The sequence below is a fragment of the Poromitra crassiceps genome, assembly GCF_964638095.1.
Source record: "Poromitra crassiceps genome assembly, chromosome: 2".
In the NCBI taxonomy this organism is placed as follows: domain Eukaryota; kingdom Metazoa; phylum Chordata; class Actinopteri; order Beryciformes; family Melamphaidae; genus Poromitra; species Poromitra crassiceps.
This window is the reverse complement of record NC_139624.1, coordinates 62609861-62754039: the sequence shown is the minus strand read 5'-3', so window position 1 is coordinate 62754039 and position 144179 is coordinate 62609861. Positions and strand designations below refer to the sequence as shown.

General features: G+C 43.8%; 1 protein-coding gene and 1 pseudogene across 2 annotated transcripts; both read right to left on the bottom strand.

Annotated features, from left to right (window-relative positions):
* Nucleotides 1-36682: 36682 nt before the first annotated feature.
* LOC310797215 (myosin-6-like) lies at nucleotides 36683-37623 on the bottom strand (annotated as a pseudogene). The gene is made up of 4 exons: nucleotides 37422-37623; nucleotides 37080-37223; nucleotides 36836-36992; nucleotides 36683-36714 (listed from the first exon to the last, which is right to left on the bottom strand). The product of its transcript is annotated as a myosin-6-like (transcript).
* A 33512-nt stretch (nucleotides 37624-71135) lies between these two features.
* On the bottom strand, nucleotides 71136-131406 carry LOC310800088 (myosin-7-like; the record flags this gene model as incomplete). The annotated part of the gene is made up of 37 exons (XM_083662667.1): nucleotides 71136-71144; nucleotides 93169-93303; nucleotides 93394-93489; nucleotides 93625-93729; nucleotides 93887-94183; nucleotides 94333-94536; nucleotides 94617-94925; nucleotides 95039-95163; nucleotides 95269-95434; nucleotides 95539-95722; nucleotides 97702-97898; nucleotides 97987-98105; nucleotides 98423-98549; nucleotides 98637-99026; nucleotides 99112-99202; nucleotides 99282-99427; nucleotides 99524-99700; nucleotides 99794-100036; nucleotides 100140-100395; nucleotides 100485-100621; nucleotides 100715-100838; nucleotides 101053-101258; nucleotides 111113-111177; nucleotides 111279-111588; nucleotides 111702-111872; nucleotides 126585-126734; nucleotides 126864-126982; nucleotides 127069-127207; nucleotides 127288-127391; nucleotides 127868-127966; nucleotides 128087-128150; nucleotides 129834-129926; nucleotides 130039-130147; nucleotides 130249-130276; nucleotides 130368-130524; nucleotides 130609-130752; nucleotides 131206-131406. The coding sequence occupies 37 exons, from the start codon at nucleotides 131404-131406 to the stop codon at nucleotides 71136-71138; spliced, it is 5796 nt and encodes a 1931-aa protein (XP_083518793.1).
* Nucleotides 131407-144179: the final 12773 nt, after the last annotated feature.

Sequence of the window (144179 nt, the reverse complement as noted above, 5' to 3'; positions counted from 1 at the left end):
AATAAATAAAAATAAATAAATAATAGGCTACAAAAAATAAAAAATAAAAATACATAGCTTAAAAAAAAAATCAATAAGGTCTCTGCCTTTATACACTGTTCTCAAACTTTTTCATGTCAAGGTCCCCTAAACTAAAACAAATTAGACCACATGGACCCTCATTCGATCATATTTGATCAGGGTCCCCCATCTGATATTAGATGTTTTATTAGGAGATAGTGTGTGGCACCCATGGCCAACATTCTGTCATTGTCAACACAAAAACAGCCCTATATTGCAGCAGACAGACAGACAGACAGACAGACAGACGGGGATCACAGACAAAGCTGTCTGTAGCAGGGCTGAGCAAGTGGACCTGGCTGAAATATCAGTTCTGGAATGAAGGTGAGTAACGTTATTTCGGTATGTTTTATGTTTGTCATTTTTATGTTGTCCTCTCCATGTGGCCATGCTTGCAAACTTATATCAGCTATAACAGATGTGTATGTTACATTAATGTGCTTTCAACAGGTAGACAGACAGTCAATATCCTACTTTCTGACTTTCTGTCTGTCTGCTCGACTGTCTCACTGTCTGCCTGTCTACCTGACTGACTGTTGTCAGACTGACTGCCTGTCTACCTGTCTGTCTGTCTGCCTGCCTGACTGTCTCACTGTCTGCCTGTCTACCTGACTGTCAGTGTCTGAACTGACTGTGTGTTTCACTGTCTGTCTACCTGACTGACTGATGTCTGTCTGTCACTGACTGACTGACTGTCTGTCAGACTGTCTACCTGACTGACTGACTGACCGACCGTCTGTCTGTCTAATTGTCTGCCTGACTGTCTCACTGTCTGCCTGTCTATCAGACTGACTGCCTGTCTACCTGACTGTCTGTCTACCTGACTGACCGTCTGTCTGTCTCACTGTCTGCCTGACTCTCTCACTGTCTGCCTGTCTACCTGACTGACTGTCTCACTGTCTGCCTGACTGTCTGCCTGTCCCACTGTCTGTCAGTGTCTGAACTGACTGTGTGTTTCACTGTCTGCCTGTCTACCTGACTGACTGATGTCTGTCTGCCACTGACTGACTGACTGACTGACTGTCACACTGGATGTTATGTAATTTAGTGTATAGCTTTGTTGCTTTGAATTTGACATTAGGCCAGGCATGACAATCAAGGCCTCTTTTAGGGCTGTGACGTCTGACCCCTTTTGTTTTTGCCCATCCTTAGTCGCCAGCTTTCTGCACCCCCCAGCCACCGTCATGGTCTTCGTCACCAGTGTCCGGGCCGGCCTCCTGAAAGGTTCCGCCTGTGTCGTTGGTGTCCGGGCCATCGTCCAGGGTTGCTCCACCCTTCGGCCCTGCCTCCCAGCCACCCTCTACACCTGTTGTACGCCCTCTACACCAACGACACAGGCGGAACCTTTCAGGAGGCCGGCTCGGACACTGGTGACGAAGACCATGACGGTGGCTGGGCGGTGCAGAAAGCTGGCGACTAAGGATGGGCAAAAACAAAAGGGGTCAGACGTCACAGCCCTAAAAGAGGCCTTGATTGTCATGCCTGGCCTAATGTCAAATTCAAAGCAACAAAGCTATACACTAAATTACATAACATCCAGTGTGACAGTCAGTCAGTCAGTCAGTGGCAGACAGACATCAGTCAGTCAGGTAGACAGGCAGACAGTGAAACACACAGACAGTTCAGACACTGACAGACAGTGGGACAGGCAGACAGTCAGGCAGACAGTGAGACAGTCAGTCAGGTAGACAGGCAGACAGTGAGAGAGTCAGGCAGACAGTGAGACAGACAGACGGTCAGTCAGGTAGACAGACAGTCAGGTAGACAGGCAGTCAGTCTGATAGACAGGCAGACAGTGAGACAGTCAGGCAGACAATTAGACAGACAGACGGTCGGTCAGTCAGTCAGTCAGGTAGACAGTCTGACAGACAGTCAGTCAGTCAGTGACAGACAGACATCAGTCAGTCAGGTAGACAGACAGTGAAACACACAGTCAGTTCAGACACTGACAGTCAGGTAGACAGGCAGACAGTGAGACAGTCAGGCAGACAGACAGACAGGTAGACAGGCAGTCAGTCTGACAACAGTCAGTCAGGTAGACAGGCAGACAGTGAGACAGTCAGAAAGTAGGATATTGACTGTCTGTCTACCTGTTGAAAGCACATTAATGTAACATACACATCTGTTATAGCTGATATAAGTTTGCAAGCATGGCCACATGGAGAGGACAACATAAAAATGACAAACATAAAACATACCGAAATAACGTTACTCACCTTCATTCCAGAACTGATATTTCAGCCAGGTCCACTTGCTCAGCCCTGCTACAGACAGCTTTGTCTGTGATCCCCGTCTGTCTGTCTGTCTGTCTGTCTGTCTGCTGCAATATAGGGCTGTTTTTGTGTTGACAATGACAGAATGTTGGCCATGGGTGCCACACACTATCTCCTAATAAAACATCTAATATCAGATGGGGGACCCTGATCAAATATGATCGAATGAGGGTCCATGTGGTCTAATTTGTTTTAGTTTAGGGGACCTTGACATGAAAAAGTTTGAGAACAGTGTATAAAGGCAGAGACTTTATTGATTGTTTTTTTTAGCTATGTATTTTTATTTTTTATTTTTTGTAGCCTATTATTTATTTATTTTTATTTATTAATTTATTTTGTATTTATGTATGTATTTATTTATTTTTTTATTTTTATATTATTTATTTTTATTTATGGATTAAATATAGCATTGATGCACTACCACCATTTATACTTGAAACTGTCAAATTTTGAATATTCATTGAAGGTAAAAAATTTTAATTTTTAATGAACAATGTAATTATTTTGACCAAATATTTTATACAGAAATGTAAATACTGTATAGCAAAACTCTACTCTGTCTACAACCTTTAAAAATGATTTAGAAACATTTTCCAATCCATAAAATATACAGTATGAAAAACAAAATGTGTTGGGTGAGTTGAAAACGAGCCTAACTACGCTCAGTGTGGAAGATAGAAAGCATAATTGTTCTTGTAATTCTTTAAATCAAGAGAAAAATAACGAGTATTTTATTTTGAAGGGTGATGTGTATACCAGACCGTGTCAAGAGGCGTAGCCAGACCGTGTCAAGAGGCGTAGCCAGACCGTGTCAAGAGGCGTAGCCAGCTGGCTCTGCGGCGCTGCAATAGAGGGAATGCACCGACGCCACGCCCCCTCCCGAACACGCCCCCTCAGCCGGACTGAGCAGCACTGAGTGTCAAATTTCCAAAACAAACGTGGCTTCTGCCAGGGGTAGTAGCGAAACCACGGCTAATATAAACGATTATCTGCTTAAAATAAAGGCAGTTGGACTCGAATGTGACCCTTACAGCTTGCCAAAGAACCAGTGGTCCATGGACGTAGACATGTGGCCAGGAATAGGGTTTCCTGACATTTATATGTACTTAATATCGACGCCGGGGAAATACACAAACCAAAGCATGAAAGCAAACAAGAGCCTGGACGTAGCGTGGTCGTACTTCAAGGCTGGATTTGTTGGCGACATTAAAGTAACGAGGACAGCAATGGATATTCTGGTTGTATGTGGAGAGGTACATATTTATTTTATTACAACTTTTATTAAGAAAAATATAGCATACGCTGTCCCTAGCTTTGTTCAGAGTGAACACTATCACTCATGTAACGTTATATCTGTGCAGTTAGAACACAGCCAGAGAATGAATGAGCCCTCATTGAAACCCTGGATAGCTGCAGAGAAGACCGGGACCGTTTCATTAGCTTTCGGCAGCCTGTAAAAAGATACCTCCGACGCCTTGTTGAATCTATTTTTACAGTCAATGGCACAACAGCACTTTACCATTTTCGTTGTTTTCTCGCGGAAGCTGAACGCTAAACACCGTGACCCGGCGGCGCCACCTGGCTTGTTTAGACGTTTTGACACTCACTGCAGCTGAGTGGGCGTACCCGCACTGACTGTCGCGTCCGTGACGTCACGTGCATTCCCTCTAATAGAGGGAATGCACCGACGCCACGCCCCCTCCCGAACACGCCCCCTCAGCCGGACTGAGCAGCACTGAGTGTCAAATTTCCAAAACAAACGTGGCTTCTGCCAGGGGTAGTAGCGAAACCACGGCTAATATAAACGATTATCTGCTTAAAATAAAGGCAGTTGGACTCGAATGTGACCCTTACAGCTTGCCAAAGAACGAGTGGTCCATGGACGTAGACATGTGGCCAGGAATAGGGTTTCCTGACATTTATATGTACTTAATATCGACACCGGGGAAATACACAAACCAAAGCATGAAAGCATACAAGAGCCTGGACGTAGCGTGGTCGTACTTCAAGGCTGGATTTGTTGGCGACATTAAAGTAACGAGGACAGCAATGGATATTCTGGTTGTATGTGGAGAGGTACATATTTATTTTATTACAACTTTTATTAAGAAAAATATAGCATACGCTGTCCCTAGCTTTGTTCAGAGTGAACACTATCACTCATGTAACGTTACATCTGTGCAGGTAGAACACAGCCAGAGAATGAATGAGCCCTCATTGAAACCCTGGATAGCTGCAGAGAAGACCGGGACCGTTTCATTAGCTTTCGGCAGCCTGTAAAAAGATACCTCCGACGCCTTGTTGAATCTATTTTTACAGTCAATGGCACAACAGCACTTTACCATTTTCGTTGTTTTCTCGCGGAAACTGAACGCTAAACACCGTGACCCGGCGGCGCCACCTGGCTTGTTTACGGCCCGGCCACATCTACGCGTCGTTTGACGCGGGCTGACGCTGCTGCCCATCCACTTTGTATTGGAACATGCTGCTCGACGCCTCGCAAAGCATGCTGGGAGACCAGACGACGCGTGCAGCATGTTCCAATACAAAGTGGATGGGCAGCAGCGTCAGCCCCGCGTCAAACGACGCGTAGATGTGGCTGGGGCGTGATTTCTAACCCCACATAGGATAAGCAATAACCACGCCCTGTGGCACCGGGATTGGCCAGGAGCAACACTGGAGGGCACGCAGCCCAGCGATTTCATGAATAGCTCTTGAGAACGCACAGCGATTTCGAGTGCGGACATTGAGAGTGGACATTGAAATGAATTATGGTAACCTACCTTCCTTAGCATAGTAATAATAATAATAATAAGTATAATAATTGTAATCTACACATTGTAGGCTACACAATCTACAAAAACATGCAATAATATAAACGGTGTTGTGTTCACGTTCATAGGCAGCTCATAGAATATAATGTATCATATCGTTAATTTCAAGCTCAATTCTTACCCAGAGAAAAGGTACAGCACTGAAAATGTAACAAGCAATAGTTTTTTTAAACATCTTTATTTTAAAAGATGAAAAACTCCAGGTGCTTTAGTCCCAAGCTTCAATGCTCCTGGCCAATCCCAGCGCCACAGGGCGTGGTTATTGCTTATCCTATGTGGGGTTAGAAATCACGCGTGGCTGGGCCGTTAGACGTTTTGACACTGCAGCTGAGTGGGCGTACCCGCACTGACTGTCGCGTCCGTGACGTCACGTGCATTCCCTCTATTAGATGTATCTCGTTTGGTGGTGGTTTGTGCGTGCGTGTGCGCGCGCGTGCAGGATGTTACGTAGCGAGGCAGGTGATGCTGTACCAGAGATTTTCATCCGCCATTTATTATCCCATACACATTTCGTAAAATGCTTATAAAAATAGTTTTACTTGTTCAAACCAAACGGTCCAGATATGAAACAGGAGATCGCATAACATTTCACTTCGACCAAAACGTTAAAAAAAATGCGGGTTTAAAGAAAATATCATTTTTTGATGTTGTCGTTTTTTTGTTTTGGTCCGAGTGAAATGTTCTATCTATGGTCTCTCCCGATTACAGCGTTAGCTGAACCGTTTGGTTTGACAAAGTAAAACTATTTTATAAGCATTTTACGAAATGTCTATGAAAATAAATGGCGGATGAAAATCTCTGGTACAGTGGCTCTCCCTGGGTGAGCAGAGTCTGGCAGGCTTCAGGTAGGTCAGGGGACCTTCAGTAGTGGATCCTGCATGGACGGTGCCCTCTCAACAAACACCTTGTAGACTCAAGTGTGGGGGGTGGGCACTGACTGGGCTGTCCTTTTTGTCATGTTCCTGAGACTGTTAAGCATGTGTTTGTACAATGTCACCATGTTGGACATGTTTTGAGGGTTTTGGAAGTTCTGTGCAGTCGGTTGGAGGATGTTTTGTCTGTGGGACTGTTTATCCTGGGACCAGCCTTATGCTCAGGCTCTTCTAAATTTCGTGTTAACACTATAGTTGTAGAGCCCTCCCATCGAGCATAGCATTTTCGTTAGACAATCTGTCTTGGGCATTAAACTCACCTTATTTCTGCACTTTGAAGTCACAGGTAGGGTCGGGTGGGGCAAACTATTTATATCGGAAGCCTAGTTGCGGAAAAAAGTGAGCTGTTGTTTTTTTAAGACAAAGTTTGACGAGAATCACCGAGTTGCCTGGAAACAGAGTCCAGACGCATGCGCACTGGCATCATTTTGTCTTGTACATACATTCTACAATGCATTTAGACAGACCACCACCGCTCACTTTTTTTCGGCAACTAGGCTTCCGATATAATTAGTTTGCCCCACCCGACCCTACCTTTGACTTCAAAGTGCAGAAATAAGGTGAGTTTAATGCCCAACACAGATTGTCTAATGAAAATGCTATGCTCGATGGGAGGGCTCTTCCAACTGTAGTGTTAACACGAAATTTAGAAGAGCCTGAGGGTAAGGACCAGCCTATGCTTTCAGAAAGAGGGCTAAATCTGTGTTGCTTAACTTTCTGTTTGGACAGATGTGGCTCACAAATAGAAATAAGGTGCACCTGGCTAAGTGCGCCCATGGACCTGCTCTCTGGTCTCTGCACGCCTTACAGCAGTGTTTCTCAATTGGTGGGTCGGGACCCAAAAGTGGGTCGTGGGGCCGTTTTGAGTGGGTCGCGGATGTGTGCACGTGACACACATCCGGCCGGCCGATTAATTGGGGCCGATTATTTGCATTTTTAATTAATCGGCATCGGCCTCTGCCTTGCTCACAAGGCCGATTTTTTATTATAATTATTATTATTTATTATTATTATTATTGTTATTGTTATTGTTATTATTTAGCGGGGGTTCCTATCTGGAAGAAACTAACATTGTAGTGTTAAACTCCACGGAGAAATGCCGGTTTACAAGTGTTTACAGTGTGGCTGCTCACCCCTCCCCTTTCACCCCTCCCCCTTCCTTGGCTTTGCTGCGGTGTCTGTTCAAAGAAGGAGTGTGTGGAGTCCTCACTTACTGTGATACATGCTTGCTGGATCTTAAACTAAGAAAACTACGGTAAGATTCACACTCCTAGCTTTCAAAGCTCAACATATACTCTCACTCAATCTTATAAGTTTACTGTCTGTAACGTTAACATTGATTGCGCCCGCAATTTGCGGAGGGACGCATGTCATTTGAAACTGAAACAACCAGACGCAAGCCAGTTCAATTTGTCTCAAGCGACGAGTCATTCCAACGTTTAAGCAGGTTGCATTAATGTGGGTTAGAGATTCAACAAGGGGGAGTCCAACAGCTAGCGTTAACGCTACTTGTCAATAGTGTTTTGCTGAAGGAACAGCTTCCTAGTAGTAGGCTAAATAGCTAAATGGTAAATGGCCTGCATTTATATAGCGCTTTTATCCAAAGCGCTTTACAATCAGTAGGTAGTCTACATTCACCCATTCATACACTGATGGCGGCAGGCTGCCACGCAGGGTGCCTCCACACCATCGGGAGCAAGGAGGGTTAAGTGTCTTGCCCAAGGACACAACGACGGCAGCTGGGAGGGAGCGGGGATTGAACCGCCAACCCTTGCGTCATTGGCCGACCCGCTCTACCTCCTGAGCTAAAGCCGCCCTCCGTGCGTGTGTGCACGCTCGCGTGTGTGTTTACTGTTTAATGAGATAGCGTAGCATTCCTCCTACAGTCTACCAGAGCCTGTCAAAAGTTCATACAAACGTAACATACGAAAACATGTCTTGGGACAGTTGTTGTTTAATGCGTGAAAAAGTTTTGAGCTCATGCAACCTGCTATAAATAATGTTGGATTGACTCGTCGCAGACGGACGATTGGACTGGCTTGCGTCTACGTTATGTTGTCATTATCAACCCGAGCGTTTCACAGTAGGCTTCATGCATCCCCCCTGGCTGCAATCATAGCGTTACAGACAGTAAATGTATAAGAGTTAGTGAGAGTATATAGGCTATTGAGCTTTGAAAGCTAGGAATGTGAGTCTTCTCATGCACTCATGAGCCTACTGTAATGATAAGTTTCCTCAGTCACCTCACCATCATCTTTTGCAAACACACTTCTCCCATCAAATGACAGCAAATCTAAACAGTTACATTATTATTATTATTATTGTTAATGTATAGAACAGTGCATGAATGAGTTCTCTGACATACTGCTCTCTCACTATAGCCTACCAGCCACTACTGAAATATATACCGCATAACCCAATGTATTTTTCTATTTAACACATTCACTGCCAGACGTTTTTTTTTTTACTGTAGTTAGCTTCTGCCAGAGGGTTTTTTTGAGGATTCTGGCTCATCTTTCAAGACCCGAGGATTCTTTTCTGCTAAGATTTTGTGAACACACAATATCTCAAAAGAACTAATAGAATGTGTGCATTCTCTGTCTAAAAGAGTTAGTTTGTAGAGTTAGTACCGGTAGTTATGTAAGCATTAGCAGTTGAATACAGCATGGTTTCAGCGTCAGAAAAATTATTCAGAGATAAACGGCTTTTTGTGAAATTCGATAGAACAGTCACTTTAACCATTCATTTTTGGCATCAGTAAGAGTCAGACATCTAAACAATAGTTTTGAACAGTAATTTCCTCCATAACAGCAGGAAACCCCCCTCTGCTTCCAACTCCTCCCTCCGTGTGTGTTCTCCTCCTGCCTCCCTGGCTCTCCAGCGGGCGTGTCACAACGAAGTTGCTGCTGCCTGGCTGCTGCCTGTTTGCGCGGCCGCTGTTTGAGGAAGTCTGGGTGGACTCGCTCGTTTCGTGGAGTTTTGGTTGAGAGCTTTGATGCGATTCTGGTCATATTTATGCTGCGTGTTTCAAAGTGTGCATCCAATCTATTCTTGGAACCCCCCACCGTTGCCACCGCTGTGCATCAGCGCGAAAGTGAAAGCGTTTTCGCCATCAATTTTACAGTATGAGAACGGCTTCCTCACGCTTTTCCCTCCAGTTTTGGGTCGCCTCTTTCTACTGTGGAGAGACATGTCGACACTCAGTGGGTCGGTAAAATAGATTATACACATTCAATACCTCCAATTCTGGTGTAGGAGACGTAAAAGGGTTAGATCAACGTCCCACCGTCAAAAAAAAAAATCGATTCTGAAAACGTGTTAACACGTCGTTGGCAGTCAACAGCTGGATTCTGAAAACGTGTTAACACGTCATTGGCAGTGAACGTGTTAATAAAAATAATAATCAGAAACATGTTACTGTACTGGCTAAGATAACATCTTATATTAGATGTAGGCCTACAGTATAATGTTATATTCGATTTTCAATGTGCATGAATGGATAATGGAAATCTAGGCTACTAGATTTCTTTAAATAAAAATACCAACAGAAGAATATTGCAGGAGATTTTGGCACATTTTTTGGGGGCGCTACCCACACGTTTAGCTGTGTGTTTCTCATTCCACGAATGCACAATCCTTACAAGTTGTACCCTGTTGTAAAGGTGACTAATCAGGCTTTCCAACGATATAAAATACAATACCAATTGGTATTATTAAAGGGGAGAAATAATCGAGCGAATTAACGTTTCCGAACTTTTTATTTTTAATCATAAAAAGTAGGGATGTCACAATATATCGTCCCACGATATATCGCGATATCAAAACGTGACAATATGTATCGTTTAGATGAAATCTCATATTGCGAGAAAAATAAGCTGAACATGGTGGCACTGATCTGCATCTGATTGCATGCTCGCTCTCCTTTTCATTGCTTTATTTGAACAGACGAGGGATGTTACAGACAAGGAGGATGAAAATGGTGAAGTTACTCAAATTAGCGTGGATGCCCCCTCAACTTACAAATCGATCGCAAAAGAATATTGTTAAAATATCGTATCGTTATCGTGAACCCAATATCGTGTATCGTGAACTGAGTGTATCGTGACACCCCTAATATACAGTACCGTAAATTCCGGACTATAAGCCGCACCTTTTTTCCCGTTTTTTGGCCCCTGCGGCTTATATAACGGTGCGGCTTATCTATGGATTTAAAAAAAAAAAAAAAAAAAAAAAAACTCTCTTTTTTAGCACTCTTTCTAACTATAAAGCCACTTCTGTTTTAATTTCCTCTCTTGCCCTCTTTTCACCACACTGTATGACACTGTATGACACTGTATGACACTGTATGACACTGTGTGCACTGTAAATAACAACACAGGTGGTGTTGTGTTATGTTGTTTTGTTGAAATGTTAATAAATGGGAGCATTACATATGGTAATTAAACATTAAAACACAAAAAAAAAAAAAAAAAAAAAAAAATACCATTAAAACACCCGCGGCTTAATAGTCCGGTGCGGCTTATATAAGAAAAAAATAGTCAACTTTGAAGGTGCGGCTTATACACCGGTGCGCCTTATAGTCCGGAATTTACGGTATAACATTTATTATGACATATCACTTTACATGGCTTTGATGAGTTAATTTTACATATTGAAGTGTCTTTCATAAGATATTTATCTTGGTGTGTAGTGTACTATCTTTTTGGTGTTAAGTTGACCCAATACTGCTGTCAATAACAGTTACAACCAGTGAGGGGTTTCAATGATAAAACTACACTCAAGTGACCTACCTACTATAGCTTAATTTCAGAGTGAAATACTGTGAGAAACTTATTGCAGCCATCATTAGAAGAGATGCTAGGTTCCTGAGGAGTGAGGACCAGCTCACTTTAAAAAAAATCGATTTGGGACCCGTTTCTAGCCTACCTTGATGAGGTTAGGGGCGACGGGTGACTCGCCTGGCTGGTTTCTCATGGACCTCTTGCGTGGGATCCCATGTAGGGCTGTCCCAGCGAGTCGACGTAATCGATGCCGTCGACTACGTAATTACGTCGACGCACGCTACGTGCCTCGACTCGTCACAATCGTCACAAAACATAAATAGTGTGGCTAATGTTAGCGGCTAACTGTTACTTGTGGTTACTTTACATGGCAGTAAAATGCCACTGAATGACCAAATTGATTTACGGTAACTTTTAACCATTTCGATTTCCACTTTCCATACGGACCCCCAGCATTGGTTAGCAGGGCTCAACGTTAACTTTTAAAAGTGGTTGCCGGAGGGGCAACCTGGCAAGAGCTTTTGGTTGCCCGAATAAAAATATGGTTGCCCAATTTTAGTCGCCTTCTATTTTGAGTAATTAAGATACTATGCAGTCATAAGCCGGCTTAATAATGACAATGTGACAGAAAAGTAAGTATAATAGTCTATAGTATATAGATCTCGCGAGCATCTCGCGAGCCGCGCAATGAGGAACTAGGAACTAGGGCAACAACCATAGGCGATGTTTGTCTAAGCATGATATATTAGCATTAACATGGAACGTGTTTCTGATAGTGGTAGTCACTTACCATTGACTTAGCGTAGTTTCTAAACCATCACCGTCATGTTGAAAGTAATTTCTGCACCGCAGCGAACATATTAACATTACACCATTTAACGGTGTTATTTGGCCGTTTAACGTTAACGTACATATTTCCGTTTGCTTTCACGGCTAACATGTAGAAAATTGATTAAACTAACGTTACAGACCATTGTTAGTCTGTTGCTGCTCACGTTAATTTACTGCGTGCATCATTTAACAGTGCTATTCGGCTGTTTACATTCTTCTGTTTGCGTTCACGGCCATGTAAAATGAGATTACTGAGATTACCCCCACACTGATGCAAACATACATTTGGCTGAGTTAGCTGCATATTACTCCAGTGATTAAATAAATCCATGTCCTGTAAAAATACTGATCCTCCTCAGTTTAGGAAAGGGTTCATACATACAGTGATGAATCATTCACGATGATGATCAATTTAATCTATGTGTCAGGTGGTCCAGTATTTTCATGATGAGAGCAGGCAACTGACAAATAGGCAGGCACTATCTATTATAATAATAAGATTAATATGAATAATAATAATAATTAATATGATCATATCATAATAACAGACATGGAAATTAGACTTAGACTAATTTTAAATATGTCCCTACAGTATTATATTATTATTTCTCTCTCTTTAATAATAATAATAATCGTTAGATTAATCGACTAATCGAAAAAATAGTAATTAGATTAATAGATCGAAAATAATCGTTTGGGACAGCCCTAATCCCATGCACAATCTCTTTCATAAACACATAAGCGCCTTGGGTGGCTGGTAGCACCACGTTGTAGTGTTGAATGTTGATCATGTTTTTTTTTCTTTCCTTTTCCTGTGTCTGAGCCTGTTCGTGTGTCCTGTTCGTGTATTGTTCAGAGAATTTAAAATAAAATATTGGGGGCCGGGAGGGGGGGGGGGAGATGCTGACCCATCAGACAATACCTTTTCTTGTCATGACCCAAAACCTTCAACTATTCTTTAATTACTATCAAGCTCCTTACTATCAATGACTTGCAGCTATTTTGAGCTTAACCATGGCTTGTTGGTTCTCATTCTCAGCTGTCCAGTCTCAGCACAGTGGGGCAGGGTATTGTCTTTCAGACACAAGGAACAAAGGCTGGCACTCAAAACTGCGGTTCACTTGTTGAAACATGTAATCCAACCCAACTTTCCTTTTTAAGGCTCTGGATCACTCTATTGTTAGGAGGGGCTGCATGTGTATAGAGAACTGCCCAGTACATTACATTTCATATTTATATTAGTAGTGGCTTTATCATAAAGCACACTGTAAACTGCCACCAAATTTATTTGAAAAATGCTATTAGACCCAATATACTGTAATTGACCTGTCATGTTGTTATGATGATTAAAGTTTATAGTAATCTTTTTTATTTTCTTTCTTAAAAAAAAAAACTAGGTGAATCCATGAATCGCATACACCATATCTTAATCAAGAATAATCTTCTCAATTCTGTCAGGTGGTTGTTCTTCTTTCTATGAGACTTTGGATCCTCAAGTCAAAACTGATGTTGGATTAACCATTTTAATTACTGTAGCCTCTAATTTTTGTCAGTCATAGTAACTCAGCCAACAGTGGGTATTAACAGGAAATGAGCCCTATAAAGAAGGTACAGAACAGTGTAAATGTAGACCCTGCCAGATGAGCTATCTTGTCACTGTAGCCTACTGTATAAAAATGTATTCCAAGACAGATTAGGCTAACTTGTCCATGCCAAAAATAAGCAAATTAATCTATCTGTAATAAATGAATTAAATCTGTCAATGAAGAATAATTTTTCAAATGTCAACAGCCAGATTGTCTGGGAAACCTGCCAACAATGACCAGCAGGGTGGGAATCTTTACGTTTTAGGGGCAAGGCCATTTGGCCTTCAGCGTCGCATATTTTTTTAGGGCACAAGGCCACATGCCAGGGCACAAAGGCCATTGCTCTATTGACATCGTGAAGAGCTATTTTTCTGAAATCTGTGTTAAAATGAGCGCATCCTTATAGGGCAGGCTACATTAACCTGAGACCACTGACGCTTAAAGCAACTGGTAGCAGAGCACTGCCAAGGTGGCCTTCCAGCATTATTCTACCACTAGATGGAGGTATTTTTCACATATTTGATGTGGTCACACCATGAGCAAGTTGCTGATTTACAGTATTTTATGGCACTGGAGGCAAACTAATACCAATGGGTGTTTTTCATTTAAATATTTTCCACCATCAGCACCCTGCACCAGTATTCACTCAGTTTGCATATATTGTCAGATTCAGGGTAACCTATATTTTCTTTTGAATTTTTTTGTACACATTGGAACAACAAAATCACCAGAGTTTTGCATAATTTACTCTTTTCAAATAAATGGCATCTTATTGTTATCTCGGACATGTGTAAAATACAGGGAACAGCACACACAGTGATGCATTCGGAATCAATTTATTAGCCTATGTATTCTGCTGTATGTTGCATGGAGAATAAAGGACAACTAAAAGTCTACCATCAAGAGATCTTCATGAAGGTCCAACTGAGAGCTTCACTCTTCATCATGTGCTTTCTGTACAAAGAGAAAATGTAATAATTAGCATTTTGGTTAAATTAGTGCTATTTTTTGTTCTTTAGAATTGAAAATCATGATAACAATCTACCTTACATTATGCAATTGAGGTATCAGTGGATTGCAATTGTTCCCATTTGTCAGAAATAGCCTAATTACTAATTAGGCGTTATTAATTTGACAAAATAATCATTCATACAAGTAGCCTATTGATTAATGGTCAAACATTCACTAATGCTCTAACGCATTTCAAAATGTTGCCACCTTGAACTGCATTATTAAAATTTTCCACATTCTATATCACTACTGACCTTAGCGCCAGGGTCACGGCTTGACTCTCATTTTTGGGGCCGGTGTGCAGAATGCACAGCAGGGCCCTTACATTCCACTCTGTCGCCCAGACCATTTTAGCACGGATGCAGGCACCGATGCAGGCGTTGTAATGTCTTTCCGCTTTCCAGTCCGGTAGGTGGCGGTAATGCACCTCTGGCTAATATTGTGGCTAGCTCGTTCAGAGAGTTCCACAAGAGCCGGTCGTCGGACATTTCACCGTCTGGTGCCTCTCTCGGTCCGACTAGGAATTTATTGATTCGATTTTTGAGGAGTTCACATGTATCGTCTTTTTTGTCCTAATGTAAAGCGAATGTCAATAATCGTTTGCTCCTCGGACTAGGGCTGTCCCGGCGAGTCGACGTAATCGATGACGTCGACGCACGCTACGTGCCTCGACGCGCCCCAATCGTCACAAAATAAAAATAGTGTAGCTCATGTTAGCGGCTAACTGTTACTTGTCGTTACTTTACATGGCAGTATAATGCCACTGAATGACCAAATTGATTTAACTTTTAACCATTTCGATTTCCACTTTCCATACGGACCGCCAGCATTGGTTAGTTGTTAACGTCGTGACAATTTATAACGTTTATAACGTACTCCGACTGGTTTGCGGTGTTGCGCAATAGCTCCAACCCCTGGCTGTATTCAGACTGATAGTATAAACCGGAAGCTGGAGCACGTTATAAATGTTAATGGAATAACGACAACGACAACTGTTAACACGTTTAACATCTTTAGTGAAACTTCAGGTTAGCTCGTAGCATACAACCACTGCGGCGTCCATCTTGACAACAACTAACTAGCCGCTCTCCTGCACATGCGCAGTACACAGTCTCTTAAAGGAACATACACCATTCACCCAGTGAGTAAGATGTAGCACTTAACAAACTCCCCTTTCTCTTTAAAGTAAATAATAGTCCAAAAAAACTTTTGTTATTTTAACCATTTAACAATTATAACCAGGTTAGAATCTTGAACTTTAATGACTAGAGTTTGTATAAAGAAAAGTCTCTGTCGTCTAGTCCATTAGGCCTTTAAGCTGCCATACACCCTCGCAGAACTTGTACAGCAGAACAAGTGCAGATGTCCCCTTCTTTGTCAAGCAGTCAGCAAGCTGCTCCTTGGTAGCTGACCACTAGCCTGGGTAAACCCATCCCCCACGTGACCTGCTCTCAGACCTGTTCTCAGTCACTATGGTCTGGATTCCCACCATTGTTAAACGATTTCCTGCGGTTGTTGCCCCCCCCCCGATAGACCGCTCCATTACGCAACCATCATCCAACCAGTTTAGTGCACAGAGCACATGCGCAGTGCAGCAGATGGCGTCATCACTCTGCGACCTTTGTTGTTAGCGCATTAGCTAACACTTTTCATTTCAGTACTGCTAACACGCAAATGGTTACAACCAGCTACAACCAACCAAGCCCCCCTCCGCCCGAAATGTAAACAGACTCAGAGCTGGCCTACGGATCGATGTGTGATTTCCAGGTAAGAATATGTTATTCACAGGTATATGCCACACTATATATTATCTCAGAAACTAGCGTAATTGTGTTTGGTAAGAAAGACATTCGATAAATGACTGACTTTTCCTCATCGGCTGTGTGGGGGTTAGCCGCTGCAGCTGTTATACGTCATTGACAAAGACGCACTCTCTGATTGGCCGATCACGGCAGGACTGATGTTGGCAGTCACGCCGTCACTCATTGGCTGCGGGGTGGCTGCGGGTCTGCGCGAGTCTTTCAATCGCCGCAGAAATCGATTTGAATGGCCCGTTCGCTAGACGATAGTGACTGGGAACTGAGAGAGCAGGTCACGTGGTGGCTGGGTTTACCTAGGCTAGCTGACCACAAGATCTGCTGGATGGTCCCAGAGTGGATGAGCTCTTTGACACTGCTGATTTCCAGGCGGAGTCTCTTCTCCGTGACAGATTTGGTGGACTTGACAGCATCAAGGAGAGAGTGATTGTCTGTTACACACACAACGGGCAGATGGCTGTGTGTGCAATCACCTGTGGTGAGCTCCGTGTAGAGTGTGGCCAAAAACACTGCACTGTCAATGCCATCTGCAAGTGCCAAAGTCTCTCCTGCTAAAGTGCTTCGGACAACTCTCCTGATCCTCTTCGACTGCCAGCATATGGGTGAGAATCTTCCCTTTTCTCCCATGAGCATGATCAGATGTCCACCCTGAGTGCCTCCATCTGGAAGGTTTCCCATAGAGGAATCACTGAACACCACCAGTTTCAGGGAGCTGTCTTTACCCAGGTGCTGAAACCTCAAGGTCACCTCTTCTGATTTCATTTTTCTGACCAGTTTGTTTGCACAGTGCAGGGTCTGAACAGTAGCATGCTTTGTGCTGGATGCCAGGATGCAAATGTCACACATTATGTCGGGTCTGCTCTGCCTTGCCACCCACAATATTTGACCAATCTTTGACTTCAGCATGTCAATTTCAATGTCTGTTAAAGGGGCCTCTCGCTGTGTGGCTCTGGCGGGATCCACAGGGATGGGTTGCAGATTCTTTATGTAAGTGCTTTGTTGCACCTGTATCTCATCCTCCAAGGAGTGTACCTCCATTCCAATGTAGCTGAAGCTGTTGTGTTCTTCACGCCCAACTTTAAAGGTGGCTTTCAGGTGGGGGATGACTGTTGTGGAGAATGTTTCTGTACCACCCCAGATAAAGTCATCAACGTGACAGGCAAGGACTCCCATCACTTGACACGAGTCATCCAGCCAGTAGAACACTGCTGGATCAACTTTTGACACAGTAGCTCCCAGCTGTTGCATGGTGTCTTTCACTCTATTATACCAGTATAGAGAAGCGTCTGCTAGGCCATACACACACTTCTTCAACTTCCATAGAGTTCCTTTGCTATGCACCTCTTGGGGAGGCCTGATGTAGACATTTCGGGTTAATTATTTTCCTTGTAAAAAGTCTGCTTTAATGTCCATGGAGTTCAGCTGCCATTTCTTTTGACATATAACAGCCATGAGCATTTTCAGAGACTCTGAGGCACATGTAGGCGAGTCTTTTGGGAGCTCCTGAGTGTTTAGTTCTTCAAAGCCTCTTGCCACTAATCTAGCTTTAGGGACAACTCCATCAGGTGTCTCCTTGAGTGTACACACCCACCTTGTAGAGATGCATTTCTGGCCTTCATCTCTCACCTCTTCAAACACATCATTCTTTTTCCAGTTACTGAGTTCAGTGTGTTTGGCAGGCATGAAAGCATCATCATCCACAATGAGTATGTCATCTTCATGAGGGTCAGCCCATAACTCTACCTGCTCAGATGGGACTATTTGAAGATTGTTTATTTGTCCTAGGTTAATTGACCCTGTTGTGCCAGCCATATCCTCAGGCTCAGTGTACTGTACATTGTACCAGTCTTTGTGTGTTCCACTGGCCTTTCCTGCTCGGCTGAGGATTTTTCCAGTATGCGTTTGGCCACTTTCACTATCCGTGTATTTAATTATTTGTCCAGTTTTCAGACGGAGGCCTTCACGAGTCGTGCTAGAGTGTGTCTGTGATATGTCAGATTGTTCATGTATACCCCCTCCAGGCTGTAACGCCGTGTGGGGGGGCTCATCGTTGTTCTGAGCATCGAGGGATCCACCATTCATAGGTGTGTCTTCCTCACTTTCATTTTCAGTGTCATATTGTCTGTTCAGCATCATATTCTCATTGAGTCCAGCTTCTGTTAATTTGTGATTTTCGGTCCCCTCCGGTTGATCGTCACTTTCTCCCAGCATCGTTTGTGGGCCAACTTCCTTTCGAAGCCTGGATTGATGTACTCGAACGTAGGTTCCCCCGTGCCTCACAAATATCACTGCACCATCTTGGCCAATGACCACACCTGGACCTTTCCATTCTGTACAATCCACTCGCTTATAGTAGACTTTGTCCCCTGTTTCATATCGATCATTAATGGGCCTCAGTTGTTTACGAAGGGCTCTTCTGATCCTCTCAGAGCATTCAGCTTCTGTAAATGCTCTCCTTGTAGCATGTAATGTTGCGATGTGTTGGGCTATCCAAGTACTCATGCTGGTACCCTCTAAAGCTGGTGGCTTATCAGTGAGAACTGAAGGCAGATTTGGGTTTTGCCCGAACACTAGCTGGTAGGGACTATAGCCATGCACATTGTGCATAGAGTTCTTTGCCATCAGTGCCCAGTCCAGAGCTGTCTTATAGTCACATCCTGTGTCTCTCTTTACTTTTAGCAGGATTTCAGTGAGGGTCTGATTATGCCTTTCTAAAAGGCCATTACTCCATGGGCTATATGCTGCAGTTGTTTTCACTTCAATGTTAAAATTTTCAGCCATGTCCCTCATTTCTTCGTTGTTGAATTCACCTCCATTGTCACTGAACAACCTGCGTGGAGGACCATGAACACTTATCCAGCAGTGAATAAAGTGCTTCACTATCTCTTTGGGTTTCTTGGTGGTGACTATACTCCCCGCACTAAAGCGTGTGAAGTGGTCAATGCAGATACCACACTCCCGGCTCTAGCTCATGTAAGTCCACTGCGACAGTTTCATTGTAGGTTGAGGCCATAGGCAAACCCACCACTGGCTTCTGCTTAGGTTTGCTGTACATAAAGCATGTCTCACAGTTTTTTACAATGTCCTTGAGAATGACGGTGCATTCATCATCATTATTGCCAGAGCACACTAGTAGCTTTTGCAGCCTGTCAACTGAGGCATGTCCAAACTGCTTGTGCAGTTTCAACAGAACTTTCTGTTTTTCTTTTGTAGTCAAGTTTTCTGTCACAGTGAGAATCTCATTTTCATTTTGGATGTTACTTTCATCTTGGTCATTCTTTGTTATGTTTTCTTTAACACTGAGAATCTGATCATCATTGTGGATCAGCCTTTCATCTGGGTAGCTCTTATTTCTCAAGTCGACACAATAATGTCCTGAAGATGTCAGTTCAAGTGTCACTGGTTGCTTGAACATTATGGCCTTGTCATGTTCAATGTCTAAAATCGCACCTGCCCTTTTCAGTGAAGTTTTGCTTAAGAGCAGTGGGATATCCGCTGGGACAACCTCTGTCTCAATTTCACATTTTGTCTGTGCTATCATGGCTGGAATTTTCACTTTTCTTGTAGAGTGAACAACTCTCCCATCTCCAAACCTGAATGGTCTTGCACTTTTTATGCTGTTCATTTTCTGTAACTCATTCTGTGTTAGTTCACTTTTATAATGATCAAGCCATTTTTCTCCACATACCGTTCTAGTGCAAGCTGTGTCAATCACAGCTGATCCCATAGCCTCCACCATGAAGACTTCTGTGTCAGTCAAAGATTCTTTTGAAAACAAAGTAATGTTGCACTCTTCAACATTAGCTCCCTCATCTTCTGTTAGCTTTGCATGTTCTTTTTTATGTGGACAATCCTTTGCCCAGTGATATGTGCTTTGGCAGACTGCACACCTTGATCTTCTCCCGTATCTGTCAAGCGGATTCGTGCCTTGAGTAGCCGTTTGATTTTGGAAGCTTGACCTACTTTCTCTCTTGCCAGCAAAGCGTGTGTAGTAGGCTTCGTCACCATCTCCACTCACTTGCAGCTCACGAGCGCCCCTCTGTGGCGAGGTGATGGTATCACCAAAGATTCTTTTCAACGCTGACTTCATGTTTACAAACGAGAGGCTTGGACAAGCGGTAAGCGCCAATTGTTTGTCCTTAACGTTCAGTCCCGCAGTATCGAGTAGCTTGAAAGCTAACACAGCATCTGGAAGCTCCATTTTAAACTTGTGGATTCTGTTGTACCTACGTTCAAATTCAATGATATAATCCACCATCGAAACGCCATCTCCTCTTGTGATCCGGTCAAACTCTGTGTACGCCTCGTATTGGCGATCCTTCTCCTCTTTCAAAAACACAGAGTCCAATTCCTCCTGAAGTGTAGTCATTCCCACATCGGCGTTCAAATCCGCTGCGGGGATCTCCAATGCACTGTCTCTTGCTCTTCCCGTGAGCGATAAAGCAACCGCCAAGGCTTGCTTCTTCTTATCCAGGTCAGTAACAAGCCGCCAAATTTCGACCTCATTTTTCCAACTTTCGTAGGACTTCTTCTCGTCAAACGCTGGTGGAACTTTATAATTACCAGCGGCCATCCTCTGCTACCAATGTTAATGGAATAACGACAACGACAACTGTTAACACGTTTAACGTCTTTAGTGAAACTTCAGGTTAGCTCGTAGCATACAACCACTGCGGCGTCCATCTTGACAACAACTAACTAGCCGCTCTCCTGCACATGCGCAGTACACAGTCTCTTAAAGGAACATACACCATTCACCCATTGAGTAAGATGTAGCACTTAACAATAAACATTATAAATATAGTCACGTTATAAACTAACCAATGCTGGCGGTCCGTATGGAAAGTGGAAATCGAGATGGTTAAAAGTTAAATCAATTTGGTCATTCGGTGGCGTTTTACTGCCATGTAAAGTAACGACAAGTAACAGTTAGCCGCTAACATATTAGCCACATTACCCATCAGCGGACGTCAGCACACTCTTCCAAACATGACGCGTGCCTCATTCCAGTCGATTCCACGATTTCAGACGGACAAGCCCGTCTTTATTGTCACACGATTACACATCAACAGATGCACGGACGGCCACAAACACACACATGCTTCCAGTGCGCATTCCCATCCTTTCACATGGACCCGTGTTGGGTGTGGATGCTACTAACAGTCTTGTGTCTGGATGATGTGTGACCATCTTACATGGAGCATTTTGTCTTTCTCCAAAATTAAGAGCACTGTTACTGAAAATTGCACACCATTGTACTGTAAGATGATGATTTTATGTTGGACTGTTGCTAAACTCAGTTGACATTGCACAAGGTTTTTGGTATTCCTCCTGAAAGTGACTTGAATTTAATTTATTCTACTATTTTATTTTGAATTGCACTATATTCATTTTATTTGAGGACAAGCTCTTGCTTTAATTTTATTTGATAGATTTAATGTTGGACTTTTAAAGAGAATGAGATGGTTAAATAATATAGACATCAGCAGGTGGTGGTGGAGGTGAGTCAGAAAATATTAGTGTTTTACCTATATGGCTACATCTGGGCAAGAGCAGTGCCACTCACTCAGCAAATTGATGGTTAAGACTGAAACACAGTCTAATCTTAATGTAAATGGTCCTCTAATCTGGTTTCAAGGGGCCAAAATTTTAGACTGAACGCAGAGTTCTGCACTTTACTGAGCACACCGGCCCTATGCCAGGTTTCGACCTGGCCTTGTGTTGACTTGAGACTCAGCAATGTCAGCCCTCTCCTCTGCTTCCTTCAGCTCATGCTGTAACTTGTGCAAATTGGTCAGATTCCCATTGGACTGTTCCTCCTTGATATAAAAATAAATGTTCCATAAATCATAGTTATTTTTTATAGTTGACATTAAATAAATGTATGAGTGCACTATGTAAAATGATTGGTAAAGCATGGCGGTAACATTACCTAGAGTTAATTCCAAAAGGATTGACTCGTGAAAATGGCAAATGTAATGTATTTAGTCTTACAGCTTCCTCTGCAGCCCACTTGAAGGATTTAATTTTGAGTTGTAGTTTGTCGACCAGGTCCTGCAGGCGGCTCAAATTATTTTTGTCCTTCTCTGTCTGTACCATTAATCAAGGAGACATATTCAATTGTTAAATCATATTTTTCTATCTTAATATGTTGGTGAACATTTGACACAAAACCATTGCCTGTACCTGGTAGGTGAGCTCTTTGATGCGTCTCTCGTATTTGCGGATACCTTTCAATGAGTCACTACTTCTCTTCTGCTCCATATCCACCTCAGTTTCCAACTCTCTCACATTTTAAAGGAACAGTTCAGTTGTTGATGCAACTTTTATCAAAGGCAGGGAATATTGTATTCTATATTCAACTATAGCATTCTAAAAGGCCTGTGTGCACATCTTATATTGGATGCTGTTATCATATTTGTTTAGAAATGAGAAATATTCACCCTGGCCTCAAGCTTCTGGACTTGCTTCTTGCCACCTTTCATGGCGATTTGCTCAGCTTCATCCAGACGATGCTGCAGGTCTTTGATAGTTTGTTCCATGTTCTTCTTCATGCGCTCCAGGTGAGCGCTGGTGTCCTGCTCCTTCTTCAGTTCCTCTGCCATCATGGCAGCATCAGTAATGGCTTTCTTGGCCTTCCCTCTTTCTCAGGTCCCTCGAACCTGGGACAGCCAAGGAGGGTCGGGTCTACTCCCTCTTTCTCAGGTCCCTCGAACCTGGGACAGCCAAGGAGGGTCGGGTCTACTCCCTCTTTCTCAGGTCCCTCGAACCTGGGACAGCCAAGGAGGGTCGGGTCTACTCCCTCTTTCTCAGGTCCCTCGAACCTGGGACAGCCAAGGAGGGTCGGGTCTACTCCCTCTTTCTCAGGTCCCTCGAACCTGGGACAGCCAAGGAGGGTCGGGTCTACTCCCTCTTTCTCAGGTCCCTCGAACCTGGGACAGCCAAGGAGGGTCGGGTCTACTCCCTCTTTCTCAGGTCCCTAGAACCTGGGACAGCCAAGGAGGGTCGGGTCTACTCCCTCTTTCTCAGGTCCCTCGAACCTGGGACAGCCAAGGAGGGTCGGGTCTACTCCCTCTTTCTCAGGTCCCTCGAACCTGGGACAGCCAAGGAGGGTCCGGTCTACTCCCTCTTTCTCAGGTCCCTCGAACCTGGGACAGCCAAGGAGGGTCCGGTCTACTCCCTCTTTCTCAGCTCCCTCGAACCTGGGACAGCCAAGGAGGGTCCGGTCTACAGGTCCCTCGAACCTGGGACAGCCAAGGAGGGTCGGGTCTACTCCCTCTTTCTCAGGTCCCTCGAACCTGGGACAGCCAAGGAGGGTCGGGTCTAGGGCTGCACGATATGAGGAAAAGCTGCGATGTGCGATAACACTGTTCAATATTGCGATGACGATATGACCTGCGATAAATGAAAAAATGCTATAAACAAAAATATAAAAGGGTACATATTAGCTACAGTAGCGTGTTATTTTACCACGCTAGCCGGGCGCTTCTCGCTCATACAGTATGAGCCCGGCTAGCGGGGTAACGTGTCATTCTGCTTTAATAGACAGCTAACATAGACCCCAAACATTGAATAGCCTATGTCTATTAAATAAAGTAGTATTCAGCTTGACTCACTTCTGTCTCCACAGCCTCCCTGCAGGTCTTGTACATTTTGGGGAACCCGTCTTTGCCCACTGCAAATAGGCATCATGTCCTTCGTCAAACAACGAGTTATGGAGTCTGTTATTTATTTGTGGCGTTTGGATGTTGTCTCGTAAGGAGTCACGCTCGCTAAACTCCAAGAAATTGACTGTTGCTGCAATCGCTTCTTGCTGCTACTCGACGTTGTTGGCTTTGCGGCTTGGCTTTCTTGTAATTGTTTGTGCAGTTCTTTGTGGTTATATTGCAGGTGGTGATGAAGGTTTGTTGTGTTTCCCCACAACTGCGCTGCATGTTTTACACAGTACCTGTGTTTGCAGCGTGTCATCTCGTTTAAATCCGAAATTATTCCAAATCAGAGAAGTGCTGTGCCTTTTCGCCACAGTGCCGCTGATAAGCTAATGTGAGCTAAGTGTAGCTAGAGACGAGTGAGAGCAGATAGATAGACCCAACTCCATGCTACCGCATGCTTGGTACGCCAAATGGTACTCTTCCGGGTCTCCTGGTCATCAGCTTGTGATTGGCTGTTTGTCAATGACGTGGCGAAAACACAGATACAGGGAGTCACTCGAAGTTGAACTGTCTTGCTTAATAGTGTCTTTGGTGAGAGCAGCTTTTGGCTGCATGTGAAAGACATTGAAAGAGCATTTGCTCCCGTCACGTAACTCAGTTTTTTTTATTGCGATAACACGTGACTTTTGCTATGTTTTCATCGCGCATTTTCATATCGCGATGACGATGAAAATACGATACATCGTGCAGCCCTAGTCGGGTCTACTCCCTCTTTCTCAGGTCCGTCGAACCTGAGACAGCCAAGGAGGGTCAGCTCTACTCCCTCTTTCTCAGGTCCCTCGAACCTGGGACAGCCAGGTAGAGGTCCCTCGAACCTCGAATATGTTTACCTGCACCACGCTCTTTAAAGCTAAAATGCCTTTTGTAAACCAAACGGGTAATACCAACAGCATAATGAGAAAAGAGAAATTAGCAATGCATATACTGTAGAAGATTTGAACATTTCCATGTAGCAATGAGATGACAGATTAAGAGGAATGTTGGAATAAATTATCTCCTGAAGCCTGTAAGAGTTGACCAACTCCTCTTCCATTGAACGCCAGGCCACCTAAGAGGTGTTTAATGCAGGCCTTTGCTGCGTGCCTTAGAACTCCCCTTAGCTGTTGTCAAATCACTGTCAACCATGGCCTCGGCTTATTCATATACAGTCATGTAAAAAAGAGAGAATATTTCAACATTTTCACCTCAGCTTCCTCTAGAGCAGTTTGGATCTCAGCCTTCTCCTGCTCCAGCTGTTTACGGACTTTCTCCAGCTCATGGATGCTCTTTCCTCCCTCACCAAGTTGCTCAGTCAGGTCGGAAATTTCCTCTGTTTTTAAAAGTAAATTCAATTATTTTACTGTGCCCCAGCCTTCCCACAATATTGAATGTATTCAAATATATTAAAGACTCATGATATCTTCCTACCTTGGAGGTTCTTGTTCTCTCTCTTCGTGGTCTCCAGATGATCCAGAGACTCTTCATAAGAGTTCTTGAGTTTGAAGAGCTCAGTGCCAAGAGACCTGGCTTCTTTCTGAGAACCTTCCAGCTCAGTCTGGGACTCCTCATACTTCTGCTTCCACTCAGCCAGGACCTGGTTCAATAATATATCACGTTAGATACGTCATGAAATTAAGAATTCTGCCTTTGATACATTCAGAAATAATATTTTACTGGCAGGGGCGGACTGGGATCATAATTCAGGCCGGGCATTAGATACCAAGCAGGCCAGGCCGATATGGGCCGACGTGCGTGCCGGCGTCCGAAGGGCGGCGGCGAAAAATTTGGGCTGTTTGAAGCTCAATTTGGGCCGTTTGAAGCCAGATTTGGGCCGTTTGAAGCTCAATTTGGGTCGTTTAAAGCCAGATTTGGGCCGTTTGAAGCCCAATTTGGGCCGTTTGAAGCCCAATTTGGGCCAAGTCCAATTTTACAATGAGATGCACCCACTTTAACCCTGAATAAAGTAATAAAACCACTAGTAAACCAGTAGGCGGCGCCTGGCCTGCTGTTCAGTGTAGGGATGGGCATTTCTAGCAAAAACACTATTCGAAATTCGCTGGCCAAATTTGAATTTAATTCGAAATTCGAAAATAAAAATAAAAATGTAAAAAAAATTAAAAATGTTTTTTTTTTTTTTTTTGTGAGTGAAATGTTGCATTGTCTCCCCTGATTCTAAGTCTACGGCTTTATTAATTAATATAAAAAGCTTCTGCTGTGGATTTTTAGCTCAAACAAGCATTGCACCACTGAAGTAAAGAACATGTTACATGACATTGACATTTTCGAAAATAAAAAACAGTTTTGACAATCATGAGTGGTTCATTAAATATTTAGTAGGCTCAGGTCTGAGTGCCAAAGGGGTGCCAAAGTCACCCCCTCTCCCTCTTCATGGGATTTCATCCGCCATTCATTTTTCCATAAACCTTGCTTAAAATGCTTATAAAAATTGTTTTACTTGCTCAAACCAAGCGATTTGACTATACTTAGAATCAGGGGAGACAATGCAACATTTCACTCAAAAGAAAATAAAAAAAGATTTTTTTTTTTTTTTCGAATTTCGAATTTCAATAATAAAAGTCGACCTTGATAATAACAACGATTATTCGAAAATTCGAAATTCGATGCCCATCCCTAGTTCAGTGAGTGGCCTGGCCTGGCCTGCAATTTTTTTTTTTTTTTTTTTTTTTGCAGGCCAGGCCAGGCCACCGGGCATTTGCCTGACGTGCCCGATTATGCAGTCCGCCCGTGTTTACTGGTCTGGACTGTGTTTATATCTTTCACATTTCATTACCATATCAAAGTTTCTTTGCTTCTTGTCCAGAGCTGCAGCGGCAGCATTAGATCGCTCCACATCCACCATGAGAGCTTCAATTTCATTCTGGAGTCTGTGTTTAGTTTTCTCCAGGGAGGAGCATTTAGCATTAACAGCTTCCACAGCTTCCTCGGCATCCTGCAAGCGTTGAGCCAGCTTTTTCCTAGTGGTAAAAATGAAAATATCTATGAAACTATTTATCACACAGGTCATAAGGGGTTTATCAAGGCCAAATTTGATGAGCTATATCTTAAGATGTCTCAAATGAGATATGTTTTCAATAGTGATGTAACTGTGCATGGACCAGATACAATTGGCCACATTATATAAATAATGTAAGGGTTGGTCTGTCACCAGGACAGTTTTACTAAATTGTTTTAAAATCAGAAGATAATGTTTTGTTCCTATTTATTTTGTTTTTATGTTTTACATAATAGAATTACACTGATAACTGATAATACGATTACATCTGAGGTTGTGTCATTAGGATGACTAATGAATCACAATATTTTGCTGATAGTGTTTTCAAATTATTTTTTGTTTTAAAGTGAGGTAGGAAATCTTAATTTGGTTGACATTTTTGATAAAATACAATTCTTTGTTATCCTGTAATTTATGGAGTGCTTACTTTGCCTCCTCAAGCTCCTCAGTCCTCTGGATGGCATCAGTTTCATACTTAGTTCTCCACTGAGCCACCTCAGAGTTTGCCTTGGACATGCTGCGTTGCAGCTCAGCCTTGGCCTCCTGCTCCTCCTCATACTGCTCCCTCAGCAGGTCACAGTCATGACGAGCAGACTGCACTGCATGGGCAAGTGCATTCTTAGCCTATAATAAGGAAATAAGAGGTCAAGTCAGTCATTTTGTTTATGGACAATATGGCACATTATTTTTAAAACTGGTTTTCTGGTTGAAATACCTTGACTTCTTCCTCCAGTTGTCTCTTCAGGTCCTCAACCTGCTGAGTATATGACTGCTTCCCTCTGGTCAGTTGGGATACAAGAGAGTCCTTCTCCTCCAGCTGTCTGGCAAACTCACCTGTAGATAAGATAAGTACTCCCTTCATGATTACTGTTGGCCATTTTTCTATCAAACGATATTGATATAAATTATATTTGTTGAAATGTTCAGTGTGTAATAAATTAAAATTTGCAGGCTTGCTCTTGCCGTGCTCAACAGTATAAGTTACATTAGATACTGTATAAATTATTATTTTATATCTGGGATTATATTGTTGAATGTTATGGGGTTGTTATTTGTATTTGAAGACAGGTTGTTTGTCAGGGACAATAAAAAATTCTACTTGAATTTCAAAGGAAGTGTAAACTTTTACAATACCATTTTCTGTCAGAAGCTTTGCTTTTTGCATTGTGAAATCGTTGATGGTACACTGGCCTTCGTCCGCCTTTGTCCTGTATTCACTCATTTGATCCTCGAGACTGCGGCACATTTTCTCTAGGTTTCCCTGAATGAAATAATTTAATATAAATATATTATAATGTCATAGAGTTGATGTAAATCGTTAGGGTTGTACTACAACCCAGGTCTTACGAGTGAGAAGGAGAGCTCTCACTCTAGTGCCTTATCCGCTGCGTACGCAGCCCACTGGAAGACTGTTATTTTTGCTCCAAAAATTACTTTTAACATTAAAACCGACCACCCACCAGTAGGTGGCGTGGTACCCCCTGGGGCTGAGGTGGCCACCCGCGTGACTACGTCACGTCCACTCACTCCAGGGACAGCCACTCATTGTTTCTTCCAGCCCGCTGAGAATCGACGCAACCAACGATGCATCGATGCAGCAAGGCTGGGTAGTGAGAGCTCTCCTTCTCACTCGTAAAACCCGGGTTGTAGTACAACCCTAACGTTTTACTTCGTTTCGAACTCAAGCTCTCACTCTAGTGCCAAATTCAACCGCCCTTGCTGCCGGGAGCACTCCACAGAGCGACCCGAGAGGCATCGGTGAACCACGGCCGCATGGCAAACGTTCATGCCCGACCATATGACATTTTAGAGCGGCAACGATACTACTTTCTTGCCACTGACCGTACTGCATGCGCGAAACGCGAACCGGACATGTCGAGGCTGTAGTACCCAACAAACGTGTGATGAGAGGACCATGAGGCCGCAGCGCACATGTCCTCCACCGAAACACCACGCAACAACGCGGAGGATGTCGCAACGCCTCGCGTAGAATGCGCCTTGACACCCTCCGGGGGTATCTTACCCATGGCAGAGTATGCCAAAGCAATCGCCTCCACTATTCAGTGTGATAAGCGATCCTTGGAAAGGATCAGCCAGCCTGGGCCTTCTGCCCAAAGCAGACCAACAACTGGTTTGTAGTGCGTAACGAACGCGTCCTGGCCACATAGGCCGAGAGCGCCCTTACGGGGCACAGCATGTGCAAGCGCCTCTCCTCGCCTGAACTGAACGGCGGGGGACAGAATGCTGACAAGTCTATGGCCATAGACCTAAAACTGCCATTAATATTCTTAGGTTGGTAAGCCGGGTTAGGTCGCAACGTAACCCTGCGCCCATCATCCCCAAATACCATACAGGCCTGCTGCACTGAGAGGGCAATCAGGTCACCAACTCTCTTTTCTGACGACAAGGCCAGCAGCAGTGCAGTCTTCAAAGACAGAATTTCAAATCGGCGGAGTCCAAGGGCTCAAACGGATGACCCGTTAGCCCGTCCAGCACCGTAACCAGGTCCCATTTGGGAAAGACGCACCGCGACGGCGGGCGCAGCCTACGCGCTCCTTCATGAAGCGCGAGACCAAAGGGCACGCCCCCATGGGGCTCCCTTCAATTCCCATGTGGCAAGCAGAAATCGCGGCTACGTACACCTTAAGCGACTGTGGGGACTGACCCGCGTCAAGCAGGCTCTGAAGGAAACAGAGAACTGGTCGCACACTGCAGTTCACTGGATCCACGCCCTTATTCGTGCACCAACGCGAAAAGACCCGCCACTTGTACGTGTACTGAGAGCGGGTCGCCACATTACCGGGCAAGCCTTGGGCTAGCAAATGGTCCCGTTCAGGAGCCAGACTGCTAGCTTCCACCTGCTTGGGGAGGGGTGGAACACCTCCCCCTCCGCCTGGGATAGGAGATCTGCCCGTACCGGCAGTGCCCAGGGCGGACCTTGCGCCAAGGAGACCAGGTCCGCAAACCATGTCTGCCTGGGCCAAAATGGGGCCACTAGAACGAGCCGGAGGCGCTGTTCCCTCACCCTGTCCAACACCTGACTGATCAGGGGGATCGGGGGAAACGCATAGAGCCCCTCCCGCGGCCACGCGTGCGCTAGCGCGCCGTGACCTAATGGGGGACCGTCCTCCTGGATCGAGAACCACAGTGGGCAGTGTGTCGCGCGCCACGATGCGAAGAGATCGACGCGGGCGCAACCAAACCTGGCCCAAACCTGTTCCATCACCTGAGGGTGGAGGCACCACTCCGTATAACGGGGATTGCCGGGGCAACGTTCTCTTTCGAGTCCGGCCGCACGCGGACTTGTCCGGCAGTGCGGTCCCCAGGAGAGCTCCCGACCAACAATGGGCCCACGGCGCCATTGATGGTGGGCTTGTCCTGAAGCAGAGCCAGGCGCATCCCCAGGAAGGTCGCCGCCTGCGCTGGGACAAGGCAACTCTTCTGCCAGTTCACCAAAAACCCTAAGGTTTGCCGGTGATCGGTCACCACCTTGGTATGTTCCGTGGCACGGACCCTCGAGTCGGCCACTATGAGGGCGTCGTCGAGATATAGGAAGACGCGGATCCCCCTCGCGCGGAGGGGAGCCAAGGCTGTCTCCACGCACACCGTGAAGGTTCGCGGGCTCAAAGACATGCCGAATGGCAAGACACAGAACTCGTAAGCCTTCCCCAGGAAGGAGAACCTCGGGTATTTCCTGTGTCTCCTGACCACGTGGACATGGAAGAACGCATCTTTCTTTCTGTCTCAATGTGTTGAACAGGCGGGGAAAAGAGAGCATTCGGAACGGGAACTTCCTCAACGTCTTGTTGAGACGCCGAAGGTCCAATTTTGGACGCATGGAGCCGTCCTTCTTGGGCACGACAAAGTACCTGTGGTAGAAACCCAAGCGCACCTCTGCCTTGGGAACCGAGCGAATCGCCCCTTTGGCGAGGAGCGAATAACCTCCTTGTCGAGTATGTCCATGGACTCCCCCTCCACGGCCGGATCGGGGGTCCGTCGAACGTGGGTGGGGGCCTGGCAAACTGTAGAGCGTATCCCTTCTGGAGGGTGCGCCGTAATGGGGACGGGGAACATAGATGCTCCCAGGCATCGAGCCTGTTGGACAAAGATGGTCTCTTGTGGCCAAAGGAGCGGAACCCGTCATGAGTATATTTTTGGGCACCGGGACCTGATCCGGTACCCTGATGGGGGGGCAGGACGTGAGAGGCTACACCCCCCTGCCGCATGGTCAGTTCCGTAGAAGCTGTGCATGCTGGGGCAGAATTTCTTACGGAAGCTCCGCCTACTGACGCGCCCCGTGGGTGCGTTGTATCGAAGTAACCCCCCCGCCGTGCGACTTTCGCAGGCTGGGGGGACTGCGGAGGTAACGTTCTCTTTCGAGTCCGGCCGCACGCGGACTTGTCCGGCAGTGCGGTGCCTAGGAGAGCTCCCGACCAGCAATTGATGGTGGGCTTGTCCTAGGAGCCTCTAGCCGAGGCCAGGCCGTAGCCATGGACCAAGGCGAGCCTTGATGACGGGTATGAGACCCTGGGAGAGCTCCCGACCGAACTTGGGCCTTGGGCACCGAGGACAGTGGGCTTGTCCCTAAAGCTACAAGCCGCAGGCTGGCACTGAGCCCAGCCTTGGTGAGCCAACCGGTGAGCTTGACCTGAGCGCTGCCAACCGATGCCAGGCCGTGGCCATGGACCAAGGTGCGCTGGGCCCCCTGTCAGGCTCCTTCCGCTTGCAGGGGACGCCCCAACAAAGGGAATGCGACCCACGGAGAGCTCCCAACCACCCCGGGCCCTGGGCACCAAGGGCGGTGGGCTTGTTCTTAGAGCTACAAGCCAAAGGCTGGCACTGAGCCCAGACCTTGGCGAGCTGAAACCCCTGCTGGAAGCGTAGCGCCAGCAAGGGGCCGGTACGTCCATTGTAGACCAAGGAGCCATGTTATGGCTGATGCAGGGGCTGGGGTGGCTCAGCCCAGGCAGTGCCCCTTTTATTTCTAACGTTACTCTAGCCGGAGTAAACGTGCGCGCTCTACACGGAGGTAGCTCGCGCCCAATGTACTTAGCACACAGATACTAACTGCATGGGTGCACGCTAGCTATCTGCAACAATACTATCGTTCTGTGCTAAACAGTACTAATGCTATCTGCACGTATACGCAAGCTAGCTTTCACACTTTTTTTGAGAGCGGACCTTGGTCGGCGCCGGACCATAGGCGCCGGAAATGGGGGGACAAGGGCACAATTTGTCCCCCCAAAATGAGAGAGACTGGGGGGAAAAAGACAGGAGAATTAACAGTGCAGTGGTGCCGGCAGCCAGCGCTCCTCAGAGGAGAGCGACTCGGTCTTCAACTTCCCAATCATGGCTATAACTCATTGTTGTAATAGCTATACTGTATACATATTAGTGTTGTCAAGATACCAACATTTTGACTTTGATACCAAGTGTAGTATCACGATACTCGATACTGATACGATACTCGATACCTAATGGATAATGGGGGTACGGTGGCGCAGTCGGTAGCGCTGTCACCTCACAGTTAGAAGGTCCTGAGTTCGATTCTCGCCTGGGACACTGTGGGCGCTGTGGTTGTGTTCCCCCCATATCCTCAGTGCCTACTGCCCAGGTGGGTTATCTCGTCGTAAGGGCTTTTCTCTCTGTGTGGAGTTTGCATGTGCTCCCCCAGGGGGTTCATCCGTATATAACCCCCCCACTAAAAACATGCAGAAGATCAGATCGTCATCGTCATCCGACCAGTGACGACAACATCCGAAGTTGGTCCCTGGGCGCTGTACGAGAAAGCGACCACTGCTCCTGGCCTGCCCCTCGGAGGAAAGGACATGCCTGGATGGGTTAAATGCAGAGGACACTTTTCACCGGCCACCGTCAGCATGAGTGTGTTGTGGCCGCATGCATGTATTGTGGTGTTCGTGTGACAATAAAAGACGGGCTTGTCCGTTACGAGAGTTTTTTTTTAAAGAAACAGAATGTCCAAAAGATTGATCACATTCACAAATTCAAGGTTTATTAACACCCTTAACAGTCACTGTGGGATTGAAGGACACCTCCTTTTGAAATGTTTCAAAAGGCGCCAGCCGCCACTGATACAAACGGAGACTGTCGTGTCCCGATGTGTAAAACCTCGTTTGGACAATCAGTTTTCTCTGTTAAAGGAGCAAAACTATGGAACGGTCTACCTACTGAGCTGAAAACACAACATGATTTTTATGTTTTTAACAGGGGTATCAAGTCATGGTTAAAAGAGAAACAACTGTGTTCTCACACTTAATACCCTTGTAGACCTCTGGTGGTACTCTGTGTATTATGTCTGTATTGTGTGTACATCGTGTGTACATTGTGTGTACTGTATTGTGTGTACATCCTTGAATACCTGCTCTGATAATTTTGTGTGTACATCCTTGAATACCTGCTGTGAAAATGTGACAACTATGAATGCATTAATTGACAGATACACTAAAATATTGTAGACTACAGGAGGGGGGGGGGGTGCACACCCCCCAATCACCATCAACGGCACAGTGGTGGAAAGGGTGGACAGCTTCAAATACCTGGGAGTCAACATCCACCAGGACCTGACATGGGCCGGCCACACCGCCACTGTTGTCAAAAAGGCCCAACAGCGACTACACGGACTCAGGCGCCTGAAGAAATTTGGGCTAAGGCCAGAAATCCTCAGGGACTTCTACATAGGCACCATTGAAAGCCTGCTGACTGGGCTGCTTCACCACCTGGTACGGGAACTGTACCACCATGGACCGCAGGGCGCTAAGAAGAGTGAGGCGCGCGGCCCAGCATGTAACAGGATGTGAGCTGCCAGAACTGCAGGAACTGTATAACCAGCGGTGCCTCAGGAGGTCTCTGAAGATCATCAAAGACACAAACCACCCCCACAACAGCCTGTTCTCCCTGTTACCCTCAGGGAGGAGATACAGGGTCCCAAAAGCATGCACAAATCGCTTGAGGGACAGTTTCTTCCCGCAGGCCACGAGACTCCTTAACATACACAAATAGTGTAGTAGCTGTACTGTACTGTACTGTACTTGCTACCATTATGTATGTCTAATGTTTAATTGTATGCTTAATTAGGTATATGCTATTTGCACCTGTGCAAACAGAATGTCACTTATGTTTAAAGGGGGACTAACCCCCCAGATATGTATCAGAACAGTGATTTGAAAATACCTATGGAAAAAACCAAGAAATGACAAATGCTCTTGTCTATACTAAACTCTTTGGCTGTGTTCAAGTCAAGATTTTTTTTCGGAAATGGACGCCATTACAGTTTGCCTACCGCCTCAAAAATAATTTATTTGAGAGGGGCAATATCTTTATAAATATCAACAACTAGCCAACGCTGGTGGCCTGTTTGGAAACAGCTTTGCTCAAAATGGTTGAAAGTTATATCAATTTGGTAATTCAGTGGCGAACTAGAAATTTAATTATTTTTCTGCATGTATCTCTATGGCAGCGTGTCTAACTACGTTACGAGAGCAAAGTGACGTGGGCTCGTTACCGCAGCACACCGCACAATAGGACAAACCTCTCGCTCTGGGGTAACACAATGCGAGATTTCTCCACGTAATTCCCTCGTCTAACTAGAGATAAACCGCGCAATGAAATCCGTTTTTAATTTGCGTTTTGGGGCTTTTCGTGATTCTTGTTAAAAGTGACAGCACCTCTGATTTTTCCTCTCAGGGCGCAGGCAGTGCAGGGCAGAGCTCTTCTCCTCCTCACAGACTGTTCCCATGCAAATCCCCCCGAGGAGCACACACACACACACACAGAGCCAGTCGCTCTGCTCTGCTGACTTAATTTCCTGAAAAGTTGGCGTTGCTTGTACACAGTGACGATATTATATTAGCCGATATGTTTAGAGAAGCTTTGTCACGTTGTCACGTCGTACAGTAGTATAGCGTTATATTTTACATATGCGCTAAACTGCCATGAGATTTGTTTGCGGAAATGTCAGACTGTGCTCTCTCTGCTCTGGCCGAGTCCGAGAGAGCCCAGCTGCTGCTGCGCGCGCCCCCCGGAGCTTGGGGCTAGTGCATGAGGTTTACAGTACGACTCTCTCCCGCCTACCTGGGCTGGAGACAGTGCTTCCAACTCGGACTGATAATATAAACATCATCATTCGAGCTTATCCAGGTAAGATATTAATAAAGTAGTGACACATTCAGCGGGAAACTAACTATAATTAAGACATGTGCCAACTTTGACGACGTTTGGTTCAGTATTTTAAGAGCAAACTTCAATAGGAATAGGCTTGGAGTTCTGAGGAGCCGAAAGGGTACAGGGGGAGTAGTGGAGTAACTATCTTGAAATCCCATAGTCTTTGGGAACACTGTGACATCAGTGTGTTCCTAATCTCCCATTCATTTGAGAAAAAAAAAAAGCCGTGTTCCACCCTTAGAGGGCGCTTATGCCAGATATGCTGCTGAAAAATGATACAAATGGTCAAATGGCAACAGTTTGGTGTCAAATGTGGACATTTTGACCAGAATTCTTCACACATCACCCCCAAAGTCATATATATTGGTTAAAAGCTGAAAAAAAGTGTTTTGGGGGTTAGTTACACTTTAAGTATGTTTAAAGTATGTACATGCCATTTGCACCTATGTGCAGTGAATATGTCACTGTCTTTGACTTGTCTTATCACTTTACTGCCTTATTGCTTGATGTTTCTCTTGTTTTCCTGCACCCATATACCCTGTTATTTTGCACTATGTTGTAAACGGAGTCTACAGCACAAGAATTTCACACGTGATACTTGTACTACGGAGTGACAATAAAAATCTTGAATCTCTTGAATCTTGAATATGGAGGAGCAGCCCTAAAAGAAGCTCTCTTCCATGTTTTGGTCAAGATATCTGGCAATTAATGGAAAGGCGTGACTTTGCCCCTTCTAAAGGGGCCTATTTCTGAAGAAAATGGTGAAAACGACATACCCAAACTAAAATGCTTACTGTGGCTGAACCGCTAGGGTTACAGACAACTGCCTGACCATTTCTGAAAGGTAAGACTTTGAAGTTTCTGTTCCAAGTGTCAGAATGACTCTATGTGTTACTCACCCTGAGTAACACCAGCTCAAACACAGTGGTTGATTCTCGCCTAGAATAAAAAACACTTTTACAGTGTAAACAGTTACCTGTGGTTGTTGTATTTATGGCTAGAAACCCAATGGAGACATAGCCACAGGCCTTACCACATCCCAACTCAAAGAAGATGAAAAAATACCAAAACATGAGTATTTGGCAGTGGTTTTTGTAGGGAGATACCTAGGCGGATTTCCAAAAAGCCATTATAAAAAGTCATTTGAAAAAGCCAAATAATCTGAAATGTTGTCTTTGTCTTTGTACAAAGACAGCTATAACTTCTGCTGTGTTGATCTGATCTGAAAAAGGAAGACATGGTTCGATGCGCAAGATTCAGCCGGTTAATTTGGTATGTAGCATGAACAGCATTGTTCAGAATTAACTACCTAATTAATCACATAAATGACAAATAAACAGCAAAAAATCAGAAACGTAACGCCGGCGTTACGGTGCCATGCAAGAGGTTAAAAAGTCTCCAGCGTCTAGTGACTTCCTTGTCAATACATTTGTATGTATAGCTTTACTCTTGTGGTTTTATATTTGATTATGTTTCTTTTTGGGTATGTCCTTTGGGGTGTATTTTAATGTAAAAGCCGCCTGTGGACAGGTGTTGAAAATTAGCGTTCCACTATAAACACTTAACACTGTGTATCTGGTTGTTGTGCATACATTTATGTTACATCGCCAATGCTCTGTGATGTCAATATTAAATAAACTTAACCTAACCTAATATGATTTCCAGAAATTACTTACGTAATAAGGACAGACTGGTTTTCTCTGTCTGTGAGGAGATTGAGGACAACAATGTGATTAATTTTCTTTAAATGTTTAGACAGTGTGCCAGAGAGAGTACAAAAAAATATATAAAATGTAGAATATACAAAGGGCTGATCGTACTGTACCTGTCAACATGTACTGGTAGGCATTGTCAGAGATGGAGAAGATGTGAGGAGGAGCTTCACTCCTCTTCTTGCCTCTGTAGGCATTGACCACTGACTGACTGTACACTGGCAGCCACTTGTAGGGGTTGACAGTCACACAGAACAGCCCTGAGTAGGTCTGTAGAGGAAGATATCACAAGTATTTTTCATTTAGATGACTGGTTGAGACAGTGGAAAGATCTGCAGATTGGTCGTTATTACTCACGTAGATCATCCATGCTGCATAACGCTCTTTGAGGTTAAACAGCACAGCAGGCTCATGGAGGAAGGTGAACATCGCCATGTCCTCAATTTTATCGAACTTCGGTGGGTTCTGGGGATGGATGTCAGCCTCCTTATGGGTTACAGTCTGAAATGAATAACCACAGGGAATATTTTCAAGTCAAAAAATAATATAATGTAAAATAATCTCATACATTATAAGATGTAAGCCTATGTATGGTAGTTTTCTTTGTGTACAAAGTATACAGTATATACCAGAAAATGCCCTGATAGCACCACTACCTAGTTGCCCTAAATTATACCTGTATTTAGCTGACCCACTTACTTTTCCAAACTCAGTGTTAACGGTGACTTTGTCCCCATCTCTGCTGGTTACTTGGGCTTTCACATACTCAACCTCAGGGTCAGGCACAAAGCACTCTTTTTTTCATGTCAAATGGCCGGGTCTGGGCCTCCAACCGTTCCTTATCTGACTTCCGCAGGAAGACAGCAGCAGCCCCGAATTCTGCCATCAGGGCGTCCCCCATCTCTACGGTTGTAGAGGTTTACCTGAAAATATTTGAGATATTTAGCCTAAACACCAGAATGCATCTCCTATTCTGACAGCTAAGCACTTGAGTCTGCATACAATCCAATTTCTTTACAATGTCCCTGGCTATCAAAATGCAGTACATACTAGAAAGTTACTAGAAAGCTGGTACAACTTTAAACATCTTGAAACAACAAGCATATTTTCTTATTGGTTTAGTACATTATAGTGTGACTAACCCCCAAAACACTTTTTTTCAGCTTTTAACCAATATGACTTTTGGGGTGGTTTGTGAAGATTTCTGGTCAGAATTTCCACATTTGAGACCAAACTGTTACCATTGTACCATTTGTATCATTTTCAGCCGCATAGGTGCCCTCTATGGGTTCAAACCTGCTTTTTTTTTGCCCTAAAAAATGCACAAAATGTGGTACAAGCGACGTCACGATGAACCAAAGACTATGGGATTTCAAGATAGTAACTCCCCTACTCCCCCTGTACCCTTTCCCAGCTCCTCACAACTCCAAGCCTATTCATAGTATTCCCATGATGTCACAAGCATTTTCCTACCAATATGGCGCTACAATACACACAGCTCATTGGCTGTTTGTGTCACTTGACCGGTTAATCACCTGTTAATTGATTACAATCACCTGTTATTTTCCTACCAAGATGGCCATGTGGTGATGTAACAGAATACTATCAATAAAAGCCACTATAATCATAAATAGAAATAAAAGGAAGGAAATGGCATTGTGTTGCTGTAAATCATTCCCAACCTTTTTCATATTAACACATTCACTGCCAACAACGTATGAACACGTTTTCAGAATCCAGCTGTTCCCTGCCAACAACGTGTTTACACGTTTTTGGCATCGATTTTTTTTTTTTGACGGTGGGTTGTGCATCTAAGCCTTTTACATCTCTTATATAATTATTGGAGCCACCGAACGTTTACAACCCATTCCACCGACCCACTAAGTGGCAACAGTGCTCTCCTGGCTAGAGAAAGGAAAGCATTTTTTTAACTTGTCAAGCCATTCTCAGCCCAGCCATTCTCCTTTTCGCGCTGATTGCTGGCGATGCGGGATTGCAAATTTACATAATAGATTCAGCCGATCTACTATGATCGGGTGATAGATTACAGGTGGAGGAACACACTTTGAAACACGCAGCATAAATATGACCAGAATCGCAAAAGCTTCTCTCAACCAAAACTCCAAACGAGCGAGTCCATCCCGACTTCCTCAAACAGCGGCCCAGACATGCAGGCACAGGAGAGCAGCAAAGCACTGACTGGTGACAAGCTTGTCCGCCCACGGAGGGCGGAGTTGAAGCAACTCGAGAGGGAGGGAGAGAGAGAGAGAGAGAGAGAGAGAGAGGGAGGGAGAGCGAGAGGGAGGGAGAGAGAGAGAGAGAGCGAGAGGGGGAGGGAGAGAGAGAGAGAGAGAGCCAAAAATGAATGGTTAAAGTGACCGTTCCATCCAATTTCACAAAAAGCCGTTTATCTCTGAATATTCTTTTTCACGCTAAAACCATGCTGTATTCAACTGCTAATGCTTACATAACTACTAACTCTACAAACTAACTCTTTTAGACAGAGAAAGTACACATTCTATTAGTACTTTTGAGATATTGTATGTTCACAAACTCCAAGCTGAAACGAATCCTCGGCTCTTATAAAATGAGCCATAATCCTCAAAAAACGGCTTGGCAGAAGCTACCTACAGCAAAAAAAAACGTCTGGCAGTCAATGTGTTAAGGAGCCCTAATTTAGTTCACATTGGGGCAATGGACCCCCATATGATGAGATTTTATCTCTCAGATGCAAATCTTTTTTCTTTTCTTTTTTTTATGTAGACTAGATATGATTTTGTCCAGAATTCCATATATATTAGGTTGAGAGACAACAGAGAATCCTGGAATCCTCTCAAGGATCACTGGTGGTCCCCGGACCCCACATTCAGAACCACTCAACCACTTCAATTGTGCAGAGAGAGACAGAAGAGAGAGAGGTGTGTGTGTGTGTGTGTTTGTGTGTGTGTGTGTGTGTGTGTGTGTGTGTGTGTGTTAGGGCTGTCCCAGCGAGTCGACGTAATCGATGACATCGACTACGTAATTACGTCGACGCACAACTCTCGACTCGACTCGTCACAAAACATAAATAGTGTGGCTAATGTTAGCGGCTAACTGTTACTTGTGGTTACTTTACATGGCAGTAAAATGCCACTGAATGACAAAATTGATTTAACTTTTAACCATTTCGATTTCCACTTTCCATACGGACCCCCAGCATTGGTTAGTTGTTAACGTCGTGGCTATATTTATAACGTTATAACGTACTCCGGTTTGCGGTTTATAATTGAGGGCTGAATACAGCCGTGCTGAGGGGTTCCACAAACTATACTAGGGCAACAACCATAGGCGATGTTTGTCATTACATACAATAATTTGAGAAACTAACTTACAACACACTATATTTTCTGAAATAAGATTGTAGATCTTTTCCAGTATGTTTATTCAAGGAACAACATGCTATATAAAATGTTTCAGTTTAATTTGCCCCTTCATTTAAACCTATTTGAAGTTTGAGTTTTCAACCTCTAGACCACTGCACCTGTTCTCCTGTCCCTTGTCACCTATTTACCATGATTGTATCCACCACGGGGTCCTCTCGCCATTCCGAACTGTCGGCATTCCGATCATTGACTTCTATGCTTTCGGAGAGGCGGCCCTTTTTCTCTCCAAAAAAGGTTTCACCATTGCGAAAGATATTACGTCTGCCATTCCGACATAGCATCTTGAGTTATTTAGCCTACAGGGGTGGGAGAGGTTAGGTTTAGGATTAGGTTCTGGGGGAGGTTAGGTTTAGGCGTGGGGGGTGGGAGAGGTTAGGTTTAGACGTGGGGGCTGGGAGAGGTTAGCTCCAGCCGGTCCCCCGGGTTAGGGTTCTTTCGCAATGGCGAGACAGATCTCCATTCCGACAATTTTGTCGGAATGCCGGTATTTCGGAGTGCCGACATTTCGGAATGCCGGGGTGTCCCCATCTACCACAGTAACCATTGTCAGATGGGGCTGTCTACATAATGGTAATGTTGTTTATCTCTCTTTATCCTTGATGACAAAGATAGACCTGTGCATGTTTTACTTGGATTCCTTCTACTGGCTGTGATGCCCTTTAATGCATCTCAGGACTGGACACCACCCCACCCCTGTTTATTCTAAAGGATCAGGTGTGACAGCAGCTGTCTGCTGTTGAAGGTTTCAGTGTCCATACATTTAGGTCATACAGCACACTCAGCACATTCTGTTGGTAATGGCTATATGTCAATGATTCTAATATTGTCACATTATCAGAGCTGTTTGTTTTTTCCTCAGGAAGAGATCCTTGCATCTAATGTGTTAATTGAGTAGACCACCTGAAGACCTCCTCAAGAAGCACACAAGCCCTTTTGACTTTAACACCTTCACAGCTCAGGCTGTACTATGACCTTCTGGGTCTTGACAGTTACTTGTCTGCTCCAAATATACGATCCTCGGCACACCAAGTGTGGTGTTGAGGTCCTCATTCCCAGCTGTCTTTTGTTGGGGCTTCATCATCCTTCCTATTTGGTGTGCTTTTCGAGCAGTTGCTTGAACAGACAGGGAATATGAACAAAGCCATGCTTTGAGACAGTTTGGTTTTTCATAGATTACTAATTATGTTGTTTGTTATTAATTACTGAATCAAATACATGCATGTTGATCAAACTTTTTCCTCGTGTAAAATGGGCCTTCTGTAAATTGTGATGAGGTTCATGGCACAAATAGACATGCATCCACCTGACTGTTTGTCTCTCAACAGATTGACACTGATGCTGCCTGACCATTGTTCCCAAATGAGGCTGGATCCCTGGTTTCCAAGAGGCAGGTGGGTGTCTTTAGGGGGTGAGTGAGTGATTTGGTCAGACAAAAAGAAACACTAATAAGATAATAATGAAAAAATAATAAGGACTTTTGCCTAGCCCTAGCCATCCGAACAGCTGGTTTTCCTTAAGTATAATAAGATGAGAGCAGACCCTTTTAGATCAACAAGACGCTGTAGGACTTTGATTTTATTTGATTTTATTAGCACCATACAGAAAAAAAGGCAAGCAAGAACACAAGAATAAATAAAAGACAGTGCAGGGAGAGAAAGGAAGCCCAGTGGGCTTATTCAGAGCCCTCTCCCATGATAAAACATTGATTTCTACAGTTTATAGGAAAGACAATTTAACAAGAAAAGAAAAAAAAAGAAAGAAATATGTATAATCAAAACAAACACAAGGATTCAGGATAATTCAATATTACATAACCAATTCAATAATTACATTGACAATTAAGGTTGCGGTTAATAGAAAATAAAATATGAAAGGAGATACATACAGATGGTCAGGACAATATGAGATGCTCTTTAAGGAGTTTCTTAAAGGATGTCAAGGATGTAATTGTTTTGAGTGGCAGGACCATGGAGTGGTCGTATCAAAGGCCACACTCAGGTCTAGGAGGATCATCAAGGAGTAAGTTATTTGTTACTTTGACTAGGGTCATCTCAGTACTGTGTAGGGATGCACCGATTGCAATTCTGTTGGCCGATTCCGATTTCCGATTTTTGCCGATTCCGATTTTCTTTCTAAGAACAATAATTGACAGCTTACACAAACATTTTCGTAACTTTGTTTGAAAATTAAGATTCATATAACAATTCTTATCATTTGCATGAAGTAGGACCATCTCACTCAAACACATCTCAAAATAAAAGTGTTCCAGGTTACTGGACAGAGCTTTTTTGTGCAAATACAATGAATAAAAAATGTAATAAAATCCAATAGCCTATATCCCACAGCTATCATGCATTTACTTTTCCAAAAGAAAACAGGTGCAACAGAACATCAAAATGTGATCCATAGACAAGGAGTTTATAGCCTGGCTCCAGACCAGTCCTCTTGAGTAGAAGGGGAAATTAGTTTATGGGTTACAGTAACGATCTTCAGTCTGAATATTTTTACACACAGTCCGAAATTTCGTATGTGTTTTTTTTAAATCTGCCATCCGAAAGAAGATCGTCACGCACAGAAAACCTTGGCTTCTGAGTCCGATGCATTTTATTATGTTCGTCGTTCTATTTGCAATACGAAACAAATAGTCTCCTGTATCCACGTTACAACATGACTGACAGGCTCAGGCAGCAGCGGTGATGTGCAATGGAGAAGGCAGGTCGGGGAATGGTTATCATACTAGACACAATGCTCACGTTCACCTCGCCAAGCCAGCTGTGCACGGTGGCGGGTTGGGTTGCTGCAGCGCCGCTTCCCGGGGAGAGAGAGCAGAGAGAGAGGGGCCAGTGAGGTGAAGCGAGCCGCTCAGACTGGACTCCAGCCGAGCGGGACTCGGCCGCACCTCTGTCTCCACGGCTTATTTTCGACTTGCATGTGTGACAAACTGCGAGCTTTGTCTTCTTCACTGACGGTGAAAAAATTCCACAACGAGGAAGGTATGCTGGCGTGTGTGGTGTGGTGGCTGCCTGTCTCGGTGCTTTGGGGTGCGCGCACGTCATGTGAAAAAGGGGGGGAGCTTAGGGCGCTGACAGGGTTCTGCACAGCCTCGACTTGGAGCCTTGCCACCGACTAGCGGCGACAGCGAGACTGTGCATACTCGAACGTAACTCAGCGTGTTGGCTGCGGTACACGTCCAAAACACTAGGTGGCTTGTGGTACACTTATGTCCGTTACATATGACGTTATCGTGTCGTTTACCAAGAACTTGCAATCATGTCGGGGGGGACATTTTATTGTCCCTCCATTTCAAAACTCATTCCGGTGAGCCTGCAAAAGGCTTTGCTAGATGAGGGAAAAGCACTGTTAATGAGGAAATGGCATTTCCTCATTCCTCACAACAAGTATGTCCAATCACAGCTCTCGTGCTGGTCACGCCATGTCCGCGTAGACGCCACGGAGTCACCGCCGAGCTGCGCCGATACGACGGCCAACTGCGGCTACCCCTCGGCGCAGGCGATTTCGCATAAGCATAAAACCAGTGTCAGTTAGAGACTGAGAGACAGACACCGCAAAATTAGACGTTAATGCAATATCAACACGAATAAGAAGAACTTCCGCTGTGGAGGTCACGTGACTTCCGTCAGTTGTGGAGGCGTGAGGTCCGCCTACTGTCTGCAGCCAGACCCTCCTTGAGCACAGAATTGGCTATGTTGTAGACTGACCGGCGGAGGTCACTGGTCACGGCCGATCAGCTGAAAATCGTCCATTTCCAGTCACGTGCCGATCGATCGGTGCATCAAAATTTCACATATCGGTACCACTCAAGTGGGCAAATTCTAATCATGATTTTTGAACATGTATATATCCATAGATGATATTTTAGTATGATAGCCTTTCCAGAATGGCAGCTTTCTCACGGTTATCAGCTCATGAAGTTAGCCAGCCCCTACAATAATTTGGATTCTAGGTGCTGATGCATATCCTATTCTAGGCTCTTTTTAGGACCTTTACTCATGTTTGATGAGAATATATTTGATAGAATCTTAAAGGGTAGCTTCCTAGCTTTCATTTAAGCTCAGTTGTTTGTCTCTCTGACAAATACAGAGGTCACAGGAGCTCCTCAAACTGTCAGTGACATTCGTTTTTCCACAATTTTCGTCTAAACTATAGTTTGATTTCAGCACTGTGGCATCTAGGAACATCAGAGATACAAACAACAAACACTGGAATACTCATAGGACTATAAGGATTCAGAAAAGGTATAATGTACTCATACTATCCCATCGTGAGGGGTGAATTTGGCCCTTAAGGTAGAAGAATGACTTCTCGAGGGAATGGGACACAGCTCAAAATTGTACATATCGGTACCATCCGGGTGGGCAAATTCTATTTGTGATTTGATTTTTTTTTATTCATATACATCCGTAGATTATGTTTTTATATGATAGACCTTGACTGGTATCTTATTAGTGCTTATCCCCTCTTAAATTATGGACTGCTGTCATTCAAAACCGGCAAAGTGCCTTCCCTGGAATCGTCTTTCTTTCATTATATCCTCTCCCTGGGGTGTGTATGGACTACTGACTGTTAATATTATATGTCTCTGATACTATACATACCATACTATACTATACTAGATAGATACACTATACCTAATTGTCTACTAAATTGGCACATTTCTCAGTCAAAAAGAGAGTAAACTGGCATGCTTCTCAGTCAAAAATAGTTTTATTTGTGTTATGGTATATAAACAGCTACATTCAAAATGTTTACAGTAGTGCTGCACGATTTGGGGGAAAGGTGGGATTTGTGATTATGGTGGACAATATTGCGATTTGCGATTGCGATATAATAAACGGTATCTAGGGATGTGCTGTTTTTCTTAGAGGCGAGGTAACGTGCATCTGCAGACTTTATCAAGGGACCATGAAGGCGTCATGTGACTGGCTAGCTAGGAGCCGACTTTTCTTTTTTTAGAGGCGAGGTAAAATGCATCTGCAGAATTATTTATTTTGTAGTGACAAAGGCCTCACGTGACTTATGTTTTTAGAGGCGAGGTAACGTGCATCTGCACACTTATTTATTTTGTAGCGACAAACACATAACATCGCGATTGCGACTGCGATTGACATTCAATGAATCGTGCAGCACTAGTTTCCAATCTTTCAGGACAATAGGCCAATCTATCCTTCCTGAGACACCATGCCTCCCACGATGGCACCATCATCATCATCATCATCCACATCTGAGTCTGTCAGCTGTGGAGCAGGCTCTTCTTCAATGTGTTGGTTGGCACATGTTTGTAGTTTGCACAGGTTTGTGCATTTCAAACCATTATTGATACATGTGCACTGTGGTGGTTTGCATGACCTCACACACTTGCAGGACAGCAACTGCAAGATGGCATCTGGTGCTGGGGAACCGCGCATCCACTGGATATCAAGCTGCCCCTCATCGTCTGTGGTCCACCCATGGTCCTTGGGGCTTGGTATAGATGGCTGGGTTTGAAGAGACCGTCTCCAGATTGCAGCCTGATAGTTTGCACGAATGGAATGCATCAATAGGCAATCTTCACATGGTGGAAGCTGGCTGGACTCGACCTCCCCACGTCTGGTGCAGAAAAGTTGGTACCGAAGGAGGTTGACATCTGTAGTGCGCGTAGAGGGTACATACATGCGACACGTGATTTCCTGCAGCTTTTGAAAGAGCTCATCAGAGACATCCCAAGCACGGCCGAACTCCATGAATGCTTCTTGGTATGTCCTGTCTAGCTTCAACTGTTTCAGAGTGCCCACTTTCCCACGTCCTGCAAATGCGCTCACAGTGTCACAGCCGGTGAACGCGTGCATGCCAATCAAGGCACCAGCAATAGTATCACCAAGTGATTGGCATAGTTTGGTGATGTCTATAAACCTTGTTCTGTTCTGTGTTCCGCATTTCTGGTACATTCGGCATGGGATGTCCTTGCTCAAACCCAGACTCAGTACCAGAACATCTGTGTCATCTGCCGTGATGATCACTGCCTTGAATCCAGACTCTGCTGCATGGAGAGCATGCAATAGCATGCGGGTGTCAGCTTCTTCCTGAGAGGATTTGAGCTGTTACCTCCTCCCATTGCTTCTTGTTGAGTTTGAAACACACCTCTTCACAGGTAACATATAGGACCTTGTCTTTTAGTTTATCTCTGTGCTTGGGTCCTTTCCATTCCTCAACCAAGAATCTTATCAGACTGGCTTTGCTGGCAGCGCTGCAGAGCAGTTTCCTCCACTGCTGGATGCTGTGGCCGGAAACAATATTCTTGAACTGGATCCCCAAGTCTGCACCTCTGTTTGCCCTTTCTGAATCTTTGATCGACATGTCCTTGTAAACATCAAAGACAACATCTATGCGTTCACTCTTACCTCCTTCATGCAGGACCTTGGCTAGGATTGATTCTGCCAGCTGTGCAAATGTCTTGTCATTCCCTTTCATCTTTTGTACCAAGCTCATTCAATCGATGATGGTTGTTGATGGTTCTGGGATGACTTCTGCTGGAGCAACACTCTTCTCCAACTCTCTGGCAAGAGCTGCCTTGTTTGTCTTGCGGAGAGATCCATCCCCATTAGCTAGGGCCCATGGCAGTGGCCCGAGGGGATGAGCCAACACATCGCTCATGTGTAGCTTTCGACTCTGCGCCACCAGAACCATGTGGCCAAACAGATTCCTATCTGCCTTCAGAATTACTTCCTTGGCTTGCCCTTTGCTACGGAGTTTCTTTCGTATCTCTGAGAATGTTTTCAGCTTTTTCTTTGTCATCTTGTCATGGAACTGTGTAGTTGGCGTAGTTGTCTCGAGACGTTCATTTTTGAAGGCTTGATATGCTTGCTCTCCTATCTTTCGGGCATCAAGCAGGTCATTGGCCACATCAGGTGGGGCAACAGTAGCAGTTGACAAGCTGACAAACTCGCATTGGTCTGTGCTGAGTGGATTCACCCAGGAGTTTTCCAGGACATCAACAATGGACTGTACGTCCGCCTCATCTCTTCTGATCCTGGGCAGCTGCAAGTCTGGGTGATTGAGCTGAGAATCGCCTCGACCCACCATTTCCCTCAACTGCCTCAGGTAGGCGCTGCGGTACTCTGATGTTAAGTAGTACTTGGACACAGCCCCAGGCTTAAGGCTGAAGCCTTTTGTTCCTCCAGGTGTTTGTGTGTCCTTGTTGACAGTCTCCTCGATGGTCTGGTCGACAGGAATTCGCCCAAAAGGATTTCTGCTGACAATTTGGACAGAGAAGCCTCCCTGCAGGAAGTGGGCATGTACTTCAGGGTGATCAGCAGGCAGTTGTGACATTGTTGCATAGTAGTAGGACAGGTAGCGGGCGTAGTTGAGCTTGTCGTAAGCAAAACACCAAGGGATCATCTCTCGGATGCATGCAAGGTGCAACATCCAGTTGCCTTCTCTAGAAGCACGGATCAGGCCCAACATGATCTCTGTCATATCAAGGTAGGACATCCAGAAAGCTGAAAGACCATGTTGGCTTTGGAGAGAGTCCAGGTAGATTTGGAACAGCTCCATGATGAGGGTGAATGAGGCATTCTCAAGGAGCTCCGTAAATGATACCTGACAGACATCATCATGGAAGCTGGCAATGCCCACCAAGGCTTCTTCCAGGTGGTGAACCTCTGTTGGATTTTTGTCATTTAGCCACTCAAGGAAGCCTTTCCAGGCAAGCCTCATCAGTGCTTCATAGACAACTTTGTGCAGCCTGACAGCTCTGTTGTACTTTCTGCCTTCCATCACACCAACCACTGAACCTTCAGCAATAACACCAGACTCCACACAGAGGTCCCTCAACCCTGCATCTTGGAATCGTTTCCCCAGAATGGAAAGTAGATTGCAAATGGTGTGGAACACCCCCATCCTGATGACAATGTTTTTGAACTGGTCATGCTTCCACACTATCTCTACTGCCTTGGCATAGAGTGCTTGGTCAAACACGCAGACGATTGTGTTTAACTGCAGGGACTTCATGATGCCTACTGTCTGGGTTAGGATCTCATACACAGTAGACAGTTCTGTAGCAGGAGCATTGATTGTTGGCAGGTAGCTCACAGTGTCCTGGACCACTGTGACATCATTGCGGGCCTGGATGTTGAATCCAGTCCAGCTACTCACAGTCTGAGCTTCTGGGGCAGACATTCGAGCAAGCAGCCAGACAAGGTTCTTTGCCTTTGCATCCTGGACTTGTGTGGTAGTGTCTGCATCTACACTTGGTGTTTTTGGTGGCCCCACTCTCTGTCCAGAATTATAGGTGGGTAGCATCAGTGCTTTGGGACTGATACTCCTCTTCTTTGACTTGGTAAGTGAAGGCATGATCCTTTGTGGTGCAGGTCCAATGATCTTTGCCTGGACAGCTATGCCATTGACTCGGTGAGAGGTTCCTGCACCACTAACTGTCTAGCCGGTCTATGTTGTCATAAGCCAGGGTGGTGAAGACATTTTGGTAAATGTTTGCTGGTAGTGGTATGTCATCCCTTGACAGTTCCATCTTCTGCAGACACAGTGCTGTGTCAATCTCTTCAATCTGTGAATAGGACACACTGTGTCCGAGCCGATTCAAGGTGTGTACCAGTTCTGTGTTTCCCGTCAAGGACTTCACAGCAAACGGCAGAAGTAGGTGTTTTGGTGGCTTGATTCTGCCACAGGTGACTGCAAAGACCAAGTCACTGCCAAAGGAGGTGGCAAGTCGCTTGACTCTTTCAGATGGACTTGTGCACTCGCAGTTTCCGGTCAGTAGTGTTTGCAGGAACTGAGTGATGGATTCAGGAATGTTGAATTCATCGTCTTCTACATCAGGTGGCCACACTTTTTTGGTGTCTTGTTTTTTTATCTCATTTCTCATTAGCAAAGCTGCTTTTGTTACAACATCCCTAGAGTCAACAGATCTGGTTTGCTGTAGTTTCATATTCAATGAGTATGCCGTTTGGGCCAGCTCAGTCATTGATAGGCTGTCTGGGTACAGAAGAAGCTTCCCTTTGTCATCAGAAAATATATGGATGGATCCACCGAGCTTGGTTTCCATCATACGGCGCAGGTGTTTTAGGGTTGATTCCTTGATCTGGCTGATACCAAGAGACTTCATGGATGATTGTAGTCTTGATGAGAAGTATGTCATGGGTAGTACTTCTGGGTTTGGAAAGAGTTCATTCCTAATATGTGAGAGCAGTTCCTCATAGGCCTGCTTTTCTGCTACCTCATAGCGTGCTTCTGCATCTCCACTTTGTTCCTTTGACTTAGAGCTGGCAGCAGGCTCTTCACGTGTATATGCACGATAGCAGGACCTATGATAATGGCCCTCTGCAGCAACAAGCTCTCTACTAGTGATAGCAAGCATCCTTTCGTCCAGTTTGGTGACTGCTGCTTTTCGGATCCGGTCATCCGCGCGTAACTCTGAACACTGTACGAGAGGTTCCCTTGTGTTTTGGCCCTTCAGATATTTACTTGATTTCTCACAGAAGATACAATTTACATCATACACCATTGATTTGCTTGGTGCCTCTCTAGATGGTCTTCTTGAATGTATTTCTGCAGTTTCAGGGGCAGAGGCTGCCTTTTTAATGATACAGTAGAATCCAGGGGTTTCTTCAATGTGAAAAGACTACGGCACCGCCGATGATACAGTACTGGTGGAACATCTCCTTCATGCAAGTCTTTGGCTAAGTCCAAAATTGGGAGATGATGTCTGATTTCTGCCGCCCTCAGCAAAGTTTTCCATGAGTCCAGGTTTTTGGGTGACACTAGGTTTGATTCTGAATCCTCATCAGAGCAGTGGATCATACACTTTCTTTGCAGGTTGCTGCTGCCTTCAGCTGAAGTTGGATCCATCACTGCACTGTTGACGATGTAGCTCTCTGGAATGAATATTGTTTGACATGAAATTTCCAAGCTTAATTATCATAAACTAACAGTAACAGGCACATCCATTAATAGTATCTTAAAATATATATTAATAAATCACGTTTAAGGCATCACTATTATTTTCCAATTTTACAGAGCCACACATGCACAAAGCATAGCATACGTTCACTTAGCCATAGCTAATGTGAGCTGTTACACATTAAAATTGCCAAGTAAACATTTATGTTAGCTAGACCAGTGGTTCCCAAATGGTGTGCACAAATGGTGTGCCTAGGCACACCGTGTATGCCAACCACCCGCAATGCCAACGTTAGGTTTAGGCGTGGGCTATCGGCATTGCGGACTGTCGGCATTGCGGACTGTCAGCACATAGACGCGGCACCCCTGAGGCACACCAAAGGGCAAGACAAAATCTCAAGGCACACCTATATCCATGCAAAATAGCCTCTATAAATGTGTTATCACTCTTATAAATTATTTACTAATGCCAAATAAAATTTGACAAACAAGTATACATGTATTACAGTACTTTGAAATATTTATTAACTAAATAATTGAGGAATTCACTTTGTAAAATTACTACATCAAAACAGCAACACACCCACCCAAATGGTGTGCCTAGGGACACCATGCATAGGGGCTGGTGCCGCGTCGATGTGCCAACAGACCACAGTGCCGACAGTCCGCAATGCCGATAGCCCACGCCTAAACCTAACGTTGGCATTGCGGGCTGTCGGCACTGCGGGTGGTCGGCATAGCGGGTGGACACCGCCTCAGGCACACAAAAAAGTTTGAAAACCACTGAGCTAGATGATCCTTACCATGTAATATGTAACTCCTCCACATCCACTTAAAACAGTCACCATCAAAAACCCCAATGAGTCTATGTTTTTGTTTTTACATTAATATAACTACAATATAGATGCCTGTCTCGTGCCCAGGTGCACAGCTAGCTACTTAGTAGTAGCTAATTCATGAAGTAAATTAACTTATTGGTGGTAAACAGTTTCTATTCTGTGATGTGTAGACTTTTCTTTGTTTGAAGTATTTTGAACAAAATTACTTACAAGGTCAAGGCATCTGTCACAGAATAATGGTCCTAGTAGTCACCAGCCTCACTGAACACACACCTCACGTGCTACAGAGATGCTACAAATGGAATCTGGGAAACCTAGACATAAACATAACCTTAAAAAGAGTGTTGTGTTAATGATTTCAAAAGTGGAATAGGCTTCCAAATATACTGCATACACAATCACACACTTTTTTGAATATATATATATATATATTTTTTATTTTTTTTTATTTTTGATTTTTTATTTTTTTAATAAGAAAATGTCAAAAAAATATGAAAAGCTGCTCCTGTGGAAAGGCTATCATATATTAATTTACTTATATTGACCCTATAAACAATTTAGTATAGGTAAAGTTTTGCCCACCCAGATGGTACCGATATTTGGTCTGGCCCAGAGTGGCATCAGCGGAGGTCCAAAATGCGTGACTCAGTAGCCAATGAATAGCCAGGAAGGCGGCTCGCGCTACTTTTGAATGCTAAAATAAAGCTGATAATGGAACTACATGTATGTTCGATCCAAGATTCGTGATTTTGTAGTTCTCCCAAATGAACATGCTTTTTTTATGTGATGTTAATCCCCCATCAATCCAGGCATCTTATCTCTAGATTTGTGTGTCTGTTTGATGACTGTATCAGGGCCCCTACTGAAAGGATTAGGGAGGCATGGCAGGAGGAACTTGATGTTGACTTGTCTGAAATTATATGGGACAAGAGTCTATCTATAGTCCAGCTCTGCTCAATTAACAGCAGACACCAACTGATCCAATTTAAGGTCACTCATCGTCTTCATTATTCCAAGTCCAGGTTGCACAAGATCTACCCTTCTGTCTCACCACTATGTGATAGGTGTCGGGTGTCAGAGGGTACACTATAGGGGTGGGCGATATGACGATCTTGGATCGTTCACGATCAGAATGGCTCCACGATCTGCCTTTCCAGACAGATCGTCAGAATCGCGCTACATGCAGTGCACATTCTATCAGTTGCATTTCTATGTCTGAAAGACGCTTCCCAAGTTTTCCTCCCCTCCCCCTTTTTACTTTGCAAAGTGCAGCAGCATGGACGACAACACGGAGGGGCAGTTAGTTTGAGAGACACACACACACACACACACACACACACACACACACACACACACACACACACACACACTTAACCAGGGCTTGCCTTGACACGAAGGACCTCCCGTCATCCCGGGGACGTTAAAAATAACGTCAGGGACGATAAAAAATTAATTTGGGGACGGAGCCGGACGATAGCCTAAACACACGCTCTGCTCGTTATGAACAGCGTTAAAAATGACATGCCACACACACCCGCACACTAAACAGACACTGGCACTGGCAGAGAGACAAACAGGCAGATAGAGCGGAACTCATCGCACAAAAAGTGTCTGAATCTCGGCTGCTCTTTGTGATAGTTTGAGTTTAATTTGCTTCAGTCGGACTTTGTCAGTTATTTTAAATGCGAGGACGCGTTGCTCCTAATCTGCCCTCATCCTGCTGCCTCGTTTCTGCTCCACCTTCTCTTTCCTTCCCCCCTGCTTCTCTCTCACTGCTCAACGCTGTGTGTGTGTGTGTGTGTGTGTGTGTGCTGAGCTGCATGTCTCTGCTCTGTCCCCACTCGCTCTGTCTGTCAGTCTCTCTCTCTCTCCATTAGCAAATTGACAATTGACAAATGACAATCCGCAACTCAATCGCAGATAGCCAATATATTCATCCCATCGCCCAATCTTACTGTAAAAATAACATTGAAACCAAGAGATAGATAGATGTTTGCATGCTTGTGAACATTATTTTTTAGCACATGAATTATTGGAAACTCAGCGTAAATGAACGACATGAAAATATTTATAAAACAAATTGTATTTTAAATTTCCATGACTTGCAAAATAGTCTTAAAAACCAATATGAAAAAGAATTGTGATAAGATCATGGATCGTGATCCTGCCTTAAAAAAATCGTGATATGATATTTTTGCCATATCGCCCACCCCTATCCCATGGTTTTTGGTTTTGTCCTTCACTATGGATTCTGGGCCAAAATATTTGATTGGTACTCTAAGGCCTATAAAATAACCCTTCAGCTGGAGGTGGAACTCGCCATCTTTGGCTGCTCAGAATCCTCTCTGCTCCTCACTACGGCTGTACAACAGTCTCTGACGCAGGGGATGACTGAGACTCATTCTGAAGGAGTGGAAGTCCCCCTCTCCACCATGTTGTAACATTAATGTTGATATATGTATGGTTTTTTTTGTCTGTTTTTGGTTTCTATGTTCTGAAAATTACAAAATAAAATATGGGGAGGGAAAAGCTGATAATGTACAATTTGATTCTTTAAATGTCTGACCCTTTCAAAGTACATCACAAACTGTCCATTTTGCTGCAACTCGACAGCGCTGCTTAATCCAGAACCTTTCTTCCGGGAACTCTTAAAAACTGTAAAAACTGTAAAAAACTGGTCCATTGGAGTGAATGGAGATGTCGCGACTCTTCTATATACACGGCTCTGGTAGAAACCACTGTCTCTCATAATAAAACTTCTTCCTCAGAGAATTTCTATACAATTTTACAATTATCTATACAATTTTATTTTTAGTGAATTGATCCTCAGGAACCTCTCCATACGTATAACCAAGATCATGACCGGCAGCCACAGCTGGAAGGAAGGTGAAGAGGGGGACTTCCACTCCTTCAGAATAGGTCTCTTGGCACAGCCGTAGGGAGGAGCAGCAAGGATTCTGAGCAGCCGAAGATGGCGAATTCTGCCTCTGGCTGAGGGCTACTTTGTAGGCCTTAGAGTACCAGTCAAACATCTTGGCCCAGAATCCGGAAAGTGAAGGGCAAAACCAAAAAGCATGGGATAATGTACCCTCTAACACCTGACACCTATCACACAGTGGTGAGACGGAAGGGTAGATCTTGTGCAGCCTAGCCTTGGAATAATGAAGACGATGAGTGACTTTAAATTGGATCAGCTGATTCCCCCTCTTCACCTTCTTTCCAACTGTGGTTGACGGACATGATTTCTGTTATAAGGATGGAGAGGCTCAGATCCCTGAGAACCAACTCACTTAAAAAGTTTCTAGACATTTGGGATCCATTTCTAACCTACCCTGATGAGGTGGGGGGAGGTGGATGACCTGCCTGACTAGTTTCTGTTGGACACCTTGCGTGGGACCCTGTGCACAGCGTCTCTTGCAAGCACATAAGCACTTTATATGGATGTAGCACCACATCACAATAACTGTTAATATATGTTTTTTTTCTTTCTTCTTTCCTGTGTCTGAGCTTGTTCGTCTGTTCATATTCTGTTAAACAAAAATAATAATAATAAAAAAAGAATTGTCAGCTGGTGTCTGCTGTTAATTGAGCAGAGTTGGACCAAAGACAGACTCCTGTCCCATATAATTTCAGACAAGTCGGCGCGGTAGCATGTATCGAAAACAAGAAATGTGCTAGGAAACAGCTTTAGCTATGAGGCAGTCAAAATAGTGGTCGCACCGTTGTCAATCACTGTGGGTGATTTATTTTACAAGTGGCAACTAGTCATATCTGACTAGTTTTAAATGTATTTCTCCCCACAAAAGTTTGATAGCCTATCAGTCAGTCAGCTCCTATCCTCTCCGCAGTGGAGAGGCACAGTCACACAACACTGCCTGCCTCACACAATAGAATTGGCTGCATCACGTTAGCGACAAATCTGGAGACTTCAAAAAACGTGCCGTTTTAACGGAGTCCATTCCAACGAGGGGTGGCAATGTGCCAAAAATGAGTGCTTCACCTTTGTTGGGTTACATAAAGCCGCCCAGTCAAAATAGTGGTCGGACTGTCGTCAATCACTGTGGGTGATTTATTTTACAAGTGGCATTTCAAGTCATATCTGACTAGTTTTCAATGTATTTCTCCCCACAAAAGTTAGGCTTTTTCTGACATGGGAGCAAGCAAGCAGCGCAGCAGTAAGCGTCCCTCCTGATGCACTGGACCTGGCTGCAGCTGAAGCGCGTTGGCCAAACAATTCAAGCCCTTTTTGCAGCACTTGAGGAAACCGTGAGTTTGCTCGTTGATATAAGCGATTGCCCGAACGATTCATTAATTAATAAACTAGTGAACGTGAAGTGAGTTGAAGAGCCACACCCGCCCACTCAGACGGATAATGACCTGCCACTGTTTAACATGAGCTGCGATTGCGTGGAAGCGGATCTTATACCGGCGGTCGAGGTAGATAAGATACGGAGTCGCGGGAGTGCGCGTAGGCCGGCTAATTGTTGTTTAACATGCAGGCCAACCGGCTAGGAGCAGGTTATAATACGGATTCCACTGCATGTTAAGAAGTGGCTATAGTGTCTGACTTGTAGGTATCTAAGCCAGTGTGTGTTGGGCAACTCAAATTTACTTCTCAGAAGATCAAAGGATGCAAAATTACCATCTATGAACAGGTCCCTGATGGAAACCAGCCCCTTCTCACTCCAAGTATGGTCGATTTTGTCTGACCATGGTGGTAAAAAAAGAATGATTAAAACAAATTGGTGTGAGGACAGAAACATCAGACTCAAAACACTTTGGTTTAGAATTCTGACTGAGTTTTTCACAACAAAACTTAAATGTTGTAAAGTCTCATGCTGCTCTAGCTTAGAAAATAACATAAATGGCAGAGAGGAGTTCACTATAGAGCTGGCCTCCATTTTCAGCCACAGGGGAGCACCGAGAATTAGATTGCCGGGAGTCCCCTGCCGCCAGAACATCAAAGCCCCAAGATTAGCAGCCCAATAGTAGTGTCTAAACACTGGCAGGCCCAGCCCGCCTTCAGATTTGGGTTTTTGCAAATTAATTTTTTCGAAATTCTAAGGTTCTTATAATTCCAGATGTAGGACATAATTATAGAGTCCAGCTCTCTAAAGAAAGCAGATGTGAGGAAAATGGGAAGGTTTTGACACAAATAGAGGAACCTGGGAAGTGAAACCATCTTAACTGAGTTTATACAACCAATCATGGACAAAGGGAGGATTTTCCAGTTTTCTATACATTGCTTGAGTGTCGAAACCAATTCACCAAAGTTCAACTTAAATATTTGTTTAGGATCTCTGGGTATGGTCAGGCCAAGATAGGTGGTCTTTCGCCAATTTGAATGGGAGGTTTTCCAAGAAGCCGGGGGTGAAGACATCAGAGAGAGGCATAAAGTCACTCTTTGTCCAATTAATTGTATTCCTACTAAACTTTTAAAACATGTATTGCCCACTGTCAGTCCCTGCATTTGATCAATTATCAATTGCTCCTTGGCCACTGGTATTTTTCCTTCTTCTTTTAAACATGCAATTGAAAAATAATCTGATGAAGGTCTGCATACTGAATAGTTATTACCCAAATAGTTAATTACTTTTTTTATTGCAAGTGAAGTAGACACTGTGAGCGGGAGTTCTTTGTTTCACCTAAACATGCAACCCATTTTAAAGAAGCCTAATCTTAGCTCTGTCACAACCTTTACTTATAGATTGGTCTTGTAGGCTACTACACCCCTTTTCTTGTTTTCCTTTTTTATTTTATTTGGTATCGTTTATTTTCAGTGATTTTGTTTTAATTATTTTGTTGTAAATGTGCCTGAAACACACAGAATGTACTCAACAATGTTAACCCATTCTGTACGTTTGTGTCAACATGGGGCCGGATCGGTGTGACAGACCCTAAAGTCTGCTATGTGGAGAGATGAGTGAGCGTACACTGTCTGTACATGCATATATCAACATGTGTGTGTGTGTGTGTGTGTGTGTGTGTGTGTGTGTGTGTGTGTGTGCGCGTGCAGATGTCTGTGTGTGGGTGGATGCGTGTGTGGGTACACGGGTATACAGACAGTACAGTGTACTATCTATAGTAGGCTATATATTGGCGATGATCGTTTGTACTTGTATGGCACTTCTCTGTTCCCTTTTTTTTCCCTCTTCTTCTTTCTCCATTGTTTTTGTGTGCTTTGTATATGTTGCCAATACCTATGGTCTGGGTTGTTGTGCCTTGATTGCTTTGATCTACAAAAGGAAACGATAAAATAAGTATGAGACCAAAAAAAGTAAAAAAGAAGCCTAATCTTGAGAGCTTTACACAGTACTACTTACTAGATTGCTCTGGTTTCTATGACTGAGAGGGAAATTGGCTGAAATTGAATCAGCACTGCACAGTTTGAGGGGGGGGGGGAGAAATAGGACACACGTGTCTGACCTGATCTGAGTCCTAATATTCTCCACCTTTTTAACAATAAAAGTCAGAAATTCATCTGCCAATTTAGGGCTGAGTTCAGAATTACAATCAATCAATCAATCAATCAATCAATCAATCAATCAATCAATCAATCAATCAATCAATCAATCAATCTTTATTAGCAGACACAAGGTCCAATAAAAACACACAGTAAAAAAACAACAACACAACATCAAACAATTACACAATTAACATCAGCACATCAAAAAATACTACAATAAGAGCCTGTACCAATGAGCCCAAGTGATGGTCTGATACTTAATTGCACTAAAACGGGGCTGAGTCAGAAGCAAGATTATGATATTCTGAGAAACATTCAGACGACAAATACATTTATAGGTCAGGTTTCTCAGTAGGGCATGAAAGGTATTGACCCCTACACCACAAAACATTTCACTGGCACTACAACACCTTGGCCTCCCAAGCAGTATTCTCATACAGTCATTGTAGGCCACCTGCAGTTTCTGAATGCTAGCCTGCTTAAACTTGACCCACAAGGGGGCAGTATAAAGCGATGTACAATAGGCTTTGAACAGGGTTATCTTAATCTCTTCAGAGCAGAAATAAAACTTCTTTCTCAGCATATTTGCTTGTGCATACAACATACGTCGCTGTCTATACATGTCATCGTCATCACTCATATGATCATTAATGATGTGGCCCAGATATTTAGTACTGCTACACACATCCAGCACATGTCCTGACAGATAAAAGGATGGGAAGGAGAGATCCCTATCATCTCTTGTCCTGAAGATCATAATGACACTCTTTTTAGCATTGTACTTTACATCAAACTGTACACCATAGTCAGAACAAATATTTAGCAGCTGTTGGAAACCCGCACTGCTTGGCGACAGTATGGCCAGGTCGTCAGCATACATAAAGTGATTAATGACAGTGTTACCAAGCACACATCCAGTTCTACAGCTACTGAGCTGTACAGAAAGGTCATTCAGTAGAGGTGGAGGAACCATTTACAGAAAAATCAATAATCTCTCTACTGTACATCAGGGCTATTCAACTAAATTGTTCAGCGGGCCACATTGTCAGAAACCTAAGGAGCCGGGGGCCGGACCGTTCCCCGAGCCACCACATTTTCAAAACTTTTATTTCACTACATTGCAAAAGTAGCTTAATTTTCATTTAAAAGTGCTTAATTTGTGTGCAACAAAAGCTGTGTTAAAGCCCCAAAAGTAAACACATTTGAAACAAATCTAAGTATTCTACAACACATGTCAGCCATTTGAAATATAATTTGGTCAATTCTGACATCTCTTACCTAGCTACACCACAGCATTATAAACATTTATACAAGCTCGAAGAATCTTACTCTCTTCATGTTCTAGAGAGCCCTGTTAGAAGTGTAAATCAAATTCCTGTTTATGTTTGTGCTTTTATCTTTTTAAAGTGAATACATCTTTAGTAAATATGTTATAATATTATGTAAATATTATTTACATTTACACATAGCTTTAAATACTGTATTGTCTTATCACATTATTTTTTATAGATTAGTAATCTATGAATAGAATGTGACAATAAGACAATACATTAAGTATTTAAAGACCTTTTGGCTTATAATAATAATATAAGATTACGAGTCAGCCAAAAGTTTTCCAGACTCATGTCTTGAAATCTAATAGTGGATTAGGAGGTGTTTATAGCACAGTTTCCTTCCCTTTGTCCTTGAGCACAGCACAGACATAACCACATGACATTCCTAGTCACTGTCTTTGGCACACATACATAGCTTGTGGGCACAATGACAGGATATTAAACTGACTGTAGCAAATGATAGATTGCAGTGCCTCATTAAGGTCAAGATCACTCGTCTCTAACCCTTCAAATTTGATTTTACAAGTGTTTTTTGTTTATGAAGCAATGTTGTAACTGGATTGATCCACCAATCTTATCATCATCATCATCATCATCAGTATATAAATGGGAGCTAGGGCTCTGTCTGTTTCTGTCTCTCTGACTGTCCCACTGTGATGTCATAAATCCCACTGTGACATCATCAGTGATGTCATCAAGCCAACTGTGCCATCATCAGTGATGTCATCAATCCCAGTGATGTCATAAATCCCACTGTGACATCATCAGTGATGTCATAAATCCCACTGTGACATCATCAGTGATGTCATAAATCCCACTGATGAAATCCCACTGTGACATCATCAGTGATGTCATAAATCCCACTGATGACATCATCAGTGATGTCATGATGCTGGTCTCATTGGCCACACAGCAGCTGAGCTGCGGGCAAGGCAGCGCAGCGGCCGAGCTGCAAATGCGAGCTGCAGGGCGTGCGAGTAGCGAGCCTAGGAATCGAGCGCGAGATCCCTAGTCATCATCAGTATATAAATGGGAGCTAGGGCTCTGTCTGTTTCTCTGTCTGTCCCATGTCCCACTGTGATGTCATAAATTACATAATCAGTGATGTCATAAATCCCAGTGACATAATCAGTGATGTCATAAACCACTGATGACATCAGTCCCAATGATGACATCATCAGTGTTATCATAAGTGATGATGTCATCAGTGATGATGTCATCAGTCTGAGGATCACTGGAGAGACTGAGGGAGAGGGGGAGAGAGACTGAAGGAAAGGGAGAGAGAGGAGGAGAGGGAGAGAGAGGGGGAGCGACTGAGGGAGAGAGAGACCTTATTCACAGCGCGGCCATCTTGGATTACGTCATCGCACAGGGTGGCAACGCGTCTGAGCCTGCGTTACAACCCATGTAAACAATGGAGCGGTGGTCCCAAAACCTGAGTTCTGTTCCACCAATTTCTTTTGACCAAATTGATAAATGGGCAGATGACAACGTCAACATCCCCAAAAGGATTCAAAAGAAGGGCTACAGTAACTGGATTGAAGGGTACATCCACGATATTCAAGGTAAATTAGGGTGCAACTTTACTGTGTACAAAGACTTGCTATCTGTGCAGTGCTTGCTCCGCCGTCATATTAACTTCACTTATCGTGATTTTTGCATGTTAATCATGAATCAAAACACGATTAATTTGTAATCTGACAACTTTAGTAGCGCTAACATTGCTGACATCGTCAGTTAGCTGTAAGTAGATATTGGCCACTTGTAGGTGCTATGGCGTTTCCATGCTAACATTGTTTTATTAAATGGATGAATGAGCGTTATTCTATCATTAGTAGGCTACTTTTCAGATAGGTTTAACGTTGAAGGATACGTTCATATCAAATTACATAGCCTGGAAGCAAGCTTCCAGGCTATGTAATTTGAAGCAAGCTATGTAATTTGAAGCAAGCTTCCAGGCTATGTAATTTGATATGAACGTATCCTTCAACGTTAAACCTATCTGAAAAGTAGGATACTAATGATAGAATAACGCTCATTCATCCATTTAATAAAACAATGTTAGCATGGAAACGTCAAGTGGCCAATATCTACTTACAGCTAACTGACGATGTCAGCAATGTTAGCGCTACTAAAGTTGTCAGATTACAAATTAATCGTGTTAGATTGATTCATGATTAACATGCAAAAATCACGATAAGTGAAGTTAATATGACGGCGGAGCAAGTAGCCTACTGCACAGATAGCAAGTCTTTGTACACAGTAACGTTGCACCCTAATTTACCTTGAATATCGTGGATGTACCCTTCAATCCAGTTACTGTAGCCCTTCTTTTGAATCCTTTTGGGGATGTTGACGTTGTCATCTGCCCATTTATCAATTTGGTCAAAAGAAATTGGTGGAACAGAACTCAGGTTTTGGGACCACCGCTCCATTGTTTACAATGGTTGTAACGCAGGCTCAGACACGTTGCCACCCTGTGCGATGACGTAATCCAAGATGGCCGCGCTGTGAATAAGGTCTATAGGGCAGGCAAGGCCACACAGCAGCCGAGCTGCGGGTAAGCCCGTGCTGCAGGGCCAGCTCGACGACACACACACACACACACACACACACACAAAGTCCCAGTGATGATGTCATCAGTGATGTCATAAATTGTGACATCATCAGTGATGTCATAGGAGGTTGTGATGTCATCAGTGATGTCATAAAAGCAGTAGTGACATCATCAGTGATGTCATAAGAGTCCCACTGATGATGTCATCAGTGACAGTGTCATAAGAGCAGAATCAAGTCCCAGGGGCAGACACTGAAAGAAGTGGGAGTCTGGCTTCAGACCCCCCATCTTCTGCCATGGACAGCTGTATGTTACCAGCTCCAGGACAGGTGATCCAGCATCCCTGAAGTAGGAGCAGCTAGGGCGAGGTGGCTGAGCTGCATACAGTATGCGAGAGGGGGGGCCAGCTTGGCGAGGTGAAGGGCAGGTGAGCCCACATAGGAATCGAGCTCATGAGATGCCTAGTATAGAAAAGGGGTAAGTGGGCAATCTCGGTCTGTCTGTTCTCTGTTAAATTTTTGTCCCACTGATGATGTCATAGGCATTATGACATCACTGATGATGTCATAAGCATTGTGGCATCACTGATGATGTCATAGGCATTGTGACATCATCACTGATGCAATTGGGATGTCATCACTGGTGCAATTGGGATTGGGATGTCATCATTGATGCGAAGTTGTAACATCAGTGATGTCATAAGAGCATGTGAGCCTGCGGTCGAGCTGCAGGGCGGGACAGCGGCCGAGCCTAGGAATTAGCCGAGCCTAGTTATCTATCTATCTATCTATCTATCTATCTATCTATCTTCTTCCATCTAATTCCAGTTCAATCATGAGAGGCCAGTTGGTAGGATTTAACAAGCTTTATTTAGCAATCGGCATGCATGGCAAATACTTTGGCGCATGACTCCATTAGCCAGTGGCGCTGCTCTTGAGGCAAGAGGAGGGCATCTGCATAGGCTAGGAGATCCCCCCCCCCCCCCCGTGGGGGATCAGGAGTCACGACTCGTTGGTGGCGGACTGGGAAGGTGGGTGGGGCAAAACAACGCTTCGGAGGACGGCTTCAGGGGAGATGGACTGCCGTGAAGCTAGCTGCTGCTATGATCGGCCAGAGAGAGAGAGGTGACGTAGAACCCTTGCTATATATATGAGAATTAACTGACGTCATATCTGACGTCATACTAAGACTTTGACTGACCACGTCATACTAGAACTTGACTGACGTCAGGGGGTGATCGGATTAGATTATGCACGAATGGCCTTCTGCTTGAAATTTGGTCTAAGACCTCACTTCAATCATGAGAGGCCAGTTGGTAGGATTTAACAAGCTTTATTTAGCAATCGGCATGCATGGCAAATACTTTGGCGCATGACTCCATTAGCCAGTGGCGCTGCTCTTGAGGCAAGAGGAGGGAATCTGCATAGGCTAGGAGATCCCCCAAAAGAAAGATCTGATTACCGGAGGTTAATTGAGATCTGCGGGCACCGGTAGTTGATTGTACTTTTCTGGCCTTCGACCTTTTAGCGACTTACAGCTATTTGCGGCTGGCGCTCCCAACTCGGTCGGGCCTTCGATCTCGGTACATTAGTAGTTGATTGAACTTTTCTGGCCTTCGACCTTTTTAGCGACTTACAGCTACTTGCGGCTGGCGCTTCCCAACTCGATCGGGCCTTCGATCTTGATCCCCCAAAAGGAAGATCCGATTACCGGAGGTTAATTGAGATCTGCGGGCACCGGTAGTTTGACTGTACTTTTCTGGCCTTCGACCTTTAGCGACTTACAGCTATTTGCGGCTGGCGCTTCCCAACTCGGTCGGGCCTACGATCTTGGTACATTAACGTTTAACTTGGCGCTTCCCAGCTTGGCCTACTTGGCACCTCACGATTTAACTTGGCGCTTCCCGGCTTGGCCTACTTGGCCGCCTTGGCACCTCCCGCTTTAACTTGGCGCTTCCCGGCTTGGCCTACTTGGCCGCCTTGGCGCCTCGCCTTTACCTAACTTGGCGCTTCCCAGCTTGGCCTACTTGGCAGCCTTGGCACCTCACCATTTAGCTTGGCCTCCTTGGCCCCCGACTTGGCGCGCGCCGCTCAACTTGGCCTTCTGACTGACCCTGACTCTCTCTCTTGGCTCTCTCTCTTTCCTCTCTTCCCCCCCGGGGAAATGAACCGGGAGATTTACTGCGCCTTACTGGGCGCCGTGCTTTTAGGGGAGCCACCACCAACGAGACATTTTTTTTTTTTTGGCACGGAAGTCTGGGACACTGTTCGTTGCCATGCTTGCCGATGAAGGGAGGAGGGTTCTTTGGGCCGCCGGTATGGCCGCCCGCTCCGGGCGGATGTAGCTGGAGAATGCTGATGAAGGCCGGCGGCCCATTTGCTGGAGGGAGGCGGAGGGCAATCCTTGCACAGCGGCTGAGGTGGCCGCCCCGATCCCGAAGGAGTGGCTGGAGTAGTTCTTCATCAAGAGGTTGCCATTCTGGAGCGTCCGCTTGAGGTGCAGGATGAACCAGGATCTTGACGTGTGGTGACGAGGTGCGATGAGGAACAGGGGAGCCGGGGCCAGTCTGAGGCCTGAGCCTGATGTAGCGAGCCATGGGGAGTAGATTGTTTCCAGGAGTTAGGATGACTTAGGGGTTGGTGACTTAGTGACTTAGGGGTAGGTGACTTAGTGACTTAGGGGATGACTTAGGGGTTGGTGACTTAGTGACTTAGGGGATGACTTAGGGGTTGGGATCTTCCCCCGGTGACTTAGTGACTTAGGGGTTCCCGACTTGGCCTGGGTGACTTAGTGACTTGACTTGGCGCTGGACTTGGGTGGTTTGTATGGTGAACCGAATTGAACGATGAGGAGTCCAGAATCCGAATCCGGAGCAGTCATCACATGATGAGATTGATGAGCTGAAAATAAATATGACACATGGACAGGATCGCTAGGTGGAGAGGCAGACATGATTCGCCCGATGCGAAATTCTTATAATAATAGCTTCAACACTTTTCAGCCCTTTCAAGGACAAATTATTTCAAGATTACATGCCAATAATTCATGGGAATGCAAGCATTATTAGTAGCTATTTGCATGAAAAAGATACGGTGATGGCCGGTGATGATGTCATCAGATAGCGACCATCTTTTCCCCCAACAAACACCTGTTTGCTACGGACTGCTCATAGCCCTGCTGGCGCAGCTGAGGCCAGACCATGGGGAAGTCTGGGCAGATTCACGGTGATTGACGGGAGCAGCACTGATGCGGGAGTGCCATATCATCTCGGACGCTCTGGGCAGACCAAGAGATCCATGGGGCAAACTGTTCATTCTGGCGCAACTGTACCGGACTGTAAAATGTGTCGAGGCATAAAAATGCACAAGTTTAAAACAGACACCCTACCATTTATTTTAATTTATTTCATTTCATTTCATTACACACTTGACTTCTCTGAGACTTAACTATTCCTATTTCTACTGAAATCGCAGTTACACAGTTTGGCCTGTAGATGGTGCATTGCGCTCACAATAACTTGGGGTCCTTCGTTCTGGTGGGTTAAGTTTGAGGTAGCCGGAAAGTTCGCCAGAACATAAACACGTTAAACTGTCTGACGCCACGTTCTTGTTCTCAGGTGGGTAAACTGTTGCTAGCTTAATAAATACTCAGAGGAAAGTGGTCAAACACGATGGGATTAGTTAAGTAACTATTTGAGTTCAACTCGAACCAGTTGAAGCGATGGGAAATGCAGTAGAAGGTGTTGTTTATGTATAAGTAGCCACTCGGATTTAGCATGCTAACATGTAGCCGTGATGCTAGCGGGTTAGCAAGATGGCTATGGGTTTAGAGAGTAGTGCGGTTCAGCTAGGTATTACAGCCTCAGACTGCCTGGACATAATACCTTTTATTGTCATTTTCGTTTGTTTATTTTGTTATCAATACAGTTGTAATGCTGATGGTAAATGATTCATTACATTCTTGATGGGAGTATTATAGATATAGACTTTCCTTTGTTTTTAGTTTGGTAATATAAAGTAAATGCATTCCCAATGTAATGTGTATTGATGGTTATGTTGAATGTCACTGTCATCAGTCATAGGCAGATGCTGAAAGTGAATGGCTAATGAAGGAGATGTTTAATTTGAATGTTAAATATTATTTTGAATATGGAACATGACTGTTTTGATATTCTTATGTTATGTGGAGATGAACATAATAGTTTATTGCACTATAAAAAGAGATAAAAGAAAGAGTGTGAATAAAAGAGAACATAAACACGTTAAACTGTCTGACGCCACGTTCTTGTTCTCAGCCGTCCTCAGCTACCAATTCTGAGGTCGGTAACATTTTGGGGGCTCGTCCTGGGATTGGCTTCGCCTGCTGGAGAGCTGCCGATCCATGAACCACGTCGACCAGACGCCGACGGAGATCTGCTAATCCATGAACCGCGGTGACGAGAAGCAAGTGCGAATCACCCGTCTGAGAGATCAGCAGTGAGAATCATCCACCTTGTGAGCAGAGAGTTTTCAGGGGTCCAGTCGAGATGGCTCGTCGTCAGCTAGTCTGGGAGATCCAGAAACTCCTGTATCTTCTCAACGAGAAGCAGCTCCATGACCTTGCAGTATCACTGAAAGATGACCAGGCGGTTGAGATTCCAACAGTCACAGGCAGCAATGAACCTGAACTGTTTGAATACGTCGTCCACTTCATGAAGAGTGAGGAGCTAATGGGCTTGGAGGACCAAGGACTATCTCGTCTGCTCCAACTACGTGATGAAATAGAGGAACTGGCAACCAGCGAGGAGGACCAATCACCAGCACCAGTAACAGAGTCGGTAAATAGTGACATAGGTGGAGAACCAACCGTTACAGAAAAGGTGCCGGGATTGGTTAGACTCACTGACGTCGTTGCGTTCTTACCTCGCAGAGAGTTCAAAATGCATGGGGGCGTAATCTCAGATTCTGGTTCAGAAATGAGTTACAGCAGTATATGTAAGCAAATAGACGAGGGTTTGAAGGAGAAATTCTCAGAGTCAGAAATAATTCGCTCAGTGTTGAAAATGATAAAACAAGGAACGTTTAAAGACATGTTGACAAACAAAGACGACCTAACAATCGCTGAGTTGAAACGTTTTCTGAAATCACACATGAGAGACAAAAGTAGTACAGAGCTGTTTCAGGAGCTTAGTAACGCTAGGCAGCAGGACAAGGAAACTGCTCAGCAGTTCGTTTACAGACTTGTGGGGTTAAAACAGAGGCTAATCTTTGCATCTCAGCAGAGTGGATCAGAGTTTAACTATGATAAAAAGCTAGTGCAAGGTGTTTTCCTCCACACACTTTATCAAGGCCTTAATGACAAAAACAGGGACATCAGGAGAGACATTAAGTGTCACTTATCTGACCTGTCAGTGACTGACGACTTCATTTTAGAGCAAATTACCAAATCCGCTGCTGAAGAGGCAGAGAGAAATAAACGGCTAGGTTTTGTATCCAGACCTAAACCCCTGACTGTTAATACAGCTCAGACACAAGAGTGTGTGGGCAGTGAGGCCACTATTGAGCCTTCACCAAGAAAAGTTGAGGGAGAGGTCAAAGCCAACCGTACAGCTATTATGGAACTGACAGCCCAGGTTTCAGCTTTAGCTAAAAATGTGGAAATGATGATTAAGCCACTTGATAACACAGCCCAGAACCAAGCTAGTGTGTCACCAATAAGCGCTAAAACCCCAGACAAAACCTACGTGAAACCCAGATGTGATGAATGTCTCAAACAAGGGAATCAAAACTGCCCACATTGCTTCCGGTGCGGCCAAGCTGGCCATAGAGCAGTGGGATGCCTTCAGAAAGGACCAAAGGCGGGAAACCCGATGAGGTCATTGGTAAGGGGCGACCAGTGACCGCAACGAACATTCAGTCCCATACCAAAAACTGTGACACGAGTAACAAGCCAGCCAAACCACTCAACAAGCCAAATAAATCCAGTAAATCCAATGAACCCAGTAAACCACAGAGAAAGCGAGTGGCTAAGCTAATCGGAAAAAGATGCATGCTTTCTTGCATAATAAATGGAGTTTCCACAGAAATGTTGCTGGATTCTGGGGCACAGGTTAGCGTCGTGGGAAGGACCTGGATTGAAAACACTTTGCCACATGCTCAGATACAACCCATGTCAAGTCTGCTAGAGGAAGACTTTTATGCTACTGCTGCTAATGGTACTCCAATTCCATTTGAAGGATGGGTTGAGGTATTAATGGAACTTAAGAGCATGGAGCATGGAAACATTGCCATTCATGTGCCCATGTTAGTCAGCCAGAGCTGTGTCGAAACCCCTCTGATAGGATTTAATGTCATTGAAGAACTGATCCGAGAAAATAGCGAGCAGCCTGAAAGTATCGTCAAGCTCGTAGCTCTGCTGAGTGGAGCCATGAAGTTAAAGAAAGATGTGGTAAACAACATTGTCTCAGCAGTGACAACCGAGACCTCAGAGGAGAGGTCTGAGGACTGTGTGGTAAAGATGGGAAAGAGAGGTCTTGTGATCAACCGAGGTGAGATCTGTGAAATCAAATGCCGGGTTAGGTCATGGCCAGAAGGAGGAGCTATGCTGTTCGAACCAGCTTTGACTGATTCATGCCCAGATGGGTTGGAACTGTTCCCTTCTGTCATTGAGGTGCCTAATGGTGCTACTAAGACTGTGAGAATCCCTGTTCAAAACAGCACTCAGCATGACATTTATCTCCCTCAGAGAACAGTGTTGGGCACAATCACCCAAATAGCTGAAATCAGGCCTGTGATGCAGAATGGTGGTCCTGAGAGAGACACGAGAGAGAGAGAGAATGTTGGACTGCATTCAAACCAGGTAAACCGAGAAAGTCAAGAAAAACAGACAATGGGAAGTAAACCGCCTCTACCTACAGGGGAGAAGTGGCATCCACCTGTTGAGTTAGATCATCTGCCTGAACAGGAAAAGGAAATGGTAAGGCAAATGCTTTATGAACAGTGTGACATATTTGCCAGGGACGATGGAGACATAGGCTGTATACCAGATCTCAACCTGAAAATAAATTTGAAAGACAACACTCCAGTACAGAAATGTTATAACTCCATCCCAAAGCCACTCCATAAAGAAGTGAAAGATCACATCCAAAACCTTCTGGCAAAAGGCTGGATTAAGAAATCCGCATCATCCTACTCTTCACCAATAGTCTGTGTTCGTAAGAAAGATGGCGGTCTTAGACTATGTGTTGACTTTCGTGAGCTAAATCTAAAAACCATCCCAGACCGCCACCCGTTGCCCCGAATACAGGACTTATTGGATAATTTAGGGGGATTCACATGGTTTTCCATCTTAGACCAGGGCAGTGCATACCACCAGGGGTTTGTTGATGTTGAGTCGAGAAGTGCAACAGCCTTTAGCACCCCCTGGGGCTTATATGAATGGGTGCGCATTCCATTCGGCTTGACAAACGCACCAGCCGCCTTTCAAAGGTGTATGGAGAAGGTTCTGGAGGGCATGAGAGATGAATGTTGTTCTCCTTATCTTGATGACATACTTTGTTATTCAAAAACCTTTAGTGAACATCTTGATGACGTGAAGCGAGTGCTTTGTCAAATGCGAGAGCACGGAATTAAATTGCGTCCTAATAAATGCGAGTTGTTCAAGCGGCAAATCAGATATGTTGGCAGGATGGTGTCTGGAGAAGGCATCCACATGGATCCAAAAGATCTTGAAGCGGTCTTGCGGCTGAAGGAAAAAGAACCTAAAACAGTAGGTGAAGTCAGATCCTTAATCGGATTCCTCAGCTATTATAGATCCTATATTCAGGATTTCTCTCGCATAGCTAAACCATTATTTGAGCTACAGCAGGTTTCAGGCGAAACTAGCGTGAAGTCCACAGTCAGACAGAAAAAGGGTCAGAAAAAGAAAAAAAAAGACAATGGACAGCTGCCATCGAGAACTCCAGTCACGTGGACGTCTGAACACCAGGCCGTAGTGTCAAAGTTTATTGATCTGCTCACCCACCCACCAATACTAGCATACCCAGATTTTGATCTGCCCTTTGTTTTACACACTGACGCGTCCAACGAAGGTCTAGGTGCAGTACTATACCAACATCAGTGTGGAAAGTTGCGTGTCATAGCGTATGGATCCAGAACTCTCACCCCAGCCGAGCGCAATTATCACCTGCACTCAGGGAAGCTTGAGTTCCTCGCACTCAAGTGGGCAGTCTGCGAGAAGTTTAGAGACTATTTATACTATGCACCAACATTCACAGTATACACCGACAACAACCCGCTGACCTATGTGTTGAAAACAGCCAGACTAAATGCGACAGGGCATCGCTGGGTTGGTGAGCTTTCGGATTTTCACTTTGATATCAGGTACAGACCTGGTAAGTCCAACGCAGACGCTGACACTTTGTCCCGGTTCCCTGTGAACCTCGAAGAAAAATTGGGTCATTACACAGAAGTAGTGTCTCCTGATGTTGTCTCGGCCATGTGGAAAGGAGATAAAGCTGCTGAGGAGGGAGACGTGCCATGGGTAGCTTCTCTTAGGCTCAGCTCATCAGACAACATGGAGGCTGAGAGCCACAATGGTCATATCTTGTCCACTCTGTCGAGAGAAGATATTAAAGCGGCCCAACACGAAGATTGTGTCATCAAGGAAGTGATCACACTTCAGGAAAAGGGATGGATCCCAAAAGAAAAGGACAAAAGAAACATGACACGGGAAACGAGACGACTTGTGCATGAATGGAACAAGTTGGTACTAGACAACGGAGTGCTCTACAGACAAGCAGGAGAAAGGAAACAGCTAGTTGTGCCTAATAAACTGAAACCACTCGTTCTCAAAAGCCTACATGATGATATGGGTCACGTGGGGTCTGACAAAGTGATTAATTTAGCTCGTGATAGGTTCTATTGGCCCTTCATGCAAGACGAAGTGGAGGATTATGTCACCAAAAAATGTGCATGTATAAAACAAAAACATCCCAAAGTTCCTGAGAGAGCCCCAATGGGTAGCATCAAAACCAGCGCACCCTTTGAACTAGTCTCAGTCGATTACATGCACATGGAGCAAAGCAAAGGTGGTTACGAGTATGTGCTTGTTGTTGTGGATCACTTCACCCGTTTCGCGCAAGCTTACCCGACTCGAAATAAGTCAGGGAAAACAGCTGCTGAGAAGATTTTCCAAGACTTCATTCCACGCTTTGGATTTCCTGAAAAACTCCATCATGATCAGGGGCGTGAGTTTGAAAACCATCTTTTCCAGCGACTGCAGCAGCTCGCCGGAATCTCCCACTCACGCACGACTCCATACCACCCACAAGGCAATCCAGTGGAAAGATTAAACCGAACTTTATTGCAGATGCTCCGTACGCTCCAGGAAGAAAAAAAAGCAAACTGGAAAGAACATCTTCCACACCTGGTGCATGCTTACAATTGTACTAGGCATGACGCCACGGGGTACGCGCCGTTCTTCCTGTTGTATGGGCGACACCCACGGTTGCCGATAGATCTGCTGTTCGATATCAACCCTGAACGAGAGAATGAGACACAGCAGTCGTTTGCACACAAATGGGCGACAAGAATGCAAGAAGCATATAAAATTGCTTCAGACAACAGCCAAAAGTCTTCTGCCAAGGGAAAGAAGTACTATGACAGACGCGTGAAAGGGACGACTCTCCAGCCAGGAGATAGGGTCCTTGTAAGGAATCTATCTGAAAGAGGTGGACCTGGGAAACTTCGTCCCTACTGGGAAAAGGTGGTGCATCGGGTGGTTGAGAGGATCAAAGATGGGCCGGTGTACAAGATCCAACCTGAAACTGGTAGAAAAGCATTGCGTGTGTTACATAGAAATCTGTTACTAGCAGTGAATGACTTACCTGTCGAGTCAGAAATCCTCAAAGAACCTGTGGAAAGAAAACAAAAAGAAAAGAGAACTGAAACTGCAGAGAATGTGGAGCAGGAGGAGGCCAGCTCTGATGAGGAGGAATGGTACTACCCGCGACCGCAAGAAGTCAGTACTTCTGTGAGTCAAAGCCATCCCAGACCACAAAGACTGGTTCCAGAACAGAGTTCAAGGCTCAGAGTGGCTGCAAAAGAGTTCACTCCAGTTGTAGTTCAGCAGGAACAGCAAGCAGTCATTGAGGAAGAGGATCAACTCATACCAGAGCAAATACCAATCACAGAGCACGAAGGGGATGATGAAGACGAAGAGGATCCAAGTGCAGTAAGGCGATCGGCTCGGACTGTGCGGCCTAAAGAAATATTGACCTATGATAGTCTTGGCCAGCCAGCATACAGGCAGAGACAAGTCAGTCAGGTTGAGTTAGTGCCTGGAAATCCGGCCACTTACACTGTTAATCCTCTTCCCTGGTTACAGTTGGTTCCTGTATGGACATATTAAATGACTGACTTGTAGGAAAAATGCTAACATACCATGGATGCCAGGAGACATCTAAAATAAGTGGGGGAGAGTGTACCGGACTGTAAAATGTGTCGAGGCATAAAAATGCACAAGTTTAAAACAGACACCCTACCATTTATTTTAATTTATTTCATTTCATTTCATTACACACTTGACTTCTCTGAGACTTAACTATTCCTATTTCTACTGAAATCGCAGTTACACAGTTTGGCCTGTAGATGGTGCATTGCGCTCACAATAACTTGGGGTCCTTCGTTCTGGTGGGTTAAGTTTGAGGTAGCCGGAAAGTTCGCCAGAACATAAACACGTTAAACTGTCTGACGCCACGTTCTTGTTCTCAGGTGGGTAAACTGTTGCTAGCTTAATAAATACTCAGAGGAAAGTGGTCAAACACGATGGGATTAGTTAAGTAACTATTTGAGTTCAACTCGAACCAGTTGAAGCGATGGGAAATGCAGTAGAAGGTGTTGTTTATGTATAAGTAGCCACTCGGATTTAGCATGCTAACATGTAGCCGTGATGCTAGCGGGTTAGCAAGATGGCTATGGGTTTAGAGAGTAGTGCGGTTCAGCTAGGTATTACAGCCTCAGACTGCCTGGACATAATACCTTTTATTGTCATTTTCGTTTGTTTATTTTGTTATCAATACAGTTGTAATGCTGATGGTAAATGATTCATTACATTCTTGATGGGAGTATTATAGATATAGACTTTCCTTTGTTTTTAGTTTGGTAATATAAAGTAAATGCATTCCCAATGTAATGTGTATTGATGGTTATGTTGAATGTCACTGTCATCAGTCATAGGCAGATGCTGAAAGTGAATGGCTAATGAAGGAGATGTTTAATTTGAATGTTAAATATTATTTTGAATATGGAACATGACTGTTTTGATATTCTTATGTTATGTGGAGATGAACATAATAGTTTATTGCACTATAAAAAGAGATAAAAGAAAGAGTGTGAATAAAAGAGAACATAAACACGTTAAACTGTCTGACGCCACGTTCTTGTTCTCAGCCGTCCTCAGCTACCAATTCTGAGGTCGGTAACACAACCCTAGAGCTGAAATGAAATGCTTAAAGGATGGCTTTCCCGTGGGGATAGGGCTGTGCGATTTTGCCTAAAACTAAAATTGACGATTTTTTCTCTCAAAACTCGATTTTCGATTTCGATTTCGATTTATTATACTATTATACTTCTCTAAACATTTGTTGCCCTGCAGAGCTCTTTTCCCCCCTTTTTTCCATAATTGACAATTTACGCTTTTACTCTGAAGGTAGAACAACTCAACTTCCTGTTTTAGCTTGCCGCTGCTATGCTTGCTAACTTGACACTGGTGGATTTGCGTGTTCCTCCGTGAGATAATTATATTAGTGTCTAAGCGACCACCCGTGCTCGGAGTTATATCTGTACTAGAATAACACAAAGTCACAACAGGAATGCGTGGAACTGCGATAGCAGTTAGGGGGAAATTCAGACACACAGGGACAGGTGAGTCAGCTGAGGCTGCTAACTTACAGCCATGAATACAGCCAATCTATCGGTGGCCTCACGTTGTTTTGTTATTATGTGAACTGTAAAGGCAACGTTTCATCGTCCGGTGATAACGTCTGTGTTTGTGTGCGCGCGTGAGTGTGTTGTGGCAATCGTTATCTTGTAGGCTAGAGCCCGCAGTGCAACAAGCTGCTTTTTGGTCGGAGGTGTTGAAATAAGTCCAAATAAGTCCATTGGGGGGGGGGGGGGGGCTGGTGGGGGGGAGGGGCGGGTGCGGGGAGCCGAAATCCTACAGTTCCCACAATGCACTGGGCTCGCGTGGCCTTAGATTCCACGCCCACCCCTCAGGCATTTGGCTGATATCAAACTCCAGTAGGTGGCGGTAATGCACATATATGTTTGCCAACCGCCATAAAACTCGAAGAAGAAGAAGGCTTCGACATAAAAACATTATGAGAAGAAGAAAAAATCAAAAATAAAATTGCCTCCAAATTGCACCAAATTTAAACCGAAGTATATATGTCGGGAGATGTCTTCATAAAAAAAAATTCATGCATTTTAAGGCATTTTCCAAGGAGTTACGCGCATCTGATGTTGTAACTATTTCATGTAAAAATGTGTAAAAACGGGTACATTGCTCAGCGTTGATTTTGTTACTTCAACGCACCTACTACTAGATGTAAAATTTGACGAGCTTTCCAATGCCACCAGTCCCGTGTCTGTCCGTGCTTCCGTTCCCGAGATATGGTCTCTTTGCAAGGAGCTATGGGAAGCTAATATTAGCTACCGTAGGCTAGGCGGTCAAAAAGATGGCTGCCTTTTGTTTTTCTTCAAGACCTCTGAAGGGGCGTGGAGGACCTCTAGAGGCGGGACCATGGCCAAGTAGTATAGTTCATAGGTGCTCGACTTCCGCAAGGCTGGACTTGTCGCCCCGACGCGTTTTGCGTCAGAGCGTCATGGAAATAATGTGAGAGATGGTTGATAGCTCTGGCTGTAAACAACCAATTTCAAAAATTTCAACGGATTCGAAAACCTTAGGGGCGTGAGATTTAATATATATTCATATTCCCCACGGGAAAGCCATCCTTTAATGCATGAGATATAAAGAAACTGGTTAACAAACAAATAAAATAGTTTCACCCCCTTGCAAATGCACCATATACTGCTAGTTGCAACTCGCAGTGATATGTTATGGTTGGTTATATGGTTATATAACGGTGGGTTTCGCAGCCTCTTGTTACATGACTAGCATGTCACTGTATTAACTGTTTTAGCTTTGGTATTATTTATGGTCAACAGGAACGCCAAAGGCATTTTACCTTGAAATTCGTTAACAGGAAGTGGTGAGTTAGGACTGGGTAGCTTGACGCGGAAAAACGTGAAATAAGACAGCCAGCGTGAATGTAAACAAAGACGCTGTTACTGTCAGAGTAACCTCGCGTCACCAGGCTCTTCTCGGCGAGAAAGAGCCTGGCTTCCGCTCACAATTGATTTTGTCACCCTACCTGGTTCCGGCCTAGAGCCCGCCCTAGACCGGATGGGCAGCGTTTCTAGCTCGTCAACTTTTACGTTAACTTGACAATTTGTCACAAGTATCAGAACGGCAAACAACAAAACAAGAGATGGACGTACCGAACAAAGTTTTTGAAGAAGTTCTTTTAGAAACATTGCGGATTCACAATCTCACATCTTTTAAGCCAATACAGAAGCTTTGCATCAGACAATTAATCGAGGCAAGAGACGTCAAGCTAACGGCAACAAAGACGTTTTTTTTTTTTTTGCCGCACTGCCTTCCGGTGTTCATTCTGGTTCCGTGGTTTACGCCCCATGACAAAAAGCGGGGTGGAAGGTGCCCAGACTACTGTCAGAGTGGTGATAAACAACATGGCCTCAATGCAAACGTTTCAAGCTTTGCTGTTAAGAAAAATGATGATGATCTGTCAACATCCCCTGGGCCGTCTGACTTCGGTCTTAAGGTTATGATTAGCTAACACTCAAACTGATGCCCAGAGATGCTCCATGAGCCAAGTTTTTTTTTTTTTTTTTTTTTTTTTTGAATAACCCATTGCGTGATGTTTTTGACCGGCGTATCACATGATCTCAACGACATGCTGACAGAATTATGGATGAAATATACAATGTGCGGTGATAACGTCACCGTCATCAGGCAGCGACGTGACATCTTTTACTCACGCAACCTCCCGTTTATTAACGGTTAAGGTAAAGACTTAACTGCCCGGTGATAGCAGAGGGATCCACGCCTGCCGTGCAACTGACCACAAGCGACGTGGAATGGAACGGCCTGTGATGCCTGCTTGGAGAAGAGCCTGGGTGCGGACGCAGCTGGACGCCTGAACACCCGGGACAGGATCGGCTGCTGAGCTGTGGCGCGGCCCGTCGCAGTGGCGCGCCCCGTGCCTTCTCATCGTGGCTACGTTGGCGGCCTGTGGCGCGGCCGCTTCGCCGGTGTCGTCAGGCGTCTCGGAGGGCAAATACGCTCCGTGGCTGATCCGGAACGGGGTATCGTTGTTTAAGCTGTCGTCACTGTCCATGGACTGCTCTGGCTCGGGATCCGACATGCCAGGAGTGGGGTGGGGAGCGTTGAGAGATCCGCGGGGATTATCCACGGGTAAAGAGGACTTGGGGGTGCTGATTCGGTCTGCAGATGTGGTGCAAAACAGCCGCAAAACAACGCTTCGGAGGACGGCTTCAGGGGAGATGGACTGCCGTGAAGCTAGGTGCTGCTATGATCGGCCAGAGAGAGAGAGGTGACGTAGAACCCTTGCTATATACTGTATATGAGAATTAACTGACGTCATATCTGACGTCATTACAGACGTCATACTAAGACTTTGACTGACCACGTCATACTAGAACTTGACTGACGTCAGGGGGTGATCGGATTAGATTATGCACGAATGGCCGTCTGTCTTTCGCTTATCTCCAGGACCGTTGTTCGGATCGATTTCAAAGTTGGGGAGTGCGCTTGGGGGGGACCTGACCGAGTGCAGTGCGAGAATTTTTTTTAAGAAATGCGCCCACGGGGGCAGCTACAGCAATATTCTACATTTTCATTGTGACATCATCAGTGATGTCAAGGCGGAGGGGAATATTCTTATATTATACTCATTATATTACAAAAAAAATTGCAATGATCCTCAAATATCAAACACTTAACAAAGATATGAGTTGACATGACTTGAGATATGTAATGTAGGCAGGATATTTTACAGCTTACCAATAAACTTTGTCTAAAATGACAATTCAATGAAACAGTAAACCTCATTGGGAATTTAATAATTATAAATAACTAGAAATACAAAAACACAAGAAATAGAACAAATAATTGAGAAAAAATATCAAATATAGACAACATGCTGTCTATAATATAAAATAAATAAAAAGATATCAGCAATATCGGCCAACATATCGGTCCGATACCGATATATCGGTTATCGGCCAATATCGGCCGATAATATCGGTGCTCTAATATAAGGGTATTATACCGCGAGGCTGCGAGCCCACGTAGCAGGCGAGCCTACATTACATTACATTTCGTCATTTGGCAGACGCTTTTATCCAAAGCGACTTACAATAACACACTTTTTGTCAGCAATAGAGCAATCAACTATGGAGCACAGTCTATGACAACTACAAATCCTGAAGGAACAGTGGTACAAGTTTTAGATTTATTTTTTATTTTTTTATTTTTATTTTTTTTTTATATAAAGAGAGAAAGAAGAGAGAGAAAGAAGTTAGATCAAGAAGGGCCCAGGTGGAGCCTGAAAAGGTGAGTCTTTAGTCTTTTCCGAAAGATCGGCAGTGATTCAGCAGTCCTGACCGAAGGTGGCAGCTCGTTCCACCATTGGGGTGCCAGGGAGGAGAAGAGTCGAGATCGGGATGAGCGACTTTTGAGCGCCCGTAGCGAAGGAGGAGTGAGGCGCCCCGCACTGGTGGAGGAGCGAAGGGAGCGGTGAGAGGTTTGGAACCTGACCATAGATTGCAGGTACAGGGGAGCTGACTGGTGTACTGCCCTGTAGGCCAGTACCAGTGTCTTGAATTTGATGCGAGCTGAGATGGGAAGCCAGTGGAGGTCCCGGAAGAGGGGAGTGACATGAGAGAATTTGGGTTGGTTGAATACCAGACGGGCTGCAGCGTTCTGAATGAGCTGAAGCGGTCGGATGTCGGTGGCAGGTAGGCCAGCCAGGAGCACGTTGCAGTAGTCCAGGCGAGGGACGATAAGTGACTGGACCAGGAGTTGAGTCGCTTCTCTTGTGAGGAAGGGACGGATTTTGCGGATGTTGTAGAGGGAGAACCTACAGGAGCGTGCTGTCGCAGCTATGTTGGCAGAGCAAGACAGCTGGTTGTCGAGGATCACCCCAAGGTTCTTAGCTGTTTGGGAGGGCAGTACAGTGGTGTTGTCGATGGAGATGGAGAGATCTGTGAGAGGACAGTCTTTCCCTGGGAGGAAGAGTAGCTCTGTCTTACCAAGGTTGAGCTTGAGGTGGTGGGCAGACATCCAGTCGCCAATGTCCTTGAGACATGCAGAGCCTAGGAATCGAGAGCGCGTAGAGCGCGAGATTGCTAGTTCACCTAGAAGTTAAAGTTTTTCGGGATGACCAGTGATTTATAATAGCAGAGATTGTCTACAATATTTGTGTTTCTATTGAAATAGGGTAGCTCGAAGCAGCTCATGGTGAAATGAACGTGAATTAGTTTATTTTTGGGGACTGAACTTTGTTTTGGGGGGACTGAACTTTTTTGTTCCTTTATTTATACGGCAGAGTCTCACTGAGAGCAATGTTCTCTTTTTCAGGAGCGCTCTGTTCACATTCACAGGTTGAAAAATACCTAAATTGTCCTTTAAGCTCTCGTGATGCAGACAGCTGCAGCTTCGCCAAGACAAGGTTGCCACCCTATACTGTACATTTGGCACTAAGTCTATTTAGCTACTTTATTATGAACTCCATGTTGGCCTGGCGTTGTTCCATTGAGGACAAAGATAACCCTGTGAAATAGTGTTTGGATTCCTTCTTCTACTGAGCATAAAGCATACTTGAAAGCTTGTTCTCTACACTCTACTGCTTGAAGCCACTGCTGCCTGCTTGTTTGTTTTATTGTCTAGAAATGATACATTTAAGCCACACAAGAAATAACACATCAACTTAAGTGGCACTTTACACGAGGACGGTTTCCTATGGTGCAGGGGAATTCTTTTATCGTTAGTGCCTCCCTTTTAGAAGGTGTGAAGGAAAAGGTGTGAAGGAAACGCTATTGTGTCGTTTCTTCCAGAAACTGTCCTCGTGTAAAGGGCCCCTAAGTCAGAGGTTTTCAAAGTGGAAGGCGGGCCTCCCCAGGGGGGCTCCAAACCGTTTCAGGGGAGGCTCAGTGAGTGAGTGGGAGTGATTTTTATTTTTTTATTTTTTTATTTTTTTATTTATTTTACATTAGTTATTACATTAGCTATCAAAAGTTATCAAATCACATAGAATAGTCTAAATGTGCATAATCTGTATAAAGAGATGGTTCAGAGAGATACAGTATTTTGGGATTTATTTATTTATTTATCTTTTGTATACAGTAGGCATCCAAGAATTTAGTGAAACTAAGCAAGTAAGTAAGGGGAAGCACCTTTTTCCAAGCTTTGTCTGAGGGGAGGCCCATGCCCATGTTCTGTGGACTTTGAAAAACCCTGACTGACTGACTTAAGTCATTTGTCCCCTCTTGTAGCAGTGACTTTCTTGTTATGTAATGTGTTTGTGTTTTCTGTTCAATTCTATACAGTCTCTACATTTGTTTTTCATATGAAATAAATATATGCTTACGTAATTTGTTCGAAATTAAGGCAAGGTGACAAGGTATAATACTAAGGGCAGTCAGGTTTTCAACTGACAAGTGTCATATGACCTATGGTCAAGATTGCTGTCACATATAATGTTTGTGCATCAAGGGAAGTGTACCGTAGTTTGTTTGTTTATTTAGATCCCCATTAGCTACTGTAAGGAAACAGTAGCTACTCTTCCTGGGGTCCACATTCATATTTTACAATACTTCAATTATGAAAATACATTAAATTCACATACACACATTATTTACAAATATACATATCTGTATCATTCATACTCATACATACTACTACAACCACTTAGACACACAAAGCAAAAAACAAAACAAAACACAACCACAAACACTAACTCAAAACTTATCTACATACAATTGCTCTATATAATAAATAATGTAGTGGCCGCCTGTAAGGTGATAAGCTGGGCCAGAGATTCTTGGGAAAGTGTTTACTCCTCCAAGACCTTTGCACTAACAGAAGCATGTTAAACTCAGAACATCTTCTAATCGTGTCCAGCCTTGGCTTCTTCAATTACCCTCAAGGGCTGAGCATACTGTAGCAATCCCTGTCAACGGTTCCATAGTCAGCTGTCTATTCTATGTTATTGTTACAGGGTTCATCTGAGTCCTCTGTGATGTACTTGAACAAATGGGCTGGCACCACCTTAACTCTTTCTACTGACCTCCTTTTACTATGTAAGGTGACAGGATGCAAACTGTCAGGTTAGTGTACCACCAGCACCACACAACCACAATAAAACAAGTCCGAGCATCAGTACAAGCATTTTCTTAGTGTATCATCATCCACTGATCTATTGATTGTTTTTTGCAAAATACTTGACACAATTGTCTATTGTCTTCCTTTTGTTCTGAAGAACAAATAACCTGTGCAATTATTTCTAAAACTCTTCCACTGAAGATGATCTTGATTTACTTGTTAAGACACCTATGAATCTAATTATGCCATCACTGCCACATATTGGTTTTAGGTCCTGGTTTTGTCCTGCAGCCATCAATATCAAAACCATTCAACAACTTTTGAATGTGATTTCCAAATTGCCTGACACTGTCAAGCAATTAGGCGTGTGTGTGTGTGCTATTGCTATTGTTAATACATATGTAAAAACGCTTTTCATCTATTGTAATCTTGGGTAAGGAAAGGTGAAGGAAAGGTTTGAATGTGTCACAAAGATCAAGATGCGTGTGTTAAGAGTATGCATCATGGAACGTGTAAGGCTGTCTGCCAAGTGATAATTTGGCTCAGACAATTGGAGGAACTATATTATCTCCTCCAATACCTTTGCATTGCTCAACAGAGGCCCTTTCAAACTCCACACCTCACGTCTTGTCTAACCTTGAGTGTCTCTAATTAGCATCCATGGCTGAACATGGACATTGCTGTCAGGGACTCAGGGTTCCCATTCTCAGCTGTCTTGCACTCTTGTTACTTCTTCTTACAGTACCTAATGATATACTGTGTCTGCCCGCCATGTATCAGCATCCTCCAGTATGAGCAGTATTCCTGTGGAGAGCAGAGTCAGACTTCTTCATTACGCTTCAGCAAAGCAGGGGTAAGAAAAAATGAAAACAGCAGTGATGCAGAGGTTAATATGTGCTGTATTTTTCAATTTTAAACTTAAATGCTTGTCATTCTCAACCTAAAATACAACTGCATATTATTACTTTACGTTATACTTATTATTTTACAACATAACTCCCCAGGCTGCCTCTGGAGTCTAACTAGTCCAGAAACCTACTGATCTTTGCAGTAATGTTTCACATTTTAATTTGCTGCAGTATGCCTCTGTTTGAAAGTTAAAACTCAGATTCATCATGTTCATGTCCTGGACTGTCTTTTCTATCCAACTAAAGGACTGAAGAGGATGAGACACTTATATTCTTTGATTTGATTTGATTTTTATTTTAATGTATTTGGGATAAACAAAGTAAAAGATACATGGTAAAAATACGTGAATACGTGAATATGTGAATTTGACCACAGAGGATAGCACAAGAAAGTATGAATAATTAAAACACTTATTTCCATTGTGGTCCATTGTGTACACATACTGTATACAGTATTTTGTCACTTAATGGTTGAGATCATTAACCATTCTTATTCTTATCTTCCATTTATTCTATTCATGAGGTTGAAATAATGAAAATTTGGGCTATTTTTTTATTTACCAGGGTGCAAATTAATCAACATTTCAGTTTCTATATAAAAATGTAAATGTAGCAGTTAGCTATCAGATAATTTTCATTTGGAGTCTGGAGTCTTTTACAAAATTTGAAATGATCCTGCTCTGTCACTGTCAGTGACTGAGAGCAGGGTCTGAGAGCAGGTCACGTGGAGGCTGGGTTTACCCAGGCTACACATACAGTATAAGGATTTGATTTCGGTTTGTGTTTCTCTCAAAGTACTCATCGTGCGTTCCTTTATCGCAAAATAACTCTAAACCAACTCTGGTGACGTCACCGTCCCAGCTCATGACCTTTGAAGTCGTAACAATTACCAGTTCCCAGTTATAAAGGAATGCACGATCAGACACAGAGAAAGGTATGCACAAGCTAAAACAAACAAGGGCATGGGTACATTTGAACATTTACAAATTTTACATTGACTACTATGTACAATAAGTGTGGTGTAAAGTGTTATTTAAAAAAAGTTTATATGAAAGAATGTATACAGTATGTATGTACACTCTACGTGTACAGTATATAAATAAGCCACACAGGATTGTAAACAAAGACTTGTCTGCGCGCATGTGTGTGTGTGGGGGTGGATTATGGGCTGGATGCTACAGGTTGCTGCACAGGGATATTTCTGTCCCTGGTTTTGAGTGGTTCCAGTATTCAGCTAAGTCAGGCAAGTCCAAAGTCCGGCCCGGGGGCCAATTGCGGCCCATGGACCGATTTTAAGTGGCCCTTGGCTTATGTGGCCCTCCACACAGTATTGGTTAATCAATCAAGTTAATTTTGCATTTTTCCTTTCACCTAATGATGAGAGCACTATCATACAGTTTGTAGACAAGTACCAAGTAGGAACAACACAGGCAGAACTAATGTACTCAGATGGTAAACACATGCTTTTGAGTACAATTGCAGTGGCGTCATTTCAGCAAAAGCCAAGGTATGGCAAGGTAGATGGTGGGGGGGTGAAGTGGGGGTTACCCCCCCTTCGTGGAAAATGTAATCGGTTGTGCAATAGTCAATTTTGGTGAGTTATTTCTATATGCAATTCAGTTATATGACATGTGCATTATAGTAAACATATTTTTAATTCCAGTGAATGATATAGCCTACATTTCGTGTTACCTTTTTTATTTTATTTTTTAGTGATAAGCGCTAGGACTCACAGGCTGTGCATAAAAACGAATGCTGTAAATTGTACAAGGAACCCTCTAACCTCTAAAAAGATTAAGGTTTAGCCTGCAAAAGCAGTTAATTAAACCATTAATATAGCCTACTTTGTGTTAAACATGTTGTTTTTTATAACCCATATGATGCGAGAAGCAGCTGGCCCCCAGGTATTTTCACATTATCTAATGTCACCCCCATTCAGAAAGGTTTAGACACCTAAGTGTTCAAGACAAGTGACTGGTTTAAGTGTTAATAAGAGTGATGGCCTGTGGGTAGAAACTGTTCTTGTGTCTGGTGGTTTTAGCGTACAGTGCTCTGTAGCGCCTGCTAGAGGGGAGGAGTTGGAACAGATCATATCCAGCGTGACATGGGTCAGTGATCATCTTTCCTGCCCTTTTCTTGACTCTGGAGGAGTACAAGTCCTGAATGGAGGACAGGTTGGCACAGATGATTGTCTCTGCAGTCCTGACTGTCCGTTGTAGTCTGTGCCTCTCCTGTTTGGTAGCAGACCCAAACCAGAGAGTGATTGAGTTGCAGAGGACAGACTGGATGATGGCAGCGTAGGACTGGATCAGCAGTAGGCTTGGGCGGTATAAGGTATTACCGTATACCGGGGTATTTAGAAATACCGACGGTATGATTTTCAATACCGCCAAAACAGTTTTCTATCTTTTTTGTGTGCAGCCAAAATAGTCACAAGTGTCCTTGCCTCTGCTGGGCTTAGCCTAAATAATTTTTTATTAATTTATTATTTTATTCGCCATTTGTAGGCTACCTTTTTTTTTACCTTATTAATAGGCAAGCATAATGTGTTACAAGCAACACTATTGTTTAAGACCACTTTCAGAAAACATTATTTACATGCACAATATTGTTCACAAATGTCCTCAAAGGAGAATGACAATTAAACAGACGGAATGGACAAAGTTATGGGCAAGCCTGTAACATGTTCAGTCTAAACTGAAGTAAAAAAAAATCCCCATTGGTGGACATTAATTTATACAACAGGATCTTAGCCAAGAGAATAATAATCAGCAGCTCCTTAGGCAGGTTATACTTCCTGACCTGGTGTAGAAAGTACAACCTCCGCTGGGGCTTCTTGATGACAGAGCCTCCCACTTAAGGTCCTGGGAGATTATGGATTCCAGGAACTTGTAGACACTGTGCTGTTGAATATGCTGAGGGTGGCAGTGCTGGGGGATCATGCATTGAAAACATTGTTCACTTATCCAGTAAATAAGACGAACCTTGGATACGGCTTGTCCTTTGGCTCAGAGCCAGAAGGTGAATCACATGTGAGATGCAAAGTATCAGTTCAGAGTCAGAGGGCTAGTGTAGCCTACTTCTTGCAGCTTGTCGCCATCGTGTGGTGTTCATGGGCAACTGAAGCACTACACTCAGACAGTGTGATAACTTACTGTACACATTTTAGATCCAGGCTGATCGGCAGATATTATTAGCCAGTCCATTCATTTAGAAAGGTGAACAGACAGTTTGACTGGAACTACTTAGTACTGTAGGTGTCCATTATATCAGAAAAGAATACACACCCTGCAGCCAATCAGAATCGGGTATTCATCCAGACCATGGTATAACCTTTGACGGTTCACGGCACGCCTCCACGTTGTCCATTAATTTATGATAACGGAACCTCATCATGCATTAATCCTTAATTATACAGTGTCTCAGTTATATGGAGAAGTGTTATCAAGAGAAACAGCTGTGCAACATAGTGCAACACAGCTGAGTCAGGGTAAGTCAGGCATGTCCAAAGTCCGGCCCTGGGGCCAATTGCAGCCCGCGGACAGATTTTAAGTGGCCCTCGGCTTGTCTCTCAAAATATACTATATGTTGCCCTCCACACATTATTGGTTAATCAAGCAAGTTCAATTAGCATTTTGTCCCTTCACCTAACGATGACGGTGCCATGGCACTAGTCCGATACCTCACGAGTCCGACACCTCACGAGTCCGAAAAAAGAGGCATTGGACAGGGGATCATGTCTATATTCCCCGTTTTTCACTAACCCTAAACCTAACCTCCCCCAGACCCTAACCCAAAACCTAACCTCTCCCACCCCCACGCCTAAACCTAACCTCCCCCAGACCCTAAACCCAAAACCTAACCTCTCCCACCCCCACGCCTAAACCTAACCTCCCCCAGACCCTAACCCAAAATGTTTCGGTCTCGTGAGGTGTCGGACTAGGGGGCAGTCCCCACGATGACAGCATCGTTTGTACAAGCACCAGGTAGGAACAGCATATGCAGAACTAATGTTTTCAGATGGTAAACAACAAACAATTTTTTTTATAACCCATATGATGCAAGAAGCACCTGGACCCCCTGCATTTTCACATGATCTAATCTGGCCCCCATTCAAAAAAGTGTGGACACCCCTGGTGTAAGTAGTACTAGTAATATAATGATGTACAAAAGTGACAACTTTTCATAAGCCAGTGAAAAGATGAGAATGTGAGGCATGTCGGAGCCAAGTGTTGCTATGCCTACAGTATATGTCACGTTGTTGTGAAGTTGTTGGCAGGATAGACAACAGCTGCTCACATTTACAGTATTCCCCTCACTGTACTTGCACTTCTTATGTAGCCATCTCCCCACACACTTGGTCACTATCAACATGTGTCTTGCCCTTTATGTTTTTACTTTACTTTAGTTTATTTGTTTATTTGGACGGGACAATGCAACATTAATGAACACATAAAACATGAAACACAGTCATCTGAAACATGGTAAAAGTGTAAAAAGTGGTGGATTTGGCACGAGGCTAGATTCCATCTGCAGTCCCCAAACATAGAAATAGGAATATAAAACAGTAAGAGCTACATACATAATTAATAGAACACACTCAAAAAGAAACAGATAGTAAGGTACACTCAAAAATACAAAAATGACAGAAAACATACTATAAATCAGCGTTTCTCAACTGGTGGGTCGCGACCCAAAGGTGGGTCGCGGGGCTGTTTTGATTGGGTCGCGGACATTGGCCAATTTTTTTTTTTTTTTTTTTTTTTTTCATATTTCATTTGAGTTAAATTCAGATTATTGAAACTGGATTAGCCTGACCAGTTTTACTTGTTTAACAAGCTGAAGCATATGCTCTGCCTGTAATTCAAGAGAAGTCTGCATTTTCATTTCATATTTAATTTTAGTTCAATTCAGATGATTGAAACTGGATTAGCATGGCCCCAGTTTAATTAAAAGTTATGACCAGTTTAACTAAAAAGCATATAGCCTGCCTGTGATTCCTTTTTATTTCATATTAGTTAAATTCAGACTATTGAAACTGGATTAGCATGACCAGGTTAACTTGTTTTATTATTATTATTATGATTATTAACTTGTTTAAAAACATATAGGCATGTAATTCAAGATAAGTCTGCCTTTTATTTCATATTTCATACAGTTCAAATAAGACTTTCTGAGCATGACCAGTTTGACTTGTTTAAATTTAAAAACATATAGGCTTGTAATTCAAGTCTGCCTTATTTCAATTGGTTTTTAGCCCTAGTTGCACTTCTGTTGCACTTTTTTGTTCATTTGAGGTTTATAACAGTGCATGAAGGCATTGTGTATTAAATTAATGCGCTATTTTTTGTGCAATAAATTTGAGTGGTTTAAAAAAAATCTGAAATTTGGGTCGCGACTTCATGACAAGGAAAATAGTGGGTCCTGAGGCTACACCAGTTGAGAACCACTGCTATAAATGATTACATGTCTGGTTGGCTTTCAACCATTGTTTTAATTTATTTCTAAAAGTGGCCAGGGTGGGGCTTTCCCTCAAGGAAACTGGGAGACTGTTCCACGTTTGACTGCCTTTTATAGACAGGAGGTTTTGGCCAAACGTGGTCAGTCTACGATGGACCTCACAGTCACCTCTGGTGTTTGACCTGGTGCCAAGTCCAGTGATTATTTTCTTGTGGATGAATTCCTGAACAGGAGGGGGGGCTAGACCGTGTAGGCATTTGTAGATAAAACTAGCACTTTTTCATGTCGTTCATGTTTTGTTTATTTGTTTGTTTGTTTTCCTATTGGATGGAATTTGTTATTTATTTGTAGTCTCCAAATTCTCAAATCTTGTGACACTGAAGGGAAAATGGCCTTGCCCCTAAAATGACAAAATTCCAATCCTGCTAACAAGTATTGGCAAGTAAATGTGAATTATTTTTGTGTTATTTTAATTTGCATGTTGTATTCATATTCAGTTGATAGCCACAATATGAAATATACAGACTAAATTAATTGTAACATTTACATTTTGACTCATAAGTACCATCTTGCTTTATACACACTAGTGGACCCGTGGGAGTTGGACCTTCCCCCTCCCCCGGGAGTTAGACCCGCCCAGTCTGCTCAGCCAGGAAGGACGGCATAACTGATGACATCATCACTGATGACATCATTGCTCGAGTGACATCACATCGTTAGGTAATTACGGCAATTACCTAATTAAAAAATCCTGCTCCGTCAGGTCACCCGCACAGGTGTTCTTTACACTTCCTGAAAGTTTCAGCACGATCGCACATAAAATGGCATAGCTGTGGCCGGACAAACTTCTCACAGAAACTTCTCATTCTTATTTGTAGATTAGATTAGTAGATAATGTAATTCAGGTGTGATATTTCATATTTATGTACATTATAGGGTTATACAGAGTTTGTTTTTGCCCATAGCTTGTCTGTCGGTCTATCGGCAGGATATCTCAAAAATATATGAATGGATTTCCATGACATTTAATGGACAGATAGGGGCCAATTGAGTAGATTTTGATGGTGATCTGGATCAGGGATTTATGCCATTAGGCCATTGTGATTTTTTTTAACAGACAGAAACTTGATTCCAAATCCTGTTTACTGGGTCAAGAAATCTATTTAACTTAAGATTTATGTCAGGGCTATTCAACTAAATTGTTCAGGGGGCCACTGAGTGCGTTTACATGCAGACAATAAACGGATAACTGAGAATAATCAGTTCATGGCAATAATCTGATTTCTGCGTTTACATGCACTTTAATAATCCGACAATAGGAAAAATCCGGGTTTACATGATTCAGTCAATTAGTCGGATTTCTCTCCAGAAGGCAGCGGTAATTCCGCAATAAAACAACAAAAGAAGTTGCAAAATGCAAAATCACATTTTCATTAGGCTACTTCTTATCCGGCTCGGAGGATGGTTTAGGTGAAAATTAGTTTGTATCTCGTTGTCGGGAGGCGTCGCTTTGGAAGTGTGAATCTGTCATATATTTCCAACTTTACCAAGCATAGAGCACAGAGACAGGCAGGCGACTGAAGCACGTCAAATAACATGAACGATACAGATCTTGACCCAACTGAATTTAAATAGCTGTCAGAAAACTGAGAGAATTAAGGTCTTTAGTGGCGGATAACTTGTGTTTTGAACAGCTGAGTAGGCTACGTTTTGTTCGTATAAATCTTTTTAATCCGTCATCTGAAAAAACCCGTCACACACAGATCACGGCTTGCACACTGAGTCCAATGCGTTTTATTAATGCGTCGTTCTATAAGCAATTTGAGACAAATATTCGTCATCTCCTGTATCCACATTACAACATAGCAGTGCAGCAACGGGGAGGCAGCAGGTCGGGAAACGCCTGTTGCAGGAGCTCCGTGCTGCTCACCTTCATCTCATCAAGCCGGCTGTGGTGCGCCATGGCCGGGGAGAAGAAGCAGAAATGGGCCAGTGAGTGAGTGAGTGAGCAGCGCGCGTCTCCAGCTGCCTCTCTCTCCTGCAACGTGTACATGCGCAGATGTATAAACCCGAAAGAAAGCTGGTTATGCTGTATACATGCAGAGAGAAGACCGATTATTGCCCAGAAACCTAGGTGTGTTTATCGGTTTATTCATAACCTGTTTATGACCATAAACGGATAAAGCTTATCAGTTTATGCTGTTTACATGACCACTTGAATAATCAGGTAACTCAGAAATCCGCTAATAAACAGTTTATTGGTGTGCATATAAACGCAAGAGGCCGGGGGCCGGACCGTTCCCCGAGCTATTAATCCCATTATATGTACAATTTTCAAAACTTGTATTTCACTACATTGCAAAAGTAGCGTAATTTTCATTTAAAATTGCTTAATTTCTGTGCAACAAAAGCTGTGTTAAAGCACCAAAACTAAGCACATTTTAAACAAATCTAAGTATTCTACAACACATGTCAGCCATTTGAAATATAATTTGGTAAATTCTGACCTCTCTTAGCTACACCACAGCATTGTAAACATGTATAGTGCATCAGGAAAGGAAAAACAACTGTAAACATTCTTTCTTCTTCTTTCTAATATTGCATCTTTTGTGTTTAGCTACGTCTCACAGCATTGTAACATTGTAGTGCAGCAAGAAAGGAAAACTACTGTAAACATTTTAACCATATTTCTTGTTTAGAACCTAGCTAGCTACATCACACATCTTCTGAAAAACCATTTATAATGCATCTTTCTTGATTCACATCTGAAAAACAACCAGTCGGGTGTAATAAGTACATGAAGTTTAAATGTTAATAAAATAAAAAATATATATATTCTTTTAGAACTCATCCATTGGCGGGCCGCATTCGGCACGCGGGCCGCCAGTTGAATAGCCCTGAATAGCCCTAGGTATGATGGATTTTTGATGAATGTTGCAATGTTGGTGAAACAGTGATACACTGTGTCACTGTATGCTATCCATTTAATGAAGTGAAGTACCGGAGAAACCACTGCTCTCCACGTTTGATTGAAGACATTTCTGTTGATAACAATTAAGTTTGATGGTCCATCAGTATTGTGTTCTATAGGTAGACACTATATGGATAAACATTGAACAAACTGCACAGAAGTCACTGTAATCTCAAGATAAATCCTAATCCTCTTGTGTATGATATTGTGGAAGGTTGCAGCTAGCCAGCCTTGCCAAAGAGTAATTGCTGAAAATGTTTTAAAGTCAATCACAAGTCACAGATGTGTGATTTGAAGCACTTTATTCTGTTTATTTTAAAGAAGAATAAAGGGGGAAAACACTACTTCACTACAGTTGATATGGATGATTCAGAATTCCATTGAGAGCTTCACTCTTCATGTCCTTTCTGTAAAAAAGAGAGAAATACATATTCTAATATAGTTGCTTCATTACATTCAAAATTTTACAGTACTGGGGTATTGGCCACTATGCGACCTCGGCTGCTGCGCGGCCTCGCATGCTCTATAGACCTTATTCGATTGACGTCACTCACGTACGGGCACGCCCACCGCCGCCATGTTCTCGACATAGCAGCTCTTAAGTGACAGCGGCTGCGTTTCCCAACAAAGAAGCTTCTTAAGGAGTTAAGAAGCTTCTTAAGGAGTTAAGAAGGCTCCAAAGAAGTGTTTCCAAAACGCCTTCTTAACAGCCTTCTTAACACATCGCTAAAGAAGGCTCTTAAGAAGCATCTTAACTGGAGCTGTCCACCATATCGGTGCTGAAAACAAATCAATCGATGCCAGGCTAATCTATTGTTCCACATAATTACATGCTCCCAAATTAAGTTTTGATGTAACAAGTGGCGTCCTACTCACCCCCATCAATAAATAACGCTAAAAATGAACAAGCAGGGAAACGAGGCGCCCCAACGCGATTATAATACTAACTGCGGGCTGAATCCCATTTCCCTGCTGTTCTGCCTACCTATTCCAAGTAGGATAACGTTATGTACCATTCATTTGCAATGTGTATGTAATGTGCTAAACAAATTAAATAGCCTTGTTTGCATTGCCCATTACAAATATTAAACACCAGGTTCCCCCACAAAAGTATCATTACACATGCAGAAGAATATCTGAAAACGTCAACTAACTGACGCAAATAATGACCAATGACCTGGATAAAAGTATCCCTAAGTTGGAGAGTGGCTATATTTGTTGATGTGCCCCGCGGCATTGTTTGTGTGTGTGCATTTGATGGGGATGAACTACTGTATCTCATACTGTTTGTGCATGCAAATGTGGGATGGTTGTAGAACAGGAGATCTTAACCTTTTTTAATTCAAGGCCCACTTCTGATTGTTAACACATTGACTGCCAGACGTTTTTCTTTGCTGTAGTTAGCTTCTGCCAAGCCGTTTTTTGAGGATTATGGCTCATTTTATAAGAGCCGAGGATTCGTTTCAGCTTGGAGTTTGTGAACATACAATATCTCAAAAGTACTAATAGAATGTGTACTTTCTCTGTCTAAAAGAGTTAGTTTGTAGAGTTAGTAGTTATGTAAGCATTAGCAGTTGAATACAGCATGGTTTTAGCGTGAAAAATAATATTCAGAGATAAACGGCTTTTTGTGAAATTGGATGGAAGGGTCACTTTAACCATTCATTTTTGGCTCTCTCTCTCTCTCTCTCCCTCCCCCTCTCGCTCTCTCTCTCTCTCTCCCTCCCTCTCGCTCTCCCTCCCTCTCTCTCTCTCTCTCTCTCTCTCTCTCTCTCTCCCTCCCTCTCGAGTTGCTTCAACTCCGCCCTCCGTGGGCGGACAAGCTTGTCACCAGTCAGTGCTTTGCTGTGCCTGCATGTCTGGGCCGCTGTTTGAGGAAGTCGGGAGGGACTCGCTCGTTTGGAGTTTTGGTTGAGAGAAGCTTTTGCGATTCTGGTCATATTTATGCTGCGTGTTTCAAAGTGTGTTCCTGCACCTGTAATCTATCACCCGATCATAGTAGATCGGCTGAATCTATTATGTAAATTTGCAATCCCGCATCGCCAGCAATCAGCGCGAAAAGGAGAATGGCTGGGCTGAGAATGGCTTGACAAGTTAAAAAAATGCTTTCCTTCCTCTAGCAAGGAGAGCACTGTTGCCACTTAGTGGGTCGGTGGAATGGGTTGTAAACGTTCGGTGGCTCCAATAATTATATAAGAGATGTAAAAGGCTTAGATGCACAACCCACCGTCAAAAAAAAAAAATCGATGCCAAAAACGTGTAAACACGTTGTTGGCAGGGAACAGCTGGATTCTGAAAACGTGTTCATACGTTGTTGGCAGTGAATGAGTTAAAACATTTCTGAGGACCACCTTCCCAAATAAATGATAGGTTATCATTGTGATATCTTGATGTGAGAGGTCCTCTGTGGCCCACTAGATGGCACTCTGAGGCCCACCAGTGGGCCACGACCCAGTGGTTGAGAAACACTGTTGTAGAATAACCTAATCGTGGTCATGTTAAACTTTATTAAACATTATTTATTTCAGACATGGACTGCAGTTCAAATTGCTTTATATACACAGCATACAACAAAGGGTAAAGTAGGAGCGAGAAAAATTACGAGAAACACTACAGAGCAGCATCACAATTAAAATTAAAATTTAAGCGACCTTGGGTTCTGTGAAAGGTGCTATATAAATCCACAACATTCTTATTATAAAAGGAATCCATTCTGATTAGACGAATATAGCCTACGGTAAAACATTTAAAACACAAGTAACCATATTACATAGAGGGGAGCTTTTCAAGTGTTCCCCAATTTTAAACACTAAAGGGTGCATTTTTTTTTTTGCCTCAAACATCGACTTAGACTCAAGGATGATCTGATTAGATTTTGGTGGTCAAAGGTCAAGGTCACTGTGACCTCTCGAACGCCATTTTCAAGCTTGTTAACACGATATCTCAGGAATCCCTTGACGGAATTTAATCAAACTTGTCTCAAACATCGACTTGGACTCAAGGATGAACTGATTAGATTTTGGTGGTCAAAGGTCAAGGTCACTGTGACCTCTCAAACACCATTTTCCAGCTTGTTAACGCGATATCTCACAAATGCCTTGATGGAATTTCATCAAATTTGCCTCAAACATCGACTTAGACTCAAGGATGATCTGATTAGATTTTTGTGGTCAAAGGTCAAAGGTCAAGGTCACTGTGACCTCTCAAATGCCATTTTCAAGCTTGTTAATGCGATATCTCAGGAATGCCTTGACGGAATTTAATCAAACTTGTCTCAAACATCGACTTGGACTCAAAGATGAACTGATTAGATTTTGGTGGTCAAAGGTCAAGGTCACTGTGACCTCTCAAACGCCATTTTCCAGCTTGTTAACGCGATATCTCACGAATGCCTTGACGGAATTTAATCAAATTTGCCTCAAACATCGACTTGGACTCAAGGATGAACTGATTAGATTTTGGTGGTCAAAGGCCAAGGTCACTGTGACCTCTCGAACGCCATGTTCAAGCTTGTTAGCGCAACATCTCAGAAATGCCTTGACGGAGTTTCATCAAATTTGCCTCAAACATCGACTTGGACTCAAGGATGAACTGATTAGATTTTCGTGGTCAAAGGTCAAGGTCACTGTGACCTCACGAATGCCATTCCCAAGTTTGTTAAAGCGATATCTCAAGAACGGCTTGATGGAATTTCTGCCAATTTGTCTCAAACGTCGACTTGGGCGCAAGGATGAATGGATTACATTTTGGTGATCAAAGGTCAAGGTCACTGTGACCTCTCCAACGCCATGTTCAAGCTTGTTAACGCCATATCTCAGGAATGCCTTGACAGAATTTCATCATATTTCCCTCAAACATTAACTTGGCCTCAAGGATGAACTGATTACATTTTGGTGGTCAAACGTCAAGGTCACTGTGACCTCACGAACGCCATTCCCAAGTTGGTTAACGCAACAGCTCAAGAACGGCTTGATAGAATTTCTTCTGATTTGGCTCAAACATCGACTTGGACTCAAGAATGAACTAATGGCGGAGGCATAAGTCCGCGTTGCGGTCGTTCTAGTTGTGTATCAAATATGGCAAGGAAATCATAATTTAACGACCTAATGTACCTTGGAACCAGAGTCACGGCTCTTGGCTCTGATCTTGTTGACCTGAGACTCGGCAGTGTCAGCCCTCTCCTCTGCTTCATCCAGCTCATGCTGGATTTTACGAAACTTTGTCAGATTGGAGTTGGCTTGTTCCTCCTGTGAAATCATTGAATATTGCTTATTACTTAACAAGTGAGGACACACACCTGAAATGCACATAGAATATCCGCAAACACATCTACTTACAGCCTCCTCTGAAGATCTCTTATAAGATTTGACCTTCAGCTGTAGTTTGTCTACCAGGTCCTGGAGACGGGCTAAATTCTTGCGGTCCTCCTCAGTCTTAAATTGAATGAGAGTCATGCATGAACGTTAATGTTGCTTTCTCATTTCACCGATGATACTGTATGTATTTGGAATCTGGAGTGTAAGGTATACAAATATATCTGATAGGTATCTGTTCGTATATGAATATACCTGATAGGTGAGCTCCTTGATGCGTCTCTCATATTTACGGACTCCTTTCACAGCATCAGTGCTCTTCCTTTGCTCACTTTCTACTTCCACTTCCAGCTCCCTCACCTATAAAAATGAGTCTGTGTTCACTTCCTCTATTCTCCCATGTGGATAGTAATAATGTGGGTTCTACTAACATTACTAACATATCATTTGTATTAGTAAGCACAACCATTGTTAAACTGTAATTTACACATAAAGAAAGTGAACCTTAGTCACTTACCCTGGACTCGAGCTTCTGGACCTGCTTCTTGCCACCTTTCATGGCGATTTGCTCAGCTTCATCCAGACGATGCTGCAGGTCTTTGATAGTTTGTTCCATGTTCTTCTTCATGCGCTCCAGGTGAGCGCTGGTGTCCTGCTCCTTCTTCAGTTCCTCTGCCATCATGGCAGCATCAGTAATGGCCTTCTTGGCCTTCTCCTCAGCATTTCTACACTCCTGCACAGCCTCTTCCACTTCATTCTGAAGATGGGATGCGTCACCCTCAAGCTTTTTCTTCTGGTTCAGCAGGCTGGTGTTCTACAGATAATAGAGAATAAATATTATCATAGGCCAGTAGTAGTAAGATTAGCATACAATTTATCATAATATACTACTGTATATACTGAATGTTAATGTTTAGAAATTGATATATACTGTAAGTAAAGTGATTACAAATTTTAACATACCTGAGAGTGCAGCAGCTGAACTCTCTCACTGATGTCCAGCAGTTCCTGCTCAGCCAGTTTACGACCTCTGTCCGTCTGCTCCACCAGAGATCTCAGCTCATCAAGTTCAGCCTGCATCAGATTGTTGCGTCTCTCCACAATGGCAATGTTCTCCTTCAGATCATCATTGCCACGAAGAGCATCATCCAGCTGCATCTGAGAATCCTGTAGACAATATGTTTTATATGTGCTGTTTTTGTTATTTACATGATCCAATAAGTACAAATAGGCTAATATTATGTTACCTTGAGATGTGCATGGAGGCCCTTTAACTGTTTGTGAGCCTCTGCTGCCTGCCTGTTGGCCTGGCTTAGTTGGATCTCCATCTCATTGAGATCTCCCTCCATCTTCTTCTTCAGCCTCAGAGCCTCATTCCTGCTGCGAGTTTCAGACTCCAGGGAGGTTTGTAGAGTGTCCACTACTCTCTGCTGGTTACGCTTGATCTGCTCCATCTCCTCCTCCTTTTCAGCCAGTTTGCGTTCAATCTCAGCCTTAACCTGGTTGAACTCCAGCTGAGCTCGAAGGATCTTACTCTCTTCATGTTCTAGAGACCCCTGTTAGAAGTGTAAATCAAATTCCTGTTTATGTTTGTGCTTTTATCATTTTAAAGTGAATCAATATTTACATTTACATAAAGCTATTCATAAACCTATATGTCTAGTCTCACCTCAGCTTCCTCCAGAGCAGATTGTATCTCAGCCTTCTCCTGCTCCAGTTGTTTACGAACCTTCTCCAGCTCATGAATACTCTTTCCTCCCTCACCAAGTTGCTCAGTCAGGTCAGAAATTTCCTCTGTTATCCAAAGCGCCACCCAACAAGCCCAAGAGAATTGAGTAGAAGTTAACAGGGACATTAATTTTGGAATTCAAATTAACAATGTGTTAATACCATTCAGACCTTGGAGGTTCTTGTTCTCTCTCTTTGTGGTCTCCAGATGATCCAGAGACTCTTCATAAGAGTTCTTGAGTTTGAAGAGCTCAGTGCCAAGAGACCTGGCTTCTTTCTGAGCACCTTCCAGCTCAGTCTGGGACTCCTCATACTTCTGTTTCCACTCAGCCAGGACCTACAGAATATACTTGTACAGTTACCACCAAAAAGTTGAAATGCTTTCTTGTTTCATGTCCAATGATAGAAATAACAATGGGTTCAATAAGTTTTACTATATACCTTGTCAAAGTTTCTTTGCTTCTTGTCCAGAACTGCAGCAGCAGCATTAGATCGCTCCACATCCACCATGAGATCTTCAATTTCATTCTGGAGTCTGTGTTTAGTTTTATCCAGGGAGGAGCATTTAGCATTAATAGCTTCCACAGCTTCCTCTGCATCCTGCAGACGCTGGGCTAGCTTCTTCCTGTTTGAGACAGAAGAAGCATAACATGTTTGGTTGAAGTTGAGGGAGTTGTGTCATTACTGAACAGACTCAACAGCCCTTAATTTCCGAAATGCAAAATGTGGCAATGATCCTGTTTTTCCAGATCCACAAAGATTTTAAAGAAATATTTATATCTTTGGATGCTTTTCCACTGGTAACATCAATCTGTGATGTTCCGTCTTTTCCAGGAGTTATTTTGTGATGTAATTTACCTTTTTTGTTGAATCAACTTTCTTTTAACCTTCCTCATCTACTATTTCCTGGAATGACTTGTGACTTGTTGCATCCACAAGGTTGTATGTGTATGTGTGGAGAGAGCAATATTGATGACCGTGAGAGTAATGGCATTAGAGCAAGAGAGCAAGAGCAAGAAGAAGTGTACCCCTCAGTCAAAAGACATGTCCTGCAGCTGCGTTGCATTATGGAATATTGAGGCTACTGTCTTTTGAAGTTGGTATCTCTGCTTCCTCTATGATGGATTCATCCTTGTATGATTGTTGGACACCAGGGCAAAATGGTGAGTCTAGAGAGAAGCCCTTATTTCTCTTTAATTCTGAAGGACTGACCCCAAAACCTATTGAACGTCATTATAGCAGGACTGGAAATATCTCAATGATGTCACGTTGTCTACGTTTGGTGAGGACCAAGCGTACCTTTGAGTAAGGGCTGAAAGGGTCATTATGCTGGATCATTCCTGTTGCCATCAACCTACTGTATCTAATTAGCATTAGCGAGCCAACCTAAGTAATAAAGAAAAGACCAACTACCGGTATTGAAAATAAAATTTGACAATTGGAAGTTAGCCATGGCTCTTCCTGCACTTGAAGAAGAGGATGAGGAGCACATTCTATGTGGAGGCTATAGTTCAGGGATACTCAACTTGCTTTGCCCGGGGGCCACTTTTGTGAAATGATAGGAGGCCAGGGGCCAGTTAATAAACAAACAATATACATTTTTCCGTAGCGGATTGTAGTTTTTTGGGGTGTCAGCCGGAGTTTAGTCTGACAATGTTGTGCACACCGGATAGTTAGTTAAGTTAGTTAGGTTAAGTACATACATAAGTGCCTGGGTAGCGAGCAGACGGCGGTATTTGACAATGTAACTGGAGCTCAGCCAAACTTGATTTCACATTAGTTATTATTGTGAATTAGATTCTAATTCACAATGGAAACTAACGTGAAATTATTAGGAAATGGTCGGGGGGCCACTCTGCACCCTGTCGCGGGCCGCATCTGGCCCCCGGGCCGCAAGTTGAGTATCACTGCTGTAGTTGATACAATGCAAACTACAGTAGTCTCGTTTAGGTGACAGTCACCATTTTAAGTGAATGATTTTTGAGTAATTTCTGAGTCTGCCCTGATATCTGTCACCTTTTTCACTCTTCATGAGTTTGCATCCAAAACATACATTCCTCCTTCCGCTGCTATTTTTTTTCTGTCTGACATTGACGTAGTGTGTGCAACACAGCTAAAGTTGAGACGTGTTCAACTTGGAGGATCCAAAATTTACTGTGTCAAAAATGTGAGTACTTTGGAGGGGAAAATAGGTGCAGGCACATTCAAGGCTATAGATACAATCGGTCTGTGTGCGAACGCCCACAAAATGTTAATACGGCTGGCGCACGAGTGGGGTAACATCCCCCATATATCTCAATGGGCTGACTCACCAAAGGACGGTGCTCCGGCTGTACACTACAGGATTGGGGATTCTAGAGCAGATGCATAGACGTCTGTTCAGATGTGCGTTTACTGCGGTGGTTGAATCACCGATCCTGATGCTAACTATGCTGAATGGGGAGAATGGGAGGATTTACCCCACCCTGACCACACCCACATGCCAGCTACCCTATGACGAGACATTGACTGTATCTATGTGGTCACGTCTTAAGGTAAAGTGTCTCATATCTAGTTGATAATAAGCCATGCTTATATTCTCAAGGAAGAGATATTATTTCTTACTTTGCCTCCTCAAGCTCCTCAGTCCTCTGGATGGCATCAGTTTCATACTTAGTTCTCCACTGAGCCACCTCAGAGTTTGCCTTGGACATGCTGCGTTGCAGCTCAGCCTTGGCCTCCTGCTCCTCCTCATACTGCTCCCTCAGCAGGTCACAGTCATGACGAGCAGACTGCACTGCATGGGCAAGTGCATTCTTAGCCTTTTAGGATGAAAAAAAAACAATGTAATTTTCTATTGTGCTAGATTACTGATACAATCTGGTTTTGGTGACCATATTAATTTAATACCTTGACTTCCTCCTCCAGTTGTCTCTTGAGGTCCTCAACCTGCTGAGTGTATGACTGCTTCCCTCTGGTCAGCTGAGATACAAGAGAGTCCTTCTCCTCCAGCTGCCTGGTGAGCTCGCCTGTTGAAAATGCTCTTTTTCTTATTCACAGTGTTTTAGCAAAATGTGTCCATCTTTCTTAAGCCTTGGCTTGCAGACCTCAGATATTTGCTGCAGAACTTCTCCTAGCATTTACCAATATAACTTGGCACTTCCAGCTTACCAGGATGATTTTCACATCTAGATTATTTTATCTACTTTACCCTTTTTTATTTCGACCTTCAGTAAAAAGTCTGGATTAATAAGATTTAATGGGGAATCAGTTGTCCAATGACCATTTCTGCACTGAGCTACCACACATTTTTATTGATCGACATCCTGACTTTTCATTGTCATACCATTCTCAGTTTGAAGCTTTGCTCTCTGCATAGTGAAATCATTGATGGCACGCTGCCCTTCCTCAGCTTTTGTTCTGTACTCATTCATCTGGTCTTCAAGAGTACGGCAAATTTTTTCCAAGTTGCCCTGAAATCAAGATATCCATAAAGTTATTATAGGGACAAATTTGTGAATGTGTTGCTTAATTCTTCACAATCAAGAGTTTTCACATACTTTGGACTTGACAATGTGCTCCATGTTGGAGACCACGTCATCAAGCTCCAGTCTGAGCTCACTCTTCTCTTTCTCCAGCTTCTGCTTGACTCTCTGAAGATTGTCAATCTGCTCTCCCAGGTCAGCCACACTGTCAGCATTCTTCTTCCTAAGTGTAGCAGCAGTGGCTTCATGTTGCAGAGTGGCCTCTTCAAGGTCTCTGCGCACCTTCTGGAACTCAGCCTCCCTCTTCTTGTTCATCTCAATCTGGGTAGCAGTGGCTCCACCAGCCTCCTCAAGCCGCTCACTGATCTCCTCCAGCTCTCTGGACAAGTCTGCTCTCATTTTCTCCACCTTGGCTCGTGCAGCTCTCTCTGCCTCCAGCTCTTCCTCCAGCTCTTCAATACGAGCCTGAAAATATTATTAATTTCAGTAGCTATATTGTTTCTGACAAATCAAACAAAAACATTCACTCTTTTTATGAAGCTGAAATTACCTGAAGCTCCTTCAGTTTCTTCTGGAGCTGAGCACTCATGGCCTGTTCATCCTCAACCTTGCTGTTGAGCTGGCTGATCTCAAAGTCTTTCCTGGAGAATGTACAACATTTAGATTTTTTTGATCAGGTGAGGTACACGGTGAGTGAGATGTTATAGAGGTTATTCTTACTTCTTCAGTCTGTCCTCCATTTGCTGCTTGTCATTTTCCAGATCCATTACGCTTTCCTGGGCCAACTTTAAGTCTCCTTCCAGCTTTCTCTTTGCTCTCTCAAGGTCCATCCTAACCTTCTTCTCTTGTTCTAGTGATCCCTCAAGCTATTAGAACACATAAATAGAAAATCATGTCATCAACCACATTTACTATACCTTAGGCTTAGAATTCAAACTGTGTAAAGTCAATCGCATACTCACATCATCTACTTGCTGCTCCAGCTTGGCTTTTGCCTTGGTCAGAGTGTTGACTTTGTCCTCCTCACTCTGTAGGTCATCCAGTGTTTGCTGGTGAGCTTCCTGAAGGGCTTTCTTCTCCTTGGTCAACTTGGCAATTATTTCATCCAATGCTGCCATTTCCTCAGTCAGGTTTTTAACCTTAATAATTACAGTATACCTCAGTTGAAGAGCTTTTAAATTATTTTATTTTTTGATTTATCAAAATTAGCTAAAGGAAAAATCATAAAATACCTTATTCTCAGTAGCATGCTTCTCCTTCTCCACCTTAGCCAGACTGAGCTCCAGATCATCAATATCCTTCTTGAGCTCTGAACACTCATCCTCTAGTTTCCTCTTTTTAGCAGTCAGCTCTGCATTCATTTCCTCCTCATCTTCCAGTCTCTCTGTCAGCTCTTTGGATTTTGCTTCAAGCTGGATCTTGCTCTTGATCAGACCCTCACAGCGCTCTTCAGCATCTGAGAGACTGTCTTGCTCCTGGTTGAAGAGAGGTTCAGCTATTATTTAGATAATATGTAATTAATAGTATAAAATAAATGACTAAGATGTAAGTAAACAATGTGACATCTCTGTAACTCACGGTTTGGACTTGGAGTTGCAGGTCATTCTTCTCTTGGAGAAGAGAGACCATTTTTTCCTCCAGCTCCTTCCTGCGGGCTTCTGTTTTAGCATATAACTCCTTTAGCTTCAGGAATTCTTCCTTCATGTTTGACATCTCCTTCTCTGTCTCAGCTGATTTAAGCAGAGGCTTGATCTTAAAGAACATCTTCATCCAGGGCCAATTCTTGACACCCATGAAGGCACGCACGTTCCACTGGATGACCAGTAAAGCATCCCTGTGAATGATAATTCACTTAAGATCTACATATTATTAAATGTTTTTCAATCTTAAATAGCCAATATTTGTCATTAACAATATTCGAACCTGCGCTCAACAATTTTCTGGAACTCAATTCTGGCAAGCATTCCTCTGCCTCTTGACTGAATTCCAGTCATGATTAGAGTGAGACGATCATCTCTCATCTCCTCAAGAAGACCCAGGAGCCCAGCTTTGAAGAACACCTAAAAATAAATTATAGAAATGTAGAAATATGAGGTCATTGATGACTGTTTATTCTTGGTGAGAGGGCTTTGCCTTTTTGTTACAGAGCTAACCTTTGTGTGTCCAAATCTATACTGTTCATGGTCAATGTCGAGTGAGCCCAGGAGTTTCTCTGCTGCCTTCTTATTGTCCATGAACGTTCCCTCTGGGATAACACTGGGATTGAGGATACGGTATCTGAAATGAATAACAGACGTTAAGAGAGATTATGTAAACATTGATGTGGATGTTGAAATCTTATTTGTGGTCTCATAGAGACACACTTTCTCATTTTGAAATAATCTAGGTTTACAGTTTTCTTCTTCTTCTTCTTCTTCTTCTTCTTCTTCTTCTTCTTCTTCTTCTTCTTCTTCTTCTTCTTCTTCTTCTTTATTTCAGTCTAGTTATTTACCTTTGTTTGAAGTCAGCATACTGGATTCTGTTCGGGAAACCCTTTCTGCAGATCCTGATGCCTTCCAGCACACCATTACAACGCAGTTGGTGCATGACTAGAGGGTTTTCCATGGCCCCAGGAGTCTTAGTCTCATTGGGAATGATGCAACGGACAAAGTGGGGGTGAGTAGACCTCAAGTTGGTCATGAGCTTGTTCAAATTTTCCTAGGGAAGCAACAATGTTGGGAAGATGTTAGGATGTTTGTCAATATTAAATGCATCCAAGACATACAGTACACCATAATTTGAAAAACTATCTTAACAAGCAGTGGAGGACTCGCACACAGAACTATAGACAAGACAAAGTCTTAAAAAATCAGATCCATTTTATTGAGCATCGGCACAAATTGGCAGCAAACGTTTCAGTCCTAGTTGGACTATCGTCAGTGCATGCTCAGTAAAAAACTATCTTAAACCATTAAAGTCCAACTGAACCCAACGGAACGCAAGTAGCGCGAGTGTCAGAGACGTTTCAGAGTCTGAAAACAAATCTTGTCTGAGATTACAGTGTTGAGAGGCGGGCCATAATAGCGTGTCGATTTGATTTGACAAGTCTGGGGACTGGATTTGGCATTGGCCAATCCTGGCGTGTTCTGCCCCCAAACCGAGTAGTGTGTTGTGGTGCTACGCGAGTGGGATCCGGCCATTTTGCCTGGAGAATTTTCTCCTCGAAATGAAGATTGATTGACAGCTGCCATGTCGTGATATGATTGGTTGAAATGGGGTAGAAATTTGATAGTGTAATGTGATGTCAGCAAACTGTAGATTACTGTTATGAATGTGAATGTGAATGTGAAAAAGTGTGAAAAACTAAAGAAATTAGATTTTTGTGATTTTCTTTTTGCATACATTATTAAATAGGTGCACTGAATACCCAGGTATTAGAACTCAAATTAAAAAAAATAATTTTTGGGTTCAACTCGACTTTAATGTTGCTGATCAAAATGTATATGTATATGTATATGTATATGTATATGTATATGTATATGTACTGCCTCTTGTGTATATGTACTGCCTCTTGCCATTGAAGTAGGGCGGTTCACAGCTATACCAGAAGAGAACAGGATATGCAATGTCTGTGATCTAAAGGATGTTGAAAACGAGTTTCATTTCATGTTTTATTGTACTTTATATGATGATTTGAGGATTTCCTTATTTGACGAAATGCAAAAGCAAAGACCTGAGCTCTTCTGGGCAGATGATGGCCAGAAGTTGGAGTGGTTGTTTAAGACTGAGGTATTTAAGACTGCTAACTTTATTTCTAGGGCCTGGAATAGAAGGCAAGCACAGCTCTTTAAGTAGGTTCAGGTGGTGGTTTTCATGCTGTACAACTTTACTGTATGTATTTTGGGTGTTTCTGTTGGTTTTATGTTTTGATCATTGTTTGTTTAAATGATGAACAGTAAAAGTGTCCTGTAAGCCCATGTGGGCTGGGCTTCATTCGAAGCATGACACTTAAATAAAGAAAATCAATCAATCATGTATACAGTTATTATCTCTGGCAGGCGAAGCCAGGAGGAGATTGTGTGTTCGGTCGTTTGTGTCTGTCACTACGTTTACATGCACAGTTAAGTCGAAGTATGGTTAGGCTTGATTAGGCTATTTACTCTGACTACTGTCCTTGTCCCAGTATACAAGCACAAGTGGGAAATCCATTTATTGATGGATCTCCCCAAGTCTCGTTACTCCCCCCTGCCCCGACTTGTTTTCTTCTTCAAGTAGGCTTTAAGTGTAGTCGTAGACTGAATTTCAATCATGGAAGACCAAAAGGCATAGGTAGACACCCCATGCTGTCATACCCCTCAGCCCAAATGACGTCACTAAATGACGTCACCATCTCTATGACGTCACCTTTGCAGGGTGACGTCAGTTATGACATCATAAATGCCCTTCTCCTGGTACTATATAAAGCCCCCATCACCACAGCACTTGTGCAGTCATCACTCACCTCGTGCCAGCATCCCGCATTCATCCAGCATCTCCAGAGCAAAAGCTTCACTCAGTCCATCATCATGTCTGAGTCTGAAAACGAGCAGCAGCTTCAGAGGGTCAACGCCGCCGTGGACGCCTTCCTCCAGAGCGCGATCAACGTCCCGACCATCCCAGGGCAAACCTCCGATCCCCAGGCTTCATCTTCAGGCGTCACAAAGGACGCTCCTCACACCAGGGGTCGCGGCCGCAAAAAGCAATCCATCCCCGCGGAGGTACAAGACGTCTCGCCCGGATCAAAGCCCGCGCAGCACTCCGGAGGCCGTGGCCGCGGCAAAGGAGCCAAGAAATCCGCCTCCAAGAAAGCCCCAGCGAAACGCACCAAAACCGCCGGCTCCTCGGCGGACGCTACGAGGCTTCCAGCCCCTCCAAGCCTCCAGGATCCACTGTTTGCAACCATTCAATCACTGGTCGGGTCCCTCATCGATGCCCGCCTGGAGACACTCGGGAGCCCCACGCTCCCCTCAGCAGCAGCCCAATCAGCGATCAGGTTCCAGGCATGTATCCCCCTTTTCAACCGGCATCTCATCCAGTGATATCAGCCCAGCCAGCTCCGCTTCAGGATCCAGGTGTGTGCGCCGAGTTCCCTCCCCTCCCCGTGCATATTCCCCCAATGAATTCCCTCGCCTCCGCTATTCCCTCCCCCGCATACGGAAGGCCATATATCCCACTTTCTGCAAACGTATCCCCCAGACTTCGGTCCAGGATCCTTCAAGGCAGAGATATTAACTTAGTCAGTATTATCCTGCCGTCTGCTGAGTGCAGCAAGAAAATAATGGGCGGCCAAGACGTATCGGCCGTCCTAAAATCTTCCGACCCCCGTCTCGCCAGAGAGCTGTCACCAACCGAGTTCTTTGTTGCGTTCGGGGTTCTCTGCGACATAATATGCTCTGTGTTAGGGCTGGGCGATATGACGATATATTTCGTCTGGACGATAGAAAATGTATTTCGTATGATATGATGCTCTATCGTTTATATCGTTGTGTTGCAAATCACACTCTTTACGGCAATATTGTCTGTCATTTGGATGACGCTGTGCTTTCTTCATTCCGTTTTCTTTTTTACTCACGTCCACACACGCACCAGACTGTGTCAACAAGCCCATTGTGTCCCTTTATAAGTGGCACAAATCAGCCGTGTGTAGGCTAAAGTGCAGGGAGATGTTACCTCCACTCCATCCGCCTAGCCTACCCAGGCATTGCGCTGTGTTAAGTCCGCGTTTGATCCATATTTGCGTGTGTCCTCCTAACGTTAAACCTGGCAAAACATCTCCTCTCATCATCCCAAGGAAATCCCTTGAGGGCTGACAACAAAACGTCTGTCGTTAGCTTTAGCTTTTAGCTTTCCCTGTGTGAGTTGTGTTAGTTAACGTTGTTCTTCTTCTTCTACCGTTTTATTCTTCTTCTACTGAACATGTAGGTATTTTGACGTTGACTAAAGAAATACTGCCGCCTAGTGTCCACTTTTAGATATGATTCCAAATTAGTGCTTAAATCAAACACATCAAATGCTAGTGTCCTCTTTGAAAATCGAACTGGTGGCATGGTTCAGTTTGTGTTTCATTCTACTGCCCTGCAACTAATTATTATTATTTGTGTTGTAAAGAATAGCCATGCTTATCTGTATTCTGAATGCATGTATCCTTTGTGAGGTTTGACAACATTTTAACTGGTTCAACTGCTACATAAATAAATGGCCATGTGGTCATTTTATATAAACTATAAATAGAATTTACAGAAAATATGCTATATCGTGATATATATCGGTATCGGGATATGAAATTACTTATATCGGGATATGAGATTTTGGTCATATCGCCCAGCCCTACTCCGTGTATCCCAACCGTTGCACCGAGCTAGACGAATACATGGCACTGTTGGGGGACCTCCACCTAAAATACGGGAAGGGCATATTCTACCAGTACCACAAAGCGTTTTCTGCGAAAGCAGCGCTGTACATAACTCGATCCAACACCCGCCTGGACTGGTCCGTGTTGGATACCGAGCTATTGGTATTGGTCACGGGCGGTCATCAGGCGATCACCTGCTTTTCCTGCGGCGAAATAGGCCACACGGCTCCCCTATGCCCTAAAGCTGCCTTCCAGGCTTCCGGCAGCCACACCCCGTTTTCCCCCAGTCCACCTCCCCTCCTCCAGCAGGGAACCTTCCAGCCAAACGCAATCAGACCGCCAGGGGCGCAAGGTGCTTATGCATAATAATATGGCTATTTGCAATAAATTTAAATGAAGGTAATGCACCTATCCTAAATTGTATTTTTCTGCACGTCTGCAGCGCCTGCAGGGAAGCGCACCCCCGCTCCGTCTGCCCCCGCAGGATCCGCCCCCCAAGGCAGTTCCCCAAAAAAGAGAAATTGGGTTAAAAATCCTAGAATCCCATCCATCCACCCCCATCGACATCCCAGCCCTGGCTCTCAAACTAGCCTGCCACCCTGATCGCGTATTCACCGATCATCTCTTAAACTGGCCTCTCCCAGGGGTTCAAAATAGGAGTAATTTCTCCCCCCATAGTTTCCCACGTCTCTAAAAAAAAAAAAAAAAAATCTGCAAACGGCTCAAAAAGAGCCCAAAATAGTATCTCAAACTCCTTAGCAGGGAATTATCTAAAGGATTCATAATCGGCCCTTTCGATTCTCCCCCCTTCCCGGTGTTCCGAACAAGTCTAGTAGGCGTCGCCACTCGCAAATATTCTGGCAAAAAGCGCCTGATTATAGACCTATCAGCCCCTCATCACGGCCCCACTCCAAGCATAAACAGCCTCATTCCTCCCGAAACCTATTCCCTCCACTATGCAAAAATAGACCACGTTTCTGGGCATCTTGACACCGAGCTTATGCAAGCTTCCCTCCCCCTCGAAAAATTGTCTCGCATCCGCGAAATAGCCCAGTCCTATTCAGCAGCCAGCCACATTTCAAAACGAGACCTTCCGTCTCTACTCGGCCACCTGAATTTTGCCATGCACATTATTCCCCAACGGAGGTCATTCATTTCCTGGCTGCTCGATTTAGCATCTTCAGTCCCCAGCCTCCTTGACTCAGTTACCCTCAAATGAGGGATACCGATCCGATCTCAAATTCTGGGCTCACCTGTTAGAAAATTGGAACGGAATCTCATTTTTCTATGACGAAATCGTCTCGTCTGCCAACGACTTAAAACTTTTCACAGATGCAGCCCCATCTGTGGGTTTTGGGGGGGTCTACCAAGGCCACTGGTTCGCTGGCACTTGGCCGCAGCAGTTTGCCGGCTCGGATCAGTCCTCCGCATTATATGAAATGTACCCGATAGTGCCTTGGCCCCCCTTTTCCTCATTTCTCCCCATCATCACATGACGAGATCCTGGTTCATCCATCACTTCAAGACAACACTCCAGAAATGCAAACATCCCTGCAGAGAACTATTCCAGCCACTCGTTCAGGATCAGGGCAGCCACATCAGCAGCCATGCAGGGGGTATCCTCCGCCTCCCTTCAACAACTGGGTCGCTGGTCCTCATCAGCCTATGCATCCTACATCCAACCAGAGCAAGACGCCATACTATCAGCCCAAAGATCCTTCCTTCCATGACTAAAGAGGAAGCAAGCACTTCGTTGGTGGTGATCAAACTCTCCCATTTCTCATTAAATGCGCCCATGCCCGGGCTATCCACGTCCACTCCCATGCATCCCTGCCATTGCCTAACAACCCCAGTCAGCCCCTCATCTCCTGGCATGCATAATCTCCCCCTGTCAGCCCATGACCTGACTAAAGCATACCCCAGGCAAGCTCCATGACCCCCCTTGTTTTCACTCTCCCAGTTCCTAAAACTTTAAAATTCCTTTGGGGGATTTTCTATCTCATACAGCACTGACGCCCCCCTCTCTCATAGCAAGAGGAGCGTCACATCATGGAGTCATACGCCATACTCAAACTGTCTATTCTAATTCAATAAAGATTGTTAAAATGTCTTACAAGTCTCTCATGATTGAAGTGTAGTCAGACCGAATTTCAATCATGGAAGACCAAAAGGCATAGGTAGACACCCCATGCTGTCATACCCCTCAGCCTAAATGACGTCACTAAATGACGTCACCATCTCCGACGTCACCTTCTCTATGACGTCACCTTTGCAGGGTGACGTCAGTTGCCCAAATGACGTCAGTTATGACATCATAAATGCCCTTCTCCTGGTACTATATAAAGCCCCCATCACCACAGCTTAAATCACACTTGTGCAGTCATCACTCACCTTGTGCCAGCATCCCGCATTCATCCAGCATCTCCAGAGCAAAAGCTTCACCCCACCACCTCCCCAGATCACCACCAATGTCATGACTCCTGTTGGAAACAAATCCCCTTAGGGGGGATTTTCTATCTCATACAGCACTGATGCCCCCCTCTCTCATAGCAAGAGGAGCGTCACATCATGGAGTCATACAGCACTGACGCCCCCCTCTCTCATAGCAAGAGGAGCGTCACATCATGGAGTCATATGCCATACTCAAACTGTCTATTCTAATTCAATAAAGATTGTTAAAATGTCTTACAAGTCTCTCATGATTGAAGCAGGGTTAGTGCTGACCTAGCAAGCTCACTTGAAATGGAGATCGCGATAGTTCCCAAACTCCACATAAACCACACATATACGTATACACAAAGCTGCCCCTTGTTAGCTCAACACAGTTGAAACTAAGATATTCTATCAAATTTCCAAAAAAAATTCGCGAGAGTGTGTTGCTGAGACTGAGACGGGTCTTGAACAAGTTTAATTTCTTTCTGTCTGAAAAATGCAGTGTCAGAATATTCAGAAGAGGCAGTCTTGCTTGAAATCCCATCATCTTTGGTGTTGTACGCTCTACTTTTGAGATGCATCCTCTTCCTCTGTTTACGTTTTATGCGTTTTACACGCTGTTCAACTTCCGGTCGAGTTCCAGTCCGACTGGCCTGTATACATGCATAAATGCGTAAATCGACTCCCAATCGCATTATCTGGGTGTGTTAGTCTGACTTTTATAACTTCGATTTCAGTCGAGCTAACATGTTTACATGTATTTCAAAAGTCGTTTTAGGCGGACTAATGCAATAATTCGAATTTTTTAAGTCACATAAACGTACTATCTGTGTGTCTGTCTGTCTGTGCTTGTGTTACCTTCTGATACAGCTGAAGTTGTGCATGACTATTTCTCCTACAGTTTTCACACTACATAGACATGCGGGACCTCAAAACGTGTGGCTCATTGAGGAAAGGTGTGCTCTTACTTTAATAAGAGATTTGTGTGCTCTTACTTTAACTCATTGAGTGCCAATGACGACTATAGTCGTCAATTCGGATAGTAACGTAGAGTGCCAATGACGACTAAAGTTGTCAATTGCGTTTTTTGACGGTGGGACGTGGATCAAAGCCAGATCCATCTCCTGTAAAATTTTGGGGCATGTTGAATGTGTATAACCTATTTTACCGACCCATTAGGTGGCGACAGTGCTCTCCAGATTAGAGAAAGTTGAGTAAAAAACAGAGAAGAAGTCGTTATGGAAGCGGAAACGGCATCGGTATGCATCGATATGCATGAAGCATAACGTTAGCTGTGCCTGTGAACAGCAGTCAATCTGCTGCCACAACTGAGCCCCTCCGTCTCCGCTGCGATAGCCCCTCCATATGATTTAGTTGCCGACACCAGCGTCTTTCTGAAAAGTTACATTATTCTCAGCTGGGAGCCGGCGACACGCTGTGAAAAAGCGGGGTGCAGCGCACTTTTCAGTGCAGAGCAAACGCAGAGCAAACGCAGCAGAGCCACCAGAGACACTCCCACGGAGGAGGAGGAGGGGGGTGGGGCACGCAGGGCAGCATACAACCATTGACAGTAAACACAGCCCCAGACAGCAGGCTCGATGGACAGAGACAGGCAAACAAGCTAGAATATCTGATGCCCACCAGCAGTAGATCAAGACCAGCAAGAAGGTGTAGGGTCTGCGCACGCAGGGGCCAGCGCTGCTGGTTGCAGCTAAAAAATATTATTTGGCCAAACAAAATTCCTTTGTTTTCACTGTTTTATTGAAGGAAATTATTTTTGAGGTGTGACTACATCAGAAAATATTAGCTTCAGAGTCAGTCATGTGCTTGAAATGCTTCATTTCACAAAAGGCTGAATATCTCAGCTTCTAAATTGAAACGTGTGTTTTGGCTGAAATCCACCTATCTTCTCCGGCTGATAACTAAAGAACGGAAAATGATATCAATAAACTTTTTTTTGCTGATGATAGAAGAGAGTCTCCTCGTTCTTTGTGCGTGTTCGGTGTTTACATAGTAATATCACACAATATTCTGTGGGCCTCGAGAAATCACTGAAAACGCTCTGAAACTCTGGCACTGGGAGCGTCCGTTCTCCAAAAGTGGCTGGCACTCAATGAGTTAATAAGAGATTTGTCTTTCACTTTACGCCAGCGTTTCTCAACTGGTGGGTCGCGACCCAAAGGTGGGTCGCGGGGCCGTTTTGATTGGGTCGCGGACATTGGCCAATTTTTTTTTTTTTTTTTTTTTTTTTTTTTTTTTTCATATTTCATTTGAGTTAAATTCAGATTATTGAAACTGGATTAGCCTGACCAGTTTTACTTGTTTAACAAGCTGAAGCATATGCTCTGCCTGTAATTCAAGAGAAGTCTGCATTTTCATTTCATATTTAATTTTAGTTCAATTCAGATGATTGAAACTGGATTAGCATGGCCCCAGTTTAATTAAAAGTTATGACCAGTTTAACTAAAAAGCATATAGCCTGCCTGTGATTCCTTTTTATTTCATATTAGTTAAATTCAGACTATTGAAACTGGATTAGCATGACCAGGTTAACTTGTTTTATTATTATTATTATGATTATTAACTTGTTTAAAAACATATAGGCATGTAATTCAAGATAAGTCTGCCTTTTATTTCATATTTCATACAGTTCAAATAAGACTTTCTGAGCATGACCAGTTTGACTTGTTTAAATTTAAAAACATATAGGCTTGTAATTCAAGTCTGCCTTATTTCAATTGGTTTTTAGCCCTAGTTGCACTTCTGTTGCACTTTTTTGTTCATTTGAGGTTTATAACAGTGCATGAAGGCATTGTGTATTAAATTAATGCGCTATTTTTTGTGCAATAAATTTGAGTGGTTTAAAAAAAATCTGAAATTTGGGTCGCGACTTCATGACAAGGAAAATAGTGGGTCCTGAGGCTACACCAGTTGAGAACCACTGCTTTACGCGATATTCACAATTAAGTTTCCCATTCACTTGAATGGGTTTTCGAAAACAATTGCATAGAATAGCTGTAGTTCAATAACCATAAGAGCTATAGCTACCAAACTTGGTAGGTAGGTTCATAGAGCCCGACTTTTCTATGGGCTAAAAAGACAAAAAAGAAAAGACTAAAAAAGCGAATTAGATTATTAGTCTAACCAAACTTGGTACAGGTGTGCAGGTATGTACTCGGAGCTAGTACAAATTCTTTGGTGTCATTTTGCTTATAGGGCGCTATAGCAATATTTCACAATTTAAAGGCCCATAATCCTTTGGTTGTAAATCATAGAAACACTATTCCTTGACTGTTGCTTTCCTTGGGTCAAGCCACATCTCTCCATGGAGGCCCCGCCATTTCCTCCCTCAAGTTTTGCCGCCATTTAGTATTTTGTCCAAAACTGCTTTTACGCTACACCTGCAAATCTGGTCGAATCAGCACCAAACTGTGACACACAGCATGTCTGGACTGTTCTACACAAAACCTCTGTCACAGTCCACACTGTTATATATATTATTCATATAATCGACTTCCAAAGTTTGGTGGGTGGAGCCTATTTCACACAAGTCCCACTATAAACCATAATCTGGGTTGTTTCACCTTTGAAAAATGCTTCCGCCAGATTATGTGATGTTGTTGATGTTTTTTTCTCTAAATGTGGACATTGGTTATTTTCCTTGTTTGCCGTAGCGGTGCTTGGCGGAGTTTTGTACTTTTCTAGTCTGTAATGTATGTTACATCTTTGATTTTCAATGTCAACTCACCCTGTGCAATGCAGACACAGTCTGGAAGGAGGACCCCTTCTTCTTTTTCCCTCCACCGCCAGCATCTACAAAGTTAAATAAAGCATAGATTCTGTGTGTTACACAAATCAACTTGAATATTTATGAATATGCCTTTATCTGTTTGCTGAGGCAACACTTTACATACCTGCATCTGTACTAGCATGGTTAGCAAACAACATGGCCAACAACTTAAGTGGTGACTTCTGGTAGAGTCCGACCACAGTCTCATTGAGAGGATCCTTGTTCTTCACCAGCCAGTTACCAATGTTGTAATCAACAGTGCCAGCATAGTGAACCAAGGAGAAATGTGCTTCTGGTCTCCCCTTGATAATCCTTGGTTTCTGGAAGTTGGGTGTTTTGCCCAGGTGGTTGTCATACAGCTTGGCTTTGAATGTTGCATCACTGGCTTTGGGGAACATGCACTCCTCTTCAAGGATGGACATGATACCCATGGGCTACAGGAAGGAAGGAATTGGAATTGAATGAAATATTCAGTCTTGTAAACGTGTTACACTTTTGTTGCATCAGTTTTCATTGCCTCTGAAATCAAAGTTGACACCACACCAACCTTCTCAATGAGTTCAATGCAGGCAGCTAAGTCCATGCCAAAGTCAATGAACTCCCACACAATGCCCTCTTTCTTATACTCCTCTTGCTCCAGCACAAACATGTGGTGGTTGAAGAACTGTTGCAGCTTCTCATTAGTGAAGTTGATGCACAGTTGCTCAAAGGTGTTGAACTGGAAAACAGGTCAAAGTCAATTAATATTTCAGTCCGATCTGCAGACTCAATTGTGTGCTGACATGATTCTGCTGTCTGATTAAACTCCAGTAATATGTGGTTGGTTTAAATTTTCATTTCATTATTAAGTGTAAAGATGTTGGCACATGCAACTAGGGATGTCGACGTTTAACCGCCGAGAACATCTTTGGTTCGTTAAGCATGTCGGTCAAACGGTTAATTTGCATATTCACTTTGCATACAACGTGTTGCTAATGTGGTGACTTTTTTTCCTCCTTCGTGGCTTCATATTAACGTAAGTATATCAAAACATGGCACAAGGGTTAAACTAGCATTATATATGAATTAAAAGCTCATACCACTGCCAATAACATTCATTTATTTGAGAGAAAGGCTTTTTTCAAGCATTTGAGAGTAGTGCTGCATGGAATCCTGTCTCTCTCACTATATCCGCCCCACCCCCCTGCTCTGAATTTCTGAGCGATACAGCTCAGATGTGCTTTGTGACCATTTCAGAATGATTAACACACCCAGCGAAACAATCAGCTCATTAACACATGTTCTATAATTTTGTTAACTCCGTGTGTGCTGTGTGGGACTGTGCTGCGGGTTGAATATAACGTTAGCAACTTAGCGTTACCTGACGAGCTGTCAGGCAGTGTATTGAAAACTGCATTTCTCCGCTGAGGTTCGTTCAGTGTTTAGAGAGACCATCGCTCGTCGTGTTTGAAGCGACAAGCGTCTTCCACATGTATTCTACTGAAAATATGTACTGTGGATATTTTCAGTACAATCCATTAGGGCTGTGAATCTTCACTGGCCTCACGCTTCGATTCGATTACTGTTCTGCCCTCCTGGCAGTCGTTGTAATTTGGTTGTTTTTAGTGCCGCCGTGTGGTTAAAAGTGGTATTGCAGCAGTATTGAAACGAAACTGAAAGTAGGACCGACCACATGTGGCAGTTGAAAGGAAGAAAGCTGCAGAGCAACATGCTGTTCCACATTCTGTCGCAATCCTTTGATTTGGGCCATCGAACGCATTGTCTGTGAGTAATTATTTGTTGTTTGCAAGGTTATCTTTGAGTATTGAAGTAGATTTATCGTCGATGGGATGTTTTTGTGTTGTTTAGTCGATTAATGCTAAATAGGCCTGCTGGCTGATAAATGCTCATATGACATGTCAATACATCGTGCCTCAGTAGCATAGCCTATACTTTTCAGTATATTTTGAGAAGTTATATTTTGAGCAATTTGTGTAATTCCGGCTCTGCTTAGCAAATGTCTATACATTTACTTTTTGTGTAACATTATCTAGCCTAACGCAATGTATATTATTTCTGTCGTTGCAGTTTCATTCCTTGCCATATCAACATGCTCTACAAGAGTCATTAAAAACGGAGCTAGAACGCTACATCCTGACTCTCCTGTTGTTTATTGTGGGAGTTTGGCTGGCTGTCTAATTTTGGTTCAGAAACACCATTAGGAGGACAGTACAGTAAAAAGACAAGAGATCAGCTGGTGCAACGTAATATACTGCAACAGATCAAATACAGCATGTCAAAGCACAGCATGAAGCGAGCCGAAGAGGATGGAAAAACCTCACGAATCAGCACAAGCAGCGGCCGCACATCTTCATCATCAGCCAGTGCAGCAGCAAAGGCCCGTGGTAAGGCTGAGGCAGCACGGGTACGCGCATCATATGCAGAGAGAGAAGCGAAGCTAAAATTGGATCAGGCTGAGAGAGAAGCTAAGCTCACACTGGAGCAGGCCGAGAGAGAGGCCAAATTAAAGCACAAGCTGGCTGAGACAGAGGCGAGACAGAAAGCGGAGGATGCACAGGCGCTCCTGGAGAAGGTGAGACTGGACGCCGAATTGGGAACCTTGGCTCTCCAGAGAGAGGCTGCTGCCACCAATGCACAAGCAGAAGTCCTGGAGGCAGCTGTAGAGCCGGATAAAGCACATCGCAGCAGTCCGTCGTTACAGGGAGAGATCGAAGATCGCACAAGTAAATATGTAAAACAACAGAATGAGTTACATGTAACCTTGCGTGATGATGATGTCCTCGTAAATTCGCCCATTGAAAACAATGACAGCCTAGTCACATGGGGAACCCCATATGAGGATTTTCAACCAATGACCAATACTGAGACACCTGCTAAAATTGAGCATACCCCGCCTTTCTACTCGACGCCCTCCAAAGCACTTTCTCACGCCAACAAGATCTATCGGGAGAAAAATGAACCACACACTAAGCCACATATCCAAAATATGAATCCTTCAGCTCAATCCTATACTCCTCATCGCTACACCACATCAGCCGACCCAGCTAAGGCTCCTGCTACGACAGACTTTGTTAAGTACTTAGCACGTCGGGAGCTAGTGACTACGGGGCTCAACCAGTTTGATGATAGCCCTGAGAGCTTTAGGGCATGGCAGTCGTCCTTCCTCAACGCCATCAGAGGTCTCGACCTTTCAGCCAGCGAAGAATTGGACCTCCTGACCAAGTGGCTAGGCAAAGAATCATCCCTCCATGTCAGGAGAATTCGTCAGGTGCATGTCAATAATCCTGAGGCAGCACTGATGAAAGCATGGGATAGACTGATTAAGTGTTACGCTTCACCCGAGGTTATTGAAGATGCACTTTTCAAGAGACTCGATACATTTCCTAGGATCTCCATCAAGGATCATATTAAGCTAAGAGAGCTTGGAGACCTCCTTATGGAGTTTCAGTCTGCAAAGGAGGACGGATATCTACCTGGGTTGGCTTTCCTGGACACCTCACGCGTCATTAGTCCCATAGTAGAGAAACTTCCACATGCCCTACAGGAGAAATAGATGTCTCAAGGCTCCAGGTTCAAAGAAGAACATAACGGCCTCTTTCCCCCATTTTCCTTCTTCGCTGGATTTATCTCCTATGAAGCACGCACCAGGAACGACCCAAGTTTTGCTCTCCCCACCAATAATAGTCCTCCTGTGAGAGATAAACCAGTCTATCGGACAGGGAGATTCCCTGTATCAGTCCACAAGACAGACATCTCCCTAGACATTGAACAGGACACAAGCATGACTCCAAAGCAATTTGAGAATCCAGGAAAGAACTGTCCAATCCATCACAAACCACACCCATTAAAGAAGTGCCGTGGATTCAGACTGAAATCACTCAACGAGAGAAAGGCCTTCCTCCGCGAAAATGGGATATGCTACAGGTGCTGTGCATCAATCTCCCATTTAGCCAAGGACTGTAAAGTCCCCGTGAAATGCAGCGAGTGTGAGAGTGATCGCCACACCTCGGCTATGCATCCTGGCCCAGCACCTCAGGCACCCAAATTTCCAACTTCAACACCAGAGCACAGCGAGAAGGGAGAAGATCTCACAACCGCACCTACCGTTACCTCACAATGCACTGAGATTTGTGGTGAAGGGCAGCCAGCAATGTCCTGCTCTAAAATATGTCTGGTTCGAGTGTTTCCCCAGGGACAGCGTGACAAGGTGATCAATACGTACGCCATACTTGACGACCACAGCAACCGCTCATTGGCAAGGCCGGAATTCTTTGAGATATTCGGTGTTAAGAGCCATTCCTCTCCATACTCATTAAGAACATGTGCTGGAGTCGTCGAAATGACTGGAAGAAAGGCAGAGGGCTTCCAAATTGAGCCAGTGAAAGGAGGAGCTACTATCGCGTTACCACCACTGATTGAATGCAATCAAATTCCCACCAACAGGTCAGAAATACCAACTCCAATGGTAGCTCTTTTCCATCCCCACCTGAAATCTGTGGCAAGCCACATCCCAGAGCTCGATCCAAACGCCCAGATCCTTCTTCTGTTGGGGAGAGACATTGTAAGAGTACATAAGGTGAGAGAGCAGGTCAACGGACCCCACAATGCACCCTTCGCTCAAAGGTTGGACTTGGGCTGGGTCGTGGTTGGAGAGGTATGCCTTGGGAATGCCCACGCTCCTAGCGTGAACACCTATAAGACCCACGTGTTAGAGAATGGACGCCCTTCCTACTTGACACCCTGCAACAGCTTCATGGACCTGAAAGACAGAATGTGTCACGGCGGGGAGCGACGGGATCCTCTCAGCAGCACACACAAATCCAACCTGGAGAGGGTTACAGAGCATAACCTGGGCCGCAGTGTGTTCGAAACAACTGCAAACGACAACAAGCTTGCTCTATCCATTGAAGATACTGCCTTTCTAAAGATCATGGACTCAGAGGTGTACAGAGATGAGAAAAATAGCTGGGTTGCTCCACTGCCCTTCAAGGTGCCACGAAGACGACTCTCGACCAACCGCAAGCAAGCACTATCTCGTCTTACTTCACTGTGCCGAACCCTCGACAGGAAACCTGTGATGAAGCAACAGTTCATAGCCTTTATGGGAAAGATCTTTGAGGATGATCACGCTGAGCCAGCCCCCCCTCTGACAGAAGACGAGGAGTGTTGGTACCTGCCAACGTTTGGCGTATACCACCCTAAGAAGCCAGACCAAATCCGGGTGGTTTTCGATTCCAGTGCGCAGGAAGGTGGCGTCTCCCTCAACAATGTGCTGTTGACAGGACCTGACCTCAATAACAGTCTGATGGGAGTCCTTCTCCGTTTCAGAAAGGAGCAAGTGGCAATCATGGCAGACATCCAAAAAATGTTCCACTGCTTTCTTGTCAGAGAGGACCACCGCAACTTCTTGAGGTTCTTATGGTTCAGGGATAATGATCCGACGAAAGACATCATCGAGTACCGAATGAAGGTTCATGTTTTCGGCAATAGCCCTTCGCCTTCCATTGCCATCTATGGGCTTAGGCGGGCCGCCAAAGACGGTGAACATGAACATGGTACAGACACACGACAGTTTGTAGAAAGACACTTCTACGTGGATGACGGGCTTGTGTCCCTGCCCACTGACACAGAGGCTATCAGTCTTCTCCAGAGGACTCAAGCATCTCTCGCTGAGTCAAACCTCCGCCTCCACAAGATAGTTTCCAACAGCCCAGCTGTGATGAAGGCTTTCCCACCAGAGGATCATGCTCAAAGCATAAAGGATTTGGACCTCAGTGCAGAGACCACACCTATACAGCGGAGTCTTGGGTTGTGCTGGGAGATAACTAATGACACATTCACCTTCGGAGTGTCAGTGGGTGACAAGCCATTCACGCGGCGTGGGGTTCTGTCCACCGTAAACAGTGTCTTCGACCCCCTTGGTTTCGCCTCTCCAGTCACTGTACAAGGAAGAGCTCTACTGCGGGAACTCACCAGCGACACATCAGATTGGGATGCTCCACTCCCGAAGGAGAAACAGAGTGAATGGGTAGTCTGGCGAGACTCACTCCAGGAGTTGAAGAGGCTGCATATCCCACGCACCTACACACGAGATTCCCTCTCCAAGACAAGACGCATGGAACTCTGTGTGTTTTCTGATGCCTCCACCAAGGCTATTGGTGCGGTGGCTTACATCAGGGCCATCAACAAAGATGGAAACAGTGATGTCGGGTTCATCCTAGGGAAAGCCAAGCTCGCTCCTCAGTCTGAGCCTACCATCCCTAGGCTTGAACTTTGTGCTGCAGTCCTAGCAGTAGAAATGGCAGAGCTCATCCTCGACGAGATCGACCTCAAGATGGATGCAGTAAAGTTTTACTGCGATAGCAAGGTGGTCCTCGGGTACATACATAATGAGGTGAAGCGCTTCTACGTGTATGTGCACAATAGAGTCCAGCGGATACGTCAGTCGACAAAGCCAGAGCAGTGGTTCTACGTACCAACCGAACATAACCCGGCTGATCACGCATCCAGGGCTGTCCCTGCATCCCACCTTGCAAAAACGACATGGCTCAGCGGTCCAGCTTTCCTTCATAGACCATATGAGGACATGCGAGAGAAACCTGAATCCTTTGAACTCATCAGTCCTGAACTCGACGTTGAGATACGCCCTGAGGTGTCAAGCTTCCACACACAAGTTCAAAGGCAAAACCTCACCACGGACCGGTTCAAGCGCTTCTCTACGTGGGATTCACTACTGAGATCTGTCGCCTTCCTCATCCATATAGCTCGTTCTCACAAGTCTACAGACTATGCCAAAGGATGTAGAGGGTGGCATCGTTGCAAACAACCCCGCACTCCTGATGAGCTTTCTCAAGCTATGGATGTCATCATAAAAGCAGTCCAAAAAGAAGCTTTCCCAGTGGAATTATCTGCCCTCTCCGATGGCAAAAGCCTGCCCAAGAGCAGCCCACTCTTCAAACTCAGGCCTGTGCTTGAAGAAGGCCTCATGAGAATTGGAGGCAGACTCAGACATGCACCACTTAGTCCATGGGCCAAGGCAAAAATCGGTACCACCTGAGGTGACCGCACGATTTTGTTATTTTTGTCTTCCTACATGTCTCTAGTTTATATTTTGGTATGATAACCCTGCCGATTTGGTAGCTTAAGGATAGTTATCACTCTGTAAACAAACCTACCCCCATATAAATGACAAAACCCTGATTTCTGTGTATTAGTCCAGATGATATGTGAAAATGATGTTCCCTTTTTCGTAAAAGCATGAAACTTGGTACGCTTATAGTTTGGGGCCCTGTACAGTTTCAGAAATTGAGCCATCGCAAAAATGCCTTGTGGCGGCCATTTTAATTCTGCCATAAGCAAATTATGTAGTTTGCATCATATCTCCTGAACCACACATGCTAACACTGAAAAGGAGATGTCTATCCCAACGTTTTCATGGTCAAGGATTACAATGATACCATATAGAACATCATAAACTGTTAAAGTGACTAATCAATGGTGAATTTGATGACGTTGTGAGAAGGAAATGACCGTATCTGATAACCGATGCTATAACTTCAAAGCCATGACCATTCTCTGCCTAAGATGTTTTGATGAGTGATTTGACTTATATAGACCTTTTGTTAAAATAGCGCCGAGGTCCCTCCTAAAGAACCTGGGATTTTCCTTGCCAGATGGCCAAATCCAAGATGGCCACTGCCGCCATGTTAAAAAATTGACTTTTGACCCAGAGCACATAGAATAATGTATGAAGACACTTTTCGGTGTAAGTCAACCACGAGGAATCCGATTCTGACATCAGTTTGACATTATGGCATAGTTTTGACCCAGAATTCCAAGATGGCTGCCATCCAGTATTGTGGAAATGTAACTTTTGAATGGGAAGGTATAATGTGCGTTTGGGGTTTTACCACAAGGAAGGAGATTATGATGTTTTGAGAGTAATTTCAGAATTATGTTCACTGAAAATATGTTAATGTGAACACCCATTTTACCTTGGTACTGCTGTACCAACTACCCCCAGGATTTCTTGCATTAAAATATTTAATGAATGTAGATAACTAAAATAAGCTCTTTTTATTAACACGATTTCACGATTTCAGACGGACAAGCCCGTCTTTTATTGTCACACGATCACACATCAACACATGCATGGCCACAAACACAATCATGCTGACGGTGGCCGGTGAAATTTGTCCTCTGCATTTGACCCATCCTGGCTTGTCCTTTCCTCCGGGGGGCAGGCCAGGAGCAGTGGTCGCTTTCTCGTACAGCGCCCGGGAACCAACTTCGGATGTTGTCGTCACTGGTCGGATGACGATGATGATCTGATCTTCTGCATGTTTTTAATGGGGGGGTTATGTACGGAGGAACCCCCTGGGGGGAGCACGGGGAGAACATGCAAACTCCACACAGACAGAAAGGCCCTTACGACGAGATACCCCACCTGGGCAGTGGGCACTGAAGATATGGGGGGGAACACAACCACAGCGCCCACAGTGTCCCAGGCGAGAATCGAACTCAGGACCTTCTGACTGTGAGGCGACAGCTCTACCACTGAGCCACCGTGCTGTAGCTGTAGCTATAGATTCTGAATCATCAGATTCCGCTCATCATCTTTAGCCAAGTATGCTGTGTCATACCGGTCGATCACACAGATGATATGTCAACATCACCATGCCGGGCAAGGATGATGGATGACACCTTGTGGACATAGTCCGACCACTTGTATGGGGTGCCATCTTGTGTCTACCGATCCAATTGCTGATGCAGTTGCCATCCTCTAGATCATGCCCATGTCAACGAGAGTGATGTAGGGTTCTTGCAGCCCTACAGATTGGAGATAGAGCTTCTAGATGCGCTTGCTCTTCTGTGTCTTCCTGTATGTGATGTTGGAGTTGAATAAGGCCACACATTCATCAAAAACACAATGTTCCAGCAACTCGTGGAGGTTTACAAGTTGACCACAACCAGGTCAATCACTGCCTTGGAGCGCTCCACTCCATCTCAGCAGCTCCTACCTTGAGTTCCTCCCCGGGTAGTCTCGCTTGCCAGACTCCCTCCCTACAATGGCAGAGTCTGGCTGTTAATACCTCCACCCTGGTATAGGGGAAAAAGGCTCCGTTCACCTTTACAACTATCCACCACAAGTATCAAGCAAGCCTGCTTTATTGCACAATCCAGATCCAACCGTTTTCAGCATGTAGCAACGAGCTAGCATTGTTGATGTTGTTTCACAGTGGCACAGGCATTTGAGATAGACAGATTCGACACGGAGGGAGTGGAAACGAAATCCATAAATGGTCGCCACCAGTCAGTCAGAGCGGGTTGGAGCATGCATGCAGGGAGGAGGGTGGAAGATAATTGTGATGGTGCAGACGCAAAGTGCCGCTCTGTGTAAATTCAGCTTGAGTAGGACCCTGGCCATTCACACCAGACGCACTGCTTTGCTCCGCGCCAGTGACAACTTGTACTGACTTCCTATCTGGCTCCACACAATCACTCGCGGGTCTCACACAAAAATAGATCAGATGCCGAAACAATCTCTGCATGGGGCGAGCTGGCCGCATCACGGCTGGTCTGACTGGACGGTCTAATGTATGTGCTAACAAATGCGCCAAAATGAAACTGGCTGCGCTTCCAGACGCTTCATCACTTCAGCGTCTGGTGTGTTTGCACCTTTTCGCATCCATTTTGAGCCATGCCTGCATGCATGAGTTCAACTCCTTCCCGTTTGACCTGGCCTCCCCAACCCTCCGCACCCTACAGTCTGCCTGCCTCTGATGAACTCATTGCAGACTTAAAATCAGCCCATGCTGCAGGAGAGGAGAAATTGACCAGATTCTTGCAAGTCCTGGGGGCCCTATCTTCGCAAAAGTGGTACGCCGCGCGCAATGCAAATTGGGGGCGTGCACAAGCGCATGCCTGTTATAATTTTACTGGACATAGGCGTGCCACAATCAGGCGTTTCTGCACAGAATACGGGGCAGCACCTCTTACCCGCAAAAAAAAAAGCACCTTATGCGCTAAATACTCCGCTGCGCTTGAGCGCACCATAATCTCTATAGCCTACTGTGCAGCGCAGCGCAGAGTAAAATTCCTTTTGGATATGTCATTAGACACGGACGTGCCATGCCAGGACATCAAATTCTGCTGCTAAAATTGGATGTTAGCAGATAATTCAGTGAGGCAATCAACTATAACTCACTGAGAAACTTTTATCACATCGCAAAGAGGGAAATTAATTGAGAAAACTTGTTGGACAATGGACATAGGCTATTCACCTTCACCTATCCCATAGTCTCGCTGGCCAGCCTCCCCTCCCACGCAGGTCTCCATAGTGGGATTGCGATGGGCGGCGCTTAGCGGCAGTGCCCTTGGAAAATAGTTTCCAACAATCCAACTTGCCCTTTTCAGCATGTAGCAACGAGCTAGCGTGTAGGTTTCTGCCGTTAGCTTGCTAGCTAGTTAGCGTTGTTGTTTTCACTGAGGCGGCAGGGCACTATTTACAGCGACACACAGGGAGGAGGGAGCGGAAGCTGCTCTGATTGACGTGGTCGGAGCCAATGACAGAGTTTGTAATAAGCCGGGAGCAGACATCCGGCAGCCACTGAAACAGTCGCTCCAATGGGGAGCAGGTGTAGAGCAGGGGAGGGCTTATCCCAGTTGCCTGTTTCTGTGGTGCCAGACTCCTCTCCTGGTAGGGAGGGGAGGCTGGCCAGCGAGACTAACATAATTATGAAATTACCCTCAAAACACAATAATTGTCATTACTAAACCATGTTTGGTAGGCATGGATTTGCAATTAAAATAGCTATAATTCACCATTGTTAATCTCCGTCCTTACTCTAAAAATGGTAAACCCCAAACACCACATATGTATATGTTGCCATTCAAAAGTTAAGTTTTCACGCTACTGGATGGCAGCCATCTTGGAATTCTGGGTCAAAATGATGTCAGAATGTTAAACTGATGTCAGAATCAGATACTTTGTGGTTGACTTACACTGAAAAGTGTCTTCATACCTTATTCTAGGTGCTCTGGTTCAAAAGTAATTTTTTCAAGATTGTACCAGTGGCCATCTTGGATTTGGCCGTCTGGCAGAAAGTCGCAGGATGTTTGGGAGGGGCCTGGGGGCTATTTTAACAAAAGGCCCATAGAAGTAACCCTAACCCAAATTACTCATCAAAAAATGTTAGCCAGAGAGTGGTCATGGAATTGAGGTTATAGCATCAGTTATCAGAAACTGTGATTTCCTTCTCACGTCATTAAATTCACCATTGATTAGTTACTTTAACAGTTTATGATGTTCTATATGGTATCATTGTAATCCTTGACCATGAAAACATAGGGATAGACATCACCTTTTCTGTGTTATCATGTGTGGTTCAGGAGATATGATGCAAACTAAATAATTCACTTATGGCGGAATTAAAATGGCCACCACAAGGCATTTTTGTGATGGCTTAATTTCTGAAGATTTACGGGGCCCCAAACTATATGCGTACCAAGTTTCATGCTTTTATGAAAAAGTGAACATGATTTTCACATATCATCTGGACTAATACACAGAAATCAGGGTTTTGTCATTTATATGGGAGAAGGTTTTTTACAGTGATAACTATCAATAAGCTACCAGATTGGCAGGGTTATCATACCAAAATATAAACTAGAGACATGTAGGAAGACAAAAATACAAAAATTGCGCGGTCCCCTTAGGTGGTACCGATTTCACCATTGGCCCATGGACTAATTGCATTGTATCCTTCTCAAAACACCACTGAATTCACCAAAACACCACTGAATTCACCATTAACTATTCATGTGAACAGTTTATGATGTTGTATAGGGTGTCATTGTAATCCCTGACCATGAAAACATAGGGGTAGACATCACATTTTCTGCGTTATCATGTGTGGTTCAGGAGATATGATGAAATCAGGGTTTTGTCATTTTTTGGGGGTAGGTTTGTTTACAGAGTGATAACTATCCTTAAGCTACCAAATCGGAAGGGTTATCATACCAAAATATAAACTAGAGACATGTAGGAAGACAAAAATAACAAAATCGTGCGGTCACCTCAGGTGGTACCGATATGTCAAAATTTCAGCCTTGGCCCATGGACTAACTGGAACATGCCGAGAAGAACCCTCTAGTTCTACCTAAACACAGCCACGTCTCTACTCTGCTAGTATGCCATCACCACACACAGGTGCAACATCAAGGCCGCCATTTCACCGAAGGGGCCGTCAGATCTGCTGGCCTGTGGATCATCGGATGCAAAGGGCTTATCAGCTCAGTGATCTACAAGTGCATCACCTGTCGGAAGCTCCGCGGCAAGATTGAGGAACAAAGCATGGCAGAATTGCCTCCTGAACGCCTCAGCACATCTCCCCCATTCAGCTACGTGGGATTGGACGTCTTTGGGCCTTGGAAGGTCACCGCAAGACGCACAAGAGGTGGGCATGCTGAGTGCAAGCGTTGGGCGATACTGTTCACCTGCATGAGCACTAGAGCAGTGCATATTGAGGTAATCGAGTCCATGGATACTTCCAGTTGCATCAACGCTCTAAGGCGGTTCTTTGCAATCCGTGGACCTGCAAAGCAACTGAGGTCAGATCATGGAACAAACTTTGTTGGCGCTAGCAATGAGCTCGGACTGACCATGCGGCAACAAGGATCCAGCGTCCAGAGATACCTGAGTGAGCAGGGCTGCTCCTGGGAGTTCAACCCCCCTCATTCTTCGCACATGGGAGGCTCCTGGGAGCGAATGATTGGAGTAGCTCGCCGAATACTCGACTCCATGCTGCTACAACAACATATTCGACTTTCCCACGAAGTCCTGTGCACGCTCATGTCTGAGGTTTCTGCTATAATCAATGCCAGACCCCTCATTCCAGTCTCTTCTGACCCAGATGCTCCTTTCATCCTAACACCTGCAATGCTGCTTACACAAAAGGTTGGTGCTCCCCCTCCACCTGGAGACTTCTCGGATAACGACCTGCACCGAAGCCAATGGAGACAAGTACAAGCCCTTGCCAGCACGTTCTGGACACGATGGAGACATGAGTATCTCCCGACACTGCAGAGTCGGCGCAAGTGGGTCGAGGATCGTCGCAACCTACGGGAAGGTGATGTGGTGCTGTTGAAAGACAGCCAAGCTGCAAGGAATGAGTGGCCCATGGCACTGGTAACATCCGCCTTTCCAAGCCAGGATGGAAAGGTGCGGAAGATTGAAGTAAAGACCACAGCTCAAGGAACTCCCAAGATGTTTCTGAGGCCCGTCTCAGAAGTCATTCTTCTTTTACCTAAAGAGGACTGAAGCTTAAGCTAACGTTTAAAGAAGCGTAAATAATAGTTTAATAGTGGCATCCCAGACGCCAGGCGGGGAGTGTTCTGCCCTCCTGGCAGTCGTTGTAATTTGGTTGTTTTTAGTGCCGCCGTGTGGTTAAAAGTGGTATTGCAGCAGTATTGAAACGAAACTGAAAGTAGGACCGACCACATGTGGCAGTTGAAAGGAAGAAAGCTGCAGAGCAACATGCTGTTCCACATTCTGTCGCAATCCTTTGATTTGGGCCATCGAACGCATTGTCTGTGAGTAATTATTTGTTATTTGCAAGGTTATCTTTGAGTATTGAAGTAGATTTATCGTCGATGGGATGTTTTTGTGTTGTTTAGTCGATTAATGCTAAATAGGCCTGCTGGCTGATAAATGCTCATATGACATGTCAATACATCGTGCCTCAGTAGCATAGCCTATACTTTTCAGTATATTTTGAGAAGTTATATTTTGAGCAATTTGTGTAATTCCGGCTCTGCTTAGCAAATGTCTATACATTTACTTTTTGTGTAACATTATGTAGCCTAACGCAATGTATATTATTTCTGTCGTTGCAGTTTCATTCCTTGCCATATCAACATGCTCTACAAGAGTCATTAAAAACGGAGCTAGAACGCTACATCCTGACTCTCCTGTTGTTTATTGTGGGAGTTTGGCTGGCTGTCTAATTTTGGTTCAGAAACACCATTAGGAGGACAGTACAATTACGATTCAGAAGGCTACGATTCGATTTGATTACGATTATCGATGCATCTCGATGCATCTTAAATCACTTTTTTTCCCAATACATGATTTATTTTTTCTCACTGTGTGGCTACTTTTAAAATAAAAGTGCATTTGGAATTGCATTGTATTATGATCCAAATAAACAACTGCATGTACTTCCATTATATTTTATTCGATTATTTATTTATTTATTTTAATAATTGATTTTTGACATTTGTGAATCGATGCAGAATTATGCACGTCCGCATCGCATAATCGATTATTTTTGACACCCCTACAATCCATGTGGAAGACGCTTCTGCATGGGGCTGTCAGCTGAACGTTAACGTTATGAGCTAACAGGCAGTGGAAAATCTGCATTGAATTTCTCCACCTGACACCCGTGCTGTTGCTCTAGTCCAGTGGTTCTCAAATGGGGGTCCGGAGTCCCCCAGGTGTCCGTGGCACTTTGCAAGGGGGTCCGCAAAAGGTTTTCAGGAAAATAAAAATAACAACTTTTTATTTTTTTGCAAAAGCTTCATAGTCCAACGAAAATATTTTATGTTTTAAATCTAAAATGGTTCATGGATTACATTCTAATCTAACAAACCTATCAATTTAAAAGTCAAGCACGTTACCGTGGAAACAATTAAGCTTAGCCCAAAATCACAAATCAGACTGAGGGGGTCCCCGGTATATTTTTCTATCTTGTAAGGGGTCCTTGGCTGAAAAACATTTGAGAACCTCTGATCTAGTCTGCTAGCATGGGGCATGACGTTTTTACTTTCACTTACGTCAGTGTTTAGTGATCACACGTCGTGTTTCAAGAATAAAGCAACAAGCTGTGTCTTCCACATCGATTCTACTGAAGAATATCCATAACCTAAGTTCTCTTTCGGCATCGGATCTGTGTCCCGTAATAATCCAACAACAATCACGGCTTTCATTCACAGGGTGAGGCTGTGTAAAAGTGGCTTGTCTCTCTGTGTTGCCTTCCCCCCACTGGCCCGCCTTCTCCTATACATGAGAGCAGCAGCCTCACTGTGTGCACTGTGTGCCCGTGGAGCACGAGTCGGGGCGAAATTAAAAATCATTGATTACAGACATTAGTCTATGACATAAGACATAAGATTGTCAAATTCAAGCAGATTTGGTAGTCTAGGAAGCAATGCAGTACCAGACTCACACACTAAAATAATGGTCGCAAAAATGCAGTCTGAAATCCTATGGAGCGCTGGAATGAAAGGCACGCGCCACTGTCTTAATATTTCACGTCTTTAATTTTTTTTTTACTGATGGTTAACCGATTAAGGGTGTCGGTTAGTCAAAAGTAAAATTAAACTAAAATCTACATCCCTATGTGCAACCCTTGTGTTAAGTACTCACATCAAAGATTTCAAATCCCGCAATGTCCAGCACACCAATGAAGTACTGGCGAGCATTCTTTGTATCCAACTGATGGTTGATTCTCACCACCATCCACAGGAACATTTTCTCATACACTGACTTTGACAGTGCACCAACAGCATAGTACACCTAGACAGAGGAGAGTATTTGAAGAAAATTTTCAACCAGAAATCTCTTGATAACAAATTGGGGAAAAAAGGTTTTTCTATTTTCATGACCGCTCATAGTTAGTTCATAGATAGTTCATGACTTGCTCACCTGATTTACATTCTGACCTTTGGTAACCCACTCATTTCCTACTTTGACCCTTGGGTGACACATGGCCTTAATCATGTCAGCAGAATTCAGGCCCATGAGGTATGCGACTTTGTCAACATCTGGAAAGGCAGTGTTTAGTTAGGCACATTCTTGCAGCACAGTATGTTTGACGTTGACATGAGATCAACTTTGATTAAACACTGACCCTCAGTGCCATCGGCCTCTGCCTGCTCCTCCCTCTGCTTATTCTTGAACTTCATGTTGCCGTGGTGCATGATGGCACCAACCATCTTGTAAATACCGTTCTTCTCCTCTTGGGTGAAGCCCAGCACATCAAAGGCATCCTGAAGCAAAACGTAATGCTACTACAGCTAAGAGATGGTAAAAGAGGTTTCATTGATAGGACATAAAGTAATGCACTTACATCAGTGGCAATTAGCTCCTCAGCATCATCTATAGAAGCTACAGTGGTCTGTCCTTGGGAAATGAATTGGTAGTCATAGGGGTTGGTGGTGATTAGCATCATCTCTGTAAAACGTTGGAAAAAAATACATTAACATGTTTTCATATATTTTCAAATATTATAGTAGTTGTGAAGAAACGATTGCACTTAGTATACCATAAACTTACAGTGAATCAATTAATACATTTTATTAATATCATACTTTGGCAGGTTCTGGGGATTGATGCCTTTAAATTATATGAAAACATATAAATAAATAAAGACACTAAAAATTCTACAATCTTAAAAGTTGGGATCCAGGTTAATCATTAATGGAACTTTGGTCTGTTCATTGCAAGTTGTACCTTTCAGTCTTTCTCAATGTTAAAGTATGAATTTCCCCTTTTTCTCATCTGATAGAAAGTAGAGCTTTTCAGATTTTTTTAGATACTCTCCATTACATGGCTTGTATGGAATATTGTCACCTCTTTATGACTTGAGGCATATTTAGCTCACTTTAAATTATACATTTTTACTAAAATGATGACTGGTCTGTACTAACCCAGCAGTTCCGGTTTCCTTTGAGACAGGATCTGGTAGAAGATGTGGTAGTCTCTTTCAGCTTTCAGTTGAAAAGTGACACGAGACTTTTCCAATAGATCTACCCAGAATAAGATAAGTAAGGATGAATAAAGATGATCAATATGTACCTCCCTTTCTACTCTATTAGACTCAGTGGTATAGTAGTTAATACGTAGCTTATTGCAGATTCTTAACTTACAAGTTTCAATGTCAGCAGATGAGAGCTTCCCACTAACTCCAAAATGAATTCGGATGAATTTACCCTTTAGACAATTGGACAAAAACAGACGTTTGTGGGCAGATGAACCCAATCATCATTACTTTATCACATTACATTATACCATACAGTTGCATAACAACAATGGCAGTTGCCTTGGAGTTGATCATACTATAATCCCAGGGAGTATTTCAAACATTACATGGATATAGGGCTGCAACAACTAATCGATTAAATCGATTAAAATCGATTATTAAATTCGTTGGCAACGAATTTGATTATCGATTCTTTGCCTCGCGATTAGTTGGACCACAGAGCCATCTGTTTTGTTGATAAAAACAACAGCTGACCGCAGCTGCTGCGGCGCAGTGCTGGCTACGTCACTCCCTGGCCCCGCTGTCGCGGAGCCGACTACGTCACTCGCCTTGCGCACGCGCAGTAAACGACAGACAAGTTGAAACATGGCCGAGAACGAGAAAGCAGCTCGACCCAAAACTTCACAAGTTTGGGAGCACTTCATATTAACTCGAACTAAAAAGTCTGTTACGTGCAAAATGTGCAAAGCCGATCTTGCATGGCATGGAAGCACAACGGCCCTGCGTGAACACCTTAAACGCAAACATGTTGGATCATTGGATATGCAGGGAGCTCAGCAGCCGGGTAAGTTAACTTAGCGTTATACTACTACAAACTCGATATGCATGTAAACTAATGTTACATTATTAGACCCATGTGTATTGTTGTTTGAAGTGGAAAAGTTCGTCTCACAGCAGATAGTTTGTTTTGTTTATCTAACGTTAACAGCCGATGCGCCCGCACCCAGGTCGAGAAGCATGGTGTGTTAAGCCGACCGGCTAGTTAACGTTACGTTAGCTTGCTAACGTTAGTGGTAGACCAGACTTGGTAAACTAAGGCTAAAAGAGGGGTTGTTGTCCCTTGTTCATTGGTGTGTGTGTGTGTGTGTGTGTGTGTGTGTGTGTGTGTGTGTGTGTGTGCGTGTGTGTGTGCACATCTTAATGTAAGGAGTGAGCTAGGACAAATTGCATTTGAGGCTTCTGTTATATAAAGGCCTTCTTTACATAAGCAATTATCAACTAAATCATCAATGAGTGAGTTTTATTGAGTTTTATGTTAATAGTGCTGTTAGGCATACTCACTCATAGCCTACTGTCTTTCTCATTTCAGAAAAAAACAACTCACCATGAGGGGCTTCGTTCTGGGGAATGCGGCATGTACACCAAGGCAAGCAGCCATCATGACAGACAGTGTCCTGAACATGCTGGTCACCGACATGAGGCCCATGTCAATGGTGGAGATGCAGGCTTCATTGCCATGATTAACACCCTCCACCCTGGCTACACTCTTCCTTCAAGAACATTCTTCACAAAACTGAACTGTAATTTACAAGTTATTATTGTTAAGACAGCTCAGGTCCGTTAAAGCACTTTATTTAAGAAGATATGAAGATATCTTTTGCACTTACACCATACATTTGTATGTATTTTGTATTCGTTCATGCCCTGTCAAAGCTATTTGATGTAGCAAAGCCCGGTGAGTTTTTGTTTAACAAAAAAAAGTTGTTTTTCAATAAACGGATGGAAACAATATCAGTGCATTTTTTTATCCGATTAATCGAACAAATAATTGACAGATTAATCGATTATCAAAATAATCGTTAGTTGCAGCGCTACATGGATATCAATGTGTTCACAAGCAAAAGTTCACTCACAAATCTAGAGGAGTTGTCATTTCTGATGGTCTTGGCATTTCCAAAAGCCTCCAGAGCAGGGTTGGCCTGGATGATTTGATCCTCCAGGGTTCCCTAGATATAACATACATGTACAGTACATGACGTGTAACATAGCTGTTTTACTGTCTTATGATAAAACAAAGCAAGTCTGAGTTATGGGCTTATTTACATGACTTTGTACTACCTTTTTATCATCCTTTTTTTCCTCCTTCTTGCTACTAACAGCTGCAATGCTGGCAAAGTACTGGATGACTCTCTTGGTGTTCACAGTCTTTCCAGCACCAGATTCTCCACTGGACAGGGCAATACAATATTACAAATTCTGTATATTGACATGCCTTTATTTATTTATGAAATTACAGTTAGTGAATTGTTGTTGATGTGGTAAACTTACGTGATCAAGACAGACTGATTTTCTCTGTCTGTTGTGAGGAAAACAGGAAATGAGTGATTATTTGTGGACAGTATTGCTAGTATAATCTTATGAGACAACATGAGAAACAATTACTTTACCTGACAACATGTACTGATAGGCATTGTCAGAGATGGAGAAGATGTGAGGAGGCGCTTCACTCCTCTTCTTGCCTCTGTAGGCATTGACCACTGACTGATCGTACACTGGCAGCCACTTGTAGGGGTTGACAGTCACACAGAACAGCCCTGAGTAGGTCTGTAGAGGAAGATATCACAAGTCTTTTTCATTTAGATGACTGGTTGAGACAGTGGAAAGATCTGCAGATTGGTCGTTACTCACGTAGATCATCCATGCTGCATAACGCTCTTTGAGGTTAAATAGCACAGCAGGCTCATGGAGGAAGGTGAACATCGCCATGTCCTCAATTTTATCGTACTTTGGTGGGTTCTGGGGAAAGCACTCAGCATCCTTCACAGTCACTGTCTGATGATTGATTAAGCAGAAAATTGTGTGATATAATTAATCAATCATCAACCAATTAATCATCAAGATGCAACCCTCTCAGCCTCATTTAAAGGATTTTTCCACCTATTTTATGTTATTTATAGTACAAATATACTGTATTCTTACTTAAACTCAAACATTTAGCTGTATAAACATTGTATTCTTACTTGACTATAAATCATTCTGTAAAACCAATTGTACATGTCTTTTGTGTTTTCCGGGCTATTCAGTGCCAGTGAATTAGTGTTCAGAATAGTGAGCCTGGTTTTAAACTGAAAAGACAATGGCAATGATGAATCAGCACACAATGGCTTCTAAACACTTCCAAGCAGGCCTGAAAGGTTTTGAAGTAATAAATCATATCAAGGTAAAAATCTCAAAGGAGCTACATGTCAAAATGGCCATGTTACTTTTTGTTTGTAGTAAACATACCTTTCCATCATACGTTTCAGCGGTAACATGAACCCCGTCTCTGGCCTGTACCCTGGCCTTGACAAACTCCACCTCAGGGTCAGTCACAAAGCACTCTTTCTTCATGTCAAATGGTCGGGTTTGGGCCTCCAAACGCTCCATATCTGGTTTCCTCAGAAAGGAAGCGGCCACCCCAAATTCTGCCATCAGGGCTTCCCCCATCTCTACGGTTGTAGAGGTTTACCTGAGAATATTTCCCAGAGATATTTAGCCTAAACACCATAACGCTAAATAGTATCTCCTATCCTGGCATATAAGCACTTGAGTCTACATACCTGTAATCCCATGTTTTATACAATGTCTCTCCGCTATAAACAAGTTGGTAAGATATCCACATATATATATATATATAGCAATATTCAGAGTAAGTAGTTATTGACCAGTTGACCAGTTAGTATTGTGTCTGCCTTTACTTTAATTTTTTTTGGTATGGTGATACTGTGTTGAAAATGGAACTGATGTGAATATGAAAATCAAAGTCTCTGTCTTATCCATTAGCATTATCACTATATAATGCTGCTGCTGCTGAATAATGCTTGAAATCATATTTCAAGAATAAGCCAAAACAAAAAAATTATAAATATCAACGAATGGAAAATGTTACCTGATGTTGATAACTCTTTAGAGTGATTTGTCCCCCTAGTGAAAATTGAACAAATATACTTATTAATTTATTGAAATGCTTATCTGCTATACTCTGTGTTACTAAGGCAAAATATGTAACAATCTAATGAAAGCTGTGATCCTACCTTCAGGCTGCCTGGTGTCTGATAAACTGGTGTTGTCTTCTTACCCGGCTTCCCTCTTTATATAAGGTTCTGCTGACCCATACATGGAAATAGGACATGAGATTAAACATGCGATTTCAAAAAGAGATCCAAACAATATGTGAGATGAGAGGTGGGGGCATGATAGACCTATGAGATCTGTTGTTGTTGCAGGAGGGAAGAGGAGGGGTTGAACACTTTCTAAATTGTTGGCATCATCCAGAGCTGCAGCTCCTGGAGCTTAAAAGCTCATGGGTTATTTTCATGATGCCCATGGAAATTAGATATTGATGCTTTCTTCCTATTCATTTAGGAAAATCACATTTGTACTACAAACTGTACACTCTAGTACTAAAATGGCATGTTGAGCTTTACATTTCCAGAAACATGTTGTTTAGGCTGTCATGTTCTTAAGCTTCATCAGATGTACAAAAAGGGAAGGCTAGCCCTATTTGGTAGGTTTTACAGTAAGTACTCCTGACGTGAACTTGCAGCTGTACTGTACAAGACACTTGCATACTTATATGGTCGCCCTTGAAAGCCCAATCTTTGTCCTCCATTGTGTGTGTGTGTGTGTGTGTGTGTGTGTGTGTGTGTGTGCGCGTGCGCGTGCGTGTCTTTGTCTATCCATCTCTCTGCCTGTATGTCTGTCTAGTGACAGATATTACAGTGGTTTATCAGCCCAGAGCGATCTGCCTCCCACAATACATTTATTGAGAATTATGATTGATTATAGAGTTAATCACTGAGAAGGAAGGAGACATTATCAGCTTGCTAAGGAGGGCAAGGATGGAGGGGAATGAAAATAACAAGGTGTTGAGCTAAGCCCTGTCAGGTCTACAACTTAACAACCAAAGGTCAAGATATCTGTCAGGAATAACGTTTGTGCATCAGGGAAAGTGTGATATGTCTACAAGGTGATAATATGGTCTCTATACATGACTAGAGAAAGTGTGATGGCCTTTATTACATACTATGCACTTCTCTTAACACTGACCCTGTCTCAACTTTCACAACTCCACACCTCTTATGTTTAGAGTGCAGCTCTAACCTTGAGGGCATTACTGAGCTTCCAGGGTGGAACATACCGCTCTATGTTGAGAGTTCCATTCTCAGCTGTCTTGCACTTGTCTCTCTCCTGTCTTTCTCTACAGACAAAGACAGACTGAGACAAAGACAGACTGAGACAAAGACAGACTGAGCCAGGTGACGTGAGCAGCACCTCCAAGCAGATTCAGATCATCTTTCCTCTTACTGAGGTGCGTGGGCTTTTTGAAATTGAGTGTTGGGACACGAGGCAGAGGAAATGCTTCTCTATAGAAAATGTCAGAAGGTCCGCAATCAAGGAGTTTACCTGAGAATATTTGCCAGAGATATTTAGCCTAAACACCAGAATGCTAAATAGCATCTCTATCCTGACATCTAAGCACTTGAGTCTGCATACAATCCCAAGTTCTTATACAATGTCCACAGCCAGCTATAAAAACACATTACGTACTAGAAACAAGTTACAACTAGATATATTCTAGTATGTTGTTTCAAGGAACAACATGCCACCCAATTAAACTTATTTCAAGTTTGAGTTTTCAACGTCTAAACCACTGCATCTGTTCTCCTGTCTCTTGTCACCTCTCACAGTAACATTGTTAGATGGGTCTGTCTACATGTCGTAATGTCTTTCTATCCTTGAGGACAAAGATAAACTTGTGAATTTTTTACTTGGATTTCTTCTACTGGCTGTGATGCCCTTTTATGCATCTCAGGACTGGACACCCACCCTGTTTATTCTGAAGGATCAGGTGTGACAGCAGCTGTCTGTTATTAAATACATTAGGTCATACAGAACACTCAGCAGCTTTTGTTGGTAATGGATATGGGTCAATGATTCTGGTATTGTCACATTGACAGGGCTGTTTGTTTTTGTTTTTCCGAGAAGAGATCGTTTCATCAATGTGTTAATTGAGACGACCTGAATACCTCCTCAAGAAGCACACAAGCCCTTTTGACTTTAACACCTTCACACCTCAGGGTGTACCATGACCTTCTGGGTCTTGACGGCACACTAAAGTGTGGTTTTTAACATCTGTTTATTGTCATTTTTCAAATAGGCACTTCACAATAACAATTAAATTCGTAACAAAATAACATTACCCCCCCCCCCCCTCCTCACACACACACACACATCTGACTTCAGGATCGTCGTATCAAAAGGAAAGAAAATCCAGGATTTTTTTTTTTTTTTTTAATAAAATACATAAACATTCCAAATGAGGCACGCTAGTAAAAAATCAACTGAATTCTGAAAACACTGTGACCAATACCCAAGTAAGAATACACTCTTGTAACAACACTAATGCCAGAATGGGGGGGAATCCTGTGTGCTAAAATCCTCACCAACTCAATAGTGTGCTCCGAAAGTCAACCCTCCCACCTCTATACACCTTTTAAACTTTCAAAGTAGGTAAGAAAAGGGGACCATGTTTTCCAGAACCTTTCAGTTTTTCCTCTCAAAGTGAGCTTGATCTTTTCCATTTTTAAATGAAACATGACATCATTAATCCACCTAATGTGGGATGGAGGTTGTGGGCTTTTCCAGTTCAAGAGAATGAGACGACGTGCCAGCAGGGTTGTAAAAGCAACTACATTATACATGTCTGATGACCATTCAGAATCTTCAAGCCTCTCACACTAAATAAACCAATAATAACGTGTGGCTCAATGGAAATATTATAGATGTCACTTAAAAACTGACACCCAGAATGCCTGAAGAGGCTGGAGCATGTCCAGAACATGTGTAACAGAGTGTTTAGCTCACATTTACACCTATCACAAATGGGGTTGGTGTTATGATAGATCTTAGCCAGTTTGGCTTTCGTAAAGTGGAGTGCACAACATATCCTCCAATTCATACGACCAATGACGTATCACTGCAATACACTGTAATACGACCATAATAGAGTACTGCAGGGATGACGTATTTTTGTAGGCTTTATCCAGAAATTGCCATTTGGTTCTTCAGTGGAAAGGTCTATGGGGTTTTAGAATGGTGATTTCAATTAAATGCATAAAATAAGGCCTGTGCTTAACAAAAGTTTATGGGAACGCGAATTTGGGTTCAGCATGATACTCTTCACAAACGTGAATCACTTTTATGCCTTTTTGAAGCGTTTTCTAAAAATCACGTTTAAAAAAACTTAAATTTACGTTCAACAATCATAAAAGTTATTCACGTTTGTGAAGATTATCATGCTGAACCCAAATTCGCATTCCCATAAACTTTTGTTAACCACAGACCTTATTTTATGCATTCAAGCGAAACCCCCATGTTAAATCCCGTTAAGTTGAGTTGACTTTATTTATCCCCATCGGGAAATTCATCCTCATTTGACCCATCCTCTCTACTAGGAACCTTCCTAGAACTAGGAGCAGTGGGCAGCCGCATTGCAGCACCCGGGGACCAACTCCAGTTATTTTGCCATTGCCTTGGTCAGGGGCACTGACAGGAGTATTAACCCTAACAAGACTCCAACAAGTCCCATAGACTTTTCCTCTCAAGAACCTGGAAGTATACTTCCGGACTCATTCCAGCGGCTCTCTATACCACGTCTGGTAGACTAGCGCCCCTCAGTAGCAGAGGAAAAGTACTGCAACATATCCTCCAACTGATACGACCAAAGACGACGTATCACTGCAATACGACCATATACCACGTCTGCTAGACTAGCGCCCCTCAGTGGCAGAGAAAAATACTACTTGACTTCCGCCCAAAAGCAAGTTGAAAAAGCTAGGGTGTGGGTTATGGTATGGGTTTGGGTGTGGGTTACGGGTACGGACAGCAACGGACTGGTAGCTGAGTGGTTACGACAGGTGGCCGTCAAGCCAGCGGCCCCAGGTTCAAATCCCGCACGAGGTTATATTTTCACTAAACTCTGAGACTATTCACACGACCGCTAGAGAACATTGAAACGTGATTTCAGCAAATGACGCCTTGGGTCGTATCCAGTTGGAGGTCAGGCTGGAAATGCAGGAATGCACCTGTTCCAGCAACCCATCCCAGACATCATTTGAGAGGGGCTCACCTAGTTCCTGTTCCCAGGTAGCCCTGATGTGATCTACAGACTGGATATCCATATTGCCTATCATATTATATATATAAGAGATGAACACCTTCTGGCTGCCGACATGTGCCAATTATGATCTATAGGTGTAGATGGAGGAATTTCAGGAAACGGATGGTATCCCTTCCGCACAAAGTCTCTTACCTGGAGAAAATGAAGGAAATCGGGGTGGGCTAAAGCAAATTTATTGGACAGCTGACCAAGTGACGCAAATATCCCATCTATATACAAATCTATAATAACTCTGATACCATTCCCATGCCATGCACGGAAGATTAAGTCCATCGTGGCTGGGGTAAAATGGTGATTGGAAGGATATCCAAGGATATCGGAGCCATCAATGAGAGCCCTTGTATGCAAAAATGTTTCTTGAACTGAGACCACATTTTGAGAGTGTGAGCAACAACAGGATTAGGAGATGCTTTACTGGGGACAAGTGCTAAGGGGGAGGTGACTAAGGAATGAGTAGGACAATCAAATGCCTCCATCTTCACCCAATCAGGTGTGAACCTATTGACAGGACTGTTTTGGATCCACATAGTCTACAGTCAACACTTTTGATGGGGCTTCATCATCATCCTTCCTATTTGGTGTGCTTTCCGAGCAGTTGTTTGAACAGACAGGGAATATGAACAAAATTAAGCATTGTGTTCAGGCAGGACACGGAATTCATACGCCCCAGCTGTAATCAGCTGACAGCCGCTGTTTGGATCTGTGTTTAATAATTCACCAATCACATCCATTCTCACAACAAGAGGGTCCATTCAAATATGGCCTCCTTCTACACTGGTCTTTGGTACTCTAAACTAGGGTGGGACGAAATATCGATATATATCGTGATACTTCCTCTTGCGATACATTATCGATACACTGGCACCCGTATGAACAAAAGTAAAATTAAAATTAAATAAAAAGGGAATTTCCTAACTTTGATTGGAATGATGTTCAGCCAAGACAATACTTATATAAGCCCTAAAGCAGTAGTTTGCAGTCAACTAGTTGAAATTGACTGGTACTCCAAGGCCTACAAAATAACCGTACAGCCGGAGGCAGAACTCGCCATCTTCGGCTGCTTGGAGTCCTCTCTGGACTTCCCTACGGCTGTGCAGCAATCTCTGACACTGGGGACAACTGTCGTCAAAAGACTTATTCTGAAGGAATGGAAGTCTTCATCTTCGCCGCCTTTTCAGGTGTGGCTGATGGACATGATCTCTGTTCTACAGATGGAGAGACTCAGGTCCCTGAGAACCAACGCGCTTAAAAGTAGGGGTGGGGGAAAAAATCGATTCACCTAAGTATCGCGATTTTTAATGTCACGATTTTTTGAATCGATCTTTTATTCCAGAATCGATAATCGCAAAAAAAAATAAAAAAAAATGGGTGCTTGCAGTCAGGCCACTCACTGAACAGCAGGCCAGGCGCCGTCTACTGGTTTACTAGTGGTTTTATTACTTTATTAGTTAGTCTGAAGTAATAATTGCACTTCAGGGTTAAAGTGGGTGCATCTCATTGTAAAATTGGACTTCAAACGGCCCAAATCTGGCTTCAAACGGCCCAAATTGGGCTTCAAACGGCCCAAATTTCACGCGCGTCGGCCCATATCGGCCTGGCCTGCTTGGTATCTAATGCCCGGCCTGAATTATGATCCCAGTCCGCCCCTGTTTTTAACTATATCGCCCAGCCCTACTCATGATATAATATACAGTCTCTAGTGTATGATTCAACTTTTCCCATGTTCTAATCTAGTGTAAAAAAGCAAACAAACTGAAAAAATAAAAGAAAAAAAGAAACAAAAATCGCAATAAATCGTAATATCGAATCGCAATAATCGTAGAATCGCAATACTTAAGAATCGCAATATAAATCGAATCGGCACCCAAGAATCGTGATAGTATCGAATCGGGAGATAAGTGAATCGCCACAGCCCACTTAAAAGGTTCTCAAATATCTGCGACCCGTTTTTGGCCTACTTTGATGAGGTTAAGAATGATAAGTGACTGAGGTTGGGAGTGACTGATGGCGTGCCCGCTGGTGTCCCATGGACCCCTTGCGCGGTATCCCAGGCACACTATGGGCCCTATCTTCACAACGGCGGTAATTTTGTGTTGGCACCCGTTTTGCGCTGGAATAGCGCTGCACAAAGCCCTAATTGTGGGCGTGTCGGCCCGCTGCGCTTCATATCATCTCGGCACAAACCTCCATAGGTGTGTTTATGCCCATAACAGGATTCACAAGGTGAGATCACTCCCCTTAACCTCTTCTAAAGCCACCTATTTCTGAAGAAAATGGTGAAAACGACATACCCAAACTAAAATGCTTACTGTGGCTGAACCGCTAGGGTTACAGACAACTGCCTGACCTTTTCTGAAAGGTGAGACTTTGAAGTTTCTGTTCCAAGTGTCATAATGACTCTATGTGTTACTGACCCTGAGTAACACCAGCTCAAACACAGTGGTTGATTCTCGCCTAGAAAAAAAACACTTTTAGAGTGTAAACAGTTACCTGTGGTTGTTGTATTTATGGCTAGAAACCCAATGGAGACATAGCCACAGGCCTTACCACATCCCAACTCAAAGAAGATGAAAAAATACCAAAACATGAGTATTTGGCAGTGGTTTTTGTAGGGAGATACCTAGGCGGATTTCCAAAAAGCCATTTGAAAAAGCCAAATAATCTGAAATGTTGTCTTTGTCTTTGTACAAAGACAGCTATAACTTCTGCTGTGTTGATCTGATCTGAAAAAGGAAGACATGGTTCGATGTGCAAGATTCAGCCGGTTAATTTGGTATGTAGCATGAACAGCATTGTTCAGAATGAACTACCTAATTAATCAGATAAATGACAGATGAACAGCAAAAAATCAGAAACGTAACGCCGGGGTTACGGCGCCATCAAGCCACAGTGTCACCGCCATCACGTCTGGGACAGCAGCTTCTTTCTTGCTCAGTGCAAGCAGAGTGACAGAGTGAGAGAGAGAAAAGAGAGAGGGAGAGAGTCAGAGAGAGAGAGAGAGAGAGAGGGGGGAGAGAACAAGAGAGGGAGACAATTGGAGGATGAACCAGTTCGGATTCAACGAAAATTGATGTTTTTGTAATTAGTAGCCTATTAATTAGTCGTTTCGCTCATATAGGCTATAACATACACATTAAAAAATATTAATTTCTTTAATAGGGTACGGATGTGTGAGGTTTTAATTCTAGCCTATTTCAATAGCCTATACCAGAATTGTCCACTCGGGTTAAGCTATTGTTCCATGGTGCAATTGCAGGGAGAGAGGTTACTGTATAGCCTACTGGCTGGTGTTGTGTCAAAAAGTGATTTGCTGCCAGAAACTGATTTCGATCCACGGGACCACGCACAGCGCTGCCTCAGTGCCTCTACCCACCTTGTGTACCGACCCACTCGGCCTGCCTACCCGGCCCAGCTCACACCTTCTCCGGGGAGACCCCCCTCCAGGACCCACACTTGAAAGCACCCCTCCCCGCGCTACACACAGACTCCCGCAATGTGTTAGAAAAAAAGGCATTGGGTGCTCTCAATTTTAACGCCACCAAATAGCTGGTCTTAGCGGAAAAAAAAACTCTATGCCAGGCGTTCGCCTGAGCGCAGACAGTATTCTCCGCGCAGTGCAGGAAATCCTCGCTTGGATAGGCCTACATTACGAACAGCTCGTGCGCGGACACTCAATGCCTTTTTTTCTAACACATTGCGCTGGAACGCCTATTTTGGCATGGGGAACGCCCAAACCTCTGTTTACGCTTGGAACATAGCGACGGTATCTTCGCCAGACACTTGCGGGAGGGAGATGATAGGCTAGAGGCCCACGGACATGCCTGGGCCACGCCTACACCTGTGTCTGCGGCTCTGCGCTTAGATCCCAGCGCAAAACTGGACGATGGAGGCAGACGATTTTCATTATGTTAAACATTTATCTTCCATAATGCATTAAATCATAATCACAATGCTTTGAAGACATTAGCTAATCACCACAGAGATGCACAGACCAGTTTATCAGATAATTTCGCCGTAAAATGTGTCCAGGTGATCAGCTCTGAAGCCCCGGCTTGTATGGTCGCTGCCTGTCCGCTAAAATCCGATTTCGATATGGGTGTTATTTTTGATAAACTGACCTCATAACGGGGATCTATACTGTTACGTGTGTCTACTAACATCATTAAACGATCATAAAGATAACGCTGTTTCTTTATGATCTGTTTACTTTTAATCTATGGCTACGTTGCTAGGCTAGCTAGCCTGCCTTGGCAACTGGGTGTGCTGTGGTTGGGATCATCTGGTTTGCTGTGGCTAGTGTCAATCAAGGAAACCTCGCTCCAAAAGTTAGTCTTTTTTATCGCCTCTTTACTTCGAAATGGGACCATGGTTTGCACACTTGGGGGGGGGGGGGGGTGGCAAATTTATATATTTCTTTCTTTCTTTCTTTCTTTCTTTTTTGCCCAGATGCTTGGTGCCCTTGTCACTTGGTGCCCCCTGGGCAAGTGCCCATTTGCCCATATGGTTAATCCGTCCATGCTCTGAAACCAGACTGTTAAGCTATCAGTCTGATTTCAGAGCTTCAGATTTATAGGTGGAACCATTAATAGCAAAATCAATCATGTTAAATAAAACGTTGGATTTATGGGAATTGCTTCAGATCAGCTCATTCAGATTTTCTGCATTGTCTCTTGAGGTCCTCAATGTGCTCATTGAGCCAAGGAGAAGGATTATGCTTTTTCTGTCTGATTTTAAGAGGAGCAATATTATCAATCATAGAGAGGCAGATAGTGTTGAAAGAATTAGCCAGAGCCTCCGACCACTGTTGCTGCATAAAAGAGCCGGAGGTTAAGGTCTTTAAATACTTAATGTATTGTCTTATCACATTCTATTTATAGATTACCAATAAGAGTCAACCAAAAGTTTTCCAGAGTCATGTCTTGAAATCTAATAGTGGATTAGGAGGTGTTTATAGCACATTGTTTCCTCCCCTTTGTCCTTGAGCGCAGCACAGACATAACCACATGACATTCCTAGTCACTGTCTTTGGCACACATACATAGCTTGTGGGCACAATGACAGGATATTAAACTGACTGTAGCAAATGATAGATTGCAGTGCCTCATTAAGGTCATATACTGTAATGACCATACAGTGCCTCATTAAGGTCATATAATGACCATACAGTGCCTCATTAAGGTCATATAATGACCATACAGTGCCTCATTAAGGTCATATAATGACCATACCCCTGATAAGATCATTAAGGTCATATAATGACCATACCCCTGATAAGATCATTATAGGGTTGAAGGGTTTTTCAAGTCTCAAAACCCTTCACTCTCTAACCCTTCAAATTTGATTTGGGATTTTTGTGTGTTTATGAAGCAATGTAACTATGGATTGATCCACCAATGGTTTGTTAAAAGTCCATACCGGTATCATGATATACCATTGACCCTGTTTTGTCTGAGAGACATCTTTAGACATTACATATTACATTACATTATGTCATTTAGCAGACGATTTGGCGATCTGGACGGGTGGAGGAGCGGAGGTTTGGAACCTGACCATAGATTGCAGATACGGAGGGGCTGTCAGGTGGACTGCCCTGTAGGCCAGTACCAGTGTCTTGAATTTGATGTGTGCCAAGATAGGAAGCCAGTGAATGTCACGGAAGAGGGGAGTGACATGAGAGAATTTAGGTTGGTTGAACACCAGACGGGCTGCAGCGTTCTGAATGAGCAGTGGCGTGCCGTCCATTAGGCGAACTAGGCAAATGCTAAGGGCGCTTGAGCCGTTAGGGGTGCCAGAGAGGGTAAAAAAAAAAAAAAAAAAAAAAAATTTTTTTTTTTTTTTACAAATACTTTTTCATGATAATAGGCCTACTATTATTTTACAATAGTAGACAAAAAATAAGCAGAACAACGTCTTAAGTCTTTAAATAATTTTTCTAATTCTGGCTTTCTGGCTGCCTGGGCTGCAGCACTTTCACCATGGTCCCTAATCCATACCACCCCACCCACTGCGCGGCCGCGCCCCCTTCTACCTGCTCGGAGCTTTTTCCCAGAGTGGGGGAAGGGAGCTGGAAGGTGGGTGCTGAGGGTGCTGCAGCACCCCCTGGTGGCAAGAAATGGAATTTTTGAAATTGTTGGATTTGGCTGTCTTGTGTTTATACCACCAACAAGATGCATTAAAAAACAGTTTGTGCTTCCCAGCTCTAATCTTATTTCATACGCTCTCTCTTCAAAAGTGTTTGATTTTCATCATAATCTGGTTTTCCATAATAATAATAATAAATATAGCCGCAAGCGGCGATGCGGGGTCCAAGCTTCCGGTGACTTGGGGGGTGTATGTCAGATAATATAGACACTGAATTGCACATTTAGTCAGAGTTGGTATGTGCACAAGTGCACAAATTTTGGTTGAGATCTGGTGACCTGACCGGGTTCAAGCAGTAGTAGCAGTAGTAATAGTAGTGTGTGTGTGTGTGTGTGTGTGTGTGTGTGTATATATGTACACTTCTGATCATGGTTATAGATGTGCTCAGTGAGGAAAGGATTAAACAAACTGTTCCTGAATGGTGATCTAAGTAATTGGTTGTCACAATGAAAAGCCAATGCTTTTGTAGTAGTGGTGGTAGTCATAAATCTGGTCTGCATAAGCACAAGGCCAGAATTTGAACCATTTGTCATGAAATTAATGTAAAATCCTAACTGTTACTAGATACTCCACATGGTACATTCATAGTGTCTCTGTATAGGTATGTGGTAACCCGCACTTTAGGATGCACCTTTTAAGAGTCTGTAAATGCACCTGTTAAGAATTTCCAGTATGACAACGCCACCTTCTGTTTAACGAGCGGAAGGAGCTTGACCCAATGACAAAAAAGGATAAATGACCTTGGTTCAAATGGAATCACCACTGAGGCATGAACGTGTATATTATAACAATCATCAGTTTTATTACAAAGTTTAAATAAAATTGCCTATCCTAAAAGTACAGTTGCTTGTGGCCATCCAGTTTGGCCAACCACCTGTACTGTCTCCGCCACGGGGTGCCTGAGCGCGCTCCCACGCCCCGCCGCAGCCCACCGACCGGAACACCTAGTGAGGAGGAGAGAAGGAGGGAAAACAGCACTACAAGCCAGCATGCAGAAAACCACTACAGAAAAAGGGGAAGCATGCACTCCCCTGTTGTCCCACTACAAACAACATAAACTACACGCCAACCCTGTGCACACTTAAGACTAAGACGTATCACTATACCACCTCACGTGGAAGGATGAAGAAAAGCTCCCCCCACCAGTGCCCCACACCGGCAGCTGCGACGAAGGTGGAGGCGGACACCCGACAGCCCACCCAGAGTCAGGACGCGCTGGCCCGGCCCAGCTGTGAGTCAGTGGTCGACCAAAAAGGAGTACAAAAGGTTGACAACGTTTAGGTCACAACCACAGCACTGGTATTGTACAAATCATGGTCTAATCACCATGTAGAAATCACAGAATATTTTGCAACAGTGGAAATATTCAACTCAACAATAAAAGCCCTAGGAAACAGTGGCTGATCGCCCCACACTGAGATATGTCTGCCGTCTGGTTGGAAGAGAAACACACACCATTAGAATGGAATATATAACAAAATAAATCAAATAAACCAAAAACAACCAAAACACATACTTGTTACATGCCACGAATGGGCCAAATGGATAAGTCTCTGCCCAGTTCTCCTATACTTTCTGCGGGCAGAGATAGATAAGATAATTAAAACAAATGAGCACACACACAGTGTAAATTTCAATTTCCATTACGGCATACCAGTCATAGCACTGAGTGAAAGCCAAATACAGCCGGCATGTGGGCAAAGAGAGCGAATTTAAAACACAGCCACACATAACAGCATTAAAACATCAGCTATCAGAGCATAGCCTACCAGTTTACAGGAATGAGCAATGCCGTCAAAAGAGTTCCTGTCGTGCCTTGTGTGGGAGAGACACGACGTGCAACCAGACAGGTGAGCGTCTCCTTCTGTATGGACACAAGCAAGCCAGACCTACCCTA